The 144,179-nt window shown below is 33.1% G+C and overlaps 3 protein-coding genes across 4 annotated transcripts; 1 reads left to right on the top strand and 2 right to left on the bottom strand.

Annotated features, from left to right (window-relative positions):
- Window positions 1-26,899: 26,899 nt before the first annotated feature.
- On the bottom strand, window positions 26,900-41,038 carry LOC114329358 (zinc finger protein 239-like). Its single transcript, XM_028278423.2, has 2 exons — window positions 40,802-41,038; window positions 26,900-28,906 (listed from the first exon to the last, which is right to left on the bottom strand). The coding sequence occupies exons 1-2, from the start codon at window positions 40,929-40,931 to the stop codon at window positions 27,981-27,983; spliced, it is 1,056 nt and encodes a 351-aa protein (XP_028134224.2). The 5' UTR covers window positions 40,932-41,038; the 3' UTR covers window positions 26,900-27,980.
- Window positions 41,039-49,100: 8,062 nt separating this feature from the next.
- On the bottom strand, window positions 49,101-65,297 carry LOC114329357 (zinc finger protein 235-like). Of its 2 annotated transcripts, none has more exons than XM_028278421.2 (2): window positions 65,011-65,297; window positions 49,101-53,767 (listed from the first exon to the last, which is right to left on the bottom strand). In XM_028278421.2, exons 1-2 carry the CDS (start codon window positions 65,153-65,155, stop codon window positions 52,458-52,460), a joined length of 1,455 nt encoding a protein of 484 aa, XP_028134222.1. In that variant the 5' UTR covers window positions 65,156-65,297; the 3' UTR covers window positions 49,101-52,457. The 2 variants fall into 2 exon arrangements, with proteins under 2 accessions (XP_028134222.1, XP_028134223.1); XM_028278422.2 differs by having other exon boundaries at window positions 65,032-65,269.
- A 1,523-nt stretch (window positions 65,298-66,820) lies between these two features.
- Window positions 66,821-140,598, top strand: LOC114329356 (raf homolog serine/threonine-protein kinase Raf). Its single transcript, XM_028278419.2, has 7 exons — window positions 66,821-67,671; window positions 93,548-93,774; window positions 102,044-102,278; window positions 118,718-118,943; window positions 119,465-119,606; window positions 127,810-128,043; window positions 139,086-140,598. Exons 1-7 carry the CDS (start codon window positions 66,865-66,867, stop codon window positions 139,354-139,356), a joined length of 2,142 nt encoding a protein of 713 aa, XP_028134220.1. The 5' UTR covers window positions 66,821-66,864; the 3' UTR covers window positions 139,357-140,598.
- The last annotated feature ends 3,581 nt before the right edge of the window (window positions 140,599-144,179 follow it).

Here is a 144,179-nt window from a genome sequence, read left to right as displayed (position 1 = left end):
CAATTTTACTAAAAAAATGATATTATTAACGTTTCGACGTCCAAATTGGATGCCGTTGTCAAAATACAAAAAATATTAATGAATTAAACAAAAATGTTGTTGCTTAGTAAAAAATTCTTCTAATAATTTATTTAATCTGACTCATTTATATCGGCAATTCAGACATATATTATACATTTTAAAGTAGAAGACTTTAAAATGATATTGCCAATATTTATGAGTTGCGTTCCTGGGACGACTTTACTGAAAGATAGTTCAAACGATTACATGAAATCAACCCCAACTCAAGAATATCCGTCACAAAAAAGTCATAACATGTGATCTGTCTTTAAAAATACAACTAGATGCAACGGTGACAATAAATAATAACAACAATATCATTTTAAAGTCTTCTACTTTAAAATGTATAATATATGTCTGAATTGCCGATATAAATGAGTCAGATTAAATAAATTATTAGAAGAATTTTTTACTAAGCAACAACATTTTTGTTTAATTCATTAATATTTTTTGTATTTTGACAACGGCATCCGATTTGGACGTCGAAACGTTAATAAAATCATTTTTTGGTAAAATTGTGGCTTATTTTCCATCAAAAACTAGTTAATTACAAAAATTCTCCAAGAAAATAGCTTCAGAACAACATATTATGTAAACTTAAACACTGCCTAACTAAGCTACTCAGGACTCAGTACAAAGTACAGTCAAGAAGTGACTCGTTTTACTAATTTTCAGTAGCGTAGTGTGCGAGCCATAGTTGATAATTCTAGTTACCAACTAGTTTAGTTTGTTTTTAGTAGCTGTGTGTGCGAAATAGTATGGTATAACTAGACCCAAACCCAGACATCCAAAGTGAAAGTTATCCTCCAACACCAAATTGTTCTATATGGTCCAAATAATGTTCAGAGAAAAGTGACACCATTTTGAGCGTCGGGTTTGGAGGGGAGAGGGGGGAGAAATCGGTAAATTCGTAGTTTTTTACGTTTTTCGTAAATATTTCTAAAACTATACGATTTAGCATAAACAACCTTGCATACAAAAATGTTCTACATTAAATTTGAAATAAAAAAGGCCCTATGCATAATCCTTGTAAAATGAACGGTTTCAAAGTTACTGAGGTAGTATTATAGTATAATTGGTCCAAAAAAGGCCTAACCTAAACATCCAAAGTAGAAGTTTTCCTCCAACACCAAATTAGGCATTCCAATGAAACGTCAAACATGGCCGGGTGTGGGCAAAATCTAACCTTACATTGACATTAATTTGTAAATAAAATCCTGTTTGGTTGTTTTTGTATGTTAATTGTGTAGGGAAATCTGCGAAATTGTGATAACAAATTAAATATTAAGTGGTTTATCGCCTACAGAACTGAATTATCCCATATTAGTTACCAGTTTGTGTCAATAACTACTATGGGATAATTCAGTTATGTAGGCGATAAACTAGTTTATATTTATTTGCTATCACAATTTGGTGCACAATTAACAATAAAAAACAAAACCAAACAGGATATTCTTTACAAAAACTGATGTAAACCCTATATTATTAAATTTTTACCCACTGCCGGCCATATTATATCACGTGATTTGGAATGGTCAATTGTTCTATAAGGTCCACATATTGTTCAGTAAAAAGTTACACCATTTTGAGCGTCCGGTTTGGCGGGGAGATGGGGGAGAAGTCGGTAAATTAGTAGTTTTTTACGTTTTTCGTCAATATTTCTAAAACTATGCTTTAGCGTAAACAATGTTCTATACAAAAATATTCTACATTAAATTTAAAACAAAAAAGGTCGTGTACATAATTGTTATAAAATCAACAGTTCCAGAGTTACGGAGGGTGAAAAGTGGAGGTTTTCGATATTTTTTATATTTTTTGGGCAATTTCCTACTGATTTTCTTTAACAGGATTGTGTTTTATAAATCAAATTTGCTATTTCAATGGCCCATGGTATGTTAGTGACAAGCCGTTGAAGAAACGTCAACCTCAACACCCAAAATCATCATCAATTGCGCAAAAAATATAAAAAGTGTCGAGAACCTCCACTTTTCAGCCTCCGTAACTCTGGAACCGTTGATTTTATAACAATTATGTATAGGACCTTTTTTGGTTTTAAATTTTATGTAGAACATTTTTGTGTAGAACGTTGTTTACGCTAAAGCATAGTTTTAGAAATATTGACGAAAAACGTAAAAAAAACTACTAATTTACCGACTTCTCCCCCATCTCCCTGCCAAACCGGACGCTCAAAATGGTGTAATTTTTTACTGAACAATATGTGGACCATATAGAACAATTTGGTGTTGGAGGAAAACTTCTACTTTGGATGTTTAGGTTAGGCCTTTTTTGGACCAATTATACTATAATACTACCTCAATAACTTTGAAACCGTTCATTTTACAAGGATTATGCATAGGACCTTTTTTATTTCAAATTTAATGTAGAACATTTTTGTATGGAGGGTTGTTTATGCTAAATCGTATAGTTTTAGAAATATTTACGAAAAACGTAAAAAACTACGAATTTACCGATTTCTCCCCCTCTCCCCTCCAAACCCGACGCTCAAAATGGTGTCACTTTTCTCTGAACATTATTTGGACCATATAGAACAATTTGGTGTTGGAGGATAACTTTCACTTTGGATGTCTGGGTTTGGGTCTAGTTATACCATACTATTTCGCACACACAGCTACTAAAAACAAACTAAACTAGTTGGTAACTAGAATTATCAACTATGGCTCGCACACTACGCTACTGAAAATTAATAAAACGAGTCACTTCTTGACTGTACTTTGTACTGAGTAGCTTATTTAGGCAGTGTTTAAGTTTACATAATATGTTGTTCTGAAGCTATTTTCTTGGAGAATTTTTGTAATTAACTAGTTTTTGATGGAAAATAAGCCACAATTTTACCAAAAAATTATTTTATTAACGTTTCGACGTCCAAATCGGATGCCGTTGTCAAAATACAAAAAATATTAATGAACTAAACAAAAATGTTGTTGCTTAGTAAAAAATTCTTCTAATAATTTATTTAATCTGACTCATTTATATCGGCAATTCAGACATATATTATACATTTTAAAGTAGAAGACTTTAAAATGATATTGTTGTTATTATTTATTGTCACCGTTGCATGTAGTTGTATTTTTAAAGACAGATCACATGTTATGACCTTTTTGTGACGGATATTCTTGAGTTGGGGTTGATTTCATGTAATCGTTTGAACTATCTTTCAGTAAAGTCGTCCCAGGAACGCAACTCATAAATATTGGCAATATCATTTTAAAGTCTTCTACTTTAAAATGTATAATATATGTCTGAATTGCCGATATAAATGAGTCAGATTAAATAAATTATTAGAAGAATTTTTTACTAAGCAACAACATTTTTGTTTAATTCATTAATATTTTTATTCATTAAGTATAGTTTTAGAAATATTGACGAAAAACGTAAAAAAAACTACTAATTTACCGAGTTCTCCCCCATCTCCCCCCCAAACCGGACGCTCAAAATGGTGTAACTTTTTACTGAACCATATGTGGACCGTATAGAACGATTTGGTGTAGGAGGAAAACTTTTATTTTGGATGTCTGAGTTAGGCCTTTTTTTGGACCAATTATACTATACTACCTCCGTAACTTTGGAACCGTTCATTTTAGAAGGATTATGCATAGGACCTTTTTTATTTCAAATTTAATGTAGAATATTTTTGTATAGAAGGTTGTTCATGTTAAACCGCACAGTTTTAGAAATATTGACGAAAAACACAAAAAACTACGAATTTACCGATTTCTCCCCCCAAACCCGACGCTCAAAATGATGTGACTTTTTTCTGAACATTATGTGGACCATATAGAACAATTTGGTGTTGGAGGATAACTTTCACTTTGGATGTCTGGGTTATGCCATCTTTTGGATCAATTCTATCATACTAAAAGGCCTAAGGTTAAAAAATGCAAGGGGTCATAATATTTCCAATAGTGTGCATGCCTGAGCCACCAAAATGTTTTGGGTAAAAACCTTTTAAATGTTGAAAAGTATTATTATATTATATACTAAATATTTTTAATAATATTTTGGCATGTTGCAAATATTCCTGGATATTACCCAGGGCAACACAGGAGTGTTCCCACGCGGTTTTAATGTAAGGAGAATTAAAAACTCGCATATTGAAGTTGAAAGGCAACTGAATACAAAAGGACCTTAGAAGGAGACAAACTGTCTAGCGTTGCATTGACATAAACCTTGAATTTTAATTTAATTGTGGAATATATAGAAATACAAACAAATTATTGATAAAACATTGCAACTAGGAACTAAGATTCTATTGTAAGGAAAAACAATTAAATCTGCTCCTGTATCCACAAAGAAAGGTACCTACCTTGAATCTGTCATCTAGTAAGATGTCTACATACCAACGACCCTTCTTGTCTAGGTATACATGTCCAATAAAGGAATCTGTGTGTACCACTTGATTTACTGAATTCCTTCCTTCGTCCTCTGTACTACTGCACATCACATTCCAGTGACCTCTACGTGAACAATAGTCCAGAGAAATAAGGTTTTTGTTGGGACACTTGAGCAGCCAGGTTGCAAATGGGTTTTTTGGGTACTACCCAAGTAGCAATTTGTCGACGCGACAACGTTGTCTACTGCGTGGCAACGTTTTCTTACAACGTTGTTATTGCCTAAAAGACGACCCTATTCTGCACTGATTTGGTGGACGATTTTTGAGTTGTCTTGACGTTGCCTAGGCAACCTCCTGTTTAAGCAACATCGTTTCGTAACCGTTGCATAAGACAACTGAAGCGACTATAAAAATCACCTGCGCGTGCAATGGTTGCTCAAGGAGTCAGACTAGTTAGGTTTTTTTACCTATATTTTTAACACCTGTATGGTGAATGCGAAAACCAAAAAGTAAACTGTTTTGACATCGTATTGGATATTTAAATTTATATGATATAAATACATAAAGGACTTATTACCTGATGTGAAATTTATAAACGCATCTCAGATTACCGTCAAATATGGATATTTCACCTTTAAAAAACAAACGCGCTGCTTTTTTTATGACATTTTTGACAAAAAATATGCAAATTTAAAAAATCAAATTTTAATATAAAAGTCAAAATTTATGTTAAAGATGTTCTGTATAAATTTAATGTATTGATGGTGCTTTTAAAGTTATCAGAAAATGCCTGCCTGCATTTTTTATATTCTGTGTTTTCATTTTCTTTACATCCCAAAAATCTCAAGTAAAACCAAAATGGCGCATTAAACAATATTACCAATATTACTAAACAATACCTAATTACCAACCTTAGACGGATAAGACAACTTAGAAGTCCAATCGCCAACCAAACCCGGCCGCGCCGACTATGAAAACCATTTTAGAACGCACCCTCTTATTGGGTGACAGAGGTCATGTGACCAGTGTCAAAAGTGTATCATTCTCATTAACAGCGTTGCCACATTTAGTAGATTTCTACTTTTTTGGTAGATTTTTGATATTTTTTAAAAAATTCTAGTAGGCAATATTTTTTAGTAGATTTTTGGTATATTTCAACAGAATTTGATCCATTTTTTTTTCGAATCATGAGGAAACTATAATAAGTCTTTTTGAAAAATTTAAACGCAGAATGAAAGACTGCATTATTTAGAAAAACCAAAACGTTTCTTTTGAACGAGATATTTGGAATTAAAAGTCACTAATTTTTTTCTTTTTTTCACCCCTGTAACGTATTAAAATAAACATTATAGAAGTTTTCAGGGACTTTCGGTCCTCGGTAATAACGTAATCTTTCTTTGTGCGTTTAAATTTTTCAAAAATACTTATTAGTTTTCTAAGGATTCGCAAAAAACGAAAACATTTAAAATACATTAAACATTTTAACAGACGACATTTTGCGCCTATCCCGTTAAGTTAGCTGTTGTTTTTATTATAAAAAATCCCAAATATATCCCAAAAATACTTAAGTATATTTTAGTTTTTGATTTAGTAGATTTTAGCTAAAAAATGATAATTACCAGTATGGTGGTTTGGAATAATTAGGTTTCCAATTTTGTGGAATTGCTCTTGGGACATTTAGGACGGATATGCATATCACTGTATTACTGTATATTTACATGGCCTAAAAGGAATCTACTGATTTTGTGAAAACAAAACTACTGAAAGAGTTAAAACTGACCTGGCAACCCTGTCTACCAAAGCAGATACAAAGATGGTTATCAAATCTACTGATAAAACAATGGAATGGAAACCAGCTATTAAAAAAACAAATAAACAGGTTGTTAAATAAATCGAAAATTTCCATCAAAATAAAATATATAATAATTAGTTTAGCATTATAACATTTTTAAGTCGTTGCGATTGTTGAAAAAACTGAAGTGTGATATGTAGTTGTCAAAATGGTAATAAATTAGTTGCCCGTATAACTACAGGTTGTAACATCGTAATGTCAGTCGGGGTAGGGGACGTTGGCCGAAACAACTGAAAATGTTCTCGGGCAACGTTGTACACAGTGCATTTGTTTGTACTGACAACCAATGCGTCGAAAAATTGCTACTTGGGTATATACCTAATGTATCCTAAATACAAAAATGCCCGTCACAGTTCGGACGAGAATTTTAGTTATTAACAAATAAGAGTCAAAAATGGCAGTTTTTTCGTTTAAATCGCTACAGATAAAATATAGTCGAGGAAATGAAGCTGGAAAAATGGCAAAACCTCGCAATTTTTTCGTCCAGCATCGATTTGTACAAAAATTTGGGATTGGGTTCATTTCACCCTCTAGTTCATTTTCTATATTGAGCCGTTGTACGCTTTTGGTTTTTTAAGGGTGAAAACCACCTCTAATTGTAAAAAATTATAAAATAACATTTTAAACTTTAATATTGTCAACATTTGCTTCTTATTAGTTACATAATTATTGCTTTGTGCTTGAAGATATAATATCATAATATTTCAACCCTTAACACCACACTTGTTGGAGCTATATATGAAAAGTTTACTTATAAAAGAATAATTTCGGCTTTCATCAATTTACATAAAAATTTGGGGTTAGGATCATCTTACCCTGTACTTCATATTCTATATCATGCTCAAGGGCGTTGATTATTTTTAAGGGTGTAAACTACCCTTATTGTCAAAAATTATATAAAAACATTGTAAACTTTAATATAGGTAAAATTTGGTTTTGACTGGTTAAACAATGATTGTTTTATGCTTTAGGATATAATATCATAATATTTCAACCCTTAAAAACCACCCTTAATAACATTGCAATTTTTATAAGTAGACAATTTAATAGATCTATACAGAAAAAAAAGTAGAGTTAATGAATTACAACATTTATTTACACAAAAATACGAATTTACAAATATATAAAAATACACATACAAATAGTTTTTTAGTCATCCAGTATGCGAACCGGCTCTGTGGTATTATATAGTTACATTGAAAACAAATAAGGGGACTATTCGAATTTTTCGAAAAAAAAAATAGTTTTATAAACATAGCTCCTTCATTTTTGGCGATAAAAAGTTTTTTCAAAAATGATTTTGTAGAATTTATTGTAAAGAAGATTATGTAGAAGAGTAATAAGACTGTGTAAATTAAATTCCGTTAGATCCCTTAATTTTTAATTGAGGTGGGTTTAAAGGGCTCGAATAAGGGATGTTTGCTCGTAAGTAGATGATTTAAACAGCTATATCTCGCTAACTGTTCACTGCAATGAAAATCTATGCCTAAGTAAATTTTAGCTATTTAAAAAGCTACAATTTAGTAGTCTATCATTTTTTTCGTATCTCCAGTATTTTAGGAGATATTTTGAAGGAAATGATAAAAAATGCAAAATTGCAAAAAAAATCAATTTTGCTTTAAACTCCAATTTTTCTAAAATTAGGCCTTCTAAATAGGTCAAACTTCTTGGGTGTATTGACAATATAAATATAAAAGGAATTGCAGAAAGGCGAAGACCAATTTTTAGTTACAAGGGTAGGTAGGGGGTTATTTTCACTATTTTTTTTTTTTCGTAGAGAAAAATAGGTACTGACTTTTTTTTATCATAAATTGCTCAATTTTTATGCTAGAAACTTTTTATTATTTTTTTTTTTGAAAGATCTTATTGTATGCTTGAAAAAACATCATGTAAGTTTTCCTGGAAAAATGCAAAGTTTTCCCGTTATTTGGCTTTGATTATTTTAAATTATGCATTTGACGAAAAAAGCTAACGTTTAACATGCCATATCTCGGTTTGTATTGGTCGTAAAAATATTATAGAAAAACAGTTTCGTTTGTGTTACTAAAAGATACAATTTTCATATCCACAGTTTTTTGATTAAATGCATATTTTTCGAGTTATTCTCAAAAAACCTTCTAAAAAAGTCGATTTTTCCGTCGAAATACTGTTAGTTTCAACCACGAATAACTCGAAAAATATTAGTTTTACGAAGAAAATGTAAAAAACTTTTTTTCTTAAAATTACCTTTTACATCCATTTACATGGTTTAAATATAATAAAAAATTCCCACCCTCGAGATGGGGTGGCAACTACCCCCAAGGTTTTAGCGTACAGCAGCATGATATTATAAAATGATCCTTGAACTATTCCCTACCTTCTGTGAAAATTTCAAGTAAATCCATGCTGGACGAAAAAATTGCGAGCCAAAATGCTTCATTTCCTCGACTAATAGGGTAAATTAATATCTTATTTAGAGTATTCATCTTTTAGAAGATGAGCAAAGGTTTAAAATGGCAGTTATTGAATTTTGGTCCGATCATTTATTACTTTGCTAATTGCATAAAAGGACTAAAATTTCGAAAATAAGAAATTTGCTATAACTTTTGCGAAAATAAACATAAAACTTTGATATTGCATGAAAATTTAAGACAAAAAGTACTTAACTGTGCCTCTACTTTGAGGCCACTAGATGGCGCCTGGTATTTATTAGAAAATACCTACGACGTCAAACAAGCAGGAAATAATTGCAACTTTCTACTTTTTAAAAAGTATGAAAATAATATGTAAAATAATATACAGGAAAGAAATATTCTCACTTTCGCCTGTGCTGCCATCTTGAAAACGTTTTCGCCGTTTACGGCTCATCAGTCACGCTATGCAGAACAGACGAATACATAGAATATTCTTTCCGTATACCCGGGGCCGCAAGACAGCCATGCAGTCCTTATGGGACTAGCGCAATCTGAATTAGTTAGAAGCAACCTACCTTGCTCGTTTAGAAACGGAAAAAATATGTCCAACATGTCCAAAACACATGCGCAATTTCTTTACTTCAAAAAAAATAGTTTTAATACTCTTAAATGCTTTATTTAATTTACTTACAATAATTATTTTTTATAATCCGAATCCTACAATAGACTTAAAAGCTTTTTGACAATTTTATTTGGTTGTTATTTATAGTCATAGAATTATAAAAGCTCTCATTTAATTAAAATAACAGCAAACGTATAAAATATTCTACGCATCTACCCTCTAACAAACCAATATGTTCGAAATTAGAAATAAAAGGATACCTTTAAAACATAATATAAAGCCATTACACTTCATTTACAACATTGGAATTTTTTGTGGGGCTTTCCCCTTGGACAGGAATAAACAAACAATTAAAAACAGAATCCACCAATTAATAATGTTGTTAATTGTTTTAATTAGTAAATATGGAGTTATAATCATCAATATTCAAATGATAAAAAGCAATTTTTTTACACCATTTGACATATTACTATTATTCCTAATGGCCCACAATTGCGTTTGTCTTCTTTCAAGCTTGTATTTCTTAATATTTAAACGACGACACTGGAGGAGACTCTTTGACGTACTTTTGAGAATAAATATAAATGTGCATGAAGATATTTATTCTAAGGTAAAAAGATATTCTACAACATTCACTTGTGTAATTCTTGTGTGTATAGCTTATGCTTTGATTATAATAGCTAACTCTCCTAAACTGTTTTCTTTAGAATGTGTGCTTTATGCCTCTTTAATGCTGTATTGTATTCATGTGCAGATATTTGCCGCTTTTTTCAGAGAGTTATCGATTATCATTACCACTAGGCAAAGCTATTTATGCAATAGAATAAAACACTTAGCCAAGTGTCCGAGAGGTTCGATCTACAACAACATTAGAATCATAAAATTAATTTATAGAGACATATACTATATTGCAAGAGAAACAAATTCTACACTGGGAATGTGGTTGTTTAACGCTATATTCCGCTATTTTCTGGACTCCATTAATGAATGTAACTTTATTTTATCGCATATTATGTGTGAAAAAGATGTTAATATGCGATTTAAGCATACTTTGGTGGGATCTATTTTTAATCTTACGACATACACGGTATAGTATTTTGCGTCTTTATTTATATGCGATCCTGCACGATCGCCATGTCGTGTTAGACCTTAAGGGACAGAAAGGGCTAACTCTCGAACTCAGGAAAACACAGATAATTTTTATTGTTTGATTTTAACGTACACACTATACAGGGTGTAACAAAAATACAGGTCATAAATTAAATCACATATTCTGGGACCAAAAATAGTTCGATTGAACCTAACTTACCTTAGTACAAATATGCACACAAAAAAAGTTACAGCCCTTTGAAGTTACACGATAAAAATCGATTTTTTCCGATATATCGAAAACTATTAGAGATTTCTTAATGAAAATGGACACGTGGCATTCTTATGACAGGAAAATTTTAAAAATAAATTATAGTTAAATTTGTGCACCCCATAAAAAATTTATGGGGGTTTTGTTCCCTTAAACCCCCCCAAACTTTTTTGTATGTTCCAACTAAATTATTATTGTGGCACCCTTAGTTAAACACAATATTTCTAAGACTTTTTTGCCTCTTAATATTTTTTCGATAAACCAGTTTTAATCGAGATACGGCTTCTTTTTTAATATGTTTACATAAAAATTTTATGGGGGTTCTGTGCCTTTAAACCCCCCAAATGTTTGTATACGTTACAATTAAACTATTGTTGCGGTACCATTAGTTAAACAGGATGTTTTTAAAACTTTTTTGCCTCTTAGTATTTTTCCGATGAGGCACCTTTTATCGAGATAAAATATTCTTTTCTAATATGGTTCAAAATATACCTCAAACTAATTTATAAAAAAAATTCATATTACCAGGTCTCTACAATCGTACGTAACAGTATACAAATATGTGGTGGATTTGACAAATATTCAAAATATCTCGATAAAAACTAGCTTTTACAAAAAGTACTAAGAGGTGAAAAGTTTTAAAAACATTGTGTTTAACTAACAGTACCACAATAATAATTTAATTGGAACGTACAAAAAAGTTTGGGGGGGTTTAAGGGAACAAAACCCCATAAAATTTTTATGGGGTGCATAAATGTAATTACAATTTATTTTTAAAATGCTCCTGCCATTAGAATGCCACGTGTCCATTTTCATTAAAAAATCTCTAATAGTTTTCGATATATCGGAAAAAATCGATTTTTATCTTGTAACTTCAAAGGGCTGTAACTTTTTTTGTATGCTCATTTGGACTAAGGTAAGTTAAGTTCAATCGAACTATTTTTGATCCCACAATACGTGATTTAATTTATGACCTGTATTTTTGTTACACCCTGTATAGTTCAAGTATCGTAGGTTCTGTTCTGTTAAATAAGTAAAAGGGTTATTACACTTTCTCAGGTTTATTGAACTCAATCCAAATGATACAAACAGTCAGGTTACGACTCGTGTACTTGGCGAATAATCGTCACTTGCGTATACTGGCAATGCTGTGTGAGTGGGTTACTAGTACAATTATTGTACTATTTGTCAAACACTAATAATAATAATGTTAATACTACTATTAATTGTCAAAGAATTGTTCTAGTAACCCTCCCAAAAGACATAGTAAGTAACGCAAGTAACGATTATTCGCCAAGTACACGAGTCGTTTGAGGCCGGCTTTAGGAGAGATGAGATCTGCCATCGGCCCCGGCCTTAACGTATTAGTGATTGACTTCACAACTTACAGGGTTGCCGGATTGTGCCGATAGCACATCTCCCTCCTTACAAAAACAAGTTTTCATGAAACTAAATAATCTTTCAAATAAGCTGGCTGTCGAGATATTCTTTTCGGACGAGAAGAATCCTGTTCCATATCAGAAGTTATTTTCTGTATTTGGAACTGTTAGCGCATTATCGTTATCACTACACAACTCACTGTTTCCCGCACAATCCTTCCGACTCGCACAATCTTTCCACCTACCTTCTTTACAATTAAAATCAGAACCAGAAATGGGGAGAGGCAGTGCTGGAGTAAATTCAGGTTCAATGTAATATGGTGCTGGAATGATGTCATGACGGTTTCGTCTGTAATTTCCCGACTTGGTTTTTACTATATAAGATCTTGGTTCATTTAAAATGGACGAAATTTTACCGTACAACCTCAAATCAATTACCCAAACACTGTCTACTATAGATAAATCTGACAAAGTCTTGGCCCTATGTCTTTTATTAAATTGGGAGGCTGATTTTTCTTTCGCTCTATTTTCTCTTTCTACCACCGAATTGGTATTAACGGGATTATTTAACAGTTCTGGAATTACGGGTAAGGGAGATCTCAATTTACGATACATTAATAGTTCGGAAGGCGAAAATCCACATTCAAGGGGTGTGGTAGGGTAAGCTAATAAAGCTAGACTAAGGTCTTCATTTTTCTTAAGGAGATTTTTCGCTATTTTAACTACAGCCTCTATACATCCATTGGATTAAGGGAAATAAGGACTGCTAGTAATATCTTTGAAATCATATTGAGAAGCAAATATTCTAAATTGAGTACTGAATTGAGGCCCATTATCTGAACGCACTATCTCCGGAATCCCATACCGACTAAAAAGTTCTTTAAGTTTGGATATTATTACCAATTCAGTCATAGTGGTTAATTTAAATATCTCAAAGAAACGGGAATAATAGTCAGTAACGATTAAGTACCAACAGTTATGTTTAAAGAGATCCAAAGAAACTTTCTGCCACGGGCGCTCAGGAAAAAGATCCTTTATAAGGGGCTCTACCGGATTTCTTCTATGTTCTATGCATATAGGACAATTTCTGACTAAATTTTCGATCTGAGTAGATAGACCCAACCACCATATTGAAGCTTTTGTTCTCGCTCTACATTTTACAATCCCTAAATGACCTTGGTGGAGATATTCTAAACACCGAAATTGTAGACTTCTAGGGATAAATAATCGGGAATTTCTCAATAATAGATTATCGCTAAAAGACAATTCCAACCTATAATTATAATAAGGCTTTAAGCATTCCTCTATTTTATTTTGTTCAGGCCAACCCGATGTACAATATTCTTTTAATTTTAAACAAATGGAATCTTTTTCCTGTTCTTCCTTAATTTCTTCAATAAAATACGGCTTTACTTGAACTATAAGATGTACATGAGCTTCTACTTCGCTCGCTAATTCATCTTCAACTGGGTCACTGCTATTCTCATCAAACCGACGACGTGAAAGAGCATCCGCTACAACCAGCTTTTTGCCTGGAGAATAATGAACCTCATAATCATATCTCATCAATCTAATTCTAAGTATTTGCAAGCGAGGTGTGAGCTCATCGATGGGTTTTGACTTTAGTACTTGGACCAACGGTTTGTGGTCAGTCTCTAAAACAATTGGTATCCCAGTGATATATTCTTGAAACTTATCAGCAGCCCATGTCAGAGCTAGGGCTTCCCGCTCTATTTGGGCATATCTTTTTTCAGTGGAAGAAAGCAAACGAGAAGCATAAGCAACAATTTCCTTTTTACCCTCACTAAACTGAATCAAACATGCTCCCAATCCAAATGATGAGGCATCTGCTGAAACTGCTATCTGTTTGGTAGGGTCAAAGTAAGCTAAACAAGGACTTTTTTCTAGTAATTCCTTAACTCTTACAAAGGCTTGTTTCTGCGGACTGTCCCAGGTAAATGTGACACTCTTTTTCAATAATGACGTAAGGGGCTCTAGGATTTCCGAGCGATTAGGTATAAATCTACATGAAAAATTTATCATACCAAAAAACTGTAGCAATTCTGTTTTATTAGTCGGTTCTGGAAAGTTAACAAATGCTGAAATCCTTTCAGGTGCAATTGACACTCCTTTATTTGAAATTTCGTGACCTAAATATTGAAGTTTTTGAACAGCAATCACACATTTATCTTTATTTAGAGCTATACCTTCGGCTTGTATTCTGGATAATACTTCATCCAGAATTTTGTGTTCTTCTAGTGTTGGAGCATGGATTAAGATATCATCTATGTGACTAATTACGCCGTCCAAACCAGCTAATATTTTGTTTAATAGTATAGAAAAATATTCGGGGGCACATGTGATACCTAAGGGAACTAGAGTGAATAGATACCTACCGAAGGGAGTTATGAATGTGGTAAGGGGTTGAGACTCTGGGTCTAAACGAATCTGATAAAATCCAGAAGAAGTATCAAGTTTTGAGAAATATTTACTATCTTTAATTCTGGCTAAAATACTTTCAACTTTGTTTATAGGAATAGATATGAATATAGATATGAACGAAGAACGGATTTGTTTAAATGGGTATAATCCACACAGAGTCGAACTTTTTGGCCTTTTTGGACCACAACAATGGGACTGGCCCACTCTGTAGGATAATCAACAAGTTCAATTATTTTTAGATTTAATAATCTATCAATTTCTTCTTATAACGGTTGGAGTAATGGAATAGGAACTGTTCTAGGGACCGATTGTACATAGGGTTTAATGTTGTCTTTTAATTTAATTTCCATTTCTGTTTTAAATGTACCTATATCATTAAATATTGTTGAAAATTTTCTGAAAACTGCCTCTGGCTTAAATACATTATTTACATTTTTTACTGTAACATTTTCATGAAATTGTAAAAGTTTTAAGTCTATTATTGCTTTCCTTCCTAAAATAGGTTTAGATAAATTTTGTATAACAAATTTGAGTTTTTGAAATGTCATTATTATGACAGAGCGTAACAGGAATAGTTCCTACTACCTCCAATTTAATACCAGATGGACCAGTAACTTTTTGATAAGGCTTACATAAAGTTTTTAATATCTCTTTAGGTATCAGAGAACTAGGAATACATGAAACATCTGCTCCAGAGTCAATTAAAAATTCAAATTTTGTCCGCAGCTCAAACACAAACACAGAAATCAGCCACTCTCGAGCCTCAATATTATTAATATAAACAGAACCTGTAACGTATTGGTTTTCTGTTTGAATGGGGTAGCTTAATAAATGACTAAAGTTTTACGGAAGTAGGCTAGCTGGATATTTAAGAGACTTGATAAGTGGGACTCAGGATAGGGTTAGGCCGAATTTGCACACCCGAAATAAGACAATACCTAATGAAGTACTGAAGTGTTATAGAAAATAAATTAGAAATAAGAGGGGATGAAAAGAAGAGGAATATTGACCTCGAAGATATTACTGAGAACATATGAGGGCGCCAGGGAAGGATTGAATGAATTCTTCGCCGAGTGACTTATATTGCTATACCTAACTAATGCTATTAAAATGGTAGGATAATAAAACATATAAGTATAATGAAAAAAAAAATACCTAAAACCCCTATATACAATTTTCTACAAACTAGCTAACCACCTGACGTACTAGGCTAGTACGCTTCTGTCTATAACACAGATATTACAGTAGAAAAAGAAAAATGTATTGAATTTATTATACCAAGACAGTTAGTTGATCTAAATATGTATGTACAAAAACTTATTATTAAGGAGTATTACAACATTGGTTGACAATCCCGCATCTGATCGGAATGACAAACCGGACAATACTTACGAATGAAATAAATATTATTAAAGAGGTAATAACCCTAGATATTGTGCACAGTATCTTACCAGATAGGTTATGATCTGCGGACTATTTTAAATAAAAGATACAATAATGAAAATGACATAAAATTTGTTGAAAAGAAAAATATTGAATATGATAAAGTGAATTGATTTTAGAAAAATGAATTTATATGATTATTAAGGTTATTTATGTTACTAAAAAATGTTAAAGTTGAAAAATATTATGTAAAAGAATTGCAGATGTAAATTTTAGTAATAAAAACCTGTCGCTTCTACAAAAAGTAGGCCTGTGGCTTCTCCAAACTCCGGTTAAGTTGATACGGGGAGAGCCAATTAAGGTATCTTCCGGGTTTCCCTACCTTAGGGGGAGTACTTCTCACCAACCAGAAGGTACGACGATGAGGTGCGACAAGGAGGTACTTCCTAGCAACGGGAAAACTATCTATCTCCAAAAAAAAACAAAAAACTAAAATCCATCTAATGCCAAAAGAACCCAAAATGATTGTCTATTCCATTTTCAAAAAACTAGGACTTAATCTTCGTCTCCACCAGTGGCTAAAAAAACAAAACCTTGATTAGCTGATTGCCTTGAGCACACAAGAAACGGCCTCGGCAAAAAGGTGTACCACCTTATCAGAACTTGACAGAGAAAAAATCTAAGTAAAAAAATGAAGTTTGATGTACATGCTTGAAGTGTCATTGACCTTGATTATCCTTGACTGGAAAGAGCCTTTTTAAACGAATATAAGGAAGTATTTGAACAAGTAAATATGAATCTGGTAATCAAGATTACTTTAAGGAGTTATATAAAGGAGAGAATGAGAATGGTCATTGATTCCAAACTGATTTTGAACTGGAAGTATATAGTTAGAAAGAATTCTTTTCTCTGTAGAAAAATAAGTGCGATGGTATTGAAATATTGCAAATCTGATGATTGAAGAATAACAATTCATTTAAAGATAATATATGTAAGATAATGAGAATGAATAAAAGGGTTATTTTTTATTTAAGGAAAAAACATCATTTCTTTAATACATACCCATTACTCTTCAAAAAAAGGTATTGGAAAACAAAAACTCTTCTTTTCAAAACACTTAACAACCAAGAACAAAACAATTCCTTTTCACGTAAACTAATATTCTATTAAAACATTTCAACCAAAATTTTATATTCGTTGTAATGGCCACTGGTGAGATTGGTCTGTTGCTTCAACAAAAGCCGAGATTGAAGTGACGAACAGCCCCTTCTGCAATGACAATCACGTCAGCCGGAAGCCGTATCGACACACAAACCAACTTATAGATTCCGAATTCCCCAGAAGTTACCAACTTTGTCGTCGATCAACTGCAACTTTCAATACAAGTGTCTGTAAAGTTGGTTGCATACCTAGTGGGAGTTGCTTTTCCAAATATTTTGGAATGCATATTATAAAGTGACGATGAGGATCACTCATCGTCACAAGCCGACAAAATTCAAATTATTATCCTCTGAATTTATCATAATATGTATTATCAATTTCTACAGTATTTACTAACCTTATTTTCCCTTTGACCTTTACCAGATAAACAAACTGGTACCCAGTGACCTAATTTTTTGCACTTGTTACACTGAGATCTTCTAGCAGGACATACCTCCCTTGAGTGAGACTGCTGACCACAAAACATACATGTGTCTCCCTGGAAATTCTTTCTTCTGATGTTGTCTGCCTTCTGAAACGATCCGGTGACATTGCCTCGTTCTCTATTTTGGACACCCACTTTTGCTACTTCTTGAGTTGGATGATAACGGTTTTCATTACGCAATTCCCGAGTCTGATTTGCCTGCATTTCTGCTTGTTTTGCAGCAATAATACAATCTTTCAAAGTCAGAGTACCTTGTAGTTGTAAACGTTCGCTAGTTTTTGTATCTAACATTCCTACCACTATGCGATCCCTAATTAGCTCTTCCTTAAGGGTGCTGTAGTCACAATATTCTGCCAACGAATGTAAACTGGTAATAAAGTGTTCTATAGCTTCTCCTGGTTGTTGAAGTCGTGAGTTAAACATAAACCGTTCGAATATTACGTTACGACGGGGAATAAAGTGATTTTCAAAACTCTGTAACATCTCTGAATAAGTATTTGGAATTTTCGGAAACTGTAGAACGATTTCTTCGGACTCATCTCCCATTATATACATAAGAATGTCGATTTTGTCTTTCTCCGGCTTCTGATCTTGTCCCGACACGCTCATAAAACTCTGAAATCTCTTGCGCCACATATTTGGTTGTGAAAACGTAAATTTCTCCGGTGGATTTACCTGAACAGGCATGTTAATTCTCGTTGAGCCGCTACTAACGTCTAAATCTGTATTTGCCATGGCCATCATAGAAAAAAGTGTTGTGTGATTTGGTAGAATGCGATCTTACCCTTCAAAAAATATGTCACGTATTTCAGCACCTGTTTAACTGGAAGGATACTACAAATCTGGCCTCCACATAAGTGGTCTGTAGCTTCTACATGATAGGTGTGAAATTTTAAACATTCTTGCTGTTGATTGAATAGGAAGAGTGGCATAATCTAGCCTCCATGCTAGGTACATCATAGCCTCGATACGGTACTTCCAATATTTAATATTTTATTTATTCAAGTGGCCAATAAAGGTAAAACACAAACAACTTTTGTTTCTTACTTATTTATTTAAACAATAATGTGACATTTTACATAGAAATATGAGTAATTTGGATTAAATAAATGTTTACTTGTCGAATTTTTCCACCGTCTGCACACAACAGCTGAACGGAACCATTAGATCTAACAACAAAACGTGAAATAAAATGTGTATTTTAAAACTGTTGGATAAACAGTATCTACAATCAGAAAAACTTACCTTTAAAAAGGTACTCGATTATGAAATAACAAAAATATCAAAAAACACGACTAAATATCAGCTTTTTATGGTGACACAAACAAATCACATAACCGACCATATAAAATAAGTGAACGACAACGAACGAACGAACACAGATAGCGCACGATTTGTCAAAAGTCATGTTCCACCAATCACAAGGCCGACATCAGCGCCTCTGACTAAATGGAAGGAAAATAAATACGATTACATGTGTTTTATTAGAGTGAGCGGGGCATGATGGCCATTTTGCTTTGTGTATGATTTCAACACAACCTACATAACCTAGACACTACACGTGGAAAAGTTAAACTTCACTAATCATTTTTCTCCCTCTTCACTTGAAATATAAAGTTAATCTGAAAAAGTGCACCAGCTGCCACCATGTTCTGTTAAATAAGTAAAAGGGTTCTTGTACTTTCTCAGGTTTATTGAACTGATTGAACTCAATCCAAACGATACAAACAGTCAGGTTAGGAGAGATGAGATCTGCCATCGGCTCCGGCCTTGACGTATTAGTAACTGACTTCACAACTTACAGGGTTGCCGGATTGTGCCGATAGTACAGGTTCTACCGAAATGTAGCGTTATATTATACTTTCAAAGTAAACATTGTGAATTCTTTCTTTATTAAACAATTATTAAACAATCCTTTCTCGCTTTTTATATCTTTGTTCGATATAGACCTTTGGATCAACGTGTGATATACATTAATACAAGGTCGTGTTTATACAACATACTAAACTTCACCTTTTTTTTATAGATAACAATGCAACACTTCGCTAGTTCGACCTACTTTTAGATAAACATATGTTTTATTCTTTACGTACCATACAATGTACCATTACTGTACAGCATTTTATCTAATACAAATTGTGCTTAAACAATGTCATTAGGTATTGGGTTCAAGTTCACGGTGTACTTCAGCTCAATTTATTAATATATTTAGGGGAGAGTTGGATAAAACGGGATACCATTCTTGTTTATTTTTATTACGGAAAAATGTTAAAGAAATTATCATATTATTTTTTGTAGGTAGGTATAACATTTTTATTGAAGCACGCAGAAAACATATTTTTAGCTATATAACGACTGGCAAATAGTAAAAAAAATTATTAAAGTCATACACATCCCGTTTTAGCATACCACGGTTGGGTAAAACGGGATAGGTTCACAATATTTAATTTTTTGCATAAAATTATCTAAAAAGTATAAATAAGTAGACATAAGACTGCAAAGCAAAATTTACCTTTGAAAAAACAATTTCTTCAGTAGTCAGAAACTTAAAAATAGGCCTTTTTTATGTTTTATTGCAAAATGGGAAATAAGACCTTTTATTTAGGAGTAGGTACGTATATCAGAACAAAAGTCACATAAAAATATGTTGTTCTTTTCTGTAGTATGAGAACACGCTTTATCGCTATTTTAAAAATTAATAAGCGAACAAATATATAGGTGGATAAAACGTGACATAAGAAACTGTATCCCATATCCCATTTTATCCAACTTTTAAGTGTCCCGTTTTGTCCAACTCAGACATTTTTCAAAACAAAATGGCTCCTTCCTAAAGGTGAAAGTAAAATTAGATAGACTACACATGAGAATATTCGTTAATGAGTGCTTAATTAAGTGTAATAGTCACCGGAATTATATGTATGTAGGCAATATAATGTAGAAAACAACGCACTTAAAAGTACAAAGTACCAAAAAAATAAAGTCAAACAATTCTAAACACAACAACTTTTCATCAAATAGTTGCATCGAGGTAAAACAAACTGAGTATGTTAAAATGACAACTGAGAACAAGTTCTCGTCGTTGTCCGATTGATAGCAGCACTAGTTGGGTATCTAGGCTAGCTATCCCGTTTTATCCGACTATCCCGTTTTATCCAACTCTCCCCTAAGAATTATTTATATTTTTGTAGCAGTTTTCTCTTTAATTATTAAGGGTGAATTCCCTTAATAACCTTCCCCTTTCGGAGGAAAATTTTTATTGTATTTAGTGATATCTAAGCATACTTTGATGGGATCATATTTTAATTTGACGACATACACTGTATGTATAGTATTTTGCGTTTTAGCCCAAGATGCGATTAAAAAAAGTTGATTTCATGCACTAAGTGAATTTTTAAAACCTACTCTGTGTTATGTCAGGAATAATTACTCAGTCCGTGTAACAGCAAGTTTTTGGATATTTATTTATTAGAATGTTAAGAGGTAACATAAACACTTTTTGATTCAGATTGTTGCGAAATATTATCTTTTGCGCGATCGACCGATACTTCTTGGTGATTTATCTCTTGCTATTTTGACCACACATGTCTCCACTAGTCAGTTTATGTGGTTATTTTATTCTTGTTTCACTTTAGTGTCCATTAGTTTATACACTCTTACATCTTCTTCTACTATTTTCAGTCCTCTTTCGATCTCTCGGCATCTTTCTTGTAGTTCTTCTCTTTTCCAGTCTAAAGCAACTGTGACAACCTCTCCTTTTTTTCTAATTTTGCATTAAAATTTCCTATCATATCTTGTTTCCTTGCTGTCCTCAGATTTTCGTCAAATGATTGAGCCACGAATATCCATGTATTGTCTACTCTGATACTACACAGAACGGGGTATACAATCACTTGCCCTCTAAACTCACTGCACTTAATTTTTTTACTTCCTCCTTTTTTATCGTATTTCCCTCCATGTTTTTCTGATTTCCTCTATTTTTTCTAACTCCATACAAATTTTTCTGACACCCAACAACTTTTTCTGACGTTATCAAATTTTTCATGACTCCCTTAATTTTTTTCTGACTACTTTCAAATTTGTCTTACACCCTCTATTTTTTCCTGAATCTCTCTCTCGCTCGCTCTCTCTCTCTCTCTCTCTCTCTCTCTCTCTCTCTCTGACTTTCTGAAACACTAGTTAAAAAGTTGAAGGCCTTTGAGATCGATGGACGAATATTGCAGATAAGTTGGTAGATCGAATGAGAAATGAACTAGTTTTTCATTGAATGAAAAAGACGACAGAAATAACAGAAATAATAAAAATTCAAAATTCAGAAAGGTAAGTATAACCTCCTAAACCTGATAATACAGAAAAATCGCCGGAAGAAGACGCCCAAGCTGAAGAAGAACACCCTGGCTATGAAATCTCCGAGAGTGGTATCAATAGACCACTGCTAATCTGTTTCGAGCTGCCGTAAACAAAGTTAGTATTGCCAATATTATCGCCAATGTTCGATAATCTGATGGGGCACTAAAAGAAGAAGATACCTCCTCCCTCTTTGGTGTTCATCATCATCAGCGTCGTTAAATCTCTGAAACTAAAATTCCCAATCCCCAAAATACAACAGCAGTATTTTAACAGTTTGGTTATTAGTCCTCAGGACTTTGACACTTTATGTTACGTATAAGCTCTCCACCAATACTTTTGATTTGGTCATGATAAATTTAAGTCTTTCGTATTAAAGCTAGATTGAATCTTCTTCTAGAAGAATTTTAGATGTGCGTAATGTATCATCATCATCATCATTTGCTCTACAACCCATGGTGGGTCTTGGCCTGTTCTCGAATCAGCTTCCATTCCTTCCTATCCTTAGCATTGGTTTTCCAATTTCGTACTCTTAACACTCGTAAGTCATCTTCCACCTGGTCCTTAAACCGTGCTCTGGACCTGCCTCTTCTCCTCACTCCATCCGGTCTTTGGTTATAAATGTGTTAATTAGTGAGAAATTACCTTTCTGTGCGTGTTACACACTATACTTTTTCTACAACCACATATTTTGCTAAAACTAAAAATCACAATTTCCAATCGAAGATTTATTATAACAATAAATTATAAATTTTAAACTGTGTTTAATTAATACTAATTAATTTAAATTCCTTATACCTAAACAAATTACACAGAAATCAGTTAAAAATTAATGCACTACATTAATTTGTTTGAATTTAAACTATTTTAAATAATTATTACAAAATAATAAATATCACATTTGACGTTATATTTATGCAGTCACGGATTTACACCAAACCTACTTCATTCGACGTATCTTGCTAAGGTTGCTAAATCCTTATTGGTAAATTGATAATTATAAAATATTTATTAAGAATAAAATTGTAAAATAAAACAGTTGTAACATCCATAAATTAATTTCTATTCGATAATTAAGTACAATAATCAGTGGCGGCTGGTCAGAGGAGGCAATGGAGGCTTAGCCACCCCATAAATTTTTTACACATGCTACACTGTTTTGTTTACTTTGATGTTTTGCTTCACGTTAGAGATATCGGAAAAAGTTATTTTAACAAGTTGTTCCAAATAATGTTCTAACCCCACATACCAAATTTCATGACAAAATTCGCACTTTTAGCTTTTTCATTATTTTGTAGTCAGGATCCTGGTCGGAGCTGGTCGGAATATCTCACTTGCTAATGCTCCGCGCAGCCCAGCAGCGTTTAAGGAGACCCGGTCTCCTTAGAGCTGCATTATCGCTTAACTCACACGCTGCCCGGAGATTGGGCAAGGGCAGATGATCGGCCAGCAGCCTCCTCTCCGATTTTAGGATCCTGACTACAAATAATGAAAAAACTAAAATTGCGAATTTTGTGATGAAATTTGGTATGTGGGATTCGAATAATATTTGGAACAACTTGTTCAAATAACTTTGTTCAAAACAAAACATGTGAACCTTCAACCTGTATGAACTACAAAACTTAAAATGTGTATTTATTTTGATATGCATATTTACTTACAGAGATAGAATTGTTAACAAATAAACGACACAAACTTTAGTAATACACATTTACAATTAAACTAACTATTTTTAACATGATATGATATTATGAAATTATGATATTATAAAATGTAAATAAAAAATGGTCAAAAAAATGGGGGCTTAAATTAGATTTTTTTGGCTGATTTTTTTTTGCTAGTGCAAATTTGTCTAGATATTTTACAGTTAGGTATAGCCTCCCCTATTGTAAAAATCACGAGCCACCACTGACAATAATTGTCTTACAGGATATATTTGTCTACACTTTAACCAAAGATGTAAACAGAATATATAACGTTACTCAGAATGAGGTAGTCTACTGTGCAGAAAAGAACTTTCCGGTACAGAAACGTCACTTTTCTGCACACTGTCATATATCTTATACTGTGAGAAAATACCAACTTTGTTAACATAAAACTGTGCAGAAAAGTGCATTTTGAATAGTGGTTGTAGAAAAAAGATGTAAACATTCGACATTCATATCTGGCGTGTAAATTATATAAAATATACTTATTATGTATTTTTTTTTTCAGATACTGACAATCATCACAGCTATGTCTTGCGATAAAGCAGAAAAAGGTGCAATACGTTTAGCAAAATTATGTATTACCTTACAGGCAGATGTCCAGGATCCTATTTTGATCGAAGAACTTAATGGACTGTCTGAATTTATCATGGAGCTAAGGCCTAAATTTACTGTTTATAGTTTTTTCAACGTAAATCAACAAACGATACCAGTGTTTATATCTGCTCTTACTACATATCTGATAATTTTGATTCAATTTAAAGTGCAAAAATAATAATAAAATATTTCTTGCTGTGTCTAAATACAATATGCATGTAAAATACTATAAAATAAATTATATTATCTAGAGCTATGCAGAAAATAAAAATATATTGATAAACAATAGGTATTATTTAAGTTTAGAAAATTAATTAACAATATGAATTTACTCGAATATTACAGTTAACGGTCTACAACTGGCAAGTCATTACACATTCAAATCTTCACTAATGTGCAAACAGCAGGTAAAGTGGTCGAACTAAAATCACTCAAAATATCCCCTCCTGTTGAAATGTAGTTTTAGATATTATTTCTCAAATATACTAGATACTTTGTAAAAGGTATATTTAAAAAGTCCCTAAATAAGGGTTACATTACATCACAGAAAAAATCCATTATCAGTGTTGAAAAGCCGTAAAGTACGTATATCCTAATTAATTGAGAAAAACGTGATTTAAAATGTTGACTAAGGTTAAAAAATGCAAGAGGTCATACTTCCAACAGTGTGCATGCCTGAGCCACCAAAATGTTTTGGGTAAAAACCTTTTAAATGTTGAAAAGTATTATATTATATAATACATACTACATATTTTAATAATATTTTGTGATGTTACAAATATTCCTGGATATTATACAGGGCAACACAGGACTATTCCCACGCGGTTTTAATGTAAAGAGAATTGGAAACTCGCATATTGGAGTTGAAAGGCAACTGAATACAAAAGGACCTTAGAAGGAGACAAACTGTCTAGCATTGCATTTACATAAACCTTGAATTTTAATGTAATTGTGGAATATATAGCAATACAAATAATTTATTGATAAAACATTGCAACTAGGAACTCAGAATCTATTGTAAGGGAAAACAGTTAAATCTGCTCCTGTATCCACAAAGAAAGGTACCTTGAATCTGTCATCGAGTAAGATGTCTACATACCAACGATCCTTCTTGTCTAGGTATACATGTCCAATAAAGGAATTTGTGTATATATCGCTTAATTTACGGAATCCCTTCCTTCGTCCTCTGTACTACTGCACATCACACTACAGCAGTGACTTCTACGTGAACAAGATCTGCATTCAGAGAACTTGGCTAGACATTTCTCCCAATTCTTACATGTAGGTATGCCACAGTATCCCCATCTGTACTCTTCCTTAACTTTCTCACGAGTTGTTTCTTGTTTAGCAAAACCCTTACCTTGATGTCTTTTATCACTACGCTCCGCATAGTCCTGTTTAACTGCACTAACTGACTGCTCCTGTCTCATAATTCTATTTTAACTATCTTGAAGTTCAGCTTGGAGTGCTATTTGTGTCACCTTCTCTGTGTCAAACCATCATTTGGTTGCATTCTTTCGCTCACCTTTATATCAGCTATTCCAATAACAATTCTGTCACGAGTTAACTCATCTTTAAGAGCCCCATAGCTACAGTTTCCTGCAAGAGTTTGTAAACTTGAAAATAAAGTTTACCACAGGTTCTCCTGGCCTTTGTACCCTTGAATTAAATTGAAATCTCCCAAATATTGTATTTAGCCGGGAAATAAAATGATTCTCGAAAATCTGCATTACATCTCGAAAGGAAGAATTCTGCACTGGTGATTTTGAAGCAAAATACCTTCTGTTTTATTTCCCATTAAATACAACGATAGGTTTAGTTTATCCTTGTCATATTTGTTTCCAAATCCGCTTACAGACATATATCTCTCTACGCTTTTCTTCCATTGGGGCCATGTCTGTGGCTGTGAAAAATCAAATTCGCTTGGAACTGAAATGTTCGCAAACACTTCTTTATTTATTTGGGTAGGTGTATCCATTTTAGTTCAGCTCTGATTTACAGGTTATGTACCTGAACTGTTATCACGTTCGTCACTCTTTGCTTGTTTAATGTTAACGTTAACAAAACTGTCACCATGTCGTGTTACGTGTTATCAAAGAGGCGTTATAAATATATAATACCCTGGTTACTTCGCAAAACATAAATTTATTCTTTTTTGAAGTTATACTTCTTTACGATCGAGAGTGAAATTTTATCACATGCCGGGCGCATGCGCACACAGACAGTATGTATTTCGTTGCTAATCTTTCAAGATGTATGTATCAGCGCAAATAAGTCATATTATATCATATAAAAGGATATATTAGTGTTAAGAGGAAACAGTAGCGATCAACAGGTAGCGAAAACGCGTTCCAAGATTGCGGCTGTAATTTTGAATATTTTTTCGAGATATTTGGCACACGTATTCGTAATATAATAAAGAATGGCGGTACAGAGCCCAATTTGAAAAATATATTAATATGTGGAAATTACTCTCTAATTAAATACAATATTAAAAAAACGAGCCTGTACCGTCATTAAGAAGAACAAAAAATACACTTTTCTCAAATAAACTTTTTTATCCGAGGCCTAGATTTTGTGTCATTTTGGAACTACTAAAATTTTTTATTTCATTAGTAGTTCCAAAATGACACAAAATCTAGGCATCGGATAAAAAAGTTTATTTGAAGAAAGTGTATTTTTTTGTTCTTCTTAATGGCGGTACAGGCTCGTTTTTTTAATATTGTATTTAATTACAGAGTAATTTCCACATATTAATATATTTTTCCAATTGGGTTCTGTACCGCCATTCTTCATTATATTACGAATACGTGTGCCAAATATCTCGAAAAAGTATTCAAAATTACAGCCGCAATCGTGGAACGCGTTTTCGCTACCTGTTGATCGCTACTGTTTCACCTTAAGTAAATGTATTATTTATTATAATTTTTGTGTCTTTGGGTTTGTCTTCCTCGGGAATAAGATATTTTATAATAATAGTAAGTACATTTAAAGTATTTTTGTATACTTCACTTGGTCAGTATATGAGAAATCTTGTAACCTGTCAAAGCAGAAGGGATATAGCTCAGTGGTAGAGCGTGTGACCGGAGATCAAGAGGTACCGGGTTCAAATCCCGGACGATTCATTTTTTTTTATATTTTTGGTATCGTTTTAATAAAAAATTTTAAAAGTGGTAGGTAAAGAAAGTTAGTTTAATATTTAAATAAAATACAAATAACTGTTAAGTATATTAATTTCGTTGAAATCATAATAATAGAAGTATAACTTCTTACGTGCGTGCAAAGAACACACACATTCTTTTTTTTTATGGCATGGACTTTATGTCATTCAGCCAGTCACAATATGAGGTACTTAGTGTCATGTGTAGTGTGTGTTGAGTAAGTGTCTTGTTACTTTGCAAAGTCGACGTCATTATCTTTGCAAAGAGACGCTAATTGTATCCGAACGTCTGCGGTCCCTCCGGTGAGTACCGATCCCACAAGGACAGAAACTATCTTCATTTATTAATTTATAATAAACGAAAAATTCCTGACCCTAGCGAGATTCGAACTCACGACCATTCGGACCTTTCGATCCAAAGGTAGGCGCTCTTACCACCGAGCCACAGAGGGGGTTAAGTTTATTCTTAACTCTACAACATACATGATTGCATGATAACATAACAAACTGTCATTCAGTCCTGTCTTATGTGTTGCCTAGCTCTGGCACTTATTTAGTAAACTAGCCTAACAGCACAGTTGTCAAATGTAACTGCAAATGAACGTTCTGAGAAAACTCGTTAAAACAATTATCACATTTTTCAATTGACTGGTTTGAGAAAACTGCTTCAAACAAATATCACACGTTTAAGGGTTTTCACCAGTGTGTATTATCAAATGTCTTTTTAATTGAATCTTTTGAAAAAACTGCTTCAGACAAATATCACACTTAAGAGGTGTTTTTCCTTTGTGAGTAAGCAAATGTATCTTTAGCTTACTTCCTTCTCTAAACTGCTTAAAGCACATGTCACACTTGTAAGGTGTTTCTCCAGTGTGTGTCATCAAATGTCTCTTCAAATTACCTTTCAGAGAAAACTGCTTAAAACAAGTATCACACTTGTGAGGTGTTTCTCTAGTGCTAGTGTGAACACGCAAATGAATAGTCAAAGCATATTTCTGAGAAAACTGCTTCAAACAATTATCACACATATAAGGTTTTTCTCTTGTGTGAGTACGCATATGTGTCGTTACATTTCTTGCTTCTCTAAACTGCTTAAAACATATTTCACACTTGTAAGGTTTTTCTCCTGTGTGTGTACGCAAATGTACTTTTACCTTATTTGCTTCGCTAAACTGCTTGAAACATATTTCACATTTGTAAGGTGTTTCTCCAGTGTGGGTCATCAAATGTCTCGTCAGATGACCTACTTGAGAAAACTGCTTAAAACAAATGTCACAATTATAAGGCTTGACTCCAGTGTGAGTCATCAAATGTGTTTTCAAATTACCCTTCAGAGAAAACTGCTTACAACAAGTATCACACTTATAGGGTTTTATTTCACGGTGTATCACTAAATGTTTTTTCAAGTAACGTCTACAAGAAAATTGCTTAAAACAAATTTTACATTGGTAAAGTTCTTGTCCACTTTGGACTTCCATATTATCATTTAATGGACTATCTTCATGGTGTTGAATCATACATGTTTCTTCAAGAGATGAATGTTCTGTTAATGTTTGTATAATTGTGTTTTTGTTCTCCTCCTTGTCCCTCTCCTCATTTTGTTCTTCTACACCTAAAATAAAAGACTTTTATATAATTTTATTTATTTATTTATTTATTCTGCGGATATACCATTTTTACAAAAGTATAACGTCAACCTTTACAGAGCAAAGGATGCGTTCAAAAATACAAACCAAAATTAAACAAAATGCCATTAAATCAGTATCTTAAATTAAGTAATGCTCAAAATCTCAACTGATTTCTTAAATGTTGTTGTAAATATTTCAAATAACTCTAAACTATTGCTGTGTAGACCAGTAAGGATCTGTTTTTAGGTGGATGTGAGAGGTGGCATTCAGATTTTTGCGGATAACGTTAGGTGATAACTTCGTTAATAATAATTGAATTTGCTTCTTCTCAAATATGTCCGGAACAGTAATAAAAAAAATAAAATATTTAATAATTTCAAAAAATTTCGTTTTCTTTTTCTACTTTTTTTGCTTATAACTTAAAAACTATTCATTTTAGAACAAAGTCGTATAGGAATAAAACAAAGATAATTAAATTTTCTATCAGATGCGATTGGTTAAAAATGTCTTAATTTATCACCCTTGCTTCAAAATAGCAATAAATATAAAATAAGGGGGCAAAACAAGCCTGTCTTTATTCAATGATTTTCCATCACTTAGGCTACACTTGGAACCTTACTAATTCGCTTAAAAAATTATTGTAATGTGCTAAAACCGTATACCAAATTTCATTAAAATTGACTAAAAAAAATTTTTTTTAAAATCTTGCACAACAAAAACTAGAACATACAAAGAATTGTCAATTTTTTTACATATAAAGAAGTACTCCACCTATCTAATACACTTTACAGAATTAAAATCGGATTATTTAAGCAGCCTCGGCAATGTTTTAAAGTTATAAACAATTTTTTGGCTTATAAACAAATTAGTGCTGTGTTCAGGAGGGGGTGCTACGGGCTCCTTTATTTAGATGGACTTACCCAAGTTTTTTTATGTATTTTGACCCGTATAACACGAATTTTTTGGGTAAGAGTTGATCCGGATAAGATTGTTATAAACAAAGAACTTGAGGAATTACATAACATCGGCAAAATAAAACATTTTTTTGTATTTCTTGGGTAATTCTAAGCAAAAAATGTTCTTACAAGTTTTTTCGTAGGATGCATAGTTTTCGAGATAAACGCGGTGGAACTTTCAAAAAATCGAGAAATTGTAATTTTTGAACGCGAATAACGTTTGATTAAAAAATAAAATAGCAATTCTGCTGACAGCATTTGAAAGTTTAAGTCAAATTATACCGGTTTTAATTATTTGCATTGCTAAAAATTAATTTTTTTATTATTAAACAAAGCTATTTGTTTATAGGCCAAAAAATTGTTTTATAAATTTAAAACATTGCTGAGGCCCTTAAATAATCCGATTTTAATTCTGTAAAGTGTATTAGATAGGTAGAGCACCTCTTTATATGTAAAAAAATTAGCCAACTTTTAAATGGTCTACTTTTTGTTCAGAAAGATTTTAAAAAATTTGAACTTTTTTAAAAACATTTAGATTGCAAATTTATTATGCAAAATTTATTAGGTCGATTTTAATGAAATTTGGTACACGATTTAAGTATATTACAAAGAATTTCCTAAGCGAATTACTAAGGTTCTAAGTGCCACCAAAGTGGTTAAAAAATATTGAATAACAACAGACTTATTTTGTCCCCTTATTTTGTATTTATTGCTATATTGCAGAAAAGATAATACCTTAAGACATTTTTTACCAGTCGTATATCATACAAAAATCAATTATCTCTATTTTATTTCTGTACGACTTTGTTCCAAAACGAATCGTTTTAAAGTTATAAGCAAAGAAAGCAGAAAAAAATCGATGTTTTTCGAAATTTTTAAATATTTTAATTTTTTTATTAATGTTCGGGCATATTTGAGAAGGAGCATAAGTCAATTATTATTACTGAAGGTGTCACCTAATTTTGTCTGCAAAAATCCGAATGCGACCTCTCACATCCAAAAATATACGTTTTTTCGCAGATCCTTACTGGTCTAGTGCTCATTACTGCTCATTGGCAGTTCGTAAAATTCTTGTAATGGTTCGTTTTGACCATAATTTGTAGTATAAAATGGAATGTTGAAAATCTCAATGTTATGAGTTCTTCGAGTATTAACATTCACACATATTAAACTTAGTAACTCTGGATCTTGAACATATCCATTTATAATCTTAAAAAGGAAACATAAATCTGCATCTAACTGTCTATGCTATGGTGTAGTGATGAGATATTAAGTATGGACAGTCTATCATCATAATTATGTGTATTGTCTAATAAAACGAATTTTGTAAGCACATACCCTCAAGAAATTTTTAAACTGAAGTATAACATTTTTAAAGTTCCGAAAACCGATCACAGTTTCTAAGAATAAATTCCAACATCTTTAAAAGCATTTGATTAAAACAAAATGTTTAAAGGAAACAATCCTGTGTTTACAGGGTTGTAAATCTCAAACATTCAATTTTCATATCTGATATTAAACAATCTTTTTATCACCCCATATATCACACTAACGCAATTTGTTATTGTATAATTACAGGTGCGACCTGCTAATTTAGTTGATTATTACAAATCATAAACAATAATTTTGGCTATGGCACTTAATTTTGATGACTAAATAAAAACCTTTGTTCGTTAGTCGCGTGGGCTATGACCCAATTCATCTTGCCGCTAAGAGTATAAATTAGATTCATTCATTCGAGTCAATTCAAACAGTCAAGATGTGGGGTTTTAAAATCATTCATTAGAATCACCTCCTGTAGACAACATGTAGTCTCATCGATAATTATCAGGTTAAATAAACTCTACTTTGCTTTCAATAGTTTGAAATCAAATTTTTATCAATCTTACCTACTTAACTTGTACTATGCATTTGTATACTCCGCCATCAGCTGCAATATAATTGTGTGGGGCAGAGCTACGGAAATTGGGCGAATATTCGTCCTTCAAAAGCGATTCATTCGCCTAATTTTTAACTTAGATTACAACGAATCTTGTAGAGATACATTTAAAAAGAATAATATTATGACCTGCACATGCATCTATCTTTTCAAACTATTAACCTACACTTTTCTTAATAAGAATAAGTTTCAAATAAATAGTGATGTCCATAATTACCACACGAGAAATAAAAGTGATATCCACCTAAACAAATTCAACCGATTTCAACTAAAAAAGTCTCCAATGTATGCCGGAGGACAATTTTTTAATTTGCTACCAAATTCAATAAAAGAAATATTGCATTTTAACAAGTTCAAAACCAGGTTAAAGTTGTTTTTAACTGAACATTGTTTTTATTCTCTCTAGACGAATTCATTGGCTGGAACAATAGCTAGCAACTGATTCCGATATTTTTATACTTTTAACAATATTTTATCAGTCTCGTAATCTTGTTCTCTACTAAATGTTTGTTACCATTAATGTTTTTAATAAGATAATTTTAGCGTAGTATTTTTTAATAACCTACCTATTGTACTATAAGTATACCATGTTTGTGACTTGTCTTATGTCATGTAAATGATACAAAAAGATCAATAAATTTATCTATCTATCTATCTATCATATTTAAATATTGTTAGTAGGATTTCTATTTCAATAAAGAATTTCAATTTCAAAGGTGGGGACAGGTAGTGATGTAAGAAGAGAATATTCTCGAGAATATTTTCAGCCAGAATATTCTCGTTCTTGAGAATATTCTCTTGACAGTTGCTGCGTCCTTAATCGTGCTAAGACGATACATAAAAAAGAAAAATGGAAAATGTGGATACGGCTTTTCTAAGTAAACGCGAAACTATGAGTAATTTAACTATGGAAATAATGCTAGAATGTTTGTTTAAGAATTTTACAAGAATGTCAAAAAGTGATTTCGAACTATTAATAAATATGATAGGACCAAGAATAGAGAAGAAAGATCAAACATGAGAAACGCAATACCAATCTCAACAAGATTGGCAATTATTATTTATATATACTAAAAGTTTAATGTATTTATTCAGGGTGCACTACTCTTTCATTTGTCTCATAGTTCCAGAAGTATGCCAAGTTCCACAACTCTGGATGTACTGCATTAATAAATCTTATTGTGATTTAATTTGATCAAGTATTCATCTTTTCTTTGTATGTTTTGACAAAACCAAATTAAAAATTTCAACAGAGTACTAGGAAAGTTTTAAGAGGAAACTTTCATTTTTTTATCAAATAAATTTTGTGTTCTCTGTTGTTTTTGTATTTTGTTTTGTTATATAAAGAACACTGTTGTTTAGTTTCATAATTTTGTACATAATTTCATGATTTTTAATACCCTATTTCATCTTCAACAATATCCCTAAGTGTGTCATAGGGTTCATTCTGAGAAAATTCTCCATATCGAGAATATTCTCGAGAATATTCCAGAAAATATTCTCTGATTTTTCATTCTCGAGAATTTTCCAACACTAGGGACAGGGCCGTAACTACCATTGGGGCAACTGTGGCAGTGCCCCGGCCCCGATACCTCCAGCTAAGTGGGGCCCCTCAGGGACAGGGCCGTAACTACCATTGGGGCAACTGTGGCAGTGCCCCGATACCTCCAGCTAAGTGGGGCCCCTCAGGGTCTCTCGTTTGGTTGGCCGTGTATAGGTTTTAACAAGGAAAATAAAAATATGTATTTTAAAAGCTGATCCCAACGAAATATTTTCAAATGACACAATTTTAAAAAGAACTTACAGGGACACCCTAGACCTTAACATAAAGTTTTAATTTTTCACTAGGAAAATTAGTTTTTTTCGACTAAAATGCAATTGTAACAAAACAGGAGCCTCTGAGGCCTGAGCTAAACTGGGGTCCCTAGACCTTAACATAAAAATTTAAATTATTACAGTGGAACCTCGATTATCTGCCAGGGCACCGGACCAAGGGTATGACGGATAATCGAAAAGACGGTTAACAGAACATTACAAAAAATTAAAAATTCACAGTAAAACTCTCTACAAATTATACTTGTATGTTTTGTTTGACAATATAAGAGGGATTTTTGTTCCAAAAATCGAATCAATTTTGTTTAAAATGTTCTGAAAGTCTTTGTTTTACTGTTGCTTCATATTTTGCAAAGGCTGAATTTCTATCAGCATAAGCTTATGCAATCTACTTTATTGGCTTCTTCTTGTCGAGAATACCACTCGATGAACTATTGCAAGTGCGAAGCAGCTTCTCTTGCTTATTTACACAAATCTTTGTCACTTGCAATAGCATCGACATCGCCTCTGTTGCCATTTCAACGATTTCATCATCTGTCAGCAAACAATGGCTGTTTGCGGCCTCATCACAAATAATTAACCATTCCTTTATGTACAGGCCCTGAAGGTTAACAGAGGTGACGGTTAATGGAGAGACAGATAATCGAGGTTCCACTGTATTTAGGAAATTAGTTATTTCGGCGTAATAAAACCTAGAATACTGGGATCCAAAACCTTTCGTAAAGATATAATTTGTTACTGAGGAAATTAATTACTTTGTCGAAATAGAACTTAGCAGCTTAGCTCTACTTTCTATTGAAAATGAACGTGCTAAGAGGATCAACCTAGACAACGTCAATGAAGAGTTTGCCGTGATGAAAGTAAGAAGGAAGGAGTTTTAATCGGGAAACTGTAGTAGCTCTAATGTCAACAGATAATGTAATTTTATTTTAAATTATGTTGAAATGTAATCATGATTTCTATTTGTTAAAATAAAAGAAGCTGCTTCTTCGATTTTTTGGGTCTAATTATTTTACAATATATTATCAATATACATTGTAGCAGAACAATGTAATTAACATTAACATATATTTTTTTATGAAAACAGAAAAGATGTTATATTGATAGTATTTGCTTGCTAAATTACTTAGCTTAAAATAAGGTGATTTCAAAAATTTTTTGTGTTCGTCAACTAAAATAGCAATATGTAGGTACAAGAAACTTGGTACAGTCATGGAATACATGTCATTAAATGCGTTTTCAAGGGGTTAAATATCAAACACTGTTCCCGACCCCCCTTCCGCTGGAGGTAAACCCCCAGACCCCCGGTAGGAGGCCCCCAGATCACGTTTGCCCCTGGCCCCAACATTGTACTTACGGCCCTGGATGGGGAATGCTCATTGACTGGAAAGCCAATAATCCTCAACCACACACATTTGTGCAGAAACCCACATAAAAATGATGTTCGTATCATGTTCTAAGCATATACTACCAACTAGTGATGTAACGAATATTCGTATTCGCATTCGCATTCGCGAATATTCGCATATATTTGCATATTCGCATCCGCATTCGCGAAGTTTGTGCGAATATGAATAACAGAAAAAAAAATAATTTGAAGTTAATATTTGGTTAATAAAATCAAAATCTAATCACTTCTCGTCTTTTTTATCAAGAAAAGGTAACTTAACACATTCACGGACACGCTTCACATGTTGACACGTCTTCCTATGGAGTAGGTAAATGACTTCATATGCAGTCGTGTCCGTGAATGTGTTAACCTCAATAATCACATTATCAGCCTTCACTTTTTTGCTTATTTGGTATTATGTAATAAAGCCTCTAATTTTAAATATATGTATTTGGAAAATGTAATAACAGATGATGGAAAAACGGACATGTCAATAAGAGTTATAAAAAGAAGAAGTCTACTAACGTGTATTACTCGTTAAATAATACAAATTTTAGGAAATCAGAAATAGATAACAAAACTAAACTCAGAGTAAGTATTATATAACAGCATAGTTAATCCGATAATGATATATGGAAGATCGAAAAGTAACAATTGAACTGATTTGGAACAAAACTTTTGCAAATGGAACAAAAGAGGCTAACAAAGAAAGTACATTAAGCCAAAATTGGTAACAAAAAGAGGGAAGGCCGAGGAAGACCTGGATGGACTAAATTCATAATATAGGTGAAAAGAGAGACATGAGACACTATAAGAGATATGAACAAACTGGCTAACAATAGAAGTGCATAGAAGAAATGGATAAGAAGCGGAGCGGAATCCTATATCCGACGCACTGAAGGGCACAAAGGATTATGAGAAAGAAGAAGTAATAAAATAAAGCGTAAGATTCGGATTAATTTACACTAAATACCTATTAACTTCTTATTACAAAATTTAGAAAACATTGCAAAATAGAAACAAATTTAAAAAACTGAATATTCGCATTCGCATCCGCATTCGCGAATGTCGGTAGCAGATATTCGCATTCGTATTCGCGAATGTTTAAAAAATGACATTCGTTACATCACTACTACCAACATTCGTCAGAGTATATTCTTTTTAGTACAAGCATAGCATGTACCTTAAAAAACATTTTAAATTTCATGGTCTTTGCATATACTTTAAAGTATATTCTCGTACCGAATATACTGAGTACATTCGTGTACGTAGTAACTCGGAATATTCGTAAAAGTTTATTCTTAGAATATACCTTTATCGAATATTCTTATCACATACTTATAAGTACATTCTTAACACATACTTATAAGTAGATACTTTTAAAATATCTTAAAAATAATATGTATGTATAGGAAGTATAATATTAGCCTCATAGATTATCAACTTTGTTATATTTTAGAATAATTAATAAAATTTATGTATGTAGGTAGTATTGGACGAATTTCATTTCAAAATTGTTGTATGGCAAAAAAGTTTAAACATTAATTGTAGGTATTAACGTTTATTATTAAAAATTCGTTTTCATAATTGAAATAACTTTACCATTTTGAGTTTATCACGAGTATTTTTACATCGTTGGAATTTGAATTTAGGTGCATTCAATTCAATGCAGGAGGCTGTGATACGGGCCCTTCCAGAACCAAAGCATGCCAAAATCCACAACCAAAGGCTTTGGTGTTGCCAACCATCAAGTAAGCTTTTTCCGTCAACCTTAAAAATTCCCACTTTTATAAAAAAATTCCCTCCTGTTTACAAAATCTGAGAAGATATGTTTAATTATTTTCAAATATTTTGATTTTTTTTAATATTTAATAATTTGGACTGGAACAAAAATTCCCTTTTGAGTTAACTTTTCCCTTTATCACCTTTTATGTTAAAAATTCCTGCAAAAAGTGAAATTTCCCTCCATTTGGCAACACTCACCGGTGCACCGATGTTGTGTTATTCCACTTCCACAATACATATCCCCCTAACCCCGTCTTGTCTAATTCTGACCATTTCTTACCTGAATGGATCAGGGTAGGAAACAACGGTAAAATATGAAATCGACAATATGTATCTATGCAGTGTGGCAGTGTTAAGGATGAAGACGAATGATAATAAAGTACTAGTAATAATCTATTTTGGTAACTCAATATTATTTAATAAATACATATTAGTAAGTACATATAAGTATATAAATTTTAGTTACTCATACATAGTTTAGTTTAGCTAAATATTATACCTAATATAATAGTTTATATAGATAACTAAAATTTATGTTGTTCTGAAGCTATTTTCTTGTGGCATTTTTATAATCAAGTATATTCAAATGGGAAATAAGCCACAATTTTACCTAAAAATGATTTTATTAACGTTTCGACGCCCAAGTCGGGTGTCGTTGTCAAAATACAAAATAATACTAAATAAATAAAAATGTTGTTGCTTAGTAAAAAATTCTTCTAATAATTTATTTAATCTGACTCATTTATATCGGCAATTCAGACACGTATTATACATTTTAAAGTAGACGACTTTAAAATGATATTGCCAATATTGATAAGTTGCGTTCCTGGGACGACTTTACTAAAAGATAGTTCATTCGATTACATGAAATCAATCCCAACTCAAGAATATCCGCCACAAAAAATCATAGCATGTGATCTGTCTTTAAAAAGACAACCAAATGCAACAGTGGCACTGAAATTCTCGCGTTAGAGATTCCATAGTAAATCACGAGGGAAAACCAGGAAAAACCTCGTGATACTATCCCGACATCGTAATTATTTGGGTTTACATTTAGTTTACTCTCAAAACTAATACCAAATTCTGACTTGATATTTTAAATTTTAAATAATACTAAAATACTAAATATGTACTAACTCGATTTGTTACTGATTTACTAATTGTGGTATTTTATTTCTATTGACTTCCTCCTTTAATATGGGTAACCACATCCTACTGCATTCTACCGAGGAATTTGCGACACAATTGGTTTCATTTAGCATAATTAGAGCCGCTTCTTTGATTTTTTCTCTTTTTACTATCTGCTTCTTTTAGGACTATACTTGAATCTCTCCACTGAACTCTATGTTCATTATCCCATGCGTGTTGACATATTTGAGATCTATCAAATTCTCTATTTTTTATATAAGACTGATGTTCATTTACTCTAACGTCTATTGGTCTTGACGTTTCACCTATATAAAATTGTTCGCATTCACAAGGTATTTTATAAATACAATTCTTTGTTCTTTCTTGTTCACTGTTAGGTTTAGTTTTAGATAGAATAGATCTAAAAAGTGTTTGTTGTTTTGAATGTTGTTGATATGTTGAATTTATTTCCTATTGTTTTAAGTTTCTCGTATTTCTTGTGAATGTTGTAGGATCCCGTTCCATGAATGGAACAGAACAACTTAGAACGGGATCCTACAACATTCACAAGAAATAATACGAGGAAAATATCAATACCATATGTAAAAGGACTATCCGAGAAACTTAAAACAATAGGAAATAAATTCAACATATCAACAACATTCAAAACAACAAACACTTTGAGATCTATTCTATCTAAAACTAAACCTAACAGTGAACAAGAAAGAACAAAGAATTGTATTTATAAAATACCTTGTGAATGCGAACAATTTTATATAGGTGAAACGTCAAGACCAATAGATGTTAGAGTAAATGAACATCAGTCTTAGATATATAAAAAATAGAGAATTTGATAGATCTCAAATATGTCAACATGCATGGGATAATGAACATAGAGTTCAGTGGAGAGATTCAAGTATAGTCCTAAAAGAAGCAGATAGTAAAAAGAGGAAAATCAAAGAAGCGGCTCTAATTATGCTAAATGAAACCAATTGTGTCGCAAATTCCTCGGTAGAATGCAGTAGGATGTGGTTACCCATATTAAAGGAGCAAGTCAATAGAAATAAAATACCACAATTAGTAAATCAGTAACATATCGAGTTAGTACATATTTAGTATTATTTAAAATTTAAAATATCAAGTCAGAATTTGGTATTAGTTTTGAGAGTAAACTAAATGTAAACCCAAATAATTACGATGTCGGGATAGTATCACGAGGTTTTTCCTGGTTTTCCCTCGTGATTTACTATGGAATCTCTAACGCGAGAATTTCAGTGCCACCGTTGCATTTGGTTGTCTTTTTAAAGACAGATCACATGCTATGATTTTTTGTGGCGGATATTCTTGAGTTGGGATTGATTTCATGTAATCGAATGAACTATCTTTTAGTAAAGTCGTTCCAGGAACGCAACTCATCAATATTGGCAATATCATTTTAAAGTCGTCTACTTTAAAATGTATAATACATGTCTGAATTGCTGATATAAATGAGTCAGATTAAATAAATTATTAGAAGAATTTTTTACTAGGCAACAACATTTTTATTTATTTAGTATTATTTTGTATTTTGACAACGACACCTGACTTGGGCGTCGAAATGTTAATAAAATCATTTTTAGGTAAAATTGTGGCTTATTTCCCATTTGAATATACTTGATTAACTAAAATTTATAAATATGTACTTACTTTTTAAGTAATATTGCAGAATGTAGGTACTAACTACATTCTCATTTGCCATTAAAATATGTAAATATAATAGGTATTTGGTAGAACCAGTAGAACCTAAGATGAGATTAGGTGATGCTGAAAACATACTTCTGAGCAATATAGCACTTGATAGCACTTTCTTAGAATATCCTTAAAAATATATTCTTCTAATACAAAGATGTGCAGTAGTACGTTCTAAGTATATAAATAGAAGGTTTATAGCACTTCCTTGGAATATTCTAAAAAGTATGTTCCTAGTATAAACTAAAAAGATATGCGGTAGTACGTTCTAAGTATATAAATAGACAGTTTATAGCACGTCCTTGGAATGTTCTAAAAAGTATATTCTTAGTATATATATATATAACAGCCCTACAGGCCTTAGAGACCCTTGGCTTCGATAGTCTTGACTAATTTCTTCCACTTTTTGCGATCCTGTACTTGTCCTCTCCAGTCTCTTGTACCCATTTCTTCTAGGTCAGTCCGGACGGCATCAAACCACTTCCTTCGTGGTCTCCCTCTTCTTTTCTTCCCTTGTTCTCCGGCTGATAAAACTCTTAGGACGTTTCTTTCTTGTGGCATTCGTAAAACATGGCCCAACCATCTAACTCTCTGTGCCTTGATTTTCTGAGTTATTTTAGGTTTCTTATACATCTCCATTAGCTCCTGGTTTGTTCTTCTGCGCCATTCCCCGTTATCCTCCTTTATACCACCAAAAACTTTTCTCAATATTTTTCTCTCCCAAATCTCTAGCTTCTTTTCTACTTTCTGGTGTATTCTTAGTATATACTGAAAAGAAGTGCGGTAGTACATTCTAAGTATATACATAGAACGTTTAAGTACTGTAATATAGTATATACTCAGTATGTGCTCTGCACATGAGCAATGGTAATTAGGCATATTCTTAGTACTTATATACTTTTTCTGAAAAGTATGTTCTATGAATCTACTAAGAACATGTAATTGTTATGTGGGAAATGATATAGATTAAATGAATTCTACAATATTATGATAGAACATACCTAATTTAAAGGTATGAGAAAGTTAGTAGTCCTTAACTTAATTCACAGATTCAAGAAAGTGATTTCAGTAAAAATATTATTTTGTAATTATGTAGGTACTTATTGTTTTATTTTCTCACCTAGTAGAAGTTCTTCTCCAGGTTCTTTTTTCAAGTATTCCTCCATATCCATTGATGTGGACAACCCAGTGTGGATATATTTTTGATCATATTCATCAAACTCTTGCTTAATTTCAACTTTAACTTCCATAGCTAGTACACTACTGAATAACTGAATAATAGAAAAATTTCTAGAAAAAATGCTATTTTTTAGATATTTATTTACATCAATAAATCAATATTATGATGAATAAAAAATAGAATATGACACTGACACATGACAGTAATGTCTAATTTTATATGACAGTGCGATGTTGCCGTGCAGTGCCGATCTCGCTTTTTTTGTTTCTGTGTGGGAAAATCTAGAAAAACGGAGGAAGTAATAATTACACATTACACTTTTATAAAAAAGAACTTTTTTAAAATAAAACCTTTTTATTATTTACAGGAAAGAATATAAAATTATTTAACGATAAACGATTTAACGATAAAATGCTTAAAATTCCAAAAATTATACTCTAATAAAAATAGTTATTTTATGAAACAGTTCGTTAAGTATGCTTTTTGCGAACGCACGCGATATTTAGAGTATTTACGAGCGACAACGGAGTGAGTGCTATAAATCGCGTAAGTTCGCAAAAAATACTTCACGTACAGTTTCATACAATATTTTATCTACGATAAACAAATATAAAAACTGTAACTCTTCGTCACTGGAATTCATTTCTATTCTACAATTTTTAGAACTTTGACATTTAAAAATTCTAACTACTTTCAAACCACAAAACTGTCAAAACTTTTGTTGTAAAGGCTGTATGACACTATGCATTTTCTTGTATCATTTCTAATATCGTTTCTGATATCGTTTCTTGTATACATTTTCTTGTATCATTTCTTGTACAGTCGGAAAAATGAAAGAATACCCATGAACGAACATATAAAACACGCTGTATTTTCATGTCGCCGTGTCACACAAAAAATTGGCCAGCGCAAGTACATGTAATAATTATTGTTACATGTACTTGCACTGGACAATTTTCTTTGTGACACGGTGACAGGAAAATACAGCGTGTTTTATATGTTCGTTCATGGGTATTCTTTCATTTTTCCGACTGTACGTACATTTGTGCCCTGTATGACACTATGCAAGTTCTTGTATCGAAAATTGTATGAAATTCGGCACGTGATTGGTCGATATCATAGAGAAATAACAACAAGGTCGATATTTTGTTTGTCACCCCGTGTCACGTTATGGTAGTACTGCATCTACATCTACAGCTGATTTTAAGGATTTTATAAAATTTATAAACTTTTAATTAACATTTTAATGTTAACCAGAATTTTACGTTGACTGTTTGAGGTTGATTATTTGTGTTTTTATTTTGTTTTGATATATTTGTGCTAAATTGCATTAGAATTATCTTCAGTTTGATCCAAATTAGGAGCTATTGTATTTTGTAAAAAATTATGCACCATGAAACCTAAATTTATAGTTTGAACTTTACTAGGAGCTAAATATATGGTTATTAGTAGAACAGTAGTCCATACCAAACGGTATATTAAGTATCAATATAAGATTTATAAATAATACCTACAAAAACACAAATAAATTCATCAATACATGATCCCATTTTCATTTCAGCTGCCATTATGAGTAAGTAATAAGTAATCATGACATTTTAGATGTTTTACCAGCAGGTTTTACGTTTTTGCTCTTTGCGCAGAAATTGGCGCAGTTCTTGTACAAGAATTTGTGTCTGACTCAAATTCTTGTATCGTTTCTTGTATCTGTGTATGACACCATGCATTTTTTTGACATATCAGAAACGATATTAGAAATGATACAAGAAAATGTATAGTGTCATACAGCCTTAATTCATTGGTCATACTGTCATCACCCTGACAACGCGAAAGATAAGGATTGCCACCATGACAACGCGAAAGTTAAAAACAGTGCGAAAAAGTAAATCCCATTTAAAATACATTGTTACTTCACGCACACTTTAAATCCTTCACGCACTGCTATCTATAATGACAGTTTTCACAAACTAAAAACTTATACATAATATGACATAGAGTAGAAAAAGTACTTTTTATAATATCACGGTTTTGTTATTGTACATGTACATATTTATGTAGGGCACAACATATTTGAAAAGAATAATTAACATATAAAATATGAATTTTTAGTAGATGTATTAACTGTTATTTATAATTATGATTCCAAAAATTACACTAGTATAAAATAGTATTTTTTAAAATACCAAATACCATACTGTTGTTTAAAACGGTTTATATAATTTTAAGTATATAAAGTTTTAATTATTTATTAAAACAAGTAAAAAAAGATACGCAACAGCCGGGTTTCAACTGCGGGGACCTTTCGATCTGCAGCCTAATGCCACTTAGGCACCATCAATTTGTAGATATCGATTTATTAACGTACTTTAAAATATTAACAGTAGTCACGTTTTTAAAATAGTTTGAAATTAAAAAAATGATTTATCCATACAGCGTGATTGCGGTCAGTAAAGCTTTGTAGATCCATTATAAGTAATAGATAGTAATAAAAGTTAATAACAAAAATTGTAGCCAACTTTGATTACATATTGATAATCAATAATCGTAAATTGTAAGTTAGACAATTATTCAGTCATGGCTTACTTAAAATTTGTAAAGATTTAGACCCGTAATTATTAATAGTTTTGCTCTGAAAAATGAAAATATCTCGAAAACTAATAAAACACATAGGGAATGTTATACAAAAATTATAGTATGGTAATGGTACTTTTCGATAATGATATAAAATACAGGGTATTCTATTTAAAATTACTGAGAAAATAATGTACTTGCGTTTTTACTCACCCTGTATTCAATATAAACAAAATTAGCAAAACAAACATTTACGAAAATTTTGACAATAAATAAAAAAATATGACGTCAATAAACCATTGACCTTGTGCTTGCTTTTATTTATACAGGTAGTTAAACTTGTTACGATTTTCATATAAAATTGGTTATAACTTTATAAATACCCCGTATAACATACCAAACCTTTATATTTTTGTAATCGAAAAGTTATGAGGATTTCGTATATAAAATAAAATACAGGGTGTTCTATTTAAAAAAACATAAGTTTGGTCTGCCACTATTTTATCGAACACCCTGTAAAATTCTAGCTAATTTTGAAATGTGAAGCTCAAAGTTCGCTACAATTTTTGTTATTAAGTATTATCGCTATCTATTACTATAACGGATCTACGGAGCTTCACCCCACTAATAATTAATCACCCTGTATAATAGCAGTTAAATATTGCATTGTTAGCTAGTTCTAAGCTATCCTGAAAATTTCAGGTGTCTAGGTAGTCTGGAACTATTTTTAAAATGGATTACAAAATTTGCGGAGTCCGTGACACCAACCAAGCCAAGTATATAAAAAGATTTTAAAAATAAAGAATGGCGAAAATCGCAGGTAAATTAATGGGAGATACGAAACCGATTTAGAGCATTATTTGTTTACTCAGAGCCGCCGCTACCATATGTGCAGTGTGCATCGCACACGGGCGGCCGATTATAGGGGCGGCCAAAAGTAGTCCACTGATGATAATTTTTTTTAAACGAAAATAAATAAACAGATATTTCTATAAACTCTAATATTCCAAACAATCTAAACAAAAATGCCAGAAAATGTTATTTATTATATGAACTGCCCTTTTGCAGCTGTAGTCATAAAGTAGTTCCGGGAATGATTTTTAATTCAAAGTGGTTGGCGCTTTTCGGACTTTAAGGATATTTTTATCTACGTGGTCCATATGCGAATTTTTTAAATTTTGAACATTTATGATTTGTTAAGAGAGTACGACACGGCAATAGGATACTTTCCGAGAATTTAGATAAGTGCTTGTTAAGTTGCTATCATTGAGTAATAACAATTTTTATTACTCGATGGTTTAAAAAATCTTTTTTATTACTCGATGGTTGCTCTGTTATAATATTGTTCCTTATGCTTATGTATGGTTATAGATGGGTTATAGTTCAGTCTAAGTTGGGAATTTGATGATTTTAGACACGCTTTTGATAAACGATTTTGTTTGTAATAGATGTATAGTAGTGTGCCCGTTTCTTTTGCACACTACTGTATTTCAAATAGGCCTAGAACCCGCGTGCCAAAAAAAGTCGATTAATAGCAAGCTGAAAATTTGTTAATAGCTTAACGGTGTCTAGTCGTGCAAACTTTGATGTACGGGAACACTGGAACAGGGGAAGTTTTAATTGTGGAACAGTTTAAAAATTTAGAACTTCAGATTACGAAAACGTGCCATGTATTTTGTCGGACAGAAAATCGAATTGATTTGTTACCCTTTCATTAAACTCTCATGCAAAAATCAGACTGCTATTACTAACCAACATGATTCCTGTCATTTGACATGTTCTTCGTGTTTCACTCAGTAAAATGTCCAGTTGGTCATAGACACCAGTCTGATTTTTGCATGAGAGTTTAATGAAATGGTAACAAATCAATTTTAAGTTATGTCCGGCAAAATACATGGAACGTTTTCATAGTCTGACGTTCCAAATTTTTAAATTGTTCCACAATTAAAACTTCCCCTGTTCCAATTTTCCCATACATCAAAGTTTGTTCGACTAGACACCGTTAAACTATTAACAAATTTTCAGCTTGCTATTAATCAACTTTTTTCTTGATCCAGGTCTAAAAGTAACGTCGAGATCAGAGCAATAATTTTTCATATACCCGTTACGGTTACGATGTATCTCCTGCACATTTCTTTAAATACTAAATACCTATGTTGAAACGACTAAAGTGTTAAAAGGGGGGAGGCAAATATTAAGTTGCACACGGGCGGCCAACACTTTAGCGGCGGCCCTGTGTTTACTGCAGAGTAACATGCTAATTTGTGTTGCGCCTTGACCTGTCCTTTTCGTGTCGTGACCAAAATGACTAGGCACTTTTATTCAGTGAAGTAGCCAGGGGGGTTATAACCCCAACAATTGAGATGTACTTTGAGCTCTATACGCTTATAACATCATTACTATTCCATATCCCACAGAGACCCTCCAGAAGTTGAAACCCCCCTATTAGGATCATCCTGGTTACGCCGTTGCTTTTATTAGGTCTAGACCACAAACCATACATGCTTACTTGTACCTATGTATGGTTTGTGGTCTGTCTATAGGTACATGGTAAAAAATACCACATACCAAATGAGTGAAAATGAATGAGTCTAAAAACAGTAATAAGTACAAAATTAAAACAATTAACGTCTCCCAAACGAGTTTAACGAGTGCTCCCAAAGTTTAAGGATGAGGTCTCTTCAGTGGCGGAGGGTGGGGTAAAATTTTGGGTAGGCCAAGCCAGCAAATACATATATAATATGTATAATAATGTATAATACATAATATGCAAATATAAATTTATTTTTATGTACAAAAATACTTAGGTATTTATAATAATAAAGGTAACTGGTAACTGTAACATATTTACATTTAATTATATTTTTAAAACTAAATCAAATTATGAACTAAAATATAGGTACAAATAGTTTACATATTTTATTATTTGTAGAGCAGGTTTATTCTTCTCTCTTTGCTTTGTGCAAATTTGTCAGTTACAATTCGATAATTATGTTATAATTAAGTGGCAACGAGGCACGGCGAAGGCCAGTTTGAATCGGGCCTATACGCTCGGAGCTTCGCTGGTGTCGCTCCTAGCGGATTAGTAATGCAACTTTCACCGTTAATTTATTATTTAATTGTTATCGCTTAATATTTACAACGCAAAAAAGTAATTAAATTGTAACCGATTTTTTAAGATTTTACTAATCAGTTTGACGTTCTATTGATGAAATATTAATTTCTTACTTCGGATACTTTCACAATTATCGTGTAGATGGCGCTAAGAATAATAGATTAATTTATAATTACATATGACAGAACATTAAAACAATATACCACAGCTTTGACCAACTAGTATTTTTTATAATTAATATTTTTATTTTTAATTTTAAATTAATCATTTTGACATTTATGTCAAATTTCCAGTAAACGTTTACGGACTTGTCACTACTGGCGCTCGCGAATTTTTAAATATCCCCTCTACGTACGAGCTCACAGCGTATACACCAAGCATAACACGACAATATAAAAATCATTGTCCGGCAAGCTTCTTAACTTCCAACGCTTTTTGTACGGAGATCTTATGTGAGCGGAGTCGGCCAGGTCCGAGCGGGCCTATTAATGATATTTAAAATGCCTGAATAATACGATTCGATGCTTTCTGTGAATGTGATGATAATATATTAACAAAGTTGTCTTAACGGACGCTAATGTATTGAGTGATTTAGTATATTTAAAAGTTATTTACATGCTTTAACATAATTTTTGAATATATCTTTTTCTATTTTAAAGCTATTAAAATTATTGGGTAGGCCCGGCCTATCCTGCTTACCCCCAAAAGCCGCCACTGGGTCTCTTCCCAGTGGCGGCTTCAATCACGTCTCACACGTGTTCAATTGGGGATTCATTTAAGGATCTCAGGGGGGCAGCGCTTCCCCGAGAGATTGACTCCAGCCTCTTCAAAGAAGTCCATACTGACTCTCGCCATGTATGGATTTGCATTAATCTGCTAAAAAATTGGCAATTGGCTGTTAAACCGTCTGAAGGTAGAGTAAGAGATGAGACTTCAGAATTTTTTCTATGTATCGCTGAGCTATCATGTTCCTCTGATGAAAATTAGAAGTGATCTTCAACAATAAGCGATGGCATTCCACACCATAACCCAAATAGCGCGGTGCGCGTACCGTTCGACAAGAAACTGCCGATTTCTTTTTTCACCACGTGGTCTTCTGCCTTAGTTCGGGTACCTTGCATTCATAAACAGAATCGAGATTCATCACTAAAAAATACCCCGTGCCATTCCTGGTCCCGAGCCAAATTTCTTGTAATGTACGTCATTAAATTCATTTCCAAATTAAATGTAAGGCACTTGTAATTATTACACCCAACGTGTATGACATTATTAATCAATCTCAGGTGCTATTGGCGATTCGGATTAAGAGGAAACAGTAGCGATCAACAGGTAGCAAAAACGCGTTCCACGATTGCGGCTGTAATTTTGAATATTTTTTCGAGATATTTGGCACACATATTCGTAATATAATAAAGAATGGCGGTACAGAGCCCAATTTGAAAAATATATTAATATGTGGAAATTACTCTGTAATTAAATACAATATTAAAAAACGAGCCTGTACCGCCATTAAGAAGAACAAAAAAATACACTTTCTTCAAATAAACTTTTTTATCCGATGCCTAGATTTTGTGTCATTTTGGAACTACTAAAATTTTTTATTTCATTAGTAGTTCCAAAATGACACAAATGACACAAAATCTAGGCATCTAGATTTTGTGTCATTTTGGAACTACTAAAATTTTTTATTTCATTAGTAGTTCCAAAATGACACAAAATCTAGGCATCGGATAAAACAGTTTATTTGAAGAAAGTGTATTTTTTTGTTCTTCTTAATGGCGGTACAGGCTCGTTTTTTTAATATTGTATTTAATTACAGAGTAATTTCCACATAAATATATTTTTCAAATTGGACTCTGCACCGCCATTCTTTATTATATTACGAATACGTGTGCCAAATATCTCGAAAAAATATTCAAAATTACAGCCGCAATCTTGGAACGCGTTTTCGCTACCTGTTGATCGCTACTGTTTCCTCTTAAGATCGCAGCGCCAATGTGGTATCAAATTGAACCGAGCTAAGAGCCATTGTAATTGTTTACATATTGTATGTTGCATTAGTTTTATGTATTTTTGAGTTAGTTTTGTTCGTTTATCTGTGTTTTGTTATTTAATTATATTTTGTGTGACTATCCTTTATTCTTGTTGATCAATAGACAATTTTGTTAGTTATAACTTTTATTTTCGTGAACTTTATAAGAAAAAAATAAGTATCTCAGGTTAGGGTATATACAACAAAGATTGTAATTATTATTGTTAATATTCTACTTTTTAGTCATAAAGTTGCAGTAATATGTTACAGTTTAGTGATGAATTAATATACAGCAACAATTAAACGTGATTAAACAAAGTCTCCAATGACAATATACCTTCAACGTGAAAGTAAATAAATAATGGCTCTTAGCCTGTAATACTGTAATAGCCACCAGAGGGCGCATTGCTTAGCACGAGATGCCAATAGGTACAGTTTCACTTCGAATAGGTAATTGATAAAAAGGCTTTTTTGAGCAATTGATAAAAATTTAACCCAATAACACATGTGTAATACAAAAGTGATTTTAACACATTTATTCCAACTAAAAACTTAACAAAATATACGTAAATATATATGAATGTTAAATAATAATGAGAAACATTACTAATATTACAACTGAATCGGTCATTTTAAAAACGACATATATATCCACATTTTGTTAAAAGTAACTTGATAACATTTTCATGGAGTTTTTACCAGCCTCCACTATTCTGTGAAAAAAATCACACTAATCCGAACACTGAAGGCATTGCATTTTTTATATAAGCAAGTACCAAGCCACAAGAATTGCCCCCTAAACAATATAAGTATTGCATGGTTTTTCTCAGAAGTACTTCAGTGGATATATGTCGTTTTCAAAATAACAGATTCCAGCTAATGTATGTACATGCTTGGAAACTAAAACTGTCTGCTGGGTTCATAGGTATCACTTGCCTAGATTGTTGCAGTAAAATTGCAACTTCATCTTGCGGAACGACAGCAACTTGCTATCAGACAAACCTACGAACTAATGTAGGTAATATGATACACTAAACACAGTCGAGACAAGGTCAATGAATACAGAGCGCGTCGGTTGGGATCATCATCATCATCACTGGCTCGACAACCCTCCTGGGTCTTGGCCTGTTCCAGGATTCTTCTCCATTCTGATCTGTTTCGTACTTTCTTTCTCCAGTTTTTTATTTTTAAGGTTATGATATCATTTTCTATTTGTTCTAAATATCTCAGCTTCGGTCTTCCTCTTGTTCTTTTTCCTACTGGCATCTGTTTGAATATTTTGTTTGGTATTTCGCCTTCTTCCATTCTTTCTACATGTCCCATCCAACGCAGCCGTCCTATTTTAATGAATGTTATGATATCCGGATCCTGGTATATTTTGTATAGTTCAAAGTTGTACCTTCTTCGCCAAATTCCGTTTTCTTTTGTGCCCTTATATATGTGTCGCAAGATTTTTCTTTCAAAGGTGGCTAGCAATGTTTCCTCTTTTTTAGTGAGTGTTCACGTTTCTGAGCCATATGTGAGTACCGGTCTTATTAAGGTTTTGTATATTTGGCATTTTGTTTTTCTTGCGACGTTATCTGATCTTAGTTGCCGAATTAAGCCATGGTAACTTTTATTGGCAATAAATATTCGCCTCTTCACTTCCTCCGCTACGTTATTATCAGACGTGACTAGGGATCATAAGTATGTAAAGTTTTTTACCCCTTCAATGTTTTATTCTCCTATTGTAATATTTTGTGGCCGCCTTATTTCTGCGTTTTTACTTACCTGCATATATTTCGTTTTGTTCTGATTGATTTTAAGGCCACTATTTTGTGCAGCTCGTTCTATTTGATTGAATGCCTCTATCATTTCTCTTCTTGATCTTGAGATTATGTCAACATCATCTGCAAATGCTAGTATTTGCACGCTTTTATTAATGATTGATCCTCGAGTACGATGTTGAACAAGATGCATGATAGAGCGTCTCCCTGGCGTAGTCCCCTTTTCACATCTATTGTTTCCGTTAGTTCGTTTTGTATCCAGATTTTACTTTCTACTTTTAGATATTCTTTTATCAGTTCTATTAGTTGTGTTGGTATATTAAATTCTTTCATTGCTTTTATTAAGAATTCTCGGTTTATATTGTCATATGCGCTTTCGAAGTCTATGAAGAGATGATGTGTGTCGATGTTATGTTCACTTGTTTTTTCGAGGATCTGTCGCAGAACAAAAATCTGGTCTATTGTTGACTTCTGTCTACAGAAGCCACTTTGGTATTTGCCAACTATTTTTTCAGCGTGTGGTCTAAGTCTTTCATAAATGACGGTTGCAGCAGCGTCGGTTGGGATGGATAGGGAAAATTGAAAAACATTTCGCTGCGGAGTGCGAGGCCGCGCGCCAATAAGGGAAGGTTAGCGCTGTTTCACATTATAAGAATTTAAACGTGTGAGGATTAGAACGCACGACGACATTCCAATGGTGGCTTATGTAATCATATGGAGCCTTTCTCACTAGACGGTGATTGGAACGTTCGGTGAAGTCGCCGTGTTTATGCCGTCCCTTGCTTACAACAACAAACGGCAGCCCAGCACCCAGTAGCATAGGAGACTTAATGCATCCTTTCATATGATACTGTCGCTCAGTCGCACGAAGGTAGTTTCCTTGGTTGTTTGGTACATTATTTTCATTTACACTTTGTGGCTGTTTGAAGTAGGTGCATATATTTTATATTGTGATGTCTCAGATTGAAGCAAGACCCTGTTTTTTGGGACAAAACAATAGAAATATATAAAGATAAAAACTTGACGAGAAATGCTTGGAATGTTGTATGCCGCGCACTTAACAGTGAATTTGACAAATTAGGTGATAAAGAAAAAAACACATTTGGTAAGTAGGTACAGCAAAATGAATTATATGTTACTGATAACAACAGTAATTAAAACTGCTAAGTATATTATAATAAACTTTATTTTACATAGTTGCAATTAACGTTGAGTATATAGAGGGTGTTCCATCAGTATGTGTGAATATAAAAATATATAAATCGTATCTTTTTGCGTTCACAGGATGGACCCAGTAAATTCGGTTCCTCTTTCTTCGACGATAAAGTAACCACAACGCTATAATTTGATTTCGCTCCATATAACTATACCCTTTTATTCTACGAAATTATATTTAGTTTTATAGGGTAAACGACTCGGTGACGACTGGAGTAGGGCAGCCGCCACTTCTTGTGTGAAATTATCTAAAAACAACATTTAAAACAAGGGGAACAACATTTAAAAACGACTGGATGACGGAGGGTCTTAGATTGTAATGTTGTTCTGACGCTATTTCCTTGTGGCATTTTTGTAATAAACTATTCTAAATGGGAAATAAGCCACAATTTTAACTAAAAAAATGATTTTATTAACGTTTCGACGCCCAAATCGGATGTCGAAACGTTAATAAAATCATTTTGTTTAGTTAAATTGTGGCTTATTTCCCATTTAGAATAGTTTATTACATAGATTGTATGAGCTAATCCAAGATCCCACAAATAACTTTGTAGAACAACGATTATAAAAACAAATTAAGACTTTTAATTAAAAACATAAGAAATAATAACTGACAAAATATAAATTGCAAATGAATTAAATTCGCATTACAGTACATTAGGACAAAAGTATGAACAAAAAATACCCATTTGTAATGATACATCGTAATGATACATATCAGACATCGTTTCATGTACCTACCTCAGCCACAAAGTGTAAATAAAACTACTACTCCAACAACACAGCAAAATATCTTCGTGCGACTCAATTCTTATTGTGTGAAAAGGACAAGTGCGTCAAAACTATCACACGAGAAAACCCTCGCACGTTCAAAATTCTTATAATGTGAAACATCCCTTAAGGGTTTTCTCCAGTGTGTATTATCAAATGTCTTTTCAACTGACTCGTTTGAGAAAACCGCTGCAAACAAATATCACACTTGTAAGGTTTCTCCCCTGTGTGAGTACGCAAATGTATCTTTACTTTGGTAGCATCTCTAAACTGCTTAAAGCATATGTCACACTTGTAAGGGGCTTCTCCAGTGTGTGTCATCAAATGTCTCTTCAATCCGCATTTCACAGAAAATTGCTTAAAACAAATCTCACACTTGTGAGGGGTTTCTCTAGTGCTAGTGTGAATAGGCAAATGGATTTTTAAAGAATGTTTATAAGAAAACTGCTTCAAACAAATATCACACTTATAAGGTTTTTCTCCAGTATGTATTATCAAATGTCTTTTCAAAGAATTTTGATGAGTAAACTGTTTCGAACAAATTTCACACTTGTAAGATGTTTCACTAGTGTGAATAAGCAAATGGTTCTTTAAAGTATTTTTCTGAGAAAACTGCTTCAAGCAAATATCACACTTGTAAGGGGTTTCTCCAGTGTGCACCCTCAAATGTGTTTTCAAATTAACTGCTTGAATAAATTGCTTAAAACAAATTTCACACTTGTAAGGTGTTCCTCCAGTGTGAATAACCACGTGCTTTTGCAAATAATATCGATGAGAAAATTGTTTAAAGCAAATGTGACACTTGTAGAGTTTTTCTCCAGTGTGAACAGACACGTGGGCATTTAAAGTAGGTTTATGAGAAAACTGCTTAAGACAAATATCGCACTTGTAAGGTTTTTCACCAGTGTGAATCACCGAATGTGTTTTCAATTGACTTCTTTGAGAAAACTGCTTCAAACAAATATCACATTCGTAAGGCTTTTCTCCAGTGTGAATACGAGCATGAATTTTCAAATAATATTGATGAGGAAATTCTTTAAAGCAAATTTGGCACTTGTAAAGTTTTTCTCCAGTGTGTATCACTAAATGTGTTTTCAAATTAATTGCTTGAGAAAACTGTTTTGAACAAATTTCACACTTATAAGGTTTTTCCCCCGTATGACTACGCAAATGAATTTTCAAATGACTTGTTTGAGAAAACTGTTTAAAACAAATTTCACACTTGTATGAGTGTGCCACTAAATGTTTTTTCAAGTAACTTCTATGAGAAAATTGCTTAAAACATATTTCACAGTGGTAAAGTCCTTGTTCAGATTGAACTTCCATATTATTATTTAATGGACTCTTTTCGTGTTGTAGAATCATACATTTTTCCTTAAGATATGAATCTTCTGTTAATGGTTTTATAGTTGTTTTTTTCTCGTCCTCGGGACAACCTAAAATAAAAGTCATTTATACAAATTTTGCTACATGCAAGAAATAAATGTAACAAAACAATGTAAAGCATAATAAAGTGACAGGAATTTTAACATGCTCGTCAATTATAAAGAATATCAGGGAGTGGACTAGTGGACAGGAATAAAGAAAGCAGAACAACTATTTAGAATAGCTCGAGACAGATACTGTTTCGCCACGATAATCGCCAACGTCAAGGGGACTTGATAGGACACGTTAAGAAGAAGTCAATGATATCATAGGCGGGGACACAGCTATTGACTAGCATGGAGCAAGCTATGAAACTGGCTATAGAACAAGCTGATGTTAGGACTTTCGAACACCTTTGTATACACGCCCAGGGATTTTAGTTCCCTCGTCCCTCAAAGCGGCGACAGCGCGGCTGGACGCAGTGCAAGGTCGAACCATTAATTCTCATAAACAATAGCATAACATTGCGTTATTCTCATAACACAAATTAACACAAGGATGCTATTTTAAGTTTCACTTTATTTAAGAATGTTACGTGCGTCCTTTCTTCCTCAATAGTTTAAGTGATTTTGTTTTATATTATTATTAGTCTAGTAAAATAAAATTACACTACATGTAAATCAAAATGTAAATTCGTACAGGTTGAAACAAATTTTATATCAAAGTTTAGGTGGGTACAAAAGATATTTTCAAGAAAGTATCCAAATCATACAAGGGGATCATTGTTTAAATAATTAAAAAGGGGTCATTTTTGCAAAAAATTACTTTTTTAACTGCTGAGGTCATTCAATTACTAATGAAGGTCTATAGGATTTTTTTCTACAAAGATGAAGGGTAAATATTTCACATAAGACTTACTAAATTAAATTTGACCTCCTATTTATTTAAATAATTATACATAAATCTTTAAAAACAAATTTGCAAAAAAATATTTTTAGCGTTTTAAATAAGCACTATAAAATATTTTATTTTACAGGAGAAGTTGCGCTATGTTATCATTATTAATCAAAAAAAAAAAATTGGTGCAAAAATATTTAATATTTTTTGAGATATTGAATTTGTTTATTAAATATTACTCTATTTTCAATTGCAAAAACGCGGTTGTTCCCAAAGAAATATTCACCTGTGTTAAATCTTATTATTTTTCTTTTTGTGTATATTTTCGATAAATGTATTGATAAATTTAAATTTCAATTAAACTTCCCCCTAAAATGGCATTTCAAAATTATTCAAATTTGTTTATTATTTTTTTTTAATACCGTCGCGGGGATTAAATATTTTAAAATGCCGTTTTGATAATTGGGTTTCTGGGAATTTTTCACTGATTAAAAAAAAATTTTTGTCTTTTTTTCCTCTTCTTTTTTTTTCTTGGAGTTATATTACTACGGGCCCTTTTAGGGTTAAATTTTATTAAGAATGTCGAATCTCTAAGTTATAGATTCTAGACCTAAAAATATTAAGATTGAACTAAAATCTTACTGGCTACTTACTGAGTTACAAGGTGTTTTATTTAAAAACTAAAAAATTATTCTTACCAATTACTTTAAAACTAGTTGATGTATCCTTATCATACTTGGCAGAAAGTGTGGGTACTATACAGTCTACTAAACTGTGATAAATAAAAGTTTCTAGCTACTACCAGAGGCGTACGACAGGGGATAGTTAATGGTTGACCCTTCCCAAATTCTACGCTACTGAGGGAATTACTATTTTAGCGAAATTTTTCGATTCTCCAATACTTTCTATATAAATAATACGCTCTTTACTGGTAACGATTATGTCATTAGTTTTCGAGATATTGGACGTTAAAAATGAAACGGCATATTTATTTTGATTCATCCATTTTAAACTTCCAATATCTCTCAAACTGATGACTTTATCGATACCAATAAACTTATTTATATACAAAGTATTGGAGAATCGAAAAATTTTGCTTAAATAGTAATTAACTCAGTGGCGTAGAATTTGGGAAGGGTCAATCATTCACTATCCCCTGTCGTACGTCTCTGGCACTAGCTAGAAACGTTTATTAATCACAATTTAGTAGGGTGTATAATACCCACACTTTCTGCCAAGTATGATAAGGATACGTCAAATAGTTTTAAAGTACTTGGTAACAATAATTTTTAAATTTTTAAATAAAACACCCTGTAACTCAGTAAGTAGCCACATTTTATTTAAGATATTTTAGTTAAATCTTAATATTTTTAGGTCTAGAATCTACAACTCAGAGATTCGACATTCTTAATAAAATTTAACCCTAAAAGGGCCCGTAGTAATATAACTCTAAGAAAAAAAGAAGAAGAAAAAACGACAAAAAAATGTTGTTAATTAGTAAAAAATTCCCAGGAACCCAATTATCGAAACGGCATTTCAAAATACTTTATCCCCGCGACGTTATTAAAAAAACAAATTATAAACAAATTTGAATAATTTTCAAATGCCATTTTAGGGGGGAGGTTAATTGAAATTTAAATTTATCAATACATTTATCGAAAATATATATGAAAATAAAAATAATGAGGTCTTAAACAGGTGAACATTTCTTTGGGAACAACCGCATTTTTGCAATTGAAAATATAGTAATATTTAATAAAAAAATTCAATATCTCAAAAAATATTAAATATTTTTCAACCAATTTTTTTTGCTTAATACTGGTAACATAGCGCAACTTAGTCTTTAAAATAAGATATTTTACAGTGCTTATTTAAAACGCTAAAAATATTTTTTTGCAAATTTGTTTTTAAAGTTTTATATACAATTATTTAAATAAGTAGGGGGTCAAATTTAATTTAGTAAGTCTTATGTGAAAGATTTACCCCTCAACTTTGCAGAAAAAAATCCCATAGACCTTCACTAATAAGTGAATTACCTTAGCAATTAAAAAAGTATTTTTTGTGCAAAAATGACCCTTTTTTAATTATTTAAACAATGATCCCCTTGTATGATTTGGATACTTTCTTGAAAATATCTTTTGTACCCACCTAAACTTTGATATAAAATTTGTTTTAACCTGTACGAATTTACATTTTGACTTTTTTTATTTTATTAGGCTATATTACGTGAAATTCAAATAACCAGTTCTATTCTGTAACTACAAATTGAATAAATAGGGGAGTGCAATTAGAACGAAAACATGCAATGTTTCGGAAAAATTCAAACAAGTTTATATTTTTCTAAAACTTCTTTTGTTAGTTTATATACATGTTATAGTAAAAAGTTCTACTCGCAGATTTGGCCGCTAATTGTTTATTAATTATTTAAACAATAACAATTGTTTTGTATAAATAATTTTAAAAATATCGTTAAATTCATCATTTTACTTTGATCAAATATGTTTTTATTTTGTTTTTGATTATGCTGAATCCGAATATGGCATTGCAATTTGAAAATTCTTATACAAAAGCTCTTATACAGTATGTCTGCGTAGCTATAGGAACCACATGGAAAACTTTTTTATTATCAATTTTACGAAAAAAGTTATTCTTCATAAAATGATCTGGATAGTCAAAAATCTAAAACTCAACCATCAGATATCAAATTTTATCAATTTTATACGAGTTATGTCAAAAATATGAATCTCGTTAAAGAGTAAAATACCTTTATATTCCAGAATCTCAAAAAATACTATTACGAAAAGTTGTTTGAAATTAAAAACTATGTTTAAATATACAATTACATCATTCTAATCGAAAAAAAAAATTCAATTTTTTCTCAAATTACGGATACTCAACATCATTTTATTACAATTATGATAACTATTTTATTATCACTTTTACGAAAAAAACTTATTCTTCATAAAATGCTCTCCCTGGTCCAAAATCTAAGATACAACCATCAGATATCAAACTTTTTTAATTATATACGAGGTATGTAAAAAATATGAATTTTTCTTAAGAGTTAAGTGCCTATATTATTCACAATATTTTAATTCCAAGGATGTAGTTGACCACTAAAACAATTTTTTTTAATTCCAAACAACTTTTCTTAATAACAATTTTCGATATTGTGAAATGTAACGGTACTTTACTCTTGAGTGAAATTCATATTTTTTGACATACCTCGTATAAAATTAATTAAATTTTATATTTGATGGTTGAATCTTAGATTAGATATGATGCAGAGTATTTTATAAAGAATAACTTTTTTTCGTAAGACTGATAATAAAAAAGTTATCAATAGGTTCCAAGTTACGCAGACATACTGTATAAGAAATAAAAAAAAATTGCTGAATATTTATTATTGTTGAAGCTTATTATTAAATGTATTTTAGGTAAGTGATATAGAAAAAAGTTTTGACACTTTGTATAAACAGTTTTTTGGCTGGTAATTTTCGGTTTTTGTATTACATTTTGGTTACCTTTCTTAATTTTCTCAAAAAGATATAGTCTATTTCATTTCTAAAGTAAAATAATTTAGTGCATTTTAAAAATTACATCCTAAGCTCTAAAAAATCACTTATAAAACTGTAATAGATATAAAGGATTTTATGTTTATGTGTAATAGATCTGTTCAAACTTGAGTAATACTGTCTTAAAATGGTGGTAATTCTATAAAACTACGAAGATTTCAAAATTTACATTTTCTGAGACGTCATATCATTTGAATTAAATTTTTGAGATTTTTTTTGAACGATACATCATTTAGTAAGATGCTTGAAAGGTAAGTTGTGCAAAATTGAGGGTTTTATAAGAAAAATTGTATTAGTTACTTATGCCCATACATTTTATTTCTTTTTATTATAACCATAAGATAGCTTAATTATTTTTCTTCTTTAATGTTCAATTCCTAATGTTCAAATTATTCTTCTTCTTCAATCGTACCATTCTAGAGATAATTAGTATTGTAATGTGTTGTTATAATAAATTCTGAATATTAATTGTATTTTTTATATGAGAACACCCATATCTTTATTATAATAACGCAATAATTTACTGTTCTAACAAATGTACCTAATATTCTAAATTTAACAAATTAGTTCAAAAAATTTTAAACTGTTTTCATGCATGAAAATATCATTGTTGACAATTAAAAAAATTATAAGGGGGGCCGCGCGATTTTCATCATTGTAACCCATTGATAGTAGTCATGTTGACATAAAGTCCATGCCATCAAAAAAAACCCAGGATAAAAAACTGGCCGCCACGCCTAGAACGATATACATAAATAGTGAATAGGAGCATGTGCTTTCTATTGCCTAGGCTGCCTAGATGCATAATGCTTTTTAAGGAAATGGCGAAAAATTTCGGCTCAAATGCTTTTTAGCATTCATTTTTTTCGATTCCTGAGAAAACTAATAAGTATTTTTGAAAAATTTAAACGCAGAATGAAAGATTACATTATTACCGAGGGCCTATAAGTCCCTTAGAATAAACAAAAAATTTCTTTTGAATGAGATATTTGAAATTAAAAATCACACTAAATTTTCTCTTTTTTTTTTCACTCCTGTAACTTATTAAAATAAACATTATACAGTACGTAAATCGTTCAGCTGGACATGGGGAACATACATTGTATATATTTAGATACATAAATACAGTGGAACCTAGATAAGTCGGCCCCCGATAATCCGGAAGTCCGGCTAACCCGGACCGATTTTCATCAGACAAACATTTCAACAATAAAAATGTATGTATTATGTTAAAACATTTTATCTGTAGCCTCTTCTGGAATGTCTTCAAAATATCGAGTTTCATTGATAAAACTTCGCTTCGACCATAATATAATATTTGAGAGATAATGGGTATTTGTGTAATTTGAACTATACGATACAAAAAATGACTCATGGCCCACGGCGGCGGCGGCAGAGCGATGTTCATTAGCTCGGGCTATCGCAAACAACAGGCACCTGCTATTCCTTTATTTATTTCCAACTGTCTTTTAAAAAAATTATCTTTTAAACAATGGTCTTTTAAACAATGAAAGAGTCACTGTTCTAAAATAACATAACATTGTTCCGATGGCAGACGAAATTGACACAACCGAAACTGACCCAGTTTCATTTTTTTACCTAGAAATGAACAAGACTCTACTATACTGTCTATGTCTATACTATACTCTATACAACTATAGGTAGATGTGTACTCTTCATATACATTTTATGTTATTTTAATTATAAGGGATTTTATCTATAAGTATACCGTATTTTATTAATTTTTATCATGCTCTCCGGCTAACCCGGATTTTCGATAACCCGGATCGGCCGCGGTCCCGATTAATCCGAGTTATCGAGGTTCCATTGTACATACATTGTATTATATTAAGATAATTGTGGCAACTGAGCTCTCTCGACGACAATATTGTTGTTAGCATTAAGGGGCATTAACCTCAAAATTGACAACTCATTTCGACTGACACAAATAAACGTCAAAATATGACAATGTAGTAGCTAAATATTTTTGGCCTAAGTGAATGGGAAAACTGTTTAGTTTTGAAATTAGTTTTTAAACAAAAAATATTTTAACAATTAAAGTAAAATTATAAATAGAAGTAACTCATTAATCGTTGATTTATTTATGGACAGCCTTGCTTCAAAATTCACTCATTCTATTCGTTCTAACAGCTCTATTGCACCAAAAACTCATACTCGAACAGAAGCTTCAACTAACACAGGTTAGCGCAGTTGCCACAATTATCTCAATGTATATTTCCTATGTCCAGCTGAACGATTTACGTACTGTATAAGTTTTCAGAGACTTTCGGCCCTCTGTAATAACGTAATCTTTCATTCAGCATTTAAATTTTTCAAAAATACTTATTAGTTTTCTCAGGATTCGAAAAAAATGAATGTATTTAAAAAGCATTGGAGCCGAAATTTTGCGCTTACTCCATTAAACAAACTATTGAATGTTAAAAAAGTGTACAATAATTCAATTACTTACAATCATCAAACAGGAAGTTGATCATCATATCAACTTTAATATTCAATTAACAAAGGAATTTATATGACTGACTATTTAGTTATATGTAAATGAAAACGTATTAAGTTGTGAGATAAAATGAAATGAAACTAGTCGAGCTGGGAAATTTAGCGATTATAACCTATTTATTTACATTATATTGATTGTTTCCCAGCTTTACACGTATCAGAGGAGTATGTCAACGAAAAATGTCACCGTGACAGTGGTATTTGCCAAACTTGCCCGATACGTCTAAAGGTGGGAAAGAATCAATATAATGTAAATAGGTTAATATCGCTAAATTTCCCAGCTCGACTAGTTTTATTCCTTTTTATCTCAAAACTTAATAAGTTTTCCATCTTTTATGCTATTTTGACGGTTACTAGCGCGCTCATCACTGTATATTGTTTATTATGTATTAATTATACAGTGATGCGCGCACTAATAACCGGCAAAATAACGCAAAAGATGGAAAACATTAAGTTGTGAGATAAAAAGAGATGAACCTAGTGGAGGTGTTAAATTTAGCGATAGTAACATATAGATTGACATTATATTGATTGTTTCCCACCTTTAGACGTATCGAACGAATCTGAGAAATGCCACTGTCACAGTGACAGTTTTATACGTCTAAAGGTGGGAAACAATCAATATAACGTCAATTTATATATTACTATCGCTAAATTTAACAACTCTACTAGTTTTATTTCTTTTTATCTCACAATTTAATATGTTTTCCATCTTTTGCGCTATTTTGCCGGTTATTAGCACGCTCATCACTGTATATTTAAATAACTAGGAGCAAATGAAATAATATGGTCAGTCACGACCTGATTCGTAGGTGTAGCAGCAAAGGAATCTGAGTACTGAGTTTTACAGACTATATTGTAATAGTGACTAGGGGAAAATTTCTTTTTAGCTCCATTTAATTTCTTTGATTATTTGCCATAAAACTTTAGACTTATTAAAAAAAATTGAAGAAAAAGATCTGTGTAAAAGGTATATTAGTTTGAAAACCCCAATAAAGGGCTACATTAAAATACACAACGTTTTCGCTCTAAAGAGAGCATCATCAGTGTTCTAAGCAAGCTCTACATGCTAAGCCACCAAAAATACATGGGTTAAAACCCTTAAAATGCCGACCAAAGGTCTTACATTGGCATATTATTTATTAAACCCTGGCAATGGGTGAAATTTAAAGGGTATACCTCAAGGCACCATATGAATACCACAAGCATGTGGGTGGTTGAGTTGATTTCTCTTTGTGAAGACAGAGAAATCAACTCAACCACCCACATGCTTGTGGTATAGTCATATGGTGCCTTGAGGTATACACTTTAAATTTCACCCATTGCCAGGGTTTAATAAATAATATGCCAATGTAAGCCCTTTGGTCGGCATTTTAAGGGGTTTAACCCATGTATTTTTGGTGGCTTAGCATGTAGATCTTGCTTAGAACACTGATGATGCTCTCTTTAAAGCGAAAACGTTCTGTATTTTAATGTAGCCCTTTATTGGGGTTTTCAAACTAATATACCTTTTACACAGAAGATCTTTTTCTTCAATTTTTGTAATTAATGGTATACAGCCAGCTACAGGAAAATTTTTCCTTATGGATTTTAGACTTATTAGGTCTGTTCCTTTGGTTTCTAATTATTGTAACACATTTGAGTGTAGATTACACTGGCTAGTGGCAAACCAAAATCATGGGTGTACCACTAAACAAAGGAACATTCCGGTGTAATTAACCTTTTGAGTTATTTGGATAGGTTAGAAACAATAAAAAATTAAATTAAATAAAAAATTGTAGATAATTTAGTTCTTAAAATTACTAAAAGATTTTTGAAGTTTATGGATTTAAATTCAATTAAAAAGAAAAAGATATTTTGTTACAAACAAACACATCTGACAGCTAAACAGCTCGATTTGATGATACTGTGCAAGTGTAGCGAGTGTAGTTAGCTACCCTCTCAGAAGTAGGTGTAGATTTAACAACACCAGTGTTACAATTTCTTTGCTACACTTTCCAAAGAAATGAGTTAGTGTACCACTATACCTAACAAAGAAACAACTTAGTGTAGCACTTGTACACTTTTTCACAACTAGTGTAACACCTAAAAACAAAGGAACAGACCGATTATCACTAGTTTCCAATCTTTTATGGTAAAACTTTTTTTAGAAATTTTTGAGCGGAAGTATGTGAATTAGGTATCCTGTTTTAAATATTACGACCTTTTAGTGGTAATGTTAGTAACATAAGCTGTCTTCTAAGTACAGCATAAAGACTGTTATTCTTTGCGATTCATCCTTTAAATATATGATTGATGTCAGTCCCTGTCTTGAAAAACCCACTGATACTGGAAGATTATCTCTTGAAAATTTTTATGTGAAGGCATTGACAAAACTGGTTCATGGTAGTTACCATAACATTACCTCAGTTCCTTTGGTGGATGAACTTGTGAAACAGCCATACAAATTACCAATTGTAGGAACTGTTAGGAAAAATAAAAACGAAAAACATCTAAGAAGAATGACAACAAACTTTTGTGTACACTGTACAGTATAAACGAGCAATCTGTGTCTGTGCACAACACAACAAGAACTTTGTTGTCCAGTATGTTCATTTTCTTAGGAGGTAACACTTTTGACGACCTTAATATATTATATTATAACAATTAGGAAAAATAAAAAGAAAATACCACCAGAACTATTGAATATAAAAAATAGTATGACTTCTCTGCCCCAGCCGCCTAAGAAGAATGACAACAAACTTTTGTGTACAGTGTAAATGTCCAATGTGTGCACAACACAACAAGAACATTATGTTCATTTTCTTAGAAGCTAACACTTTTGATGACCTTATTATACCGGGTGTCCACTTATATTTTCCCCCATTTTAACTGCCTATAACTTCTAAACGGCTCAAGATAGAAATATGCGGTTTTCGCTGAAATGCTTTATTTTAGTAAAAGTTTTGTCTGAATGGACTGAATTTTTTATATCACTTTCAAAATACGAAAAGAAAAATGGCGGATTTTTGAAAAAAACGTTGTTGACTTTTTTTAATGGAACACCCAGTATATTTTTTTGTTAATTGAAAGAAAGGTCATTCACCTATCCAGCGATATAAAGTTTTTCAAAATCGGTTGTCAAATCACTGAGTAATTTAAAATGAGAGGTGTAACGTGGATATCACATACCTAAATAACATAACTAAGCAAATTGATATTATGTTATGTGATTTCCACATTGCATCTCTCATTTTAAAAATTAATTGCTCAGTCATTTGAAAGCCGATTTTAAAAAAAATTATATCGTTAGATAGGGAAATGACCGTTTTTTCAAGTTTTTAGGTAAATGACCATTTTTTTTGTCGCTTTTGAATAAAAAATGGCGGATTTTTGGAAAAAAAAACGTTGTTGACTTTTTTTATTGAAACACCCAGTATATTTTTTGTAGCTTGAAAAAACGGTCATTTACCTATCCAACGATATTAAATTTTTTAAAATCGGTTGTCAAATGACTGAGCAAATAATTTTTAAAATGAAAGATGCAATTTGGAAATCACATAACATAATATCATTTTGCTTAGTTATGTTATTTAGGTATGTGATATCCACATTGTACCGCTCATTTTAAAAATTAATTACTCAGTGATTTGACAACCGATTTTGAAAAACTTTATATCGCTGGATAGGTGAATGACCTTTCTTTCAATTTACAAAAAAATATACTGGGTGTTCCATTAAAAAAAGTCAAAAACGTTTTTTTCAAAAGTCCGCCATTTTTCTTTTCGTATTTGAAAGTGATATAAAACATTCAGTCCATTCAGACAAAACTTTTACTAAAATAAAACATTTCATCGAAAACCTCATGTTTCTATCTTAAACCGTTTAGAAGTTATAGGCAGTTAAAATGGGGGAAAATATAAGTGGACACCTGGTATTATAATTTTATTAAACTTCATAAGTAGGTACTTAACTACTGTGGGAATATAAATTTTGTTTTTTAAATGTGTCTTAATTCATGTCCTAAACTTTAGGATGTATTAGTGTTAAATCGTATTCAAATCATATAATATACCAAAATCACAATAAAGACATACTAGAAATAATCAAACCAAGACACATTGAATATTACGATGATCACTCGCGAATCATGATTTACAAAGTATAAACTTTGTAAATCACGATTTGGGATTTACAATGTATATACGTTGTAAATCATGATTTGAGACTGCTCCTAGTAATATTCACCTGTCTTGGTATGTTTATTTCTAGTGCATCTTTATTGTGATTTTAGTATAGTACTCTAGGGTTAAGTGATTGCAGTAGAAATATTATTTAATAGTTACTTATTGTTTGACTTTTTTCACCTAAAAGTTCTTCCCCTGGTTCATTTTTCAAGTTTTTCATATCTATTGATGTGGATAGTGGAGTGTCCATATATTTTTGGTCATATTCATCAAACTCTTGCTTAATTTCAACTTTAACTTCCATGGCTAATAAACTGAATAATAGAATACTTTCTAGAAAAATGCTGGTGTTGATAAGTATGATGGATATTTTAGAATAATATAAAATACAATTTTTTTTATACCTAACACAACAGTATTACTATTTCTCTGACATGACAGTAAACATAACATAACCAAAACGGTAAACGTAACCACAGCTGATTTTAGATGACAGTGCGATGTTGCCAATCTCACTTTTTTCTTCAGGGAACGTCATAAATTAAACTCTGTGTCTAGGTACACGCTAACGTGTACGCAAATAAAAAGTAAGGTACACGCTAAACGTCATCAAGTCAGTGACGTCACTATTTAGCGTGCACTGTTACTGGTTTTTTGCGTACACGCTAACTTGAGCCGCGTGTATGCTGTGATAAGTATAGTATTTTTACTACAAAAACGTTATTACGTAGGTCAAAATTTTTGACGTAAGAGAACTGTCAAAACATTAGAATGTGACTTTTCTTTATTGCCGTGTTTATAATAAACATAGCAATAATGAAAATGTTGTTCTGAAGCTATTTTCTTGTGGCATTTTTATAATCAAGTATATTCAAATGGGAAATAAGCCACAATTTTACCTAAAAATGATTTTATTAACGTTTCGACGCCCAAGTCGGGTGTCGTTGTCAAAATACAAAATAATACTAAATAAACAAAAATGGTGTTGCTTAGTAAAAAATTCTTCTAATAATTTATTTAATCTGACTCATTTATATCGGCAATTCAGACACGTATTATACATTTTAAAGTAGACGACTTTAAAATGATATTGCCAATATTGATGAGTTGCGTTCCTGGGACGACTTTACTAAAAGATAGTTCATTCGATTACATGAAATCAATCCCAACTCAAGAATATCCGCCACAAAAAATCATAGCATGTGATCTGTCTTTAAAAAGACAACCAAATGCAACGGTGGCGTCGGTGGCACTGAAATTCTGATATAAATGAGTCAGATTAAATAAATTATTAGAAGAATTTTTTACTAAGCAACACCATTTTTGTTTATTTAGTATTATTTTGTATTTTGACAACGACACCCGACTTGGGCGTCGAAACGTTAATAAAATCATTTTTAGGTAAAATTGTGGCTTATTTCCCATTTGAATATACTTGACAATAATGAAAAGTCACAATCTAATGTTTTGACAGTTCTCTTACGTCAAAAATTTTGACCTACGTAATAACGTTTTTGTAGTAAAAATTGTTAAAACGTCCTGACAAAATCTGACAGCGTGTCACGTGACTGTAAGTAGAGGGGAGACGCACGGAGCCAATAACAATTTTATAAGGGCTTCGTTCACTTAAACCTCCCAAATATTTGTGTACGTACTCTAATTAAATTATTATTATGGTACCAATCTTCTTCTTCATATACCTATTGTTTACAAATTTTATCAAAAATGGTAAATAAATATTACATATTAAAAATATGTCATAAGTGTATCATATGTTTAACGTCAAATTGTGGTCACCAAAAATGTCCGACGGCTACGCTAGGTGTCTCGTCAATCATGCACGGAGTACGGTAGATCACCGTGTGTAACGGGTTTAACAAATTGTTGATTCAGAATTCAGAGTGTTGGTTAAATGAAATATTGCAATTTGCAGATGACACTTGTTTATGTTCTGTCAGTGTCACTTAAGTGTCAGTGTCATCTTTGACAAATTGACAAACATGGACGAGTGCAATGGCAATTTTTTATGAATTTAAAGAAGTAAATTCGCAAGAAAAAAAAGTAATCGCAAATTTAATTCCTTTGTCTTGTGTGGATGCTCTCAACGAAACAATGTCATCAGACAGTAGCGAAGAAATGGACATTCAACAAGAGCTCCAAAATATTGAAAATGTTATCAGTTTAACTCGGGCAAATATCGATGCCCTAAATGCCAAGTTTGCCGGCTTTCAGCATCCACCGTCAATGTACATTAAAGAATACGAAGATTTAACGTCCAAACTTCACGAGCTTGAATCTAAAGAAATGAGACTGATGGAACAGCTTAGTAATGGAAAAGACTCTCCAGAAGATCCTAGTGAGCCCGAGCCTGAACCTTACTATCTACAATACGAGGAAGCTAAGCCGCAGTACGACACTCTTAGGCCTAAATTTCTGCGGGCTTATCTACCTAACGAGCAACGAACGAGTGTTCAAGTGCGTAAGGGACTTTCACTAAGAGATGCTTTGTCAAAAGCGATGAAACTTAGAAATTTAGTGTGTGAGACGTGTAGGGTATATCCTGGATTTGTACCGTCAGAAGAACCCATCAACTGGGATACAGATATTAGTACCTTAGACTGTGGTGAAATTACTGTTAAAATTTTGGACAAGATTCCTATTCCTACTAGTATTTCACATAATTTTGTTAGAAAGACTTATTTTTCGCTAGTTTTTTGTGAGTGCTGTAGAAAACTGTTATTTCAAGGTTTTTACTGTAGGACTTGTGGCTATAAATTCCATCAAAAGTGTTCTAATCAAGTACCATCTCTGTGTCACCAGGTAAGCAAAATCATGACTTTTATAATATCTTTTATGATCTTTAAACACTCCCAATATTTATTTTTTTTTTATTTATTTATTCACGGGATATCCCCATTTTTACAAAAATTTAGCAAAAATAGAATCTCTTAACCATAAAAAAATACTACAAGCTTATTATCTACAGTAAGAGGACGCTAAACTGCAGTACAACACTTAGGTCTAAATTTCTCGGGCTTATCTACCTAACAAGCAACAAACGAGTGTTCAAGTGCGTAAGGGACTTTCACTAAGAGATGCTTTGTCAAAAGCGATGAAACCTAGAAATTTAGTATGTGAGACGTATAGGGTATATCCTGGATTTGTACTGTCAGAAGAACCCATCAACTGGGATACAGATATTAGTACCTTAGACTGTGGTGAAATTACTGTTAAAATTTTGGATAAGATTCCTATTCCTACTAGTATTTCACATAATTTTGTTAGAAAGACTTATTTTTTGCTAGCTTTTTGTGAGTGCTGTAGAAAACTGTTATTTCAAGGTTTTTACTGTAGGACTTGTGGCTATAAATTCCATCAAAGGTGTTCTAATCGAGTACCATCTATATGTCATCAGGTAAGCATAATTATCACTGTTATAATATCTTTTGTGATCCTGAAACACCTTTTCATTACCTGAACGCTTGATAATGTTCCAATAAGATTGGGACATAATATAAAAATTATCTAAACTTTATGAGGTTGGTGTAATTTTATTAAGAACCAAAGGTGTATCTTTCAGTTTGCCCTAGAAAGCTTCTTCTTTGTCTTCTTGTTTCTCTTTATATACTTCATAAGAAATTCTGCTTGTGTATTGGCAGATTGATACCTCTATGAAAAGTTGTCACTCCATCTTTTGCACAAATATTAGATACTTCTTCTGTTGATTGGTGATTTATTTCTTACTATTTTGACTACACGGGTGTCCACTTTGTTATTCCATTGTTTATGTTGTTTATATTGTGTCCATTCGTTTACACTGTATGTTACATTTTCGTCAAATGTCTTCACTCTTCTTACGATCTCTCAGCATATTTCCTATAATTTTTCTCAGTGTGTAATCTCATCTCTACTGTTTCCAGTAGTCTAGTAGTCTTTGTGTAGGGCAGAGGCGTGCGGTCCATGGAAGCAGGGGAAGCGCCGCTTCCCTATTTATTCGTCGATATAAGAAAATATATTATTAATTAATATTTAATAATAAAATTTTTTCCCTAATCCAAATAATCTACATATTATCTACCTAGCCAATGGGCATTGAAAAGTATTAAAAATTAATCGCGTACGAACGAACTCAATATGCACACAATTCAACTATTTGGTCCACTCCTGGCAGAAGCGCATCTCAAAATTGCCGCTTGTCATGCAGTTGTCCCTTTTAAAATTGGTCAGGTTTCAATGACCGCAGCCACTAGTCACGCGAATTTTGGTATGCCATGGAAGCGCTTGTCGTATCGCCTTCCCGAAAGTGAGATGCTCCGACTGTTACTGCTGCTAAGGGGTGCTTAGGTATTACATACATTCGCTTAAAGAATATTTCGATTTAAATTTTTTGCAGAGGAGATATTTCCTTTTACTGATCTTTTATTTGACATTTTACAGAAATCAAATGGTATTGCATTTTGTATAAGACAAATTGATGACTTTATTATTACGATAATTAAAAAAACGAGAGCAGTTTAAAAATATTTGGGATAAAACTGAACATATATGGGGTTTGAACATGAAAGAAAAATAATGAAGATTGATAATTTCGGAGACAGAGAGACAGAGAAAACAGAGGAAACAAAGAGACCTTTTGATAATATTTTACAACAAATCAATTCTAGCTTTCAAAATTTTAACGATTTAAAATTTGTAAAATTATATATAATCTTAATATTTCTAATTATAACTCATCAAAATTTCCCACAGAGGAATTTATGTCATTACGATTAAATAATGAAAATTTTTTGATATCCCAGCTTTGCATTCTCAGTTAAGTATCATTTATGAAACAACTGACATGAATGATAAAGAAATACCCAGAAATCTGGGATTTCTTTATAACTACTGGTTTAAACAAGTTGCTGTGTGAAGTGGTCAAGTTGTGTGAATTAGTACTACTAACTATCCCAGCCACAAGTGCATCAGTTGAACGGAGTTTTGCAGTATTAAGATGCATTAAAAGTTTCAAATTAAGAGTTTAAAAGAAATTCAACAAGCGAAGACAGACTTTGAAAGTTAGCCCTATTATCCATTAAAAAAGACTGCATTCAACAATTATCAGAAGTTGATAGGAGAATAGACCTCGAGTATAAATAAGTGTCATTTTAGTGAAAGTTGTGTGTTGTGGAAAATGCCTCCGGTATATTTTTTTTTAAATATGATTCTTCTTTAGAAAACCAAGCCCAGCGCGAGGACTCAAGGCCCGAGCTAGCAATACAGATCAATGATAGGTCACTAGTCACTAGAAATAGCGGGAATAGAGTGCCTCACGCATTCACGCATCACGGATTTAGTGTGTGAGTCCTTGTACGCAGGATGTCTCACATAATTAAGTACTTTGCTGATAGAGAGCCCCTGCGCATCAGAGTGTTGCATTCACGCGTCACGGATTTAGTGTGTGAGTCCTTGTACGCAGGACGTCTCACATGATTAAGTACTTTGCTGATAGAGAGCCCCCCGCGCATCAGAGTGTTATCAGGTGAAAAGTTGCTCGACCCTCGACCCTTAAGAAAATATTTTTATATCCTTATTGAATCGTTTCCCCTTTCGAAAAAGTCACCGCATGCCACTGGTGTAGGGGTTGTATTAGGTCTTGTTTCTGATGCATATTATGTCATTATTGGTCTTACACTGGCTTTATAATATAATATAATATTGTTCACTTAATCCCACTGTTAATATGTCAGTTTAGCCACAAATATAGTCTTATGAAGGCATCCTGCCAGTCGATTTGCCTTTTGTTCTTGATCTCTCACTTCTTTATCTAGGTCTCCATAGCTGAACAATGTAATTCCAAAGTATTTTATTTCCATTAACCCTTAAACGCCCAACAATATGTAAGTTCTATGTATGCCCAAGGGTGGGTAAAAATGTCCATCTCGAAAATTGATAATTAGCGTTAGCAGAAGAACAACAAGGTTTTAGGTTGGGAAGATCATGCACTGTTGCTATATATATATAATGCGGCAGGTTCAAGAAAAATCATTAGAATACAACAAACCAGCATATTTATGTTTAGTAGACCTTAAGAAGGCATTTGACAGGGTCAAATTAAAGGACATTATCTATTTATTGTACACAAGAGAGGTGCCTCTAGGAATAATTAAAACGATCCAAAATATCTACCAGAACAACACAATAAAAGTGAAAATGGATGAAGAACTAACTGACCCAAATGAAGCTGGCAATGGGATAATAAGACAGGGCAACTCCCACTGGTGGCTAAAGGGGGGGCTTGGGGGGCTAAGCCCTGCCAAAATTTTTTGTTTTTGTTAGAAAAGTAACCTAGCCTTAATGTTTCCAAATCTGGTTAACAACATTAATACTTTAGATAGAGAGTTTAGAGAATTAAAATATTCAAACTTTGATTTCTCCTTAAATGAAAATGAATTTTGGAAGAAAGTGTGTAACTCCAAAAAAGGTGACAATAGTCTTGTCTTTCCAGAGCTTACAAATTTTGTATCTTATTTACATTATCACACAGCAATGCAAGTGTGGAAAGATTATTATTTTATGAAATTAACTTGAACAAAACGAAACTACGAAATAAATTAGGCTCAATGAGAAAGACGACTTAGAAAACCGAGGGAATTTCCTCGAACTCTGCCACTTTTATGCCAGGCATGATGAATTATTTAAAGTTGGTTTAGATAAAACCATAAGCTTTTGCAGTAGAACCATCCAAAATGAAATAATTCATAGTATTTCAACTATGTTGACCGAGAAAATTATTGAGGAAGTGAAATCATGTGGGTTTTCTCTGTTAAGGTCGATGAAGCTAGGAGCTACAAAGATCAATAACTTTCATTATGCGTTCGCTATGTTGACAATGAACTAACCCCCCATGAATGTTTCCTTATGTTCAGAAATTGTTCTAATGACCGAAATGCTGAAGAGCTTGCTTTACTTATCTTAAGTATTTTTGAACAATTGAAAGTAAAAGATATTCCTATAACAGCTCAGACTTATGATGGAGCCTCAGTCATGTTATGAAAACACGCCGGATTACAAACAATAATTAGAAAAAAACATCCTGCAGCTGTGTATTTTCATTGCTATGCTCACAAAGTTGCCTTAGCTGTGACAGACATGTGTAAATCTGTAGAAAGCTCATTATATGTGCATTTCTCAAAACCATCTCACCACGATATCCTGAAGAAAGTATCAGATCTCATACAAACAGGCAAAGGCTTGAAGAAAAGTTGTAATGAAATATCTCAATTCAATTCAATTCAATTCAGTTTATTGATGTCAATATACAAAGTATTTACATAAGTCAAAGTCTGTTAAAATGCATCATTGAAATACATTGGCAAGCTAACACTTAATAAGTAAAATCTATAAAATTTTATCACCTAGTCTAAATACTTAACACAAAGTTAGAATATTAGCTTAAAAACACAAGAGCACACAGAACATTTAAGAGAGCTGTAGGACTATCACAACAGGGTAGCCCCGAGATATTCCTCCTGAGAATAGTAAGCACCCACCAAAAGAAGTTCTTTGATTTTTATTTTGTATGTATCTAAGGGCAGTTCTCGAATTATTAGGGGTAATTTATTAAAGAAATGTATGGCCAGACATGATGGGTCATCTCTGCACCTCTCCAGCCTACGAAACTTTGGGGCAAGGTTCCCTCTAAAGCATGTGTTAATATTATGAATCTGTTCATGAGTCTGGAATTTGTGCATATTGCATTTTACATATATAAGATTATCATATATATACTGGAAAGGTAATGTTAATATTTTCCAATCTATAAAAACTTGTCTGCAATCGGCTCTATATGGCAAGCCTGCGACAATGCGAATGGCCCTTCTCTGCAGTCTGAATATATCCTTCGCTCCTGCACTATGGCCCCATGCGAGAATAGCATAGGAGATATGTGAGTGACACAAAGAAAAATATGCCTGCTTTAGTATGGAAGCGGAAACACAGGATGAAAGTCCAGGAAGCAAAAATGTATTTGATGATAGCTTTGCCACTAAAGAGGTGGTATGAGCATCCCATATCAGCCCAGGGTCCAGCAGAACACCAAGAAATTTAGCACAGGATGCATTATCCAGTCCATCAGGAATATTTCTAGTTGAAAAAAGTAAGGACTGTGTTTTGGTTGTATTGAGAAACAGCCTATTAGAATGGAACCATTGTTTTGCCTCCGACACTGAACCCCACGAACTCCCCATTCCTGTTACCAAATCCTTACTGTAGGATGAGATTGTTGTGTCATCTGCAAAGAGAGTGAAATGCGCAGTTTGACATGAAAGTGGTAAATCATTGATGTATATCAAGAATAATAAGGGACCCAACACAGAGCCCTGAGGAACTCCTATGCGCAAGCATCCTCTCTCGGATTCAACACCTGTAAATCTCACCCTCTGGCAGCGGTCCGTCAAATAATTTTTTATCAATGATATACTGGAGATTGAGAAGTTATATTTACTCAATTTAGCAGTAAGAATTTCGTGGGACACACAATCGAAGGCTTTACTTAGGTCGCAAAAGTTGGAAGACACATAGTTACCTTGTTCAAAAGCATCTTGGATGTATGTTACAAGATTCAAAATACCCTGAACAGTCCTCAAACCCTTTCTGAAGCCAAATTGAGATTTAACGAAGAGCCCGTTAGACTCAAAGAAACTTGCTATTTTTCCAGCAAGACATTTTTCAAATATCTTCGAGAATATAGGTAACAGAGAGATAGGTCTGTAATTAGACATTTGATCTGTCTCTCCCTTTTTAAAGACCGGAATGACCACCGCAGTTTTTAAAACTTCAGGAAAAACCCCCTCAGCTATACATAAGTTTATGAGCTTGGTCAGAGGACATATTATTAGATTTTTTATCCCTTTGATTAAGCTGACTGTTAAATTAAATGGGTCCTTACTTTTTTATTTTTGAGAGAGTTCACAATATCTCTTACCTCATTAAAAGAGACTGGTTGGAATTCAAACATCTGTTCAGCATAAGGTGGTGCATAGTTGAGAATATCTGCTCAGAGCACGACAAGATGGACATGCAGATATAAAAACTGCGAACAATTGATCAAACACTTTGATATAATACTTTGATACTGCAGGCGATTTCGCTTAATTATAGTGATAATATCTTTTTCACCAAACGTTTGCTTGTAGATATTCTGCAGTTCAAAGTTATATCTACGCCTCCATATTCCGTTCTCACAAAAGGCTCCGAATATCTTGCGTAGTACCTTTCTTTCAAAAATTGATAGAGCGGATTCATCTGTTTTAGTTAGCGTCCATGCCTCTGAACCATATGTGAGAACGGGGACTATCAATGTTCTATACAGCCTTATACGAGTTTTTTTAGACAGACGTTTGTTAGATAAGTACTTTGATAGACCATGATAACACCTGTTTGCAATTATTATTCGCCTTTTTATTTCCTCAGATGTGTCATTATTGGGGTTAACCGATGTCCCTAGATATATGAACTCTTTGACCGCTTCGAAGTTTTGGTCATTGATGATTAGATCTGCATCAACATTTCCAGCTCTTGTGTTTGTGTTGGTCGTCATGAATTTTGTTTTATTTTGATTTATATGTAACCCCATTAGTTCTGCTGCTGCTACTAGATCGGTTAGGATTTCCGCAGTTCTCGCCCTGGTTCTTGTTATAATGTCCACGTCATCTGCATATGCAAGAATTTGGACTGATCTATTAAATATTGTTCCTCTGCTATCTAAATTAGCGTCTCGTACAACTTTTTCTAAGGCTACATTAAAAAGCTGACACGCCAGCGCATCTCCCTACCTTAACCCCTTATGTATTTCGAATGGGGTTGACGAGTTGTTTTGAATTTTTACTGCTGATAGCATCTTCGCCATTGTCACTTTTATCATAGATATGAGTTTTTTTGGAATTCCCAACTCATTCATAACATTGTAAAGACTTGTTCTTAAGACACTGTCATATGCCGCTTTAAAATCGACAAAAATATGGTACATATCTATGTTAAACTCTTGCGCTTTTTCGAGGATCTGTCGTAGTGTAAAGATCTGGTTAATGGTTGAACGTCCGCGCCTGAATCCTGCCTGATATTCTCCTAGAAACGTTTCGGTATAGGGCTTCAATCTCTCGTGTAAAATGTTTGACAATATCTTGTATGCTGTATTTAGGAGAATTATTCCGCAATAATTATTGCATTCCAGTTGGTTTCTCTTTTTGTGTAACGGGCATATTAAGCCTAAACTCCATTCTTCAGGCATTTGCTCCTCAGACCAAATTTTAAAAACAATTTCTCGCATCACCTTGGTGATCTGCTCTCCACCGTGCTTAAATAACTCTGCTGGGATGCCATCGCTGCCTGGAGATTTGTGGTTCCTTAGTTTTTCAATAGATATTTTCACTTCTTCTACCGTGGGGGGTTCCACGAGCTCCTCATTTCGGTATTCCAGCTCTATGTTGTTAGTAGGTTCCCCTTCCAGCAACTCTTGAAAGTGCCCTACCCATCGTAACAGGATATCATCTTTGTTGGTAAGTAAGTTACCTTCCTTATCATTGCAATAATTGATTCTCGGTTTGAATCCTTTTCTAATAGTATTTATTTGATGGTAGAACTTTCTTGTTTCTCCGTGACTCATATGGCTTTCAAGCCGTTCTAATATGTCATTTTCTGAGTCTCGTTTCTTTTTTCGGTGTATGCGTTTTTCCTCTCTTCTTAAGTTTTTGTATCTATCTATTGTTGTCCTAGTTTTCCGCTGTTGCATGGTCCTAAATGCCTCGTTCTTCTCATCTGATATTTTTTTGCAGTCTTGGTCGAACCAGTCGTTTCTTTCTTGGGTTCGGGATATTCCCAAGGTGCTTTCGGCTGCTAAGTTCAGAGCCTCCTTGCAGTTGTTCCACATTTCCGTGCTTGACTGGTCGACTGCCCAGGTGTGTTCTAGGATTTCTTTTATATTTGACTGGAACTGTTCCTCTATGTTTTAATTTTTTAGCATATGTAAATTATATTTTACTTGTCTAGTGCCCCTTTCTTTCTTGGCATTGGAAATTCTTTGTCGTAACTTGGCTTCTACCATGAAATGGTCTGAGTCAATATTTGCGCCTCTGTAACTTCTCACGTCCATTAGGTTTGTAAAGTGCCTTCTGTCAATTATAACATGGTCAATTTGATTTGTGGTATTTCCATTTGGTGATATCCAAGTTGCTTTATGGATATTTTTATGATTAAAACATGTACTTCCCACAATTAAATCTTTGGAAGCTGCCATACTAATAAGTCTTAAACCATTGCCATTAGTAACGTCATGAAGGCTGTGTTTACCAATATAATCTTGGTAGCAAATCTCTTTTCCTATCTGAGCGTTCATGTCTCCAATGATTATTTTAATATCGTTTTTGGCACAGTTATCATATGCTCTTTCAAGGTCTTCATAGAATTGATCTTTATTATAGACTTTATAGATTTATAAACTAGGTATGTTTTTAATTTTAAGAAAGGTGGACTAACTTACTTCAGGTAGGACAATTATTATAGATTTAATTTTTCAAAAACAAGCATTGATTGGTCCAGTTTTTAAGTGCTTGAATGGCGAAAAACGTGATTTCCAGGTACCTGATTATAAAAAACTTTTCGGACCCCCCTTTCTGGGGGTATTCCATACCCCCCCGGTATGTCCATACTAAATTAACCCCAAAGGAAATTGTTTCTAGAGCCGCCTATGGAGACTCCCTGAGTCATCTATTGTTCAACCTGATCATGGATGAAATAATAAAAAACCAAGAACTAAAAAAGGATAAAAAATGGGAGAAAAACAACTTAAAATAATGTGCTATGTAGACAATGCAATACTAATCTGTCAGCTGTGCACCAATTTAATATAACCGTTAGAAAATTTAACATGTTAATTTCCCCAAAAAAGACCAAATGCATGGTTATAACAGCAAATCTAATAAGATGTAAATTAGAGCTGGAGAGTCAGATAAAAGAACAAGTCATCATCATCATCATCATGGTGCTACAGCCCTTAGAGGGCCTCGACCTTCTCATGCGTTCTACGAGCGGATTCATCTGTTTTAGTTAGCGTCCATGCCTCTGAACCATATGTGAGAACGGGGACTATCAATGTTCTATACAGCCTTATACGAGTTTTTTGAGACAGACATTTGTTAGATAAGTACTTTGATAGACCATGATAACACCTGTTTGCAATTATTATTCGCCTTTTTATTTCCTCAGATGTGTCATTATTGGGGTTAACCGATGTCCCTAGATATATGAACTCTTTGACTGCTTCGAAGTTTTGGTCATTGATGATTAGATCTGCATCAACATTTCCAGCTCTTGTGTTTGTGTTGGTCGTCATGAATTTTGTTTTATTTTGATTTATATGTAACCCCATTAGTTCTGCTGCTGCTACTAGATCGGTTAGGATTTCCGCAGTTCTCGCCCTGGTTCTTGTTATAATGTCCACGTCATCTGCATATGCAAGAATTTGGACTGATCTATTAAATATTGTTCCTCTGCTATCTAAATTAGCGTCTCGTACAACTTTTTCTAAGGCTACATTAAAAAGCTGACACGCCAGCGCATCTCCCTACCTTAACCCCTTATGTATTTCGAATGGGGTTGACGAGTTGTTTTGAATTTTTACTGCTGATAGCATCTTCGCCATTGTCACTTTTATCATAGATATGAGTTTTTTTGGAATTCCCAACTCATTCATAACATTGTAAAGACTTGTTCTTAAGACACTGTCATATGCCGCTTTAAAATCGACAAAAATATGGTACATATCTATGTTAAACTCTTGCGCTTTTTCGAGGATCTGTCGTAGTGTAAAGATCTGGTTAATGGTTGAACGTCCGCGCCTGAATCCTGCCTGATATTCTCCTAGAAACGTTTCGGTATAGGGCTTCAATCTCTCGTGTAAAATGTTTGACAATATCTTGTATGCTGTATTTAGGAGAATTATTCCGCGGTAATTATTGCATTCCAGTTGGTTTCTCTTTTTGTGTAACGGGCATATTAAGCCTAAACTCCATTCTTCAGGCATTTGCTCCTCAGACCAAATTTTAAAAACAATTTCTCGCATCACCTTGGTGATCTGCTCTCCACCGTGCTTAAATAACTCTGCTGGGATGCCATCGCTGCCTGGAGATTTGTGGTTCCTTAGTTTTTCAATAGATATTTTCACTTCTTCTACCGTGGGAGATTCCACGAGCTCCTCATTTCGGTATTCCAGCTCTATGTTGTTAGTAGGTTCCCCTTCCAGCAACTCTTGAAAGTGCCCTACCCATCGTAACAGGATATCATCTTTGTTGGTAAGTAAGTTACCTTCCTTATCATTGCAATAATTGATTCTCGGTTTGAATCCTTTTCTAATAGTATTTATTTGATGGTAGAACTTTCTTGTTTCTCCGTGACTCATATGGCTTTCAAGCCGTTCTAATATGTCATTTTCTGAGTCTCGTTTCTTTTTTCGGTGTATGCGTTTTTCCTCTCTTCTTAAGTTTTTGTATCTATCTATTTTTGTCCTAGTTTTCCGCTGTTGCATGGTCCTAAATGCCTCGTTCTTCTCATCTGATATTTTTTTGCAGTCTTGGTCGAACCAGTCGTTTCTTTCTTGGGTTCGGGATATTCCCAAGGTGCTTTCGGCTGCTAACTTCAGAGCCTCCTTGCAGTTGTTCCACATTTCCGTGTTTGACTGGTCGACTGCCCAGGTGTGTTCTAGGATTTCTTTTATATTTGACTGGAACTGTTCCTCTATGTTTTCATTTTTTAGCATATGTAAATTATATTTTACTTGTCTAGTGCCCCTTTCTTTCTTGGCATTGGAAATTCTTTGTCGTAACTTGGCTTCTACCATGAAATGGTCTGAGTCAATATTTGCGCCTCTGTAACTTCTCACGTCCATTAGGTTTGTAAAGTGCCTTCTGTCAATTATAACATGGTCAATTTGATTTGTGGTATTTTCATTTGGTGATATCCAAGTTGCTTTATGGATATTTTTATGATTAAAACATGTACTTCCCACAATTAAATCTTTGGAAGCTGCCATACCAATAAGTCTTAAACCATTGTCATTAGTAACGTCATGAAGGCTGTGTTTACCAATATAATCTTGGTAGCAAATCTCTTTTCCTATCTGGGCGTTCATGTCTCCAATGATTATTTTAATATGGTTTTTGGCACAGTTATCATATGCTCTTTCAAGGTCTTCGTAGAATTGATCTTTATTATAGACTTTATAGATTTATAAACTAGGTATGTTTTTAATTTTAAGAAAGGTGGACTAACTTAATTCAGGTAGGACAATTATTATAGATTTTATTTTTCAAAAACAAGCATTGATTGGTCCAGTTTTTAAGTGCTAGAATGGCGAAAAACGTGATTTCCAGGTACCTAATTATAAAAAACTTTTCGGACCCCCCTTTCTGGGGGTATTCCATACCCCCCGGTATGTCCATACTAAATTAACCCCAAAGGAAATTGTTTCCAGAGCCGCCTATGGAGACTCCCTGAGTCATCTATTGTTCAACCTGATCATGGATGAAATAATAAAAAACTAAGACCTAAAAAAGGATAAAAAATGGGAGAAAAACAACTTAAAATAATGTGCTATGTAGACAATGCAATACTAATCTGTCAGCTGTGCACCAATTAAATATAACCGTTAGAAAATTTAACATGTTAATTTCCCCAAAAAAGACCAAATGCATGGTTATAACAGCAAATCTAATAAGATGTAAATTAGAGCTGGAGAGTCAGATAAAAGAACAAGTCGTTGAGTTTAAATATCTAAGCATCAAACTGTCGAGCTAGAGAAATCTCAAAACAGAAGTGGAAGATCAAGTGAATAAAGCAAACAGAGCTGCAGGTTGCCTGAATAAAACAAACCTTCGGCAATAATCTAATTTTTCATTTTGCCTTTAAATTTTTCAAAAATATGTATTAGTTTTCTCAGGATTCGAAAAAAATGAATGCATTTAAAAAGCATTGGCCCAAAAATCTTGCGCCTACTCTCTTAACCACTGCCACTATAGTTTATTGATATGTTGTAAATGTCATATTTTCTTCTTTGTCTTCCTTCTTTCAGTCTGAAACAATTTAAATGTAATTTTGTGTGGTCATTGGTTTTGTGTGAAAGTAATTTTTATAATATGCAAAGATTGTGTAGAATCATCATCAGATAAATACATAAAAAGAGGAATGTTACTGTTAGTGCAACTTGTAATTTGTGACAGCTGATTGTCAATTGTGTTAAAAAGTTTATTTTGAGAGCAGGGGTATAAGCAGTTGAGTCATAATAATTTATCTTGGATGGAAATAATGTTTATTAAACAAAATTAAAATAATTAGTAGTTGCTGACGTTGATACATTCATGTGGATATTATTTTTAGTTCTCTTTTAGAAACATTTTATTATTTGACTTAAGGCAAAAGTGTGACTCATTAAGGTGGGGGGGGGGGGGGGGGATAGTTTCAAATAGTAAATTTTTTTATTATCTCGAATAGAAGTGCATACTTTCAAGAATACTCTCTGAAAATTTCAGATTGATCGGAGTAAAATTACCAGAGATACAGCGTATTGAATATCCCTACGTTCAATTCGCTTTGCCGCGGCTTCAGGCCAGCACGCTTAAGCGTAGTGAGAAACGTTAAACAACTGTTCGCCTTCTCTTGTGTAGATTACTCCGCAATTCAAAGAGCATATTCCAGCGTTCATCACTTTACGATTTGGCAGACAAATAAGAAGATGAAGATGCAGTTGTCAAAACTGTAAACACATTTTTCTCAGAACTGCTTTTTCAAATGTGGATATTGTAACTGAAAAACTACTTGACCGATCTACCTGAAATTTTGCATATATTTTACTTAGATATTTCGTGAGGTAACAACGTCGAGATATTTTTCGTTTTGTGCTTATTTTTTGTTCAACAATAATAAATCTGTTGATTTTCACAAAAGTTTTACAAGAATTTCGTATGTTTGACTTCTGAGTGATACTCGTGAAACTCATAAGCTTATTAATTTTTTTTGAATTTTTTGTTTCGTATGATCCAGTGACGAGTTTTGAGGTCCACCCCAAAATCCATTTTTTTTGAGCTGCCTGTCAAAATTTGTTACCAATGGCTTATTTTTCAATATTTTGAATTTTTTTAAATATTCTTTGAATTGTATCTTCGAAAAAAATTCACAAAAATTTGCTTGATATGTTGATTTCAAACCATACCTGACAAATGGTTTGAAAAAACCCATACATGACATATATGTCTTGACAGAAACTTGGTTACATAACGGCATTAACGATTCTGAACTGAGCTTTACTGATTTTAACATATATCGTTGTGACCGCTCTGCTAACACCAGTGTCTTCAAGAGAGGAGGAGGAGTGCTAATAGCTGTACACAAGTCAATACCAACTACTCGTCTCCAAGTAATACCAGATAGTATTCGCGGTGTGCAAGTACTTGGAAGGGGAAACGAGAAACGATCCTGCGCGAGTCGCGGAGAAATATTGCAACTATGTAAATAATTCATATTGTCAATTGAAATTGTCAAATTGACGTATATTTCATACCTTCTGTCAATGAAGCAGAAAAATTATATATTGCTCCACAATATTGATATGATATGCAATTATTATATAGAGGTAAATTTAATTAATTTTATTTTGCTTGCAGTACTGCATTTTAATAACTAATTTTATTTACTACATACAATTGTTGACGTTTTCATAACATAACCTGAATCTTATTTTTTCTTCTTATTATTTTTTTGGACTATGGCCTTGACAATTATCCAGTAACCAGGACTAATATAATTGGCCAATATAATTAAAAGTGCGAATTTTAGTATAGAGCGTAGAAATAGGGGTCGCTTTGCCGAACTTGCACGGTCCCAATTGAACAGGTCTTCATTAAGGTTGGATCCAGTGTTTTTAGTTTTATATTAGGAGCAGTCTATTTAGCTCCCAACTCTACGGTACAGTCGTATACCACTTTCTCTGAAACACTGGACTCGCTCGCTCTATTGATGCCTAAGTTAAGCCTACACATGGTTGGGGATTTTAATTTGCCTCATGCTCTCTGGAAAAATGGTCCCTTTGGTTCTGTTGCGACTGCAGGTGGAGCATCATTACAGGAAGTGTCTTGCATCCAGATTATGTCAAATGTTTGCAGTTTCCACAACCTTTTCCAATGTAATCATCATGTTACAATACACAACAGTCTCTTAGATCTTTTCTTGACAAATGACCACCTAGCAGAAACGGAGCTAGCAGACTTTTTTCTGGTTCCTCCTGTCGTTCATTCACCACTCTCAATTACCATTAAATGTAACCTGACTTGTGATGAACCTGGACTGGAGTTTGATGGTTACTACAGCGATTTCAGGTCTGCAAACTATCAGAATATTTCCTTATTCCTAGACCAGTTTAATTGGGACATTTTGTTTATTAACGCGAATCTCGAGTCTGTGTTAAATATATTTTATGAAATTGTTTTTATAGCTCTAGATAAATTTGTACCATTGAAGAGGTTTTCAGCCAGAAAATTCCCAATATGGTTCTCTCAGGATCTAAAAAATTTTATCATCTTAAAGAAAAAATTACACAAAAAATATAAGTCAACTGGTTTTTTGAATGACTATTGGGAGTTTTCTAGGGTTAGACAATTGTACAAGAATCTGACTCGGGAATGCTACTCACAATATGTTCAGTCTACTGAAACAGCTATATCTTCTAATATCAAGAAATTCTGGTATTTTGTTAATAACAAAAGAAAAAATAGTGCTTTTCCTAATGGACTTAAATATCTCGACAAATATTGTACCTCAGGCAAAGATATTGCAAATTTGTTTGCTGATTATTTTTCCACAGTTTATTCTCAGAGTAATCTCAATATGCCCAATCATGAACTATCTTCATCCAATACTCATATCACTAATCATAAAATTTTAATATCAGAAATATACACCAAACTCTCTTCTCTTGATATCAGTAAGGGCCCAGGCACTGACGGTATACCTCCTTTGTTCTTAAAGGAATGCAGTTTTAACCTTTCCAGGCCATTGTATTACATATTTAATTGTTCCCTTCAAACTGGTGTTTTTCCAGATTACTGGAGAGAAAGTTTTCTTAAGCCTATATTTAATGACGGGGATAAATCTCTCGTCAATAATTATCGTCCTATTAGCGTCCTTGGTGTGATACATAAAGTTTTTGAGAGTGGTTTGTGACTTTTTAACTCCTTTACTTGAGCCTAAACTTATCAATCAACAATTTGGGTTTAGACCCCATAGATCTACTGAGTTTAACCTATTAACATACGTAGATTTTTTGTTTGACTCCCTTGAGAGGGGGTATCAAGTGGATACAATTTACACTGATTTCTCCAAGGCGTTCGACAGGGTGCCTCATGGTATGTTGGTCCATAAGCTCAGAATGATTGGTGTTGATGAACCATTGATTTCTTGGTTTGGCAGCTATTTGTCTAATCGTAGACAGATAGTAAAAATTGGCAATTTTCTTTCCAAATCAATTCTTGTTCCTTCAGGGCTTCCTCAAGGATCACATCTCCCCTCCCAAACCCGACGCTCAAAATTACGCCAGTCAATGGGAGCAAGAATAGGATATTACCTCCGAATTCTATCCTACTGCATGGATTTTAATGAAATTTTGGGCCTAGCCTCTATCTCCTTATTCAAAGTCTACCCTATGCCGATGTGTGCTTTTATATTGGGGGTAGTTCCCACCCCTTCTTAGGGGTGGACATTTTTTTAGTTAAAATTACCATGGAATTCGCTAGAGAACCTAATTCTAAGCAAAAACTGTTCTATATTTTTTTTAAACTCAATACTTTTTGAGATATTCGTGGTTAAAAATTGGCCATTTTCATTGAAACATAATACCTTTTCGAACGGTTTTTTGCGAATACCTTAAAAACTATGCATCTAACTAAAAAACTATATTAAACATTTTTGTAGGTTATAAAAAAACAAAGAGACACTTGCCTTCATAAATCTTCTAGTTATAATACAAAAAGAGATATGGTAGGTGAAAATAGTTTGTTTTTTGGTACATTCTCAAATTGCTGTATTCAACTTGAAATAACAGAGAAACGGTCGATTTTAGGTGTATAATGCTACTTATACCTTTTGTAGTGCTTGAAAAGACCTTTAAAATGAGCTATATTAAAGGTCCATTACGTTAAAACTAAGCGAGATATGCTGCAAACAAAATTGATATCTAATGTATTTTAAGAAAAAATGAGAAGTAATTTTAACCCCCATCCACCAAAATGTAAATGCATCGTTTTTATTCTACAATATCTTTTATTATAGTATTATTTCTATGTTCAAAAGTTGGACGGGTTTAAGATGAATGGTTTTAAAAAAAAAGATCAAATTATAGAGCGCATTTTTAAAATTTCTTAAAAATCTTCATTTTTCTCCATGTAACTTGAAAATGCCCTACATTTCTGTGTGGTATCTTTTTTTCGTATCTCTTACCTTTTTCGAGTTACATGGAGGAAAAGGGAGATTTTTAAGAAAATTTAAAAATGCGCTCTATAATTTGATCTTATTTTTTTCAAAAACCATTCGTTTTAATCCAGTCCAACTTTTTGAACATAGAAATAACACTATAATAAACAGTATTGTAGAAGGAAAACGATGGATTTAAATTCTGATGGATGAGGGGTTAAATATACTTCTCATTTCTTCTTAAAATACATTAGTCATCAACTTTTTTGCAGAATATCTCGCTTAGTTTGAATGTAATCGACGTTTAGTATTGCTCATTTTAAAGGTCTTTTCAAGCACTACAAAAGTTATTAGTATCATTATGCAACTAAAATCGACAGTTTCTCTTTTATTTCAAGTTGAATACATCGATTTGAGCATTCAGCAAAAAAAAACAAACTCTTCTTACCTACCATATCCCTCTTTGTATTTTAAGTAGAAGATTTATGAAGGAACGAATCTCTTTATTTTTTTTTATAAACTACAGAAATATTTTATATAGTTTTTTTGTTAGATGCATAGTTTTTAAGGTATTCGCAAAAATCCGTCCGAAAAGGTGTCATTTTTCAATGAAAATGGCCAATTTTCAACCAAGAATAACTGAAAAAGTATGGAGTTTTCAAAAAATAATTATAGAACAGTTTTCGCTTAAAATTAGGTTCTCTAGCCTTTTCCGTGGCTATTTTAACCAAAACATTTTTCACCACCGAGAAGGGGTGGGAACCACCCCCAACATAAAAGCGCACGTCGGCATAGGGTAGACTTTGTTTCTTAAGCTATTCCCTAATTACTCTGAAAATATCAAGTAAATCGATGTAGTAGAATGGAATTCGGAGCCGAATACCTTCATTGACTGTCCTAAATGGTGTGATTTTTTTCTGAACATTATGTGGACCATATAGAACAATTTGGTGTTGAAGTATAACTTTCACTTTGGATGTCTGGGTTTGGGCCTAGTTATATACTATACAATTATTAGTAGTGCAGTCACTGAAGGTTTTCACCTCCGATTTCGTTGAACCTCAAACAATTTTCATGAAAATGGGTGAATAGTTAGAAGACACCTCAAGAAATAAAAGTGACATGGTGCCAACTTGCGCTTTTACCCTGGGGGTAAATGCCACCCCTCTCAGGGGTGAAAATTATTTTTTTAAATAATCCCATAAATCGTTAGAGGGACAAATTCTAAGCAAAATTTGTTATATCAAGTTATCAAAATAAGTCAATACTTTTTGAATTATTAAAGATCAAAGATTTTAATTTTTCGTTACAATTTTGAGCACTGTTTAAGTTCTTGTCAGATAAACGCACGGTCCTATAAGATTTGTACGCGGGCATGATATTTTTTATGATTTAAGTTCAGATTTGCATCCTTTTTCATCATAAATGTAATATCACTTTCTCAGAGATCCATTATTGTTTTTATTGTATTATTATTGTATTGTATTATTTATTGTATTACTACATTGTTTCTGTTTAATTTTGTATTAGAGATAGGATTGTATATTCTTTATTGCAACTCGCTGAATGACTAATGTCTATGCCATTAAATAAAAAAAAGTTCCTGTTTTAATCTATTGGATTGCGACTTCTCTGCCATATGTCCATTAGGGTGGAACGAAAAAAATGATTTTATAATTTCAATGTGTAATAGTGATAGAAAGTTGCCCATAGCCATTGTTAAGCCACAAATAAAAAATTTTTCCAAACAAAATATTTTTAGAGGTGCCGCAAAAGGGTTAAAAGTTAGAATTTTTAGTTAAATTTTGCGAATTTTGATGATTTTGGTTTGGTAAAAAATAGCTATTGTAATGTCTTAATTCTTATTTTAAACAATAAATACACACTCTAAAACTACTCCTTCAAGATAATTTTAGTTTTAACTTACGACAATCTAATGTTTATTTTTACTAAAACTGGCAAAGTTTGAACTTGAATTCCACATTTAAAGAAATATTACAATTTAATATTCTGACTATAGTAGAAGAGCACATTTCAATAGTAGAGGAACCTTGATCAACCTTGCTAGGTTATATAACTTCTTCTTCCGGAACAGGTGAAGCTATAAAAGATAATGGAGCATTTTCAAGAGGACAATCCTTTGAACACTTCCAATATAACAGCTGTCTGATGTCTGATTTGATGGAACTACCACTAACACCGGTATTAACAGTGGTGTAATTGCTTTTATAGAAAAAAAAACCTAAATAAGCCGCTGAAGTGGCTGATTTGTTTGTTCTATACCAATTAATAATTGCCTTTGCATTATTTGTTTTGCACATTGGATGAAAAAACTAAAGGCCCTAATGAATTTGGAGGGCTTTTAGGCAAAGAACTTGAAATCTTTAACCAGCTTCATGTGGTTAATTTCGTTCCCATACAAAACAACCTCCCTATTCTAAAGATTAAGGATGATCTAAGCACAGATCAAAGATATTTATTTGAAATGTGCAAAGCAATCTCCCGTGGTGTATGTCCTTCTGATCTTTCTTTAAAAACCCATGGGAAATTAGCTCATTCACGATGGCTTACGTTGGCCAATCGCCTTCTTCTGTTATATGTTGCAACAGAGAATCCTTCAAATAATCTGAAAATTGTAACTATGTATGTGATGAAGGTGTATGCCCCAGTCTGGTTTCATATCAAGCTGAAACCATTTTATGTAAATGGATCAAAACATCTATGGAGACTCATCAAATTTTCACGTTATCTTTGTGAGGAACATCGCCAAATAATTTATCCAGTAATTATTCAAAAGAATGGTTATTTCCACCCAGAAAATGTGCTTCTCTCCATGTAATGTGACAAGAGAAAACAACACATAAGGGAGCTAGGTCTGCGGCGACTTTTGAAGGCAAGATCGGACCTCATAAATGGTGTAAGGAAGTTTGTTGTTCCAAAGCTTAACTTTAATGCCAATGACGACACTGATATAGATATAATTAACTGAACGGAAGAAGAAATTACTGAGTTCCCTATAACAAAACATATAACTGACGAGAACTTAAAAAAAATATATAAGTAAGTGAAGCAAGAGACCCTAGTTGTCAGGTGCAGTGTGTGGATTTTCCGTGTTTTCCCTGCCATACAAAGGCAGTGAAAAGAGTCATAAAACTCGTGACTGAGTCATCTCTTAGTGTCTGTGGTCTTGAAGCAAAAATGGCTTTGTTAGAGCAAAGATTGCATCCCAAAAGATTATGCCCAAGTTTGAGACAAAAAACCATTGTATTTAAATATCAAGATGAATATTAAGTATAACTAAATAAATCTTATAGCAATTAAATATAGCAATGATAGCAATGTTAACTGTTATTAGAAAGAATATTTGACTAAGAAATGTCAGCTACGGCACCAGGTTAAATATATAAAATATTTGAAATTTTCTGTATTTTTTTGTTAAAAACCTATCTTTTCAAAGCTCTTGCGGCGCCTCAAGATGTAAACATAGAACAAAAATATTTTGTAGTTTTATTGTAGACATGATAAGGCAACTTTTGAGTGCTATTAGAAAGTTCTATGAAAGAAAAAAAAATTTTCCTATCCTTTCGTTCCACCCTAATGTCCATTGCTCTTTTTTATACAGGGTGTAACAAAAATACAGGTCATAAATTAAATCACATATTCTGGGACCAAAAATAGTTCGAATGAACATAACTTACCTTAGTACAAATATGCACATAAAAAAAGTTACAGTCCCTTGAAGTTACAAAATGAAGATCGATTTTTTCGAATATATCGAAAACTATTAGAGATTTTTTATTGAAAATGGACAAGTGGCATTCTTATGGCAGGAACATCTTAAAGAATAATTATAGTGAAATTTGTGCACCCCATAAATATTTTATGGGGATTTTGTTCCCTTAAACCCCCCCAAATTTTTGTGTACGTCTTAATTAAATTATTATTGTGGTACCATTAGTTAAATTCAATATTATTAAAACTTTTTTGCCTCTTAGTATTTTTTCGATAAGGAAGTTTTTATCGAGTTGAGGCTTATTTTTCAGTATGTGTACATAAAAATTTTATGGGGGTTTTGTTCTTTTAAACCCCCCAAATGTTTGTGTACGTCCCAATTAAAATATTACTGCGGTATCATTAGTTAAACACAGTGTTTTTAAAACTTTTTTGCCTCCTTTTAATTTTTCCAAAAGGCACCTTTTATCGAGATGTGACTTCTTTTTTAATATGGTTCAAAATATCCCTAAAAATGTAAATCATAAATAAATGTTCATATTATTACCAAGTCTCCATAATCGTACTTAACCCTATACAAATATGTGGTGGATTTGACAAATATTCGAAATATCTCGATAAAAACTGACTTTTCGAAAAAGTACTAAGAGGCAAAAAAGTTTTAGAAACATTGTGTTTTTCTAATGGTACTACAATAATAATTTAATTATAACGTACACAAAAGTTTGGGGGGGTTTAAAGGAACAAAACCCCCATAAAATTTTTATGGGGTGTCCAAATTTCACTATAATTTTTTCTTAAGATGATACTGCTATAAGAATGGCACATGTCCATTTTAAATAAAAAATCTACAACAGTTTTCGATACATTCGAAAAAATCGATTTTCATTTTGTAACTTAAAAGGGCTGTAACTTTTTTTATGTGCACATTTGTACTAAGGTAAGTTAGGTTTAATCGAATTATTTTTGGTCCCTGAATATGTGATTAAATTTATGACCTGTATTTTTGTTACACCCTGTATAACAAGGCGTTTTATGTATATGTTACAGTTCAAGTTGATTATCCAGTTGGAGTTGACTTTTCCTAGTTCGAATCGACTCAAACGGCTGGTTTTAGCAAAAGTTGATTATAAATATAAAAGGAAGATTTTTATTCAACATTTACTAGTAAAAGAAGACTCCAACTAGTTAAAGTATACTCTTCCCAATACCATTTAGTAAAAGTTGATTTACACAAACAACCGATTCTAGAAATTAAGTGTTACTGTATATTATGTTCAAATCGTGATATTTATAGTCCAGGCTGTATCGTCGCCTCCGTTAGGTAAATTATTCCAATTCGATTTTTTGCACAAACTTACTCAAAAAGAGGTCCTTATAACGAATCCACAGGGTGTCAGGTGGTATCGTAATCGAAAAATTGTTTAAACATTTTTTTTAAACAAATTCACAAAATAAATTCACTTCGGACATTTTTTTTACATCATTAATTGGGTCATTCGGAGTAAAAGAGGTCTTTTGTGATTTTTCTGTAAAATTTATTGTTCTCGAGTTATACGCGATTTAAAATTTAAAAAATGCGAAAATGACCATTTTCAAGGCTTAATAACTCAATTAAAAATTATTATTATGAAAGTCAGAAAGTCATTAAATCAAATTTTAACGACCCTCCTACAAGGTACTGAAGAAATATTTGTCATTATTATATTACTAAGCTGTTATTTTTAATTATTAACAATGAGCGCTAGGAGCGTATTGAGGCGGCTGTCAATGTGAGTGCGACTGAGATGCACCATTGGACGGTCGGAATGGAGGATCTTACTCGCACTCACATTGACGGCCGCCTCAATACGCTTTTAGCGCTCATTGTTGATAATTAAAAATAACAGCTTAGTAATAAAATAATGACACAATAGACTAAGAGCCGCTGTAGGTGAAATTTCTTAATCATTTTAGGCACGATGGGACCCTATAACTTAAATAGTAGAACCTAAAAGAAAACGTTTGAACACTGTGCCGTCACTTTTCAGTGGCACATGCGTCGACAGTGGCGCATCAAACTTTCCACTTATGGACGATTAACCTTTCAGTGCTAACGTGAAGTATTTTGACATAAGTGCTAACGTCCGTCTCTGGGACCGTATGTTTATACATGCCCTAGTGCTGTAAATTTTACAAATTTTAGAATTTAATTACCTTAAGGGTCTTATTAAATACTTTTTTATTGAAAATAAATGCAGTTTTATTTAAAAATTATAGTTATAAACATTTATTTTGTCAAAAATAATTTCTTAACAAAAACAAGCAACTATTCTTAAAAGTGAGAAAAAAAGTCCTAAAATCTTAATACAAACAAAAAATTTGCTGAGTTGTTTTTAAAATAAAGATGAAATTATCCACTTATAATAACCATACTTAAGCAATTCTAATAATACGAAGTAACTTTAAACTTAAAAAAGTCAATCTTTTTCTGAACATTCGACACATATACCCTTTATGTGTTCTAAGCACATACATTTTTATTACACGAGTAACAACTGTACTTTGTTTTTCGACTTTTTGTAGTTCATTTCTATTTCTAAAAAGTAAAACAATAATATTTTATTCACTAAAAATACAACACTAAAAGTTACAATCCTTACCTTTAGTACAGCCGCAAAAGCTAACATCCGTCTCTGAGACCGAAATCTTGTGTAACGAACAAACTATCTATCTACGTTCAACAATATTTTAATACTGACAACGGTTAGGTAAAATATGAAGCTATTGAATGACCTAGCCCGAATATCGGAATAGATTGTTAATTATCGGTATGAATAGGTTAGCTCCGTCTATGAGACCATGCGTTAGCACTGAAAGGTTAAAAGTTAACAGAACTTACTAACAGAATTAAATTTTTTTTATTTTTTTAAGTTCTATGCGATTAACACATAGGATTCATCGTGATTTTAACCCACCACCCCCTTCCCCCTGCCCCCACCATCAAAAACTTCATTTTTCGTTTTTTTTTTTGGTGGGATGCAATCAATTTTAAAATTTCAAAAAATTCACACGCATAGTTGAGGCTTTTATAAAACATGCCTATTTTTTATAGACCCATAGGTAGAGTGTACATAACCTCAAAAAATTAAAAGAATTTTTTTTTTTCATAAAAGCGTATAACTTTTTTTGAGGAATAGCTGCCGGTCTAATTTTTTCTTAATCTTGTGTGTTTTATTAAACACTATATTTTAAATTTTTTTCAGATTTTTCCGTAAGTCTCCCCACCTTCAAAAATCCGAAAAACTGTTTTTTGGGGGGTTTTGGGGGATTTTTCCTATTTTATAGACTTCATAATATATCAAATCAATTTTGTTTTTATAGGTTATATGTAACTTGAAGTAACTGAGTTCTTTAGAATATTTAAAAATCAGAAAAACACGTTCAAACCCCCCAAAACCCCCTTAAAAAACAGTTTTTTGGATTTTTGAAGGTGACCAACGTTACAGAAAAATCTGAAAAAAATTAGAAATATAGTGTTTGATAAAATACATAAGACTAAGAAAAAATTAGATCTGCAGCTCTCCCCAAAAAAAAAGTTATATACTTTTTTTCAAAATAAAATTGTTTTAATTTTTTTGAGGTTATGTACACTCAACCTACAGGTCTATAAAAAATAGACGTGTTTTATAAAACCCTTAACTATGCGTGTAAATTTTTTGAAATTTTAAAATTGATTGCATCCCACCAAAAAAAATAAAATCGAAAAATAAAGTTTTTGATGGTGGGGGCAGGGAGAAGGGGGTGGTGGGTTAAAATTACGATGAATCTTATGTCTTAATCACATAAAACTTAAAAAAATGAAAAAAATTAAATTCTGGTAATTAGGGAGGGTATTTTTTAATTTATGTATCCCGTCCATAAGTGGAAAGTTTGATGCGCCACTGTAGACGCATGTGCCACTGATAAGTGACGGCACAGTGTTCAAACGTTTTCTTTTAGGTTCTACTATTTAAGTTATAGGGTCCCGTCGTGCCTAAAATGATTAAGAATTTTCACCTATAGCGGCTCTTAGTCTACAAATTTCTTCAGGATCTTGTGGGGGGGGCTTTAAACTTTGATTAGGTGACTTTCTGACTTTCATAATAATAGTTTTTAATCGAGTTATTATTATTAAGCCTTAAAAATGGTCATTTCGCATGTTTCATTAAATCGCGTATAACTCGAAAACTATCAATTTTAGAGAAAAATCACAAGAGACCTTTTTTGCCCCGAATAACCAAAATAATCTAAAACAATTTGTCCGGGGTGAAATACTTAGTTATTTATAAAACAGTTCGTGAAGTATGCTTTTTGCGCACGCACGCGATGTTTAGAGTACGAGCGGGCCGAGTGCTATACATCGCCTAAGTGCGCAAAAAGTACTTCACGCACAGTTTCATACAATATTTTATCTGCCAAAAAACAAATAAAAAAACTGCAACTCTTCGCCACTGGAATACATTCCTATTTTACAATTTTTTAGAACTTTGACATTTAAAAATTCAAACTTCTGTCAAATCACAAAACTGTCAAAACTTTTTTGTAATTTATTGCTCACATGTCATCACCATGACAAGGCGAAAGTTAAGGATATTTGTTATATGAAAGTGTGCTAAAAAACAGTGCGAAAAATTAAATCCCATTTAAAATACATTATTACTTCAGGCACACTTTAAACCCTTCATGTACTGCTATCTATATTTACAATTTTCACACAATAAAAACTTATACGTAATATGAGGTAGAGTAGATAAGAATTATTTTTGTGAATTTGGTTAACAAAAATTGGTTAAACAATTTTTCGACCGCGGTACCGCCTGACACTGTGTATTTGTTATAAGGATGTATTTGTTTGAGTAATTTTGCGCAAAAAAATCGAATCAGAATAATTTAGCTAACGGGGGTGACGTTACAGGCTGGACTAATAAGTAGTTGAAACGGTCAAAACAAAGAGACGCACACTCATCAAAAATGCACGTGAGATTATACTCGTAAATGCACGTGAGATTATACTCGTATAAATTGTATAATCTACTTTTACTAACAAGAGTTAGGATAGGAAGAGTCAACTTCAACTAGTAAAAGTTGATTTAAATTTTTCAAATCAACTTTTACTGCTCGTTTCAGTTGGAGTTGACTCGAACTAGGAAAAGTCAACTCTACCTGAGAATCAACTTGAACTGTAACATATACAAATATATTAAGGTCTAACGAGGAGATGATTGATGAAACAGAAACAAATGCCTATTTTGCAGGGCTTCCAGAATCATATTAATCAGACGGCATAAAGAAGTTGGAAAATCGCTGGAATCATTGTATTGAGCTAAAAGGAGACTACATATTTTGAATTACCGTATTTTCAATACGTTAAGGCGCTGTAGTGTTCTTAATTTTTTTTAAGAATGAAACTTAATGATTAACTAACTTTCACAAAAATGTTTTCTACTTCTAGGTTCGAATGACAGATGACTACTATAGAGCATTGTTAGCATTACCTGCAGATTCCAGTCCGGCTGGTATTCTACATACTGGACAAGCTGAATTGGGCCCGCCCCATAAACAGGGGAGACATTCAGGCACTTTGGGACATCATGATCGGTCTAGTTCTGCCCCTAATGTTTGTTTAAATAGCGTTAAAGCTTCTGGAGATGAATATCCAAAAGTGCTGTCTCTAACCAGGTGAGATTAATACTTTAAGTAATGCTTTAAGTGTATCGTTTAAGTTGGAATCGTACTTGTTAGCATAAATAAAACATTGAGTGATGCTAATTTTTAAGTTTTATGTTTACGAAAGAAATTGGTTAAAATTAATTTTAATTTTATTTTCACAAATAATATGCAGTAAAATTTATATTTGAACAGAACAAAATCTCTTCTTTAGGTACGGTCTCTTCACCTTTATTTTGATCTTTGTTGATAGGACATTCTGATCAAAAGATATCGAATATTTACAATGGAGGTGATACAAATTTTATTTAAAAAATTCATTTCGCGCCTAACTAATATCGATACTTTTTAAGTATTGAGTACTGTATTGCCAGTGAAGTATCGTATCGTGTATGGATATCGGCATTACTTTCTTATAAAAATATCGTATTGGTATTGATTTCGATATGATATCGATACAATACTCGATAAAATATCGACATAAAAAGAAAAATTAATAAAAAAAACCATTCTTCATTCATTTATCACTATCTTTATTAAAAAAATCTCTTAAAATATACAAGAAATAGGATAAATTACAGTGTAATCTCACAAATATTATCCTTTAGAAAGCTCTTCATCCATCTATTCACACAAATGAGTTCTTTGGTACTGTTGTCTTTTAAAGAGCATCTTTTATTCGTTAGTACCAGCGCTGCTTCAGAAAAAAGCCGCTCGACTGGTACGGACGTCGCTTGGACACACAAAATATCCCTAGTCAACCGAGATAAAACGGGAAAAGCACTACTATAGTATTTTTACTACAAAACGTTCTAATGTTTTGACAGTTCTCTTACGTCAAAAATTTTGACCTACGTAATATCGCTTTTTTAGTAAAAATACTATACCTATATTGTAGGCTTTTATCTTCTGTTGTCTAGGGTTGATTTTGGCCACAGGTCGATTTTAGGATACAACAAACACTTTATTGTAGAACTCGTAATTACAAGGATAATGTAACAACTAATGTAAACGGTAATTAACACTGAACATCTAAAACGGTTTTATAACAAGAATATGCAATCTTATTTCGTTGTTCGTCGTTATAAAGATGAAAAAGGCCGCCTGCCCCCTATCATCAGCGTCTTAATGTCAACTCGACTTTTCTCTGACTGACTGAATACTGTCACTTGGCAATGATATGCTCAACCTTAGATCTATCGCGTTTTTGATAAAAAAAATAACTTAAGAGTTCGCAATGGAATGTAATCCTACACTCGGCCATCCTATTCAGAATCCGACTCGGATTCGTCACTTTCATTGTCGACCCACGGTTTAAGATATTCAGCACACGTTGATGTTCGCACTGGTCCCTCATGCTCACCAATCTTTATAACATCGTAACGATCGTTATCTTTGACCTTGACAATCTCATAAGGACCTAAGAACTTTATCTTGAGTTTAAGTCCTGGGCCGAACTGGGTTCTTTTTATTGCAACTAAATCTTTCTCCTTATAGATTTTTGCTCGTTTTCTTCTTAAATTATACCCCTTTTTGTTTTCACGGTATTTTTCATTTTTACGCCAACCAATACTTCGAAAGGTGTAGTACCTATACTTCGTTGATAAGTAGAGTTCAATGCACTTTGTACCCTGTCAACATTCTTATACCATTTCGTAGGTTCTTCTAAACTCAATTTCGTAAGAACAGGGATAATTGTTCTATTCACTCGTTCAACCTGACCGTTTCCTCGTGGTACTCCAGTTGTGACTAGAACACGTTGAATGTTTTCTTCTTGGCAATATCTTTCAAATTCCTCTGATCGAAATGCTGTACCTCGGTCGGTTATCATTCGAGAAGGGTTTCCAAATATTCTTCGTTGCTTTTCAAGACAACTTATAACTTCTTTCGTCGTTGTCGACTTCGTCGGGTAAAGCCAAACAAATTTGGTGAAATCGTCTATAATTACAAGTATATGCTGATAATTCTTACTTGTAGACTGCAATGGACCCAAATGATCCGCATGGTATGTATGCAGTGGACCATCTAGTTTTGGTATGGGATTAAGTGTTCCTTCTTTTTTTCCCTCCTTTTTGCTTCCTAATATACATGCTATACAATTAGAAATAACATTTTTAACTTTCTCTTTTATCTTTGGTATATAAAAGTCTTTAACTATTACTTCCTCAGTTTGTCTCTCAGAAAAATGTCCTATCTCGTGACTTCTTCTTATTATCTCAGTGTGCATATTTCTCGGTACAACTAACAGTTTTAATCCATTGACATACTTGTATAATATTTCGTGCTCTAAGTAAAAATCTTCATATGCTTCTGTCAGAAGTATTTGTTTTATCGCCTTGATGTGCTCGTCTTTATCCTGAGATACTTTAATTCTTTGTATTATACCATCTTCTTCTGTAACCGTTAAAACTTTTGGATATCGGCTAAGAGTATCCACGTGAGACATCTGAGTACCTTTTCTATAATCGCAGCAAATTCTTGTCCGATCGTCCTTCTTCTTTACCAATACTATTGCGCTGGCAAAATCCGAACAACTAGGTTTAATTATGCCTTCGTCTAACCATTCATTATTTATCTGCCTATCTACCTCTTCTTTTTCAGGAACAGATAATCGTCTGGGTCTTTCATAAATTGGTTCCTCGTTTTTTAAGACAATTTTCATTTCAATTTCTGTCGTCTTCGTTTTCTTTGGTTCATAACTTTCCATTAACTGCCTAACAGTTTCTCTATGTTTTTCGTCTTCAATATGTGCTACTTTTACTTCATCTTCTTTATCTTTTTCGTCAAGCATAATGTGCATAATAAAGTTGTCGTCCGTCCTCTTGCACATTACTATCCCATCATCTCTTATACTAACAGATGCTTGTTGTAAAATATTATTTCCAATTATTGCTTGAAAAGATGTCGCAGCTTCTGGGATAATATGAAATTTTAGATCAAACTTCTCATCGTTAACGTCAGCTTGTGTCGAGAATGATCCTAATGTATTAACTTTCGCATTATCTCCTAAGCCTTTCAACATTATGGTGTCGGGTGTTAAACAAATATCATTAAAGAATTTGTCATACACATCTTCTCTTATCGTACATATATCATTTCCGGTGTCAAATAAAGCTGTTAGTGTGATCTGATTAATTGTAAGTTTAAGCGCTGTTTTTGGCTGAACCTCAATTACATTCAAAGCTGTGTTTTCTGTAGTAGCCTTCGTCGAATTTTTATTGGGACATTTACTTGAAACGTGGCCATATTTGTTGCAGCTAAAACACTTCGTTCCCTTGGACTTATCTGGACAGTCCTCTTTTCCTGTCATTCTTCTCTCTTTTCTCCTTTTTAACGATGTCCTCGTTTTTCTTAGATCCTTCTTTATTTGCTCTAAAGCCTTGAGCTTGTCCAGTAGTTTCCTTACCGTGTATCCTCTCATACAGTTTAATTTTCTCCTTAAAGTCTGCAAAATCTTTTGCTCCATATAACACTAGTTTATTGGATGATTCGTCTTGTATTCCATCAATTATGTATTCTATAACAACCTCTTGTTCTAAGTAAGCTCTATTAGCTATTTCTCTCATTTTAATCATGTATTCTTGTACAGTCTCATCAGATTTTTTTCGTCTCGTCATCAACATCTTATGTATCTGTGCACTATTTACATGTACTCCGAATTCTTCGATTAAACATCTCTTCAAATCAGGCCAACTTCTGATGCCTTTTTCTGACTGCACAAACAGTTTGGCAAGTCCTTTTAAACATTTTTTTGCATAGATTAATTTTTGTAAGTCGTTCCATCCTGTTATCTCAGCTACTTCTTCAAACTCGATAATCCACGTGCGAATAGGGTATTCATCTTTTCCATTAAATGATCTTATGCTGTCTTCCACGTCTCTGAAACTTAACGCAAATGATTCCTGTCGTCTTGTACCAGTCGCTCCATTATTCGCGGATCTCATTTCAGCGTTATTGTTTGCGCTATAGCTTCTTTCTCCAATTTCTTCATGTACGTGAATATCTTCGTCATATCTTCTGTCTTCGTGTCTTCGTCTTTCTTCGTCATTACTTCGTTCATATCTACGTCTTTCATCACATATTTGTCGTCCTTCGTCATAATTTCGCCATTCGCGTCTTCGTCTAAGCTCGTCGTTTCTTCTTTCACGTCTTCGTCTTTCTTCTTCTTCAAGTCTTTCATCGTCTTTTGCGCGTCTTTCATCGTCTTTTCGTCTTTCTTCTTCCAATCGTCGTTTCTCTTTTTCTCGTCTTTCATCATTTTCCCGTCTTTCGTCTTCCAATCGTCGTTTTTCTTTTTCTCGTTTTCATCATTTTCCCGTCTTTCGTCTTCCAATCGTCGTTTTTCTTTTTCTCATCTTTCATCATTTTCCCGTCTTTCGTCTTCCTATCGTAGTTTTTCTTCTTGCAATCGTCTTTTTTCGTCTTCCAGTTGTCTTTTTTCTTCCTTTCGTCTTTCGTCGTCTTCGTCTATATCTGATACGTCATCCTCCTCTTCGTCATCTTCAGTTTCGTCGTCGTTAATGAAGGTATTCAAAAAGGAACAAATGCGAACAACCACGTCATGCTTCTCGTTTTTATAATTTAAATCAAGAATTTGGCATATCGCAATTAAATCAGGAAGATCAAATTTTTCACTTACATCGTTACATTTACTCAAAAATTATTCGGAAGTGTCGTCGAGCCGAAAACCAGGAAAAGCACGCAAAGCTTTTCTAGTTTTTCGAGGTTCACCTTCAGTGGAAAAACAAATTAGTCTGGGCTGATTATCGGAGAATAGGCCATTTTTGGGAAAAGTTATTTACCAGCAATTTTATTGCTGGAATCGAATTATAAGATCCTCTATATTAATAATATAGGTATGCAAAGTCCTCAGATAGTGTGCTACTTTTTTTATAAACAAAATGGCGCCCGAAAATCGTGTTTTTTTCAATTATTGCTCTAGAACTCCGAAGATTTTATGTTTACAACAAAAACACTCAAATAAAAATTCACCGTGATTAAATTCTGCATAGAGACGTGTTTTTCCCGATCTGCTCCGACGAAAATTTTCCTCGGAAAATGCGGGTTTTCCCAACAAAATCTTTAATTTTCAAATAAAGTTTTAGATAAGTAATTATTTACCAATAATTAAATAATTTGGTGACTTAAAAGCCTTCTTGGTTTAGATTATAGTTCCAGAAGCTGGTGAAACTTAAACGAATATTTTAGCAACAATTCAATTGTTAATTAATAATTTACGGTCGCAATAATAACCAAAATAATTATGATGCACTGATCAAACTTTGAAATCTTATAAAAATGAGATTCCTATTTAACATTTTGTCGACAAAATATAAATTTTTTATTTTTTTGCATAATCTTTAAATGTTTAAAAAAATAGTTATAAACAAATTAACGTTTCTACGAAAGTTTTTATTATATTATAATTTTAAAAAATAGCTAAAATGCGCATTTCAAATATCTTGAAAATGAATGCTTTTAAACTTTTTTGCAACCATTTGCAAAACAGTTATGAAACAGCAAAATAAACATACTATTACTACGGTGTTAATATTTTTTTTTAATTCTTTCAAAGCGTAGAAGTGAGTTTAAAGTACAAGCTAATTATTTATAAAACAATATCGATTATCAGCTTAATGGTTATATTTTAATTAAAGATTATAAATATATTTTTTTGTAATTTACACGCTCGAAAGTAGAATAATACAGTACCGTAGCTACCCGCCCACATACACAACTCGCGCGAGTTTAAGCGTGTCAGTCGCTTCGAGTGAACATTTTATCTCCGGCTCTGTATCAAGCCTACTTTCGCGCTAAAAATTACAAAAAAAAGATTTTTTAATCTTTGATTAAAATATAACCATTGCACTAATTTTTGACATTCTTTGTGAGTAATTAGATTGTACCATAGACTCACTTTTAAGCTTTGAAACAATTAAAACAAAGTATAAACAATGGAGATATCGTATATTTATTTTGCTGTTTCCTAACTTTTTTGCAAATGGTTGGAAAAATTTTTTAAAGCATTCATTTTCAAGACCTATGAAATACGCATTTTAAGTATTTTTTAAAATTAGAATATAATAAACAATTTCTAAGAAATGTTAATTTGTTTATAACAATTTTTTTTAAACATTTAAAAATTTATTTCCTTAGCTTTTATTTCCTTAGCTAAGCGTTTTCGACAAAATTGTCATCATCGGAGCTAATGGTCAATATAAAAAAAGTACCACTACTTAGAGTCATATGCGTGAGCATCTTGTTGAACATTAGAATTCTAAGTGTATTACAATATGTAAAATGCTTCGGTTGTCTCTTGGGCAACCCCGGAACAGGAAAGAAGCATGAAAAACAGCTACGTTACATAGGCATTGAAACTTTGTTCATGGGTGGGTTTTTTCACCCAACCATTACGGCTGACGAGGAATAGTTGACTGACTAACTGCTTTCATTTGTAAGTTATTCGTGATTCTTAAAGCCAAACATTAATTGCAACAAAAATTACGTGAAATTGTATTAGGTTGGTCGTGAAAATATTCAATCAAAACTAATTTTTTGAAAAAAAAAATATATAATTAATCGACTGATCCTGGATTTATTAATATTGGATTAGATGTCTAAATACCTACGTAGTTAAGGTTGTTGGTGTGTAAAATATTAATAAAAACACACAATATTCTACCTAGTTGGCTATGACTTTCGTTACAAAATAAAACCGGATTTTAAGGGGATGGGTACACAGTTTCGGCTCCAATGATATTTAAATGGGATTCATTTTTTTCGAATCCTGAGAAAACTAATAAGGATTACGTTCTTACTGAGGGCCCAAAGTCCCTGAAAACTTCTATAATGTTTATTTTAATAAGTTACAAGGGTGAAAAACTAAGAGAATTTGTAGTGTAATTTTTAAGTTCAAATATCTCATTCAAAAGAAACTTTTTATTTATTCTAAGGGACTTTCGGCCCTCGATAATAATTTAGTCTTTCATTCTGCGTTTAATTTTTTTAAAAATATTTATTAGTTTTTTCAGGATTCGAAAAAAATGGACACCATGTCCGTGGTTATATTTTCCAAATCTAACATTCGCTATCTTTGTCATACAGCGCACTGAGTCGAATAGAATATGATGACAAGACAGTGACAATTTTAAATATTTGACATGGCATCGGGAATATTTTGAGTTGTTGATTAAATAATAGTGATAGTGTATTTGATAAATAATTGATTTAAGACGTGAACTTAATAAAAAGTTATTTATTGTTTATTATTTATGGAAGATCCAAGCAGAGAATACACGAGGATATAATCTCTGATCCAAGTATTTTGTTGTTACAGATGTTTAAAATTGTAAGCGTTCCATAGTAACAATATATTATTAAAAAATCACTTTAACACTTTTCCTCTTCTCGATTGAGTATTAGATTTTATTATTAACTAGTTTTGATGGGAAATAAGCCACAATGTTATGTAATAAAAATTTGATTTTTGATTTCATGTAATCGAATGAACTATCTTTCAGTAAAGTCGTCCCAGGAACGCAACTCATAAATATTGGCAATATCATTTTAAAGTCTTTTACTTTAAAATGTAGAATATATGTCTGAATTGCCGATATAAATGAGTCAGATTAAATAAATTATTAGAAAAATTTTTTACTAAACAACATTTTTGTTTAATTCATTAATATGTTTTGTATTTTGACAACGGCATCCGATTTGGACGTCGAAACGTTAATAAAATCATTTTTTTAGTACAATTGTGGCTTATTTCCCATCAAAACTAGTTAATTGCAAAAATGCTACAAGAACACATGCTTCAGAACAACATTAGTTTTTGTTGTACAGTATATAAATTATTATTACAAGTACTGAATACATAGTTAGTGAAAAAATTATCATATTAACTGAGTTAATAATTTAACCAATTATACGTATAACAATAATTATCCAAGAACATTCAAATGCCATATCTAAGTTACTGATGACAATGTCATTGTCAAGTACCTTAAATATCCATACCAGTGAGAATTTTACTACACGTAATTTGCCGTGTAAAGACAGAAGAAGTAGGGATAGCCGTAAAATATTTGCGAATTATGTACCGATGGACTTAATATTGCTCCAAAACGATAATACCATCTTCTGATTCGTCCAAAGCTTGTGTAAATATGTTTTCGAGGTATACATTAAATAATGCTGGTGACAGTATTCAACCCTGTCAAACTCCTTTTCTGATTGTGGACTCTTTTCTAATCTAATTTTTATTATTTATTGATTGTAGAGCGCTCGAAGGAGAATCGTCCCCGCATTGTAGAAGCACCCAAGCATCTCCTACAGGATCGCTACAACCCCGACGGCAACGGGCCCGTTCGGCAGACGAGAGCAAACCCCTTCTAGCACCACGTGAGAGTATCGAAGACTGGGAAATTCCCGCTGACGAGATCCTTGTCGGTGCCCGAGTTGGATCAGGATCCTTCGGAACCGTATATAAAGCCCATTGGCACGGACCTGTAGCAGTGAGTATTCATATTTGCGTCTTTTTTGTGTCAAGCAAAAATCGTTTTTAGTTTTTACTCCAGTCAATGAGAGCAAAAATAGGATATTACCTCCTATTTCTACCCTAATAAATAATAGCTTTATTACCTAACAGTTTCCCATTTATAGTAGGGCAGTCAATGAGGGTATTTGGCTCCGAATTCCATCCTACTACATCGATTTACTTCATATTTTCACAGTAAGTAGGGAATAGCTCAAGAAACAAAGTCTACCCTATGCCGATGTGTGCTTTTATCTTGGGGGTGGTTCACAGCCCTTCTCGGGAATGGAAAATTTTTTGTTTAAAATAACTAGGGTAGTGGTTAGAGCACCTAATTCTAAGCAAAAACTGTTCTATAAGTTTTTTTAAAACTCCATACTTTTTGAGTTATTCGTGGTAGAAAATTGGTCATTTTCATTGAAAAATGACACCTTTTCGGACGGTTTTTTGCGAATATCTTAAAAACTACGCACCTAACGAAAAGAACTATATAAAATATTTTTTCTACGACCGTTTAATAACATGCTCATTATTCGCTAATTTTTCATAGATTATAGCAGGGGTCACCAATTATATTCTCTGAGGGTCCGTTTCGAAAGCCTATGACACTTCCGGGGTCCGGATTAATGCTGCCTGTGTCTGATTATTTTGATTCGGATTCTTTGCGGATTCTTAACAAGAAGACAAATCAGAAGGGTGCCGGTCGAAATTTTTGGGCAGAAATTGTTTAACAATTTTTTTTAATTGAAAATTTCGCCTTTTTTGTCCCCGAAAATTTAGTTTCAGCGTTTTTGGTTAAACAAAAGAATCTTCATTTTTCTCAAAGTTGATAGATTTCGAGTTTTAAGCGATTAAAATCTGAAAAATACAAAAATAAGCATTTTCGAAACTTGAAAATTCATGTGTAAATTATTATTTTTGAGGTTCTTAAATGTGTAAATTGAAGTTTAAACTTAAACATTTAATTTCAATATTCTGATAAGTAACAGGCGCTTATTTCAATTTAGACCGTTGTTTTAATTGTTAATTATGCGCGTCCACTTTCGCTGTAAACGCCGCGGCGGCGCGTCGCACTATATGGTGCGTATCGTGCTATATGATTGGCGTATTTAATTAGCACATTGGCAATAATTAATTGAATAAATTATTAAATTATTTAAAAAAAAATATGTTAATAATATGTTATAAAATTTTAATAAATGTCAAGTACTTGTTGGGAATTTCTCGCATAAGTACGTATAATATGTATACGCAACATAAAGTGCGACGCGCGACGGTTAACCATTAAAAACCAACGATCTATATTGAAATAAACACCGATTACTCGTTAGAATCTTGAAATTGAATGTATAAGCTTCAATTTAGGCACTTGTACATTAATAATTAATGTACACATGAGTTTTCAAGCCTCGAAAATGCGTATGTGTATTTCCGCATTTTTTAGATGTTAACTCACTTATAACTCGAAAACTATCAACTTTTGAGATAATTGACAAAAGACTTTTTGAGAAAAATGACTTTTTTGTTCAAAATCATCCAAAAAATCTAAAAATACATTTTCGGGGCAAAAACATCATTTCTAATTTGTTTAAAAAAATTGTTTCCTCTGTAAAAAAATGTATAACCTGCATGAAGTTTGAAATAAGTTTAGTGCAACTCATTTTCATTAGAGAGTTGAGATATTCATCTGTTAGCTGAGAGCTGCACCGATTTTTAATAAAGTTCATTCTTGAAAAAACGGCTTCGCACCCATAAGTTGAGCCTAACGTAGTACACAATTTCATGGCCAAAGATTTTCAAAATTACAAAACACTATATTCTGAATGTAATCGCGGTCCGCACAAAACTAGCCCACGGTCCGGATGCGGACCGCGGTTCGCTAATTGGTGACCCCTGGATTATAGCACCCATTACTGTACCCGTGAGTAATAATTAATTACTCACGGGCTGAAGCTACGCACGGGTCATTACTCACGGGCTGAAGTTAGATTCAAGTGGCGCATGCCACTTTTAATATTAATCGTATGTAAACTGCAAATAAAATTACTTAAACTTGTTTATTTAATACAATAATTATTGTAATTTATATCAATACTTAACTTCGAATAGTTATTTATGATATGTGTTAAAAGTACACGTTTAAGGCACGCATGTGAAAGTTTGCAGAATGAGCGATAGCGAGTTCTGCAATTCACATGAGTGCCTTAAAAATGTACTTTTTAACACGCATATCATACAATATTTTTTCTACAAACGTAATTACAGGACAATATCTACAAAAACTTTTACTTGAACTTGACTGACATTCCATTTTTATATTTTTTTGACATTACATCAAAATTGCCTACACGGTCAATACGAACTGCAGTGCCTTAAAATTTTTAAAGCACTAGTGCCTTAAAGTATCATTTTTAACGCTCGTATTGAGTGCTAAAAATTGCATTTTTAACACGGTTGTAGAAAAAAAATTTTAAGGAATTTTTAACTGTAACAATGTCAGTATATTTGTTTACGTTTATATCTTGTTTACTAAAAATTTTGACGTTTATCATTTATTTTAGTGACAGTGACATTAGCGCATTTATAACATATTAGTATAGTTATATGATTATATTTATATATAGTTAAATGTAAATATACATTATAACTACATATTGGGACCGTGCAAGTTCGACAAAGCGACCCCTATTTCTACGCTCTGTACTTTTATTCGCACTTTTAATTATATTGGCCAATTATATTAGTCCTGGTTACTGGATAATTGTCAAGGCCATAGTCCAAAAAAATAATAAGAAAAAATAAGATGCAGGTTATGTTATGCAAACGTAAATAATTGTATGTAGTAAATAAAATTAGTTATTAAAATGCAGTACTGCAAGCAAAATACAATTAATTAAATTTACCTTTATATAATAATTGCATATCATATCGATATTGTGGAGCAATATATAATTTTTAAATATGAATTATGTAAGATAGTTGCAATATTTCTCCGCGACTCGCGCACTGTCGTTTCTCGTTTCCCTTCCAAGTACTTGCACACCGCGAATATGAAATACGTCAACCGACAACAGCCGTTTCCTATTTATTAGATTCACTGACAGTAGGTACAAATTTAAACTTATAATTTTTCGGAAACTAATAGAACTTATATTGACTATTTCTAGTTCTATGTTTACAATAAATAAGAATTTGGTAATAGTAGGCAACTAATTATTCAGCCACGTACTAGGGGTAAATATCATTTGGGTATTTTTGTAAATTATTATAATTTAAATCTCGAGTAGTTGATAATTAAATTTTTTACTAATTAAAATAAAAAAAGGTCGTAGAAAAAGTATAGTATTCTACTCGCATGTAATGGCTATTACTCACTTATCGTGAGTAATAGCCATCATTACATGTTCGTTGAATAATATACTATTTGTAGCTTATAAACAAACAAAGAGGTTAGTTCCTTCATAAATCTTCTAGTTATAATACAAAAAGAGATATGGTAGGTGAGATGAGTTTGTTTTTTTTTGTACATGCTCAAATCGGTGTATTCAACTTGAAATAACAGAAAAACGGTCGATTTTATGTGTTTAATGCTATCAATACCTTTTGTTGTGCTTGAAACTACCTTTAAAATGAGCAATATTAAATGTCGATTACATTCTAACTAAGCGAGATATGCTGAAAAAAAATTGATGACTAATGTATTTTAAGAAAAAATGAAAAGTATATTATTATATCAGAATTTGAATGCACTGTTTTTCTTCTACAATACTTTTTATTATAGTGTTATTTCTATGTTTAAAGAGTTGGACGGGTTTAAAATTAATGGTTTTTGAAAGAAATAAGATCAAATTATAGAGCGCATTTTTAAATTTTTTTTAAAATCTTCCTTATTCTCCACGTAAGCATTGATTATAAATATTCCTGTACTTATTAATCAATGACGTAAGTTGAAAATGATAAGAGATACGAAAAAAGATACCGATGTTGATGAAATTTTGGGAATAGGTTCTACTTACCTCCTAATTCAAAGTCGACCATATATTTATTGATATATGCTTATTATTTTTCAGGGGTGAAAACGATCCCTTATTGCCAAAATTAAAGTACTTTTCATGTTTTAATAGGGTTTGACGAAGTTAAATAAAGGTATTTTTATACTTTAAGACAGTATGGTTAGTTGGCTGAATAATTTAACCAGTGGCGGCTCGTGATTTTTACAATAGGGGAGGCTATACCTAACTGTAAAATATCTAGACAAATTTGCATTAACAAAAAAATGCGCCAAAAAATTTATTTACATTTCATAATATCATCATCATTCATAATTTCATAATATCGTATCATTTTAAAAATAGTTAGTCTAATTGTAAAAGTTTAATACCAATTTTTGTGTCGTTTATTTGTTAACAATCCCATCTTTGTAAGTAGATATGCACAGGGCCGCCGAGAGGGCGGTACAGCCGGTACATTTTATCGGGGCCAGGCGATGTAAGGGGCCCGACGTCGACCAGACCAAAGACGTAATTTTTCCGTTTTTTTTTGCTCTTCACTTTATGTCCATAATACGTTTAATTAATCCTTTTAAAAAAACTCCCATTTTTCTAAAATTAGACTTTTTAAATGGGTCAAACTTCTTGGATGTATTTATAATACAAATATAAAAGGAATTACAGAAAGGTGAAGACCAATTTTTAATTAGGAGGGTAGTTAGGGGGTTGTTCTCACTGATTTTATTCGTAAAGAAAAGAAGGTACCGACCTTTTTTTGATCATAAGTTGCTCAATTTTTATGCTAGAAACTTTTTAGTATTTTTTTGAAAGTACTGATTGCGAGACTGATTGTGTACTTGAAAAAATATTATTTAAGTTTTCCTCGAGAAATGCAAAGTATTCCCGTTATTTGGCTTTGAATATTTCAAATTATGCATTTGACGAAAAAAGCTAACCTTTAACATGCCGTATCTCGGTTTGTATTGGTCGTAAAAATATTATAGAAAAATAATTTGGTTTGTGTTACTAAAAGATACAATTTTAGTATCTACAGTTTTTTTGATTAAATTCATATTTCTCGAGTTATTCTTAAAAGACCCTCTAAAAAAGTCGATTTTTTCGTCAAACAACTGTTACTTTCAAGCCCGAATAACTGGAAAAATATTAATTTTACGAAGAAAATGTAAAAAACATTTATTTCTTAGAATTACTTTTTACATCGATGTACATGGTTAAAATGTAATAAAAATTGCCCACCCCCGAGATGGGGTGGCAACTACCCCCAAGGTTTTAGCGTACAGCGGCATGATATAGAAAATGATCATTGGACTATTCCCTACCTTCTGTGAAAATTTCAAGTAAATCCATGCTGGATGAAAAAATTGCGAGCCAAAATGCTTCATTTCCTCAACTCTTAAGGAATTTTTACTTCGATGTTAGAGTTTATTAAAATAAAAGGTATTGTACAAGGAAAACGACGTAGGTATTTAAATTCTATTGGATGTAGGGATACTGCTCATTTTTTCTTAAATGTATGAGTGATCAATCTCTTTTGTGCCGCATCTCGCTTAGTTTGAATGCAATCGATTTTTAACAGTGCTCATCTTAAAGATCTTTACAAATATCACAAAAAATATTGTCAGCATTATACCCGTAAAATCGATCATGTTTCTGTTATTTTAAGTTAAATACACCCATTCGAGCATTCACAAAAAAGTCTACTTTGATCTGCCATATCTTGCTTTGTGTTGAGTTATTCGCAAAAAAACCGTCCAAAAAAGTGTCATTTTTCAATAAAAATGGCACATTTTCAATCAAGAAGAACTCAAAAAGTATTGAGTGTTCTAAAAAATTTTATAACATTTTTTGCTCAAAATTAGGTCATCTAATGACTACCGGGGTTATTTAAATTACCAAAAAAAATTTTATCCTCGAGAAGTGATGGGAACGACCCCCCAAGATAAAAGCCTATTTTGGCATAGGGTAGACTTTGTTTCTTGAGCTATTCCCTACTTACTCATTCGGAGTTACTTAATTCGTAGCCAAATGCCCTCATTGAGTGTACTAGCTGTAAATACCAAGGTAGCGCTGAATTAATATATTTACCTGAATATATTTAACATCTGTAAAAACAAGCCGTATAGCAGAAGACCCGTTGGAAGGCCGCCGAAAAGGTGGAAAGGCAATGTACAGACAACAACAACTGAAACAGAATAATAGGGAGACAAACAGGAGTGATCCTAGTCGCACGAAGAAGAAGAAGACCTGAATATACAGGTTGGCCATACATTTTTGCACTTTCGGAATGTGGGTAATGGAGTTACCGAGCATAGAAACAATTTATTAATCAACACACAAATTTTTAATCAAAAGTATCTATAATTGTGTAGTGAAAACTATTCTAATGCTGTGAAAACTTATCCAAACTCTCTAGAAAATCCCAGTTGACCACAAAACCACTGATTATAATTATCTGACCGATGTTGACAAACAAGATATAAATTAGTAATGTTTGGTATATAATATAGACTACAATCATTGTGTGTATATATATATACAAAGTTTTAAAAAATGTGGCTTTTTATTGAAAAATAAATATTTATTTCAATATCTATCATGATCCCTAAAAATAAACTTGTGACAAATCTCGTAATAAGTGGAAATATAACTACATATTGACAATAATCCCATACAACAAACAGACACTTACAAATATCTGGGACACGAGATCAAAATAAGCAGAGACAATCAAACACATGAAATACAGAGGCGAATTGGCCTTACATGGGCAGCGTTTGGCAAACTAAGCCATATTCTAAAAAGTTCAATTCCCATGTGTTTTGCCTGTACAAACTTATGGAGCAGAGACTTTAGCACTGACGCAAAAATCCGAAAATAAACTCAGAGTTACACAACGAGCCATGGAACATGCAATGCTGAACGTGAGCCTTCGAGACCACATAACAAATCAGGCAAAGATCAGGAATTCAAGACATCCTCGAAAGAGCTACGACGCTTAAGTGGAACTGGGCAGGGTAGTTAGCTAGAACACAATATGGACGGTGGACAGGACGAATCATGGAATGGAGGCCCAGAAACTATAAAAGGAGGACACTGGAAAAAACTGATGGAGGCATATGTCCAGCAGTGGACGCGATTGGTTGATTGATGATGATTCTGATCCCTACAAATTAATCCCCCTCAGATATAAGTTGTAACGAGGTCGTTGCGTTGTTGCTCCAGGTATCTAAATCAGTCGAAGAAAAGAGTTCGCTTTTTAAGACACTTTTATTTGGAATCAAAACATACAAAAGATAAGATCATTAGCCTTAATTACTCGTTAATTTCGTTAATAAAATATATTTATAATCTACGCATCAAGCTTTCTGTTCGGGCCGATGTGACGATATTATGTACATGAATGAATGATTTTGATGATCGCACGAAATTTTTTTTTATTATAGTTATTCACTACATGCAATCAATAAACAAAAAAAATATTATAAGCATGTTAGTTGTTTGTTCAAAGGGGTGTAAGTATAAATTTGGATTTGTTATCCAATGATAGCAAAGACTCCACTAGCCTCTTAAATTATTGAACTGTGCCCTGAAAGGGTAAGTAGTTCACTGCACTGCACTGCACGACACTTTACTTCACTGCTGCTTAGAACCTATGTGGTAGCTCCAGTGGTTTGTGCCTCCTCAGTCTCCGAATCTGCTCACTATTATCCAGCAGGTTTAGTGCAAGATTATTAGGGTGGTTTTCTAATTTTACCAAATAGCGGCTGCTGTATTCACTCACTGTCTCCTTTACTGTGGCTACTTGAAGATCGTCTCTGATTTCTCTGTTAGGTATAAACCAAGGTGCATTTGTTATGGTCCGTAGTACCTTCGACTGGAAGCGTTCCAATATCTCTATGTTTGAGTTTGCAGCCGTACCCCATAGTTGTACACCGTATGTCCATATTGGTTTTAAGGCTACTTTATACACCAATAATTTGTTTTTTAAACTAAGCTTTGACTGTCTTCCCAATAGCCAGTAGTATTTGCTGAGTTTTAAGCCAAGTTGTTTTAGTTTGTTAAAAATGTGCTTTCTCCAGGTAAGTCCTTTATCCAAGTGCATCCCTAAATACTTAACGCTGTCAGATTGAGGCAGATCTTGTCCATATAGTGTAACAGGTGGCACTATACCTCTGCATTTGGTAAATGTAACCTGCACTGATTTTACTTCATTGACTTTGACTCTCCAGTTTCTTGTCCAGTCCTGAATTTTCACTAGATGTTGTTGGAGAATTCTTGCGGCTATGACTGGGTCTTTGTGTTTGACCATTATCGCTTTATCATCTGCAAAGGAAGCTGTGATTGTTTGGTTGCTTACTGGAAGATCAGCTGTGTACATAAGATAGAGAAGTGGACCAAGAACACTGCCCTGTGGTACCCCTGCCTTTATCAATGTGATTTCTGATGTTGTCTGTCCGTACCTTACAGTAAAATATCTTTCTTTTATGTAGGATTCCATAATAATGTACCGGAATGGGACGTTTCGATGCCGCCGGTTCATCGCCGGCCGTTTCGATGCCGCCGGTTCATCGCCAGTCCATTTCATCGCCGTCATATCTTGCATTTCCTAGAATTCCTAATTAATACTAAAAATAACTAATAATTGTAACTGTCGAAAATTCGGAAATATATCAGATAGCGATTAATTGACTGGCGATGAATCGGCCGGCATCGGCATCGAACTGGCGGCATCGAAACGGCGGCGATGAAACGTCCTAGACCCTAATGTACAGTGTGTGGGGGAGTGATTTTTTAATTTAAATAGTAGTCCATCATGCCAAACCTTATCAAAAGCTTGACTCACATCTAAGAAAGCAGTCGTGCAGTAACTTTTTTGCTCAAATGCTTCATTTATTTCGTCCACTACTCTGTGGATCTCTTCAATTGTGCTATGATCCTTTCTGAATCCGAATTGGTGTTCAGGAATCAGGTGGTTTTCTTCTATTATGTGAGTCAGTCGGGTTATGAGTAGCTTTTCTAGGAGTTTACCAAGGACTGGCAGCAGGCTGATTGGTCTGTATGATGTTACTTCATTTATTGGTTTTCCAGGTTTTGGAATAAGTATAAGCTCGGCAACTTTCCATTGGGCAGGGAAGTGTCCTAATCGTAGCACCGCGTTGAATATTGTTGTTACTAGCACAATCCCTTTTCTTGGGAGTTCTTTAATAAGACGGCCTTTGATCAGATCAAACCCTGGAGCCTTATCTGGATTTAAGTTTCTTCTGATTGTCTCATGTACCTCTTTGACTTTGAAGAGTTTTGGAATTTGGGACATTTGATATGGAGCTTCAAGAGTTTCTTTGATTGTAGCATCTATTATTAGCGTATTTTGCGATGGAAGAGGTTGAAAAACTTCCTCCAGATATTCTCGGAAGGTATTTGCTTTTTCCTCGTCAGTGCGTGCCCATGTTCGGTCTCTTTTACGAATCGGAGGAATTTGTTCATTTTGTCTTTTTAAGTTCTTAACCGCTTTCCATAACGAATAGTCTGTATCTTCTGTACTTGTCAGATTTTCTAAGTATTCGTTAAATGATGCATTCTTTATATTGTTAATAAGCTCTTTCAATTCTCTAGAAGCTTTGTCATAATTTATCCTGTTTGTCGGGTATCTATTACGCTGCCAAATCCTTCGGAGTTTTCTTTTTTCAGCTATTTTCTTTTTTATTATTACTGGGCAGTGTTGTTTTCTTTTGTGATTTGATATTTCTGGTGTTGCATTTTTCGCAGCAGTGTGAATGATGTTTGTTAATTGATTTACTGCAGTTTCAATTTCTGTTTTTGTTTTTAATGATATTTTTAAGTCAATTTCTGCATTAATTTGGTTTCTATATTGTTCCCAATTGGTATTTTTGTTAAACAGCATTACAGGAAGTTCTTTTTCTATAATTGTGGTACTAACTTGTGCTATTATTGGTGTGTGATCAGAATAAAGGTCTAGATTTAATTCTACATTTAGGTAACCAGCTCCTATGCCTTTAACTATGAAGAAATCAAGTAGGTCTGGTATTTTAGCTGGATCCTTAGTCCAGTACGTTGGAGTGTTTGTGAATAGGTAACTCAATTGCAGTTCTTGGATGATGTTATATAGTACTCTACCTCTATCTGGCGCTGTTAGTCTTGAGCCCCATGCTATGTTTTTCGCATTGTAATCACCTCCTGCTAGGAACCTGTGACCTAAAGACAATAAGTATTCTTTCATCTCTTGTTTATTTGGTGGGTAATTTGGTAGGAAGTATGCCGCTGATACTGTTAATGGACCTAGCCAATCTTCAATTACGATACTGGTTGCCTGTAGAAAGTTTTTACTGAATTTAGGTAACTCATAGTGTTTAATTTGGTGTCTAATGAGCACTGCCATTCCTCCTCTGGCTATCCTGTCAGCTTCTGGATGTGTTGTGTGGTACATTAAATAATTTTTAATGTTAAAGTAAGAACTACTGTTAAAGTGGGATTCTGATATTAGAAGAATGTTAATGTCGTTGTGCGCAAGAAATACTTCTACTTCTTGTTTGTGTTTGGCAAGGCCGTTTGCATTCCAAATGATTTTGACGATCGCACGAAATAGGAATTACTTTTATTAATACCACATGAATGTATAAGGAAAGAGAAGAAAGGGAATCTCGTTCAGCTCGCCAGATGAAAAGACATATTAGGGATATACGATCACCGCTCGTATAAGGATAGGTAAGAGGAAAACTGTCGGATTCGCTCAGCTCGCCAAAACGACAGCGGAAAATGGTCGGGAAATACTACCTACATAAACTCACCTCTTATACCTCGCTGTTGTTTATTATTCTTCGATCAACGCTCCAAGAATAATAATCAACTAGGCTTTTCGATCCGACTTTTATATCGTCCAAGACGGTACAAAAACACGTTTTACTTAATTCATTGGCGTACTCTAGACCAGCGATTCTCAACCTGTGGGGCGCGCCCCCCTAGAGGGCGCGCTTTTAGTAATGGGGGGGGGGGGCGTGAGCATATAAAAAAAATACACCAACATCGTTAACTAAATTACTAAAATCAAAGCAAAACAAAATTCTGACAAAATAAAAAATAAAATACACATGAACACTGAATAGGAGTTATAATCATAAAGAGCACTCAATACTAAAAAGTAAGATTTTACTGTTTTTTGTCAAAATTATTGAACGAGGGGGGCCGCGGTGAAAATAATTATGGAAGACTGGGGCGCAAAGGGTAAAAGGTTGAGAAACGCTGCTCTAGACGATAATAGCTATTTGTATAACAAGTTAGGAAAGTGCTACTTTTCCTCCCGAGAATGAAGTTTACTGCCCGACGCGTAGCGGAGGGCAGTAAACATTCGAGGGAGGAAAAGGCACTTTACTCCCATGTTATACATATGGTTTTTCCACCTTCCTCAAATAACAAGTCATTTTTTCATTTTTACTTAATTTGTTTATGTAACTAACCAACAAAATTTATTAAAACTAAAACTAACAAGTAGGTACAATATAACTGTCAAATATAAGTCAAATTATTAATGTAAACATTGTTAAATCAAAATAACAATTTAATGTTTTTTATCATTCTGCAAAATACAGGGTGTTTTATAAATAAACGTTAAAATGTATAGATACTTACGCAATAGAAAATAGATATTGTACAGGGCGTCAATAAGTTATATTTCATGAATGAAATACCATGACGTCACTTTTACTTTTCCTCCTTAGGGAGGAAAAATATTTTCCTCCCTAGGGAGGAAAAGTACAACTTTGCTCCCTACAATCAGGTCCGGAAAAGTATACTTTCGGTAGAGGTAGGTGGAAAAATTATATTATCGTCACAAAGTCATGTGTAATCTTTTTTCCAATTTGAACAAACATTCTGGTGATAACCTAAATCCGTGTTTTGTAAAATTTGTAAAGCACTCGAACAATAAATGAAGCAGACAAGAGAAAATCTACAATATGCATTTACCCCTCGTCAATTTGTCTTGGTAAAATTCCATCGAATGTTGGTTTCGTGTTCGTGTACTTACAATAGGAGTATACTAAGAGAAAATGAAAGACCGTTAATATTTCATTCTGTTTCAGAGGCAACCATCAACCTCTTACGTACGTTTCACCATATTGGGATTTTCAGAGAGGCCTGCGGTCTGATTTTCAGAGAGGCCTGTGGTCTGCTCTGAATCAAAAGAGACTGCAGGCCTCTCTGAAGATCTCAATAGGGTGAAACGTACTGAAGAGGATGGTGGTTGCCTCTGAAACAGAATGAAATATTAACTGTCTTTCATTTTCTCTTAGTATACGTATTTTCTCTTAGTATTGTAAGTACACGGAATCAACATTCGATGAAATTTTACGTAGACAAAAGACCCCGCAGAAACCTTATGGGAAATGGCTCTCTGTCAAATGCTCTGAAATTTTGGGTTCTGGTAGTCCTTGGTGTGTAGAACAAAAGACTCAATGGGCGCGTAGCTCCAAACAATCATGGTTTTAAGATATAAGCCTCTGAAATTATAGGTACAGTGAGGACGTTTGAGTTGGAATAAATTCCTTTTATCGAGAATGGGCGACTCTGGAGATAAATTACAAATAAGGTCGATTTTTATTTTTAAATTATAATTTTTGCCATATATTTCCTACTAGTGACGTCATCCACCTGGGCGTGATGGCGCAATCGATGATTATTTTAAATAAGAATATCGGTCATGTGATAGCTCATTTGAAAGATTATTAAATTCTCTATTCAATAATATAAACATTAACAATATTATTTATACAGGGTGCCCAATTTTTTTTTAATTTAATTAATTGAGACAAAAAGAAGAATGTATATCATTTATTTAATTCGAAATACATTTTACTGTTGTCCGAAACCAGAAAAAAATTTTATTTGATAAATAAATATTGTTTTTCGCTTAAATTCAATATTAAAGCTGCCGCCCACCTGCCTCTTGCAGTTTGAACATTTAATTTAAGCGAAAGGGGTCGTGTGATAGCTCATTTGAAAGGTTATTTAATTCTCTATTCACTAATATAAACATTAAAATAATTATTTATACAGGGTGTCCAAATTTTTTTTTGAATTAAATTAATTGACACAAAAAGAAGAATGTATATAATTTATTTAATGCGAAATACACTTTACTGCTGTCAGAAAACAGAGAAAATGTTAATTTGAAAAATAAACATTGCATTTCGCTTACATTAAATGTTCAAACTGCTAAGAGACAGGTGGGTGGCAGCTTTAATATTGAATTTAAGCGAAAAACAATATTTATTTATCAAATAAACATTTTTTCCTGTTTTCCCACAACATTAAAATGTATTTCAATTTCAATTAATTTAATTCAATAAAAATTTTTTGGGCACCCTGTATAAATAATTATGTTGATGTTTATATTATTGAATAGAGAATTGAATCACCTTTGAAATGAGCTATCACACGACCCCTATTCTTATTTAAAAAAATCATCAATTGCGCCATCACGCCCAGATGGATCACTAGTATGATATACAGTAGCCGCCACCGTACTAGACACATAGGAACATTGAGCTATTAAGTCCTGGACCCTTCACTTGTTGCAATGTTTATTTTTATGTCTAGCGACGTTTAGAACGTCAGAAAATGTATATAAACTCAATATTAACATAGAAAGTTGACAAACAATAAATCAGCTGTATTAAATACAGCTGATCTAATTTTGACGTTTATAGTTGTCATTTTGTTAAAGTTGTAAAGTTTTAAAGTGTTGTAATATTCTTGGTGTTTGAATAAAGTATTTGAAAGCAGAGTAATAATACTATTAATTAAATATTTTTTGTATGAAAAAACAATTATTTTGAATAGTAACATGACAGGGCTGAAAGTCACATCTGAGAACGAACCGGATTAGCCCATATGCATAGCAATTAGGTACCTATCCATGTGTCTAGTACGGTGACTCTTACTGTATATGCCAAAAAATTATAATTTAAAAATAAAAATCGACCTGATTTACAGCAGTTATAAAAAGGAAAATTATAACTAGAGCAAAACACTTCAGAAGTTTAACATACAAGAATGAGGGAATTACGATTGAAACAGCAGCCAATATTTATAAAATGATTTGCGGGATGGTTCTGCAATTTTCTATAATTCTAAAGGTCCTGCCAAAAATAATATAAAAGTGGCTGAAACAACTAGCCTTCGACAAATTACTAGAATACCTCATCCTGATAATCCACTTCATAATCCATCAAACAGAATGCTGTATGATAAAACTGGAATTGAACCTATTAATGAGAGGCTCAATAAGCTGTTTAAATATCTCTTTATTAATGGCAATAACAAAAATTTGATTGAGCCCCACATTGTGAAGATACCAGAGGACAGTGCCCGTAGATATCCAGGAAGAATTCTTTTTGAAGAAATCTGCTACACATCAAGACAATAAACAACTCTATTTAAATCATCACATCTGTATTATTGTAACTAATTGTCAGTGATATTGTGATTACCGCCACATACAAATATTTTTTTTTTAATTATTGTATTGTATTAATATTAACAAAAAACATTTACTGTATTAATGTATATTAATTGTGTAAATTGGCTGAAAGACTTCGGTCGATGGCCTTTTGGTACATTGTTGCTCTCTCTCGACCTGATTTGTAATTTATCTCCAGAGTCAACCATTCTCGAGAAAAGGAATTTATTCGAACTCAAACGTCCTCACTGTACCTATAACTTCAGAGGCTTATATCTTAAAACCATGATTGTTTGGAGCTATGCGCCTATTGAGTCTTTTGTTCTACACATCAAGGACTACCAGAACCCAAAGTTTCAGAGCATTTGACAGAGAGCCATTTCCCATAAGGTTTCTGCGGGGTCTTTTGTCTACGTAAAATTTCATCGAATGTTGATTCCGTGTACTTACAATAGGAGTATACTAAGAGAAAATGAAAGACAGTTAATATTTCATTCTGTTTCAGAGGCAACCACCATCCTCTTAAGTACGTTTCGCACTATTGAGATCTTCAGAGAGGCCTGCAGTCTCTTTTGATTCAGAGCAGACCACAGGCCTCTCTGAAAATCAGACCGCAGGCCTCTCTGAAAATCCCAATATGGTGAAACGTACGTAAGAGGTTGATGGTTGCCTCTGAAACAGAATGAAATATTAACTGTCTTTCATTTTCTCTTAGTATACTCCTATCGTAAGTACACGAACACGAAACCAACATTCGATGGAATTTTACCAAGACAAATTGACGAGGGGTAAATGCATATTCTAGATTTTCTCTTGTCTGCTTCATTTATTGTTCGAGTGATTTACAAATTTTACAAAACACGGATTTATGTTATCACCAGAATGTTTGTTCAAAGATTGGAAAAAAGATTACACATGACTTTGTGACGATAATATAATTTTATCGTCTAGAGTCTAGAGTACGCCAATGAATTAAGTAAAACGTGTTTTTGTACCAGCTTGGACGATATAAAAGTCGGATCGAAAAGCCTAGTTGATTATTATTCTTGGAGCGTTGATCGAAGAATAATAAACAACAGCGAGGTATAAGAGGTGAGTTTATGTAGGTAGTATCCCGACCATTTTCCGTTGTCGTTTTGGCGAGCTGAGCGAATCCGACAGTTTTCCTCTTACCTATCCTTTTACCTATGCTTATACGAGCGGTGATCGTATATCCCTAATATGTCTTTTCATCTGGCGAGCTGAGCGAGATTCCCTTTCTTCCCTTTCCTTATACATTCATGTCGTGTTAATAAAAGCAATTCCTATTTCACGCGATCGTCAAAATCATTCATTCATGTACAAAATATCGTCACATCGGCCCGAACAGAAAGCTCGATGCGTAGATTATAAATATATTTTATTAACGAAATTAACGAGTAATTAAGGCTAATTATATTGTCTTTTGTATATTTTGATTCCAAATAAAAATGTCTTAAAAAGCGAACTCTTTTCGCCGACTGATTTAGTTACCTGGAGCAACAACGCAACGGCCTCGTTACAATAATTTAAAATCCACATTGGGACGCAAGCAGCGACATCTCTTAAATAAAAACGAAAAGTCTCAGATACAGAATCTATCATTATAATAAAAATTAAAATGGTAAATAATTTTTAAATCTGAAACTTTTCTTGTTGGAAACTATTTCTGGTACATCCTTAATCTGCAACTTTTACAATTTATAAGACAGCAGACGGCGAATATAGAAAACAAAAAGGACTCTACAATATGCAGTCACATTCCGTTTTCATTCGTCTAGGAAAAGGACAGAAAGAAACTTCTTATAGTATTCAAATTTGAGTAAAGATAGAAAAGTAAAAGACGTTTTTTGACTGAATGAAGAATGAAATATTTGAACTCTTTCATTTTTTTAACTTAAATATACTTTTTTGTAGGTAAAAACCCTTAACGTGAAAATTCCAACAGTAGCCCAATTACAGGCGTTTAAGAATGAAGTGGCGGTCTTAAGGAAAACTCGGCATGTGAACATTCTGCTCTTCATGGGTTGTGTCAGCAAACCACAGTTGGCTATTGTAACGCAATGGTGCGAGAGTTCTAGTTTGTACAAACATTTACATGTGTTAGAAACAAAATTTCAAGTATTTACGCTTATAGAAATAGGTAAATATATTATGCATTTTATTAAAGAGGTAAATATATTTTTATTTGTATATAACATTCTGTAACCCTTTAGCAGTGATTTGTTTTTGAAGTGAATACTTCTTATCGGTATGATGTTTTTGCACGGGTCTGAAATCGTATTTAAGTCATTCGAAAAATCGAGATGCGTGAAGTAACCTTGCGATATATTGTAATATACATACATATACACTATACACTTACTATAATTCTATATACTATATTTTTTATAACACGTTAATAACGACTGGGCCGATTTGGCTAATTTTTATTTTTAAATTAAATAAAATTATACAGAATTAAAAAAACTATATGCATGTAAACCGAATAGTACACTTTATTTTAAAAATAACTTAAGCGCGGTAAAAAGGTACCTATAGTCTCTTATTTAATATTAAAATAGCATCAGCAGTTATGTGTAAAATTATTGGACTGTACTGTATATTTAAAGTATATTCATTAACGATTATTAGTTTTATTAATAAACTTGTTTGCTATTACAGCTAGGCAAATAGCACAAGGAATGGATTACCTTCATGCGAAGAATATCATCCATAGAGATCTTAAATCTAATAATATATTTTTACATGACGACTTGACAGTGAAAATTGGCGATTTTGGTCTAGCTACAGCTAAAACTAGATGGTAAGTAAATTTATATGTAAACTAGAAACTAACATATAAAATGTAACATGGTATCTAATGGCATGCCTTCAACAGAGGTAGGCACAAAAGCACCTTTTTATATCAACACCGTTATCATATTGTTCTGTAGCTATTTCCTTGTGGCATTTTTATGATTAATTATTTATATGGGAAATAAGTCACAATTAAATTGGAAAAAATAATTTTATTAACGTTTCGACGCCCAAATCGGGTGTCGTTGTCAAAATACAAAATACTACTAAATTAAACAAAAATGTTGTTGCTAAGTAAAATATTCTTCTAATAATTTATTTAATCTGACTCATTTATATTGGCAATTCAGACATATATTATACATTTTAAAGTAGAAGATTGTAAAATGATATTGTCAATATTTATGAGTTGCGTTCCTGGGACGACTTTACTGAAAGATAGTTCATTCGATTACATGAAATCAACCCCAACTCAAGAATATCCGTCACAAAAAAATCATAGCATGTGATCTGTCTTTAAAAAGACAACCAAATGCAACGATGACAGTAAAATTCTCGCGTTAGAGATTCCATAGTAAATCACGAGGGAAAACCGGGAGTCATCGTAAGTATTTGGTCTTACATTCAATTTACTCTCAAGAAACTAATACCAAATTCTGACTTTAATATGTTTAAATTATAAATAATGTTAATAATACATAGATATACAATAAGTAATACTAAAATATAAAATATGTACTAACTCGATATGGGAAGAATGGAAAGAAAGTTAGAGACTTATCAACCAAGAGAACAGGCAGGATTCCGAAAAAATTACGGAACAAATGACCATCTACAAAGTATAAAAACCCTGATAGAGAAAGTAGTGGAATACAATAAACCCCTAGTTCTAGTTTTTATCGATTTTCATAAAGCCTTTGATACAGTTGAACTTAGCAAAATATTACAGGCGCTTAAAGAATGCAGGCTAGATTATAGGTATACAAAATTATTACACAAAATATACTTACAGGCAACAACCACTGTCAACTTACATACTAACAGTAATCGCATAAAAATAGAACGGGGGGTTAGACAAGGAGACCCAATGTCACCTAAACTTTTTAATACGGTCTTAGAACATGCTTTCAAGAGTTTGGATTGGATGACAAAGGGAATAAAAATAGATGGAGAATACCTAAACAACTTACGTTTCGCCGATGATATAGTCATAGTAGCTGAGGATCTAGGTATGGCAAGAGAGATGGTACAAGAACTCGTTGTAGCTACAGAAAATGTTGGTTTAAATATAAACATCTCAAAAACAAAAATAATGACAAATTTGGTACCCAACCAGAACATCAGTATTGGTGGGAAGGAAATAGAACTCGTAGATAGATATAAATACCTGGGACATGAAATTACGATTGGCAGGGATAACCAGACTCATGAGCTGAAGAGAAGAATCGGTCTTGGGTGGGCAGCATTTGGAAAACTGAGAGAAACTTTTAAAAGTGAGTTACCCACATGTCTAAAGAGAAAGGTATTCGATCAGTGCGTCCTCCCAGTCTTGACGTACGGATCAGAAACACTTACCTTAACTAAAGCCTCGGCTACCAAACTAAGAGTCACGCAGAGAAGAATGGAGCGGTCAATGTTAGGAATAACTCTGCGAGACAAAATCAGAAACGAAGAAATCAGGAGAAGAACAAAGGTGACTGACGTCATCGAGAGGATAGCCAGGTTGAAGTGGAGATGGGCAGGACACGTAGCCAGAATGACAGATGGGCGATGGACGAAGAGGTTATTGGAATGGAGGCCAAGAGAAGACAAGAGAAGCGTCGGTCGACCGCCTACAAGATGGACTGACGACTTAAGAAAGGTAAATAAAAACTGGATGAGGGCGGCGCAGGATAGATGGGGTTGGAAACGAGGGGAGGAGGCCTATGTTCAGCAGTGGACTTTTGAGGCTGGATGATGAACTCGATATGTTATGAACTCTATGTTCATTATCCCATGCGTGTTGACATATTTGAGATCAATCAAATTCTCTATTTTTAAATAGAAAATCAACTGAAAGAGGAAGTCAATAGAAAGAAAATGGCACGATTATTAAGTCAATAACATATCGAGTTAGTACATATTTTATATTTTAGTATTACTTACAGTCGAAAAAATTAAAGAATACAAAATAAGTGATTGATGTGATCGTTCATGGGTATTCTTTCATTTGTCGGACTGTATTGTATATCTATGTATTATTAATATTATTTATAATTTAAACATATTAAAGTCAGAATTTGGTATTAGTTTCTTGAGAGTAAATTAAATGTAAGACCAAATACTTACGATGACGGGATAGTATCACGAGGTTTTTTCCTGGTTTTCCCTCGTGATTTACTATGGAATCTCTAACGCGAGAATTTTACTGTCATTGTTGCATTTGGTTGTCTTTTTAAAGACAGATCACATGCTATGATTTGTTTGTGACGGATATTCTTGAGTTGGGGTTGATTTAATGTAATCGAATGAAATATTTTTCAGTAAAGTCGTCCCAGAAACGCAACTCAAATATTGACAATATCATTGTAAAATCTTCTACTTTAAAATGTATAATATATGTCGGAATTGCCAATATAAATAAGTCAGATTAGATAAATTATTAGAAGAATATTTTACTTAGCAACAACATTTTTGTTTAATTTAGTAGTATTTTTCTATTTTGACAACGACACCCGATTTGGGCGTCGAAACGTTAACAAAATTATTTTTTTCAATTTAATTGTGGCTTATTTCCCATATAAATAATTAACCGTTATAGTAATTCAAAATGCTGCAAATGCAATCAGACTTATATTTGCTAGTTTCTTTACTTAATTTAACATTCTCGAGAATTAATGGTATTAGAGTCGGTGCAAAACTTAATACGCATGCCCGAAAAAAATCCTAAAATCATTGGCTAATTTAATTTCATACTAAATTGCGCGTCAGGGTCGGATCTGCACATAATGTCATTCATCCCTATAGGGCTTTTCATCGATTGTCATTTGTTTCGAGCTTCTGTCAAATGTCGTATAATCCGTGTATAATATTAATATATACGCATTATACAACATATGACAGAAGCTCGAAACAAATGACTGTGAATGAAAGGCCCTATTCGCGGTGTGCAAGTACTTGGAGGGGATACGAGAAACGATCGTGCGCGAATAGCGGAGAAATCTTGCAACTTTCTAAAATAATTCATATTGTCAATTGAAATTGTCAAATTGACGTATATTTCATACCTACTGTCATTGAAGAAGAAAAATTATATGTTGCTCACAATATTGATATGATATGCAATTATTATATAAAAGTATATTTAATTAATTTATTTACTACATACAATTATTTACCTTTTAATAACATAACCTAAATCTTACTTTTTCTTCTTATAATTTTTTTTGGCTACAAGCTTGACAATTGTCCAGCAATCAGGACCAATATGATTGGCCAATACAGTGGAACCTCGATAACTCGGATTAATCGGGACCGCGGCCGATCCGGGTTATCGAAAATCCGAGATAGCCGGAGAATATGGTAAAAATAAATAAAATACGGTATACTTACAGATAAACTCCGTTAGAATTGAAATAACATGAAATATATGCACAGTACCTACACATCTAAATTACTAAAAAAAACACCAAACACAAACGTAAGCAAACGGAAGCGAACAATACAAGACACACAATACAGTCACAACGATGTAATGTTATTTAAGAACAGTGAAAACTAAAGACCATTGTTTATAAAAGAATGTTTTAAATAGTCTTTCCTAAACAATGCTAAGACAGTTTAAAATAAAAAGGAATAGGTACTACAGACAGGTGCCTGTTGTTTCTGCGGCGTGTGCTATGAGTCATTTTTACTGTCGTATAGTTCAAATTACACACATACACATTATCTCTCAAATATTATATTACATACATTTTTATTGTTGAAAGGTTTGTCTGATAATTAACTATTTTGATGGGAAATAAGCCACAATTAAATTGAAAAATAATTTTATTAACGTTTCGCGACGCCCAAATCGGGTCGTTGTCAAAATACAAAATATTGAAAATCAAAATGTTTATCTGATGAAAATCGGTCCGGGTTAGCCGGACTTCCGGGTTATCGAGGGCCGACTTATCGGGGTTCCACTGTATAATTAAAAGTGCGAAAAAAGTTGCCGAGCTATGAAACCAGGTGTCGCTTTTCCGAACTTGCACGGTCTCAATAGTGCATTGACGTCATTTCATGTAGCCTGGTGTTTGCTATCTCTTGAACATGTACCAATTGAAAAGTGGTGTTTCTTGACGCCACTTTATTGTTTAAACTAGCCCATATCTTTTCAGTCGCATTAAGTTCCGGATGATATGGTGATAAACGTAAAACCACGTGGCCGTAATCTGCTAGTAATAGACCGTGATAGTCGTGACGTCAAAACGTCAAAAAAAGTTTTCCAAACACGTTGTGTCTAGGTACACGCTAAAATGTACGCAAATAAAAAAAGTTAAACTTCATCAAGCTAGTGACTATTTAGCGTGGGCAGTGACTGTATATTTTGATACACGCTATTTTGATATGTTTAGTGTTTGTTTGATAGAAAAATATTTGTTATGACGTTTAATTCTACCTTTTTTATTTGCGTACACGGTAGCGTATACCCTAGACACAACGTGTTTGGAAAAATTTTGACGTTTTGACGTCACACTATCATGGTCCATTGGTCTCTACAACGTATAGTCTAAGAGCTAGTGAACCCTCCGAGTAACTGTCTTCCTTTATGGCTAGAAATTTGTATAGTGATAATTCATAGCACACCAAGGCTAAAAACCATGACCTGGCAGGCAGCAGCGCTGCACGTGTATCTACCAGGTAAATCGAAAAGTGCATAGTTTAGGTGAAAAATAAACTTTCTCCTGTAAAGTTTAAATTTAAGTATGTGTTTGAGTAAGTCATTTAGAAGAAATGTTTACAATGAAAGTCGATTCTGAACAGCACAATACCTTGCCAGGCGAGGAGAAAAATTAGGGTTTTTTCCTAAAATTATTTTTTTGTATCGCATACAGTTTTTTTTAGGTTTTTTGAATCATTCCAAACAGAAAAGGTCTTTAGTGACATTTCTCTTAGGTTAATAGTTTTTGACATATAAGCGATTAAAAATTTAAAAATCACGAAATCGGCCATTTTTAACCCTGAATCGGACATTTAACTGAAAATTTCAATGTTGCCAAGGTATGTAGATATTCTTTAAACATCGATTGATGAAATCCCGAAGATTTTTTTGCAATACAATATCGAAAACCCCTTTGTTTTTTAATTGGTAATCAAGCAAGCGCGACACTGTAGTATAAGTGAGGACGTTTGAGTTTGCATAAATTCATTATCTCGAGAATGGGCAAATCTGAAGAGAAATTATCAGACAGGTCAATTTTTATTTTTAAATTAGGACTTTTTGGCATTTATATAATACTAGTGACGTCATCCATCTAGGCGAGATGACGTAATCGATGATATTTTTAAGTGAGAGTAGGGTTATAGCTCATTTGAAAGGTTATTTAATTCTCTATTCAGTAATATAAATATTAACTTAATTAATTTAATAAAAAAAAAGAATGTGTGTGTACTTTGTACGCACGTAAGAAGTTATTCTTCTATTATATAATTTCAACGAAGTAAATATACTTACAGGTTATTTGTATTTTATTTAAATATTAAACTAACTTTCTTATCTACCACTTTCAAAATTTTTTTATTAAAACAACCAAAAATTAAAAAAAAAATATATGAATCGTCCAGGATTATAACCCGCGACGGGCGCGACCTTCCAATCACTGACCCAACGCTCTACCAACTACGCCACCGAGCTTCTTTAAGTGACACGTAAGTTTCGGATATAATTACACAACACGGTGACAAATAGACATATAAAAATGTTATACCTACATAATATTTTATTATCTTACTACAGAGAAAGACAAATCCAAAAATTATAATAAATTATACATTTACTAAAAACACTAATATATTCTTTTAATGACTTGTTTGTGCTGATACAGATACATACGTACATATCTTGAAAGATTAGCAACGAACTATTACTGTCTGTGTGCGCATGCGCGCACATTTATGAAATTTTACTCTCAATCGCATCGCGCCTAAAGAAGAATAACTTCAAAAATTTGTTATTAAGAGGAAACAGTAGCGATCAACAGGTAGCAAAAACGCGTTCCAAGATTGCGGCTGTAATTTTGAATATTTTTTCGAGATATTTGGCACGCGTATTCGTAATATAATAAAGAATGGCGGTACAGAGCCCAATTTGAAAAATATATTAATATGTGGAAATTACTCTGTAATTAAATACAATATTAAAAAACGAGCCAGTACCGCCATTAAGAAGAACAAAAAAATACACTTTCTTCAAATAAACTTTTTTATCCGATGCCTAGATTTTATGTTATTTTGGAACTACTAAAATTTTTTATTTCATTAGTATGTAGTTCCAAAATGACACAAAATCTAGGCATCGGATAAAAAAGTTTATTTGAAGAAAGTATATTTTTTTGTTCTTATTAATGGCGGTACAGGCTCGTTTTTTAATATTGTATTTAATTACAGAGTAATTTCCACATATTAATATATTTTTCAAATTGGGCTCTGTACCGCCATTCTTTATTATATTACGAATATGTGTGCCAAATATCTCGAAAAAATATTCAAAATTACAGCCGCAATCTTGGAACGCGTTTTCGCTACCTGTTGATCGCTACTGTTTCCTGTTAAATTAATTTACACAAAAAGAAAGAAGCATTTTTTGCACACCCTGTATAAATAATTATGTTAAAGACGAAGTAGTTTTCAATCCTAATAGTAAATTATTAATATTGAAAATATTAAAAATATTACTAAAAGATTTTTAAATTGAAAACTTATTGGTACACTTTCCTGGTGACACCTCCAAGACTTCTACAATTTGCAAGTCAAATGGATGCTGCAGTGAAGACGAGAGGGAAGGAATTCTACACTATGCAATTCACATCCCCCGTCTGCAGATGGAGAACAGTGCCTACGTTCTTTCCGATGAAGGCTCCAATAAGAGCCGAAAATCGCGATTCAAGGGACTGGACTGCACTCCGTATTCTAATTGAAAAGTAAGATTGTTTTGCCTTCGCATTGCAACTGAATAAAAATGGTATACATTTTTAAATTATGTTAAAGTTTATATAACTGAATACAGAATTAAATAACCTTTCAAATGAGCTATCACACGGCCCCTACTCCCATACAAAAAAACATCGATTACGTCATCACGCCCAGATGGATGACGTCACTAGTATTATATATATGCCAAAAAGTCCTAATTTAAAAATAAAAATCGACCTGTCTGAGGATTTCTCTTTAAGTTGGCCTATTCTCGAGATAATGAATTTATGCAATCTCGAACGTCCTCACTGATACTACAGTGTCGCGCCCGCTTGATTACCAATTAAAAAAACAAAGGGGTTTTCGATATTGTATTGCAAAAAAATCTTTGGAATTTCATCAATCGATGTTTAAAGAATATCTACCTACCTTGGCAACATTTAAATTTTCAGTTAAATGTCGGATTCAGGGTTAAAAATGGCCGATTTCCCAATTTTTAAATTTTTAATCGCTTATATGTCAAAAACTATTAACCTAAGAGAAATGTCACTAAAGACCTTTTCTGTTTGGAATGATTCAAAAAACCTAAAAATGCGATGCAAAAAAAATAATTTTAGGAAAAAACCCTAATCTTTCCCCTCACCTGGCAAGGTCTTGTGCAGTTCAGAATCGCCTGTCACTATACACATTTCTTCTAAATGACTTACTCAAACACATACTTAAATTTAAACTTTACAGGAGAAAGTTTATTTTTCCCCCAAACTATGCACTTTTTGATTCACCTGATAGATACACGTGCAGGGCTGATGCCTGCCAGGTTATGGTTTCTAACCTTGGTGTGCTATGAATTATCACTATACAAATTTCTAGCCTCACAGGAGGACCGTTACTCGGAGGGTTCACTAGCTCTTAGACTAATACACAGATCCAGTCATACGAATCTTAGTAAAAACACAATGTGAAAAATTTTGATAAGGCAGTTTTTACACTTTTGTTTTTTAAATGTATGTCTGTAAGGTCCATATAAGTATGATTAATTTATACTTACGTTTTAGGTCTGGTTCTCAACAATTCCGACAACCAACTGGTTCCATCCTATGGATGGCACCTGAGGTCATTAGGATGCAAGAAGATAATCCGTACAGTTTCCAATCTGACGTTTACGCATTTGGTATTGTGATATTCGAGATGTTAGCGGGACAGTTGCCTTACTCTCACATTAATAACAAGGATCAGATTCTCTTTATGGTCGGCAGAGGATACCTAAAACCTGACCTTACTAAACTTAGGTAAAATTTTTATTATTATTTGTGATTATAGCTTTATCCACCATACTTTATAATTTACTATGCTGTACTGGGAGCAAAAAAGTGCGGAGAATATAGGCTAAAATTATACATCGTAGAATATACAAGCTATGCAAAGAGAGAATACAAGACACACAGTTTGGATTCATGAAAGGCGTAGGTACAAGAGATGCACTGTTTAGTCTACAGGCAGTGGCGGTTTCTCCATAAGTGCACATGTGCACGTGAACCCCCAAAATTATTTTCACACCAACATTCATATAAGTATGTAATATTTATCATTCTATAAATAACATTTTAATCTAACTATACAGTAATTGAAATTCGAAATAACAGATCCAAGGAGTTTATAAGTATCTAATAGGTAACATTTAATTATTTTTATTCTATTTCAAAGGAGAAAGTTCACGGATGCGAGGCCTTAGACAGAACCCCGCGTTCACCGCTCTCACAGTGGTTCCTATACCAACGACTTTTCATACGACTAAATACAACTCACCACCCACCCCGCTACCCGCTATAGCCCACAAGTTTAGATGGCCACAGGATCACAAGTTGGATGTGATCTTGTGGCATGATCTTTGGTATTTTCAACGTGCACGGCACACGTATGTTTAAATTTTGCTTTCATGAACTTCGAATTTCGGAGCTATATTAAGAATGGAAGGATTTGTGGACGTAAATCTTAGCGTGGAATATTTAAAATCAATTAAATTTTCTTCATTATATTTAGAAGAAAAATTAAAAATGCCGAAACCAAATTTGTTAATTAAGAATGTACCAAAGTGCAAACGTCGGGATTATAAATGATTATTTCAAGAGATTTGTGTAAAAACTTACAAATTGTGTAGGTGTGAAGCACATATTTGGAGAAGAGGAAGCATAATGAATAAAATAGAAGATACGATTTTAACTATCCAGTTGGAATTCCAGATTGGAATCCTCCAATTATGTACTTGTTACGATGCCAGTGACAACTGCAGAAACAGAACGATGTCTGTCTGCATTGAAACGTATCAAAACTTTCCTTAGAATAGCTATGGACCAGGATCGATTAACTGCACTCGCAATGTTTTCAATAAAAAAAAAATGATTCAAGAAATTCCAAATTTTACTGAGTTTGTTTGTGAATAATTTTTCTAAAAAATAACAGGCGACTGACTTTCGTTACAAAACTTGCTTGTAACATTTAACCTTTAACTACACGCGCTGGCGTATTTTGTACGCCAGATATAAGAATTCTACTGCAAATATATTTAAAACTTTAATTTTTGACCTGGTTTATCTCTCTAACCTATCACTGGAATGTGCTTTACAAATTGGTTTTAGTTTCGTTATAATCGGCGTTCTGGGAAGATAGTAATTTACAGTTTATTATTTGTTGTTTCCGCTGGGGGACAATATACGCCACGATTATATTAATATAAGTAGTAATATAAGTACATATTTCAATTGTTTTTTGGTCATTATGGCACAAAATATATTTTTCTTTATAAACAATACTTTTTCTCCTGTAAAAAATCACATTTCAAAAAAAATTTTATTAGTAATTTTATTTATCACGGAATCCACTTATTCCATGATTCCAGTTATAAATCCCAATTGGCTTACTGAGAAGGAACTCCAAGTATTCAGTGATGCCGAATAAGGTTTATAACCAACAACTAAATGAATTTTTTCAAAAAAATAAACAAATCCGCTGTAAGTGTATTTTCTTGTGGCGTATAAAGTACGCCACGCGTGTAGTTATGTTATAACTTGATGCGCGGGTAGTTAAAGGTTAAACACTAAATTATAATTTTAAATCAATAAAATACATTATTTATTGTAATTTTTAATTTAAGGTCCTTTGATTTTTACAATTTGAAGACACTCAAAAACCTTTACCTACGGAAATAGGGTCTCAAGGACTTTTTATATATTAACATTATGTCTGCACCCCCAATATTTTACACCAGGCGCCGCCACTGTCTACAGGTATTATTTCAAAAATGCAGAGATATGACTTGCAATATTTACAGCTGCTTTGTGGACTACCAAAAAGCATTTGATACAGTAAACACCGAAAAATGATGGATGTTATAAGAAAAGCCCAAATGGATGATAAAGACCGGCGTATAATATAAAATTTATACTGGAACCACAGCTAAAATAAGAAAAAATCTTGGAGATGAACCAACGGAAGCGATCCAGATTCTACGAGACGTTAGACAAGGATGTATACTTTGACCTATATTATTTAATCGATATTCAGAGGAAATATTCAGTGAAGCCTTGGAGAATTACGAACATGGCATACTCATAAATGGAGAACGTCTAAACAACATCCGCTATGCAGACGACACCGTTATTTTTGCAGACAGTTTGAACAGTTTACAGCAACTAATAAACAAAGTAACTGAAGTAAGTGAAAGATTTGGACTACAAGTATGTAAATACACTTAGCTTCCATTCGTCGTGGTAGTCAGACGTGCGTAGGAAAGAAGCTTGTTTTTTAAAACCGGTGTCTATAAATTAGATATTTAAATAAATATTTTGTGAACTTTAAAAGTAAATTAATTACACCAAATAAAAAAGCGAAATCGGAATAAAAACATTAAAAAGTTATGAGTGCAGTTAGCGGGGGCGACGCCCCCGATAAAAATGTTTTAGAAACCCAAATGGATACAGAACATGCAACATCTTCAAAGGAGGAGCTATTAGGATTCCAAAATCTTGTTCCAGTTACACAGATAAGTACCACAAAACTTGTTAATAATAAACCCATTATCGATAATGACTTTGCTAATGTACACACTTCAATAACAAATAACATTAACAAAGAAGTAGGAACAAAAAGGGAGGAATTTCTTTACCGGCAAAACGACCTAGGACCTTTTTACGCGTATTTAGAAAATAATTCACCCGATTTTAAAGGCAGATTAAACGCGTTAAGGATAGGTGACATTATTATCACAAATTTTAAAGAAATTGATGAAAAAATTGTAAGCATTGACGCAGTAGGAAGAAATAAAATACGTATAAAATTTAAAGATTATAAATCGGCTAACTATATCATATCTAAAAAAAATGAAGCAATATTTATAAAAAATAATCTAGACATATACATTCCTAAGTTTCTTTTAGTTAGACAGGGCGTAATAAAAGATATTTCCACAGAATTTTCAGTAGAGTATGTTAAAAACAGAATAAAAATGTACGATTTACACTGTAAATTTGAAGTCCTTCAAGTCACAAGATTAAATCGAAGACAAGTAGATGAAAACGGTACTCAATACATTCCAACAAAAACATGCGTAGTTAGTTTTAAGTCACAAGTGCTACCAAAATATATAACAATCAACAAGGTACTAAAGGAAGTCGAACCATGCAAACAAAAGGTGCTATTATGCTTTAATTGTCTTCGATTTGGACATACAGGTGGGCAGTGTAAGAGCAAGGCTAGGTGCGATAAATGTCAAGAATCCCACAACTCAAAAGATTGTAAAAAGACCGATCTCACTCCAAAATGTTTTAACTGTTCGGGGGATCATTTTACTACAAATTTAAGCGCGTGTCAAGAATTTCAGCGTCAAAAACTTATTAAAGACGCTATGTCTTCCAATAATATTAGTTATCAAGACGCAAACAAACAGTTCCCCAGAAACTCCTATGCAAAAGTAACATCCATAAATACGGAACAAACTACAAACCTCTCCTGCCTCAAAACTTTCCCTCCATTAAATCCCAATAATTATACACCCACCCAATTCCCATCAAATCCAATTAACAAAATGTCAACTAATAATATATTCTACAATAATAATTCAAATAATACAAATTCTCGAACATTCAAAAGACAGAGACCAAATAGTCCAGATCCAACATTAATTTTGCATAATGAAATTATATCTTCCCCTAGATCTCAATTACCTACGGGAGGAATATTAGACAGCATTAACTATAAGGGAAATATTAATAATAATCCAGTTGCATCTCCTTCAGACTTGAGCATGATAAATTCAATATTAGAATTAGTTATAGAAATTGTCTCAAAAGTTTTAGTAACAAAAAGTATAAACATAAATAAGGAAGAACTCGAAAACTTAGTCAAATTAACTATAAATGGAAACACGTCATCACATTCTCAGACCTCAACCATGCAATAAATATCCTTCAATGGAACTGCCGTTCGGCAGTTTCTAATAAAAATAACTTAGAATATCTACTAGATAGGGGCAACTACTCCGTTGCACTTCTATCGGAAACATGGTTTAAAGCAGAAAAATACTATAATTTTAAAGGCTTCAACAATATTCGCTGTGACCGGGACGACGGGTACGGCGGCTCTGCCATTTTATTAAAATCAGACTTAATATACCAAGAAGTCTCAATTCCAACTACGATCAACTTTGAGCATACTTGTATCTCGGTAAATTTTCCATATATACATAAAAAAATTTACTTTGTTTCAGTATACCTTAAACCGAGAACTAGAATATCATTACAACAGTGGATTAACTTTTTGGAACAAATTCCAAAACCATTCATAATTGGGGGCGACTTTAACGCACATAGTTTGGCATGGAACGATGGATATGACGATATCCATGGCAAGATTCTTTTGGAAGCTATCGAACAATGCAACCTAGTAATTATAAACGACGGATCACCTACATTAGCAAACAATAAGAAGTCAGCTGTAGACTTGACCCTCTGTACACAGGATCTGACACAACTAATTACGTGGTGTACTTTAGAAGAACCTTATGGCTCTAATCACTTACCAATACACATACAATTTGGAAGGAATATCCCACCTGCGCAAATTAAACAGACAAAACATAATATATGGAGACTCAAGGCTGCTAATTGGGATGTATACACCGCTACCCTTGAAGCAACAGAACCAAAATCATCACTAATGGGCATTATCGACAATATTAACAAAGCTGCCGACAAAGCAATTCCGTTACGAAAATCAAACGCACAAAATAGAAATCATTGCTCAAAGGACTGGTGGAACGAAACCTGTAACATAGCTGCTAAAGCAAGAAAACAAGCTTTCTTAACCTACACACAGGCTCCAAATCTTAATAATCTAACAGAATATAAAAGACTTGATGCAGTAGCTAAAAAAACTTTTAAAGAAACTAAGAAAAAAAGTTGGATAAATTACTGCCAAAATCTAAATCAAAATACACCAATTAAAGAAGTGTGGAACAAAGTAAACCGATATAAAAACCGAAAACAAGCGAATAAACCCCTAATGGACCCCAAAGAAGACTGGATAAGCGAATTCCACACAAAAATCTCACCTCCATGGGTCGAAAACAACATTACTCAACAAATAGCTACTGTAAATAGGAACACTTCTTTCCTACAATCGTTATTTCAATTATGGGAACTCGATCATTGCATTAAATCAACAAATAATAAATCTCCCGGGGCGGATAACATTTCATATAATATGTTGCATAAAATGCCCTTAGACCATAAGAAAGCCCTGTTGGAATTGTTCAATTCGATTTGGATAAATAGGATTCCTTTTCCACCGATGTGGAAAGAATACATCATAGTACCTATCAAAAAACCTGGAAAACAGAATGGAAATGCAGATTCATATAGACCCATAGCTTTATCATCGTGTATATTTAAAACCATGGAAAGAATGATAAAGAACAGGCTTGAATATTGGCTAGAAAATGAAAAAATATTACCTGACTCACAATATGCTTTTAGAAAGGGAAGATCTTCCTTGGAACCCCTAACGATACTAGTAAATGACATCTATCTAGGATTCACACACAAATACAGCACTTTGGCCACATTTTTGGATATAACTTCAGCATATGATAATGTTCAAATAAATATACTAGAAGAGAAGCTCATCAATATTGGTCTACCAACCTCCTTTGCCAACTTCATAAAATCAGCTTACTCTAATCGATCAGTTTCCTTAAAGATAAATCAAGAAATTTCGGAATCAAGAATATGTAGATCTGGATTACCACAAGGTAGTATCCTGAGCCCAATCCTCTACAGCCTGTACACAATGGATATAGAAAATGTTATATCACAAAAGTCTAAAATCATTCAATACGCTGATGATGTTGTTATTTACACCAGTAGCAAATCAGAGGACAAATGTATAGAAAATATCAACACTGAATTTATAAAAATCCAAAAATACCTAGACAACATGGGACTTTCCATATCCGAGTCCAAAACCAATATATGTATTTTCTCTAGAAACAGAAATAACTATCAAAGACAACTAACAATAGGAAAATATAAACTCTGTATTAGTAACTCTGTAAAATATCTTGGTCTGCATCTAGATAGAAAACTATTATGGAAGGACTGTATCCACCAAATTATCAAAAAAACAAGTAATTCTATAAATATCCTAAGAGCGTTTTGTAGAGCAAAGTGGGGAGCAGACCCAAATACGGCTTTACTATTCTACAAAACAATGGTACGATCAATAATGGATTATGGAAGTCAACTCTATGGAACAGCAGCAGATACACATCTAAATAAAATCGAGATACAACAAAATAAATGCTTAAGAGTTTGCCTGGGATATCTTAAGTCAACGCCCATAAACATTATACAAGCTGAAGCCGTGGAACCTCCTCTTAAACTAAGAAGACAACTATTGAGCAGAAAATTCATGATAAAAACCATTTCAAAAAAAACTTCTTACCTCAATAGTGTACAGTCACTAACAGTTCAAGTTTTGACCCATAGATACTGGCACTTCAAGAAAACCCCCCTCATAGTAGAATCTTTCTCAGAAATAGCTGACATTACAGATATACTCTATTCCAACCAACTCCCTCCAGTTTTAATTTACTCACCTGAACAAATTTTTTCACGTGAAATTAGAACCTACTATTTTGAAAGTGAAGAAGTAGCAAGTATCAATCAAACAAAGTTCAACGAAACAAAAAACAAATACTGGCCAAACTATGATTCTATATTCACTGATGGATCAAAGTCAAAAGAATATACCAGTTGTGCCTTCTACCATTTTGAGGAAAATACTGACAAAAAATTTATTTTACCAAAGGAAGCTTCCATATACACTGCAGAACTAACAGCAATAGTGCAAGCTATGAAATACGTACTCGGCTCTAACCACGACAAATTTATAATATGTACGGACAGCAAAAGTGCAGTAGATAAACTTAAAAATGTTAAAATAAATAGATCAGTTAATCATATTGAAGCAAAAATCCTGTATTTACATAATGAGATACACATCAAGAATAAAGTCGTCATATATCTATGGGTAAAGGGACACGCAGGCATAACAGGTAATGAAATGGTGGATGCCTTAGCAAAAACAGCTCCAACATCAGGAGAAGAACTAAATCTTAAACTACCCCCGTCCGATTTATTCTTAAATCAAAGGAACAAAATAAATGAGATGTGGCAAAACCTATACAGTGCATCAACAACTGGAACAAACTTTTGTAAACACCAGCCAAGGATCCCCAGAAAACCATGGTTTCACAAAATACCAAACAGAAACTTTGTCGCCACAATAAATCGAATACGTGCAAACCATGCACTAACACCTTATTATAAACACAAAATAAAAATTACAGACGATCCACTGTGTAGTTGTGGTAAAATGGGTACATTGGTACATGTTTTACTTGAATGTCCAATAAATATTGTAAACATTAATAATCTATATAAAAACTTAATTCACTACAAGATAAACCTTCCAATAGACCTAAATTGTATTATTTTTTCAGGAAATAATAATATACTTTATGTACTTCATCAACACATCATAAACTGTAAACTAAAATTGTAAAATTACTAACCAATGTTGTAAGCAATTCTGCAAAACAAACTAAATGTAAAGCATTAAAGGAAAAAAAAAGGTGAATACAAAAAAAAAAAAAAATAATAAAAAAAATAAACCAAGTAAAAAAAAAAATTAACCAATTAAAAAAAAACAAAAAAAAAACAAAAAAAACAAAAAAAAAACAAAAAAAAAAAAAACACACACACAAAGAGGGCTAAAACCTCCGCGGCGTTGAACCGGGTTGATGCTCTAGCGCGGAAGGAAAAAAAAATTAAACACCTTACACTTTACTAATGCTACATATTACTAACAAAACAAATGAATACATCATGCTCAAGTTTGATACTATGAAACAATTTACACAAACTATTTATACAATCTAACATAGTCTGGCTAATTGGTCCTCACCAAAGCCATAAATTCCACGAAAAAAAAAAAAAAAAAAAAAAAAAAAAAAAAAAGTATGTAAATATATCAGAAACTATGGTCATCAGCAAAAATAAAATTAGAGGCCCAACTGCTTAATTAAAGCACCTACGATGTTATATCTTCTCATTATACTACGGAGTTGAATCCTCGACACTCACTGAAGCAATGGAGAAAAAACTTAAAGCTTTCGAGATGTGGCTATACAGGCGAATCCTAAGGATATGGACGGACAAGATAACCAACGTGACCGTATTACGGAGAATGGTGAAAGAAAGAGAGGTGATGTATACCATTAAAAGGAGAAAGTTAGAATATCTCAGACACATAATGAGAAACGGCACTAAATACAGATTACTGAAGGTAATACTTCAAGACAAAGTATTCGGAAAGCGAGGAATTGGGAGAAGAAGAATACATATCATGGTTAAAGAACCTGAGAAAATGGTTATCCACAACAACAACTAATCTATTTAAAGCATCAGTTAATAAAATAATTATAGCCAGAATGATCGCCAGTATTCGAAATGAACAGGTACCGAAAGAAGAAGAATGCTGTACTATTGTTTGAAAAAATATTAAGTATTTGTTTAAATATTTTGTTTTATTATTCTTAAGAGTAAACAGTAGCGATCAACAGGTAGCAACAAAATATAACTTCGGGATATAGTATCGTAAACTTTGGCAACAGTGGTAATCTTTGACATTATCTAAGATTAATATTTTGACAATGACAATATCATAGTCGCGCTAAATGGAAGTAATAGAAAACGATTTTATTATTAATAAATAGATATTTATAAAAATAAACCAAAATGGGTGAAAAGTTTATGTTAAGATAGGCATTTAGAAAGGTATTTGCATGAAATATCTAATAATAAAACAATAATAAATAATCATTTTTTGTTGTGAAGCGAAACAAATTTCGATTTTCGCATAATTTTGACACGGTTTTTAATGGACTTTTTCTTGGAAGATTTCACTTTATTTTTAGTTTGATTTACTTTTTTAATTTTGTTAAACTATTGATAACATTTTTAGAATAAAAAATCCTAAAACTTTATAATATACTCGCATTAGAATTCGAAATATTTTTACGTAACATATACTTACCTACCTACATATAACTAATACTCACAATTAACAACAATCTATTCTTTCAAAGAGGTCAACAACTTATACAACAACAACAAATATATAATAAATTAACTATCAATAAACACTACTTTCCTATGAAACAACAATAACGAATTCTTAAATTAACACACTACTGCACTGAACAGATATCGATAAAGATGACAGAACAGATTAGAGAAAATCTGACGCATGTTCGTTAAAATGACAGTGACAATTTCTCTATGTTGCCTAATTAGTTATTAGTTATAATATGTTCGATTTCTTGTTAGAAATAAAAAAAATTAGTAGTTCCAAGATTACAAAAAATCTAGGCATGGGATAAAAAAGTTTATTTGAAGAAAGTTTATTTTTTTGTTCTTCTTAATGGCGGTACAGGCTTGTTTTTTTAATATTGTATTTAATTACAGAGTAATTTCCACATACTAATATATTTCTCAATTTGGGCTCTGTACCGCCATTCTTTATTATATTACGATATGTATGCCAAATATCTCGACAAAATATTCAAAATTACAGCCGCAATCTTGGAACGTGTTTGTTGCTACCTGTTGATCGCTACTGTAGCCTCTTAATATTTAACAAGTGCAAATACCTCGGAGCAATTATAAACTCACAGTTAGATCAACATGAGCAGATAACGGTCAGAATAGAGATAGCTCGAAAAGGATTTATAAAATACAAGTCAATATTTACACATAAGAAATTGGGGATGGCTATCAGATTCAGGTTCTTCTAATGTTATGTTTGGTCGCACTGCTATATGGTATAGAAGCTTGGACTCGGAAAGTCCAATCCGTAAAACGGAGACATTTGAAATGTGGCTATAAAGGCGTATTCTGAAAATTCCTTGGACTGCTTATGAACACAATCAAAATAAGAAACACATCGTATTTGGGCCATATACTTCGAAACGATAAATATTCTATGCTACACGTCATAAGGCAAGGTAGAGTAGAGGGAAGAAAGAAGAAATCTTAGCTGAGGAATATCAGAGATTGGACTATCCTCAGTGTTGAACAGATATTTCACGTTGAAAAAGATAGGGAAGCGTTTAAAGAAGTGATCGACAACCTTTATTAGAAGACGACACTATAAGACTGAGAAATATTTAATATATCATCCGGCTCGAAGGACCATAAATAAACGTTAGCTGGTTAATTAATTTAAATTGCGAGCAGTGGAACAAATATATCGAATTGTAAATTTGAACTATGAAAGAATGAATGTGAAATAAACAATTTGGCAGTTCATAACTTCTGATCTTTATCATCTTGATCATACAGGGAAAGATAAGAGGCGGAAGGAGTATAGGAAGAAAGGGAGTGTCATGGTTGAAGAATTTAAGGGACTGGTTTACGTGCAGTTGTATAGCACTTTTCAGAGCAGCGGTAGATAGAGTAAAGATAGTGATGATGATATCCAACCTCTGATTAGGAGACGGCACTTAAAGAAGAAGAAGAACTTTTCATCTGCATATTGGCATTCTTACCTCATTGGCATGTACCAGATCGACGTCGATCATCATCACAACGCTGGCTAAGTCACGAATCGGGCAAGCTTAACTTGAGATCCTCCCAATACGTCTTCTTGACGGGAAAATGTTTTCGTAAATTTTTTAAAGCCAAAATTTTTATATTGTACTCTTCTTATTGCTTAGGTCCGACACATCAAAAGCTCTCAGACGGCTGACAGAAGACTGCATCAAGTTCGAACGAGAAGAACGGCCGCTGTTCCGTCAGATCCACGCCACCCTCGAAGGACTACTAAGCAATCATCCTAAAATCAGCAGATCAACGTCGGAACCCAACATGAACAGGACGCATCTTCAATCCGACGACTTCATCTACACTTGCTCGAGCCCCAAAACGCCCGTGCACTACGGCCCGGGCAGTTTTCTCTTTTATTCAAATAATTCTGGTAACATTTGAGTTCTCAGATGTGATGTTGTCTATTCTCTTATGTGAGTGATAAATGTTGAAGAGTTTTACTTCAGTGCTCTACGTCCTAATTGTTTTCTATCTGTTGTTGAGGAGAGATCAGTGGAATTATATGATTTTAGCGATTGGAATTGATCTTAGACTATTTGATAATGTCAAAATAGCTGTTTTAAAAATTTGACTTGAAAACGAATCACGTATTCTCTGGATTTAGCAACTATTTATTTGCCATAGTTTTAATTTTCTGTGACTTTAGTGTCAAAATTATTTTTTATTTATTTTTTTTAATTATTGCTGGATATATACAAAGATATTGACTTATATTCAGTATAATTGAATTCTTTATTAAAGATGTATTATTACACAAACACAATTGTTGCATGCATATGTTTTTCAATATTTTTGTTTCCCACATTCTTCTCACTGGTATGGTATCTTTCATCCGGTGTAAGTAACCCCACCAACTCGGCTGTCTCTGATCAATAAACTCCAATGTGGATTGTATTTTTATTTCGTTCCTTATATTTGTGTTCCTTATTCTATCCATTTTGGTAACACCTTCTTAAAAACATCGGTACGAACAGTGCGAACAGGTCTATAAACGGCTTTGAAAACTTTAATTTTTGTCATACTTTAATATAACTTTAATTTACTGTTCTTTTGAAAATCTCAGGATGTGTTACCAAAGAAAGTATTCCACCTGTTGTCAATCTGGTGGTATGGGAACGATATTTATTTTCGTTTTCTGTGCTACTTCGATTGATAACTTACTTTGTTTTTCGGTAGATGGCTCTAGTTCATCCGTGACATTTCTTTCTTTGCAATTCTTTTTCTTCTTTAGGTGCCGTGTCTGTATTCAGACGTTGGCCGTCATCATGTTTACAATTTCCTGAAATCTCTCTATCGGCTGCTGCGCGAAATAATTCTTCTACTGTGCAGCCACACCATTGTCTAATATTACGCAGCCATGAAAGTTTCTTTCGACCAATCCATCTCTTTCCCTCCACTTTTCCTTGTATTATAAGGCGAAGCAGATGGTATTTAGGTCCTCTAATTATATGGCCGAAGTATTATGTTTTTCTCCTCTTTATGATGCTTATGAGCAGACGTTCCGAATTCATCATTTGAAGAACATCTTCATTGGAAGTGTGCGAAACCCACGATATCTTTAGGATTCGTCGATAGCACCACAATTCGAATGCTTCTATTTTGTTTAGCATTGTGGTTTTTAATTTAACGTCCATGTCTCACAACCATACAATAGGATAGACCACACATAACATTTCAGCACCTTCTTTCGAATATTCATCGACAGGTTTCTATTACATAAAACTGGTTTCCAGGTCATAAGAGCCTTCCGTGATATTTCGATCCTAGTTATTATCTTTTCATCAGAGTCACAATTTACATTTAAACAGCTGCCAAGGTACTTGAAATGATTTACCCGTTCTAACTCCTCTCCATTAAGAGAAAGCTGACCTTGATCTATATTAATCTTTCCAACTGCCATCCACTTTGTTTTTGAAATGTTGATTTTAAGGCCTCTCCGATAGCTTGCTTCACTGACTAGATTTAGTAGTGTCTGAAGATCTTGTAAATTTTCAGCAAGAATGGCTGTATCGTCAGCGTATCTAATATTGTTGATTACTTCTCCGCCTAGCCTTACTCCCTCTTCTCTGTCATCCAAAGCCTCCCTAAAGATTTCTTCAGAGTACAGATTAAAAAGGGTGGGTGATAAAACACAACTTTGTCGTACTCCACGTTTTATCGGCAGTTTTTCAGTACGACTGTCTCCAATTTGGATAGAGGCTACTTGATTGTAATATAAGTATTTCAGCAGTCTTATATCGTAGTGGTCAAGTCCTGCTGTCTGCAGGCAATCGAAAAGTGTATCATGTTGTACTCGGTCGAATGCCTTCTCGAAGTCGATGAAACAAACATAAACGTTCTTTCGGAATTCACAACTTTTTTGTAATAGAACGCGCATACAAAATAGTGCTTCTAGTTCCTAGACCATTTCTAAATCCAAATTGCTTATTACCCATTCTAGTTTCGCACAGAAGGAATACTCGGTTTTATATAATACGTAAAAGTATCTTAAGTGTGTGACTCATCAAACTGATCAGTCTAAAATCGCTGCATTTGGTGGGCCTGCTTTTCTTTGGTAATGTTATAAACAGTGACTCCAACCAATCATCTGGTATTTTTCCTTCGTTGTAAATTTTGTTAAAGAAAGTAGTCAAGTAGGTAATGTTTTCCTCGTCCAAAAGTTTAAGTAGCTCAACAGGGATTTGATCTGGTCCAGGTGCTTTATTGTTTTTGGCTTGTATTGCTTTTATGACTTCTGACTTCAGTATACTGGGACCTCTGTCTAATTGGTTGTCACAGGTAGTATTTGGAGCATTTTCTCGAGAAGCATCGTCAAAAAGGTCACTGATGTGTCTCTCCCATTCTTTGCACTGTTGTTCGTGATCACAAATTTTTCCGTCTGCGGTTTTAAGTACGTTTTTTCTGCATTTTTCTGTTTTCTAATTCCGGAGGTATATTTAAGTTTCTTGTGGAGGTTGAAACTGTCATGCTTTTTTTGGAGGTCTTCTATTTCTTCACATGAATTCTCGAGCCAGGATTCTTTGGCCTGTTTAATTTTTCTTTTTATGAGTTTGTTAATTTCACGGTATTTGATAATATTTATATTTTTGTATTTTCGTCGAACTTCCATCAAGTCTAGAATTTCTTGGTTCATCCATTCATTTTTTGCCAACATTGTAGGTGTTTTTAAAGATTCCCTTACGTCCTCTAAAATCGAGTTTTGAATATCATACCAACATTCGTTAATAGTTCTGTCTTCGTTTGGTATATTTGATATTCTGTGCATTTTACTATTTATCTGCTGTGCTATGTGTTCGCGCGTTTGGGTGTTTTTAAGGGGGTCGAGATATATCTTACTAGGCTTAGTTGGCTTTGTTAGTTTCTTTAATTTAGTTTGTATTTTGGAGCAGAGTAAATTATGATTTGAGTTTATGTCGGCGCCGGGGTAAGTGCAATTCGGAAAGGCCCAAAGTATGACACCTGGGGAAATCGGAGATAAGAAGATATGGGAGTACTGATGAGGGGAAAAAGACCTCCGAAACCGGTATAGACTTTTCCTGCACTCTCCGATTTAACCAGAGTATTATGCAGCTGCTACATTTTCGTGTTGCAAAGAAATTGAAAATGTTTATACATTTTTAATTCATTTACTCTTTTGTAGGAGTATTAAGGAATCTTTCTTGTTGGAACTTTTACCACGCTGAGCAGATGAGTTGTCAATTATTTAAAATTCTCTCATCTTAATTTCCTCGGAATCCTGTTTGATTTATAAATTTTGAAAATCTCAGGAGGTGTAACCAAAGAAAGTATTCCACCTGTTGTCAATCTGGTGGTATGGAGACGATATTTATTGTCGTTTTCTGTGCTACTTCGATTGATAACTTACTTTGTTTTTCAGTAGATGGCTCTAGTTTATCCGTGACATTTCTTTCTTTGCAATTCTTCTTTGAGTGCCTCTCCTATCGGAGATTGGATATCATTAGGGCGATTCTAATTTTATTTACTGCTGTTTTGAACAATTCGTTAGTGGTACAGCCAAACCACTCTCTCAAATTTCTCATCCAGGACATTCTTCTACGGCCTGGATTTCTTCGTCCTTGGATTTTTCCTTGCATTATATTTTGTAGGAATGTGTACTTTTGTCCCCTCATCAGGTGGCCTAAGTATTCAAGTTTTCTCTTTTTTATATTCAGTAGAACTTCTGGCTCGTTATTTATTCTGCGTATTACTTCTTCATTTGTAATTTTATCCACCCAACTTATTCTTAGTATACGGCGGTAGCACCACATCTCAAAGCTTTCAAGATTTTTAATATTCCTCTGTTTAAGAGTCCATGACTCAACACCGTAGAGCAAAGTACTGAATACATAGCATTTTAACATTCTAGTTCGTAGATGAATACTAATATCACGATTACAAAATAATTTTTTCATTTTTATAAAAGTAGACCTGGCAATTTCAATACGTCTTTTTATCTCGTGATTTTGGTCACCTGTTTCATTGATAAGGGTTCCCAAGTATTTGTATTCGTTTACTTTTTCAAGTTGGGTACCGTTTATTGTGATACTAGTGTCATTTATTGGATTCTTACTGAAGGTCATATATTTGGTTTTTTTGACATTCATCGTTATGCCGTTGTTATTACATATCTCATTCATACTTTCAACTAGATGTTGTAGATCTTGCGCTGTTCTTGCCATTATCACAGTATCGTCAGCATATCGAATGTTATTGACAACTTCTCCATTGACTATTATCCCTTCGTTTGCATATGAGAGAGCTTCTTGGCATATTTGTTCGCTGTAGATATTAAACAAGAGCGGTGACAATATACAACCCTGTCGTACCCCTCTACGTATTTCTATTTCGTCCGATGTTTGGTCTTCTATTTTTATATTAGCTGGCTGATTCCAGTACAGATTTAATATTATTTGTATGTCTCTGGTATCAATGTTCTTACTCTCCAGGATTTCTTTGAGTTTACTGTGGCGAACTTTGTCAAAGGCCTTTTCAAAGTCTATAAAGCAGGCGTGTACCTCTTGGTTAACATCTAGGCATCTCTGTGTTAGAACGTTCAAGGCAAAGAGAGCATCCCTTGTACCTAATCCTTTTCTGAATCCCATCTGTGTATCGTTAATATCGATGTCTAGTTTTTGATAGATTCGGTTGTGGATGACTCTAAGAAATATTTTAAGCAGGTGACTCATCAAGGAGATTGTTCGATG

Source organism: Diabrotica virgifera, chromosome 4 (assembly GCF_917563875.1).
Source record: "Diabrotica virgifera virgifera chromosome 4, PGI_DIABVI_V3a".
Taxonomy (NCBI): Eukaryota; Metazoa; Arthropoda; class Insecta; order Coleoptera; family Chrysomelidae; genus Diabrotica; species Diabrotica virgifera.
This window is presented reverse-complemented; position numbering and strand designations above follow the sequence as displayed.

Coding starts and splice junctions, on each gene's coding strand:
- LOC114329358 (XM_028278423.2), bottom strand. CDS start 40,931: ATGGAAGTTAAAGTTGAAATTAAGCAAGAGTTTGATGAATATGATCAA. Junction 28,907..40,801: donor TGGAGAAGAACTTCTACTAG/GTGAGAAAATAA, acceptor CTTTTATTTTAG/GTGTAGAAGAACAAAATGAG.
- LOC114329357 (XM_028278421.2), bottom strand. CDS start 65,155: ATGGAAGTTAAAGTTGAAATTAAGCAAGAGTTTGATGAATATGACCAA. Junction 53,768..65,010: donor TGAAAAAAGTCAAACAATAA/GTAACTATTAAA, acceptor CTTTTATTTTAG/GTTGTCCCGAGGACGAGAAA.
- LOC114329356 (XM_028278419.2), top strand. CDS start 66,865: ATGGCAATTTTTTATGAATTTAAAGAAGTAAATTCGCAAGAAAAAAAA. Junction 67,672..93,547: donor TACCATCTCTGTGTCACCAG/GTAAGCAAAATC, acceptor TTCTACTTCTAG/GTTCGAATGACAGATGACTA. Junction 93,775..102,043: donor AAAGTGCTGTCTCTAACCAG/GTGAGATTAATA, acceptor TATTGATTGTAG/AGCGCTCGAAGGAGAATCGT.